The sequence below is a fragment of the Mixophyes fleayi genome, chromosome 7 (assembly GCF_038048845.1).
Source record: "Mixophyes fleayi isolate aMixFle1 chromosome 7, aMixFle1.hap1, whole genome shotgun sequence".
Classification (NCBI taxonomy): domain Eukaryota; kingdom Metazoa; phylum Chordata; class Amphibia; order Anura; family Limnodynastidae; genus Mixophyes; species Mixophyes fleayi.
In genome coordinates, this window is record NC_134408.1 from 129193423 (window position 1) to 129337601 (window position 144179).

At 38.9% G+C, this 144179-nt stretch overlaps 1 protein-coding gene across 1 annotated transcript; it reads right to left on the bottom strand.

Annotated features, from left to right (window-relative positions):
* Nucleotides 1–766: 766 nt before the first annotated feature.
* On the bottom strand, nt 767–100762 carry LOC142098168 (sodium channel protein type 2 subunit alpha-like). Its single transcript, XM_075180731.1, has 27 exons — nt 100577–100762; nt 74898–75204; nt 73639–73757; nt 69806–69895; nt 65760–65888; nt 63356–63447; nt 61460–61657; nt 59316–59379; nt 56692–56833; nt 55932–56138; nt 54592–54735; nt 51626–51961; nt 43835–43967; nt 35156–35397; nt 33861–34034; nt 32954–33310; nt 30467–30946; nt 25326–25455; nt 20164–20318; nt 17846–18019; nt 15108–15230; nt 12916–13197; nt 12510–12563; nt 9553–9694; nt 7750–7850; nt 6259–6529; nt 767–4086 (listed from the first exon to the last, which is right to left on the bottom strand). The coding sequence occupies exons 2-27, from the start codon at nt 75150–75152 to the stop codon at nt 2894–2896; spliced, it is 5787 nt and encodes a 1928-aa protein (XP_075036832.1). The 5' UTR covers nt 75153–75204; nt 100577–100762; the 3' UTR covers nt 767–2893.
* Between the last annotated feature and the right edge of the window lie 43417 nt (nt 100763–144179).

Consider the following 144179-nt stretch of genomic DNA (forward strand, 5'->3'; position numbering starts at 1 on the left):
CACAACTTTAAATTATTTTTCCAGACAGTGGACAAGTTAATAATAATATTTAGCAAATTATATTATTATAAATGAAGGGGTTTACTGTAATCTGCTGGAATTCCCTATATGTATAAAATGTGTATAGGAAGTAGATTACCTGTGAATATACAATAACTATAGGTTCCAAGATAGCTTTCCAGTGGGTTTTCAACCTCGACCCATATATCTATATATATATATATATATACATATATAAAGATATATATATATATATATATATATTGGAACACAAAAAGACAGGGGGCGCCAACATAGTGCATTACAATAATTTAAAAATGCAAATACAACTCCAAAGATAGGTTTTATCCGTACCAGATGGTGGTAGACTGATAGCCAAATAGAATATAGTTCTTGCTAGAGACACTGGAAATCTGTACCAAGCCTGGATGGCAGATGGAACCTTCCAATATGATGAAATGATGATCAGAAAGCACCTGTGGAAAGATTTAAAAAGCTGCTTCCTCTCAGCAAATAGACAGGGTGTATCTGAAAGTCTAAACATATATATATATATATATATATATATATATATATATATATATAGATAGAGAGAAAGAGAGAGAGCTTTATATATATATATATATATATATATATATATATATATATATATATATATATATATATGTATATATAGATAGATATAGATATATATATATAGATATATGTATATAGATATATATATATATATATATATATATATATATAAATATATATAAATATATATATATATATATATATATATATATATATATTTATAACTATATAGTTGGGGCCATGATATTTTCTAATTCTTAGTAGGGTACAATGATTTATTTTATACTGACAGGACATGGGAACGTGCTTGATGAGCACAGCTTAAGCCAGGAAATGATAGCCCATATATAGGTGTCATGTAACTTCTATTATGGCTCATATTCAAAATGAGACACCTGTGGACGAGGCCTGTTTTTTAAGCACAAACAAAAGGTGAATCGTGTTACCGCAAAAGGTCCTTCTTCTTTTCAACAAAAACATTTCTGCAAAGCAAATGCTTTGGTATCTGTGAAGTTTATGTGTTTGTTTCCTCATTAGAACAATGCGCCTGCCCGATACACTCCCTAAAGACGGACATTTTGTGGGCTGTACTTATAGTCATGGAAACCCATACTATTAGTTCACTAGGAAAGTGACATCACCAGAGCATGTCATACCTCAGTGATTCACTGTTTCCTCAAAATGGCCACTGGTGTCCCATCAAATACATCACACAATGTTTTGTCTTATATATTTAAGTGGAAATTACAGAAATATTTCTTATTTCTCAAATAAACTGCCAAATGCAATAAAAACCATTATTGTGTTAAAGATATTTATACCACGTGAACACACTAAAATGATGCAGTTACCATATAGTGCCTTTAATGTCAGATTGTGATACTAACAGATTAATAAGTGAAACCACCATGGTCATCAACACATAGACCCCTCAACACATAGTTTTCATTTATGTACAAAAGGCAAAGAAATATATTTATACAGTATTTATACTGTTTTACAAAGAGTATGTTGGAATATATTCCCTTATATTTGGCTATGCATCAGGTAGGATCCAGTTAAGTGTTACAAATGTATATTACCTGCAAGTTTACATCCTCATGTGGTATAATGTCATTACGGCTAATTTAAAATATGGCTTTCCGCTATATGCAATATCCATGACATTATACACAGTAGCATATAAGGCGAGTATACACATGCACCTGTAAAAGTTTTAACTTTGAAAACAATACGTGATAGTTGGGTTGATCTAAAAAAAAATAAAAAAAAATGTAAAAAAGAACAAACCAAAAAAACAACCTTTATTATATACATTGTTCTGAAAATCCCTCTACCGTATTAGCTAGGTATATTGCAGGGCATTTTACAGAACTTTTTTAAGTTGAGTGTCCACTTTTTTGACACCCTTCTGCATGTCCTACGCCCACGTAGAAAATAGTTCCACTGGGACTCAGCACTTCTTACTGTCATGAGCTGAACTGTGCTGTATTTACGAAAAACAGCCACTGTACAGGACTTAATCCATCCAGTCCTATTCCGTAGAGGGGTGCGGGACATACAGAGGTAGGGCTGCCCAAAAGTGGACATCCGCTTTATTTAAAAAAAAATACCAAATAATGCAGAATGAAGCAGAGTAACTGACTTACTCTGGTCATCTGAAATATCCTATTACATATGCATTCAGTGTTTTTTTTGTTTCTTTTACTTTTTTCTTTATACAGAAGAGCACTTTACAGAAACGCGTGTAACTCGTTCAAGCTGAAAACCAGAACCATTTGTGACGTCAGAGGCACATAAGCATTATTAAACATATTATTGAACATAGGACATCGTTTGCAATCATTAGATGATTGGTAAAAAAAATTCTGTTCTGATGAAGTTGAGTTGTCGTCATCCGTTACCTGATCTTTTTGCAAGTTCATTCAATCATTAGCTTTCATGGTGTAACCTGTTTTGTTACAACTATAGAATGCATCCTTTGTTGATGATGATATGTGTATATCACTTTTAGAAAGCAGCAGAAGTCACTGTGATTGTCCAGCAGATATATAGACACCTAAGCCCGAATAACCCTCCGATTAAGTTCAGATTTTGCATCAGATCATAAATCGCATTATCCGAATGCGAACATCAAAGTTCAGGGACCTGTTATTGATCTTATACAAAAGTTCATCGTTATATAGTTTTATAGGCACTAAACTTACATCATACATATAATAGACAATTTGGCATAGAACTCCAAGCAGAAACCTATGGACCATAAAAGTCATATATGATCTTCATAAATGTTGCATCACGATTAATGAGCACAATCTTATTTCTTGCATCCTCTTCTATCTTTACTGTTGTCTTCCTTTTCTGCATTGTCTTTTTCATATTTTTCCTCATGGATCTTTTCTAAACTATCATAAGAAGGAGGAGACGTTGTTGAGGTGGACGTGTCCGATTTGACGGTGGTGGAGTTTTCACTGTATTTACTTAAAACACTTTCCTCGGTCTTAGCCAGTGGACTAGTGTGTTTATTTTTATCCTTTTTGTATACAAGAGAAGCTTTAGCTAGTTTTTTAGAGCGGTAAAGCCGGTAGCAACGTTGAATAGCAATAGCACACAGCTCTTCTTGTTTACGTCGTAAGGTAGTTGTAATAGGCTCATAGGGAACCTTTGATGGGTTGGATGACATAAACCGTTCCTCCATCGGTAACCGAAGAGAGTCCATATCTTCCCCTTCGCCCAACACTCGCTTTGTAAAAGCAAAAATAAGGTCAAGGCAGTGAATTCTGTCCCCACTTACCATGGGGAGATCCATCGCAATGAGCTGAATGTGATTTGGCTTTGGAACTCGCAGAGGCGGATCCAACGCATCTGCGAAATCAAAGAGTTTATTGTATTCAATAAACTGTGAAGCAGATGGGTCAAACTTTTCCCAAACCTCATAGAACATTTCAAAGTCATCTTCTCCCAGTGGTTCTGCACTTTCTTCAGTGGCAACGCTAAAGTTCTCCAGAATTACAGCAATGTACATATTGACCACAATGAGGAATGATATGATGATGTAGCTAACAAAGAAGAAAATGCCTACAGATGGATTACCGCAGTCACCTTTTACAGAACTTCCAGGGTGCTCAAAGTTTGGATCGCAGTCTGGTTCCGCACTGTTAAGAATTGGTTCTAACAAAAGATTCCACCCTGCTGATGTTGTGATCATGAACAAGCAAATCATACTGTTGCCGAAGGTTTCAAAATTAAACATGTCGTCAATCCCACCTTCTTTCTTGACGTAGGCAAAGTTGGACATTCCAAATATAGCATAAATGAACATCACTAAGAAGAGCAAAAGACCAATATTAAAGAGGGCAGGAAGTGACATCATCAATGCAAAGAGCAGCGTACGGATTCCCTTTGCTCCTTTAATGAGTCGCAAGATTCTCCCAATCCTAGCGAGTCTTATAACTCTGAATAATGTTGGGGAAACAAAATAATTTTCTATTATGTCTGCCAGAAACATACCTGTAAGAAATAAAAAAAATAAAATGTTGCAATGTATTCCAAATACATTTTATGGGGCATTATATATAATGACAGCAGAATAAGATGTAATTATTAATTATTAAATAGTCTTATTTAATCAATAATATCTTGCTTAACAGTCTAATAAAGATCCAATAGATGTTATGCCTCTTTCAAATATTATGTACATTTCCTTACCCTCAACTGGTGGGTTTATATTTATAAGTAAAGAAAAAATAGAATCATACTTTCCTCTACTCATTCTCTGCAAGCAATGGATGACATTATTATATGAGGTCTCCACCGAAAACTTGAACTGTATTATTCGAAAGGCAAATGGAGAGCCGGTATGCCAAATCACAGGCTAACCCGCCACTAACTGTGGTGGATATGGCAAAACGTTGATAAACTCTTGGGAGGGAAAAGAACCATGGGACTTTTTCTGGTTTTCCAAAGGCAGGAAGGGGTGACTACAGTTTTTCTTTGCTTCAGATGTAGAAACCCCTTAAACTAAGTAAGTAATTATCAACGAGTATGTTTCAATGAGTGTACATAGTATACGTGGACTTATGACATTTGAAACTGCTGGAGATTTGAACTCTCATTCACCCTTGTTTCCTCAGCATCGGTTTTGCCAGTGTAAAGGCTTGAATTTTTCTTTTCTGGGGGTAAATGTATCAAGCTGAGAGTTTTCCGGCGGGTTTGAAAAGTGGAGATGTTGCCTATAGCAACCAATCAGATTCTACCTATCATTTTGTAGACTGTACTAAATAATTGATAGCTAGAATCTGATTGGTTTTTCAAACCTGACGGAAAACTCTCAGCTTGATACATTTACCCCCTGGAATTCAAACCTTTCATACACATAAATTCAAAAAGTTATTGGAATAAGTTTCTAAAATTAATTAATTTGGCAAACAGAAAAGAAGGAGGTATGTGGTGGCTTTTAACGGATTATGGGTGGGTCTAATTCCTCTTTAAAGTGGGAGACAAACACTTGTTTGTCACTGTTGATTAGGGAAGACCATGGGGCTAATTCAGAGGTGGACGTATGTCTGATTTTTTGGGGGGATGGTACACACTAAAAATGTGTGCACATACTTCCGTATATAGTTTTCTGCATATTGTTAACAGGACCAAGTACAGTCAGGTCATGGTCATGTAACTGCGATACATATAGACATGGATGCATGGAGGAGTGTCTATTGCAGGTACTGTAGTACTGGTGTACCAATACGTAATGATGATAATGACTATCAGTAACACGATCTAGCCGTTTCTGATTGGCCGATTACCCCCTTCAGCTGATAGTACTGAAATAATTAGCGCAGCAGCTATATTATAACAAGTTGCGTCCGTCTATTTGCAATACTTAATGGATATTTCCATTTGTACTATTGCAGGAAAGATGTTTCCCATTTAATTTTAAAGGAGAAAATGATATATGTTGGCATCTCATTTTATTTTAATTTAATTATATTTTATATTGAAAATGCAAATTTTGCATTTATTAATAACTGTCCAGACAATATTCTTGAGACATCATTACATTATAATATTGTTTACAAATAGTGTAATGCGACTTTAGCGTTTACTACTAATACTGTCAAGCCGCATCCCATTCTCTACACTATTGTAGGGTGTAAGTATACATACTTGTACAGATGAATATCTGGCACAAACGCTGTTTAAGAGTTCAACGTTCTCTGACCTAACATAAACTCGTAAATACCCTTTTTTTTACATGCATCATTTTCTACCGAGCGCAAATGTCTCCACCTCTGAATGAGCTTCCATGTTTTTTTTTACTGTATGCAATAAATATACATAATTGTCCTGTCTTTCTTTAAAAGGTGTTTCTTTATTTTGTTTTGGAATTTTAGCCTTATTTCATAACAACAAACTTTTAGCAGTTTCTGAACTTATCTATGAAAACACTGCAGATTCCACGATTATTATATATATTCATTTCTAGACACCAAGGGCTAGTTGATTAAACCTAAAAAGGAGAAGTGGAGATGTTGCCCATAGCAACCAATCAGATTCTGGCTATTATTTATCAAGTACATTCTAGAAAATGATAGGATGAATCGGATTGGTTGCTATGGGCAACACCTCCACTTTTCCTTTTCAGAAGGTATGATAAATATACCCCCAGGTATAGTCTCTTACCTACGATGGAGAGTATGACCACAACCAAATCAAAAATGTTCCATCCAATAGTGAAATAATAAAAGCGTAGAGAAATGAGCTTTAGAAGGAATTCACCGGTGAATAAGATAATGAAGACCACATTGATCCAGTACAATCTGTTCTCCATTTCCTGGGTCTGGTCATCGGTTTCTATCATCATCGTTACCATGTTTAGGAAAATGAGACACATGATGGTGATGTCGAATGCTTGCTTTGTAACGATGTCAAATACCAGACCTTGGAAAACATTCTGCCGAGACAAAATACAGTTTCAGTGATGGAAATACATTTATACAAATTTAACGCTATAAATATTAAAGAGCTGATATGGTCCGCTATGGCACGCATCTTAAACGCATCCCAATACCAGTAAGAAAGAGTGTGACCAAAGATCTTAATGGGGTGGAGAGATAAATTTCTTCCCTCACAAAATCTCAAAATGTGTGCAGTTCTGACAAGCCTCAATGCTGCTCTGTTGTGTGAGCAAACGTGACACCCTGGGAGCATAACTGAAGTTGTTTGTGCCGGACCTGAGTGTTAAAAGAGAGAACTGGGAGTCCCAATGTTTTTTTGTCTTTTTGGGAGACAGGAACGTGTGCCCAATTAAGTCTATATTGTTACCCCATTGACCCAGCTTCTGTGTGATCAAGCGTGTCTAAGTTCAGAGAGGGAGGCTCCAGTACCCAGTGTAAGAGGAGATGCAGGGTTATAACAATAGGAGGAGCAAGGGGTGTAGCGGCTACGGGGTCCAGAAGTGATGAGCCCCGGCAATGCTGGGTTACCAACCTTCTGAGGAACCCGCTCCCCCTGAGCCCCTGTTCTAGAGCAGAGACCTCTTACGAGTGGCGCATGCACATTGGATGCATGTGCTGGATCGCGCATACTCAGAAAAGTCCCCCTAATATACTCTATTGAGATCAGAGCAGGGGGCTGGGACGGAAGAACGGCATTGACAGCCCCTCCCCAAATTTTGCTACGGGGCCCCGTAAAGCACTCTTCGGCCCCTGAGGAGAAGCTGCAAAGAGTAGGGGAATAAGCTTCATAGAGATTACAGGGCAGGATGACACTAGCCTGACTGTCAGGGAGTCGAGCGATGTGAGTGTTCACTCTGAGTAGTAGGACTATACTTGTTAGCTTATCGCATGTGGCCAGAGACAAAGAGGAGTTTATCGGTGCCCAGTGTGGGAGAGAGACCCATCATGTGAGAATGCCAGTTTCTGTCCCAGAGATGTAATATATTTAGTATTGACTTAGAACTGCGCTGGAGTGTAAATTGTTGGTGATGCAAATAAAGATCATTTGTTTACTTCCCTCAGAAAGAGAGATGGTCTTGCACCAATTATTACATCAACTGGTACCTGTACCCTGCTACATTTGCTAGAGCTGCAATACATAGCTTTATTGTTGTCAAACCAGCATGTGCAAGGATTTCATTTAATATTCTTATGGCACTGGAATCTAGTATCATACCGCAGGTCTTGGGATAGGTTTTGAAGGTTTTTTGGATCCAAGTTTCTTCATTGCATTGTAATACTTTTTCTGTTCTTCTGTCATAAAGATATCTTGCCCACCTAAGTATAATATTAAATACATATAAATCACAAGACTGGCGACACATTCTGATTAATAAGACTTCCCTACACTAAAGAAGACCTGCTTTGATTCACTGATTGTTATATATCCTATCGCAGAGCACATTTTCAAACTTTTTATAACGAAGTGCAGCAAATTAGATTTAATTTTATGGTGCTACTTGTTTCACCACATTGATGAGCTAACACAAATAACTAAGTATATTAAAGGAAATGGCCACTCAATTTATTTTATTCATATTCCAAAATAAATTCTAAATTGATAATAAGATGATTTGTAAACTTTGGTGTTACATAATCTGCAGTTCTGCGGTTGAAAAAATGGAGCAACATTATTGTAACCAAACAATCAGTACAACCTGCAAGGTTGCATAGTAGTGAATGGGCCGGTGGTGGGGGAGGTACTGTAAGAGCTCAGACTGCTATCTTTTCAAATTAAATTTATAGATGTCATCTGAAATCTACAGCTCGCAAGTAGTTAAGAAACAACTTTAATATATGCTTATTTTTCTGCAACAAGACAGGAAACAAATTTAAAACCAATAATTTACAAATCATCAATTGTGGTATATCATTTTGACAAAAAGGTTTTACAGTTTTCATTGAATAATAGGCTATATATACATATTATTATTTGCACTTTAGCACCTTACAAAGGAAATAAAGATAATTTTATATTTGCATTCTAAATAGAGGATTTATCTGAATATTACACATTTTAAATGCTATCTATATTTAGATTTTAATATTTATAAATAACAGATACAGAGACCCTGCTTAAAGATAATTAAAGAAAATATCTTGTCTGGAGGGTCATAATGGGACAAATAATAACAGGAATAGAGGGAGGGCGACAGGAAATAGAGCACTTATGGTCACAAAAGGTTAGAGAACTCCACCCAAAACTTATACTCTAGTATTGAGTGGAGATCACTATGTACCGTAAATTCTGAGTTTTGCTTACTTTTCATGTGCTATTTCCCAGATCTTCCGGGTCCCCTGCAGCCTCCGACAGTCCTATGCTACCCAACAGGCAGTAATGTCAGCGTATATTTCCCTGTGGAAGGTATGCTTACTAGTGGAGGCTTCAGGGACCCAGCGGATCAGATAAATGGTGCATTAGATATAAATAATAATACTCAGGTTTAAGTCTAGCACATACTTGCCAACTCTTGCCAAGACTCCCGAAATTCGGATCGGTCTCACGGACTCCTGGGATGGCAGGCAAGTCTCCCACATCCCGCAACTGCTTGCCCAAAATGACGTGATTCGTGGTGAATCGCATCATTTTGGCCTCACCCCGACAGAACAGCATTGTTGTCGCGGGGGGTGGGGCCAAAATTACGCGTTTGGCCGCCCCCCGCCCCCTCCCGCCCTCCAGTCACGCCCCTCGCCTAAACAGCACTTGCCGAAAATAGGCAAGTATGGTCTAGCACGCTGAACTCCACCCAAACTTAGGATTACGTTTTGGGTGAAGTCTATCCTTAAATATATTGGTAGATGAGAAAAAAGATCTTGTAAAAATATGGTTATCTAAATAGAAGGGGAAAACGAGCTGGACAAAATAAATAATATAAGATAAAAGTTTGGGAGAGCAAATTGCCGGCCACATTGTACTGTATAATGTAACTGAGATAGTCTTAAATACTATTAATCTAGCACATAAATTGACATATAATACTTATCTTCTTTTTTTGCTGATTGAAGTTATCTATAATTACACCAATGAAGAGGTTCAGGGCAAAGAAGGATCCAAATATTATAAAGATTACAAAGTATATATACATATAGCGGTTTTCCTCATATTTGGGTTGGTCATCTGTCTATGTAAAAAGGAACACAATTAATTAATATCATGAGTCTGATGTGGAGTATGCCATGACTGTGCACACATTACTAGCGCTAGACCTTAGTACCAGCTATATAAGAAGAATGTGGATTCTTTCTGTCTAGAAGATTGTAATTATCATATAGGTGGGTGCAATGTGAAGTTGTGGGGGAATGTTCCAAAACCTATAGAATGTAACTAAATAATTTTGAACATCAACTGAATCCTTTTTTTTTTTTAGAACAAAACAGTTTAACAATAGTTTGCAGGAAAAAAGTGGATTATTTAATCCCTAGCTGGGCTGGTGTTAGACATACTGGGCAGAAATCAAGCCGCGGGGGCCTACGTAGTGACTGTTGTCTCGAGTGGGTTACTGCAGTTTCAACATGTGGCTATAGATGTAATGGACTATTATAAGCTCAACCTTTGCTTGGCTTAATTATCCTGAATACACAGGATTGCCTTCATCCCATGTCGCTAGGCCACATCCAGAGCTATTATATTGTGAGAGTATTATTACACATAAATAAGACTGATGGGCTCACACTAGACGAAGAAAAAGTCGATATAGAACAAAATGAATATAAATATAAAAATAGACATATTACAATACTGTCAAAAAGAAACAACTGCATCCGGTGAGAGCAATTAAAATACCCTTTTATTCACCACAGTAACATATAAAGTACTTATTGCACGAAAACATTGTCCACTGCCTGTGGTTACCGCCCTCTACCATACAGGGTTGGGGCCGAGGTCACGCTTGGTTCCCCACACCCTCAATACAGTGATTCCGCTCTCGCTTACTGGATGCGGGGCTTAGAGATCTGGACTGGCGGCCCCCCACCCACCATTCAGGCAGAGCTGAGTTAGGACCTGCTGGAAAACGCTATCAGCAGCTGAGGCTGAAAGTGTTTTCTGTTTGTTGTTTTTTCCCTGCTCCCTGCACACTGAAGCATCATGTATGTGACCTAATCAGGTTGCTACACCATAAGTTCAGAGCAGAGAGGGGGCCTAGGGGGAAAGTGTGGTCCTCAGATGGCGTGGGGGCTGACCCGCCATTCCTAGTCTTCCCCGACCTCTGGTTTCTGTAGCTGCTTCACTCTCTATACCCTCTATTGTTAGGCCTCTGATTCTCCTGCTTCTGGATGTGATTGCTGGGGTTTAGTATGAGAAATATCAAGGAGCATACATTGCCTGGAGGGGTAAATAGTCATGAAGTTGTTCCTTTCTTATTGTATACATAATGTCATGCTTTAATTTTTAAATATCTCTACTAGATAAATACAAATTAAAAATGTTTACTAAAAAGTTTCAAAGCACCTAACTTTTATGATATACATCCTGAAAATGAAAGAGGCCCCCACTTCAAACATCTTTAGAAGAAGCATCTTTGTGGCTGGTGTATGTTACAATATAAAGGTAAAAATGTCTCAATTGTAGTTGAGAATCTCAATTAGAACTTAACACTGTCGAGAGAGTATAAACAGTCATTAGTCACTGAAAATTCACTTTGGTCCAATTATTTAACTACCTCTGTGGCTCCCCAGATTTAATAAGCTGTCAGTGAATAGTGCGTATAAAACTTTTTATTCTTTGATTTAACTTGATTAAAGGAATTGCAGAAAAAATGAGCAGAGCATAAGGAAACACATTTATATAGAAAAAACTTAGATATAGGATAGCATCAGTGAATTATAATAGTAAAATAGTCCTCAAGCACAGTTATGACTGTGGTGAATGAAAGAGTAGTAGAGATAATGCTTAAGAGGCAGTTAAGGTTGTGAGCATCTAAATCGAGGATAGGTAAATAAGTTTCACTGTTGTAACCGTTTCGGTTGGCAGCAGATATTGGAGTAGTGGTGACATAGATTTATCCTAAAACAAATGGAAAAATTAAGTATGTTGGGAAGAAAACACAACTGAATAATGTGCTATATAGCAGGAATGGTGACATTTTCAGACCTACAAGGCCGCCTAATGTTCTTAAAGGGTAAAACCACTAAAAATTATTTACAAAATCAGCCACAATTTACTGGAATAATTGGTTGAAATAAAACTATATAGGCAATTGGAGGACTCAGACATGTTGCTACTATTTGGCATCCATGTCTGGGTTCTCTAAGGGCTAAGATCCTATTTAAAGTATCAGGAGTTAGTCCAGTAAACAATTTTAATAAATAAAAATATTTTTTTCGAATTTTTGAATGCAGTTACCCTTACAGTCCACATACTTCTCAAACATACATTTATGTTATCAAGTGAACTCTACGGGCCTGAGTAATTAAGGAAAGCAAAACAAAAAAAGGAGTAACTTTGCACCTTGGCAAAACCATGTTGAATTGGAGGGGGAGGTGAATTTAAAATGTGGGGACAGGTTTATATTTGGAGTAGGGTACGTCCTAAATCAACTCTAAATTTCAGTGTAAGAATAAAGTTACCAAGTATTTGTGTGCTACATGAAAAAACAGCCAGTAATAATAATAAACTAAATTGCACCCCTTGCATTCAAAAATGAGAGGGTCAAAATAAGGAAAAGGGCTTATAAATTTCTTTATTGCTGCAGCAATCTAGATATTTTCATTGTATTGTTGACTGTTGGGCTAACTCATAGTGACATCTATGCCAACCAATAACCAAAATACAGATCTTATATTCTTCGGATGATATTCACAGTTCACAGGTGATATTTGCTCACAATTTTGAAATTAAGAACGTATTTATTTTATGGTTATTTTAAAATATGGAACATTTAGATATGTTTTTTTCCATCTAGACCTATATAATATCTAAAATAAAAAAATACTCACATCTCTGGAATCAACAGCTGCATACATAATAGGCATCCAGCCTTTAAATGTGGCCTTTAAGAAAAAAAATAATACAAAAAATATCTTCATTTCTGACATTACTTTCTCATATGTATTATCATATATTCCATATCACAAACTCAAGCAGTTTTATTGTATTTATCTTGCTGGTCTGCAAGGGTTAAGTGTTGTTCTATCCAGTGAGAAAGCTATTGGTGCTGAATGCTTAGTGGGAGAAGAGTGTGTAGACCAACTCCTATACTGTTTAAGAGTTTTGAGTTTTGTATGGAAATCTTTTGCAAGTAGTGGAAGAGGCAGCATTCATCAGATGGATACTTAGGGCGTAATATTTTTTTAAAATATATATTCTATAAGTGGACTTTGGTGCAAACAATTTGTTACTCACCACTTGAAGTAAAGCCAGATATCCGGCTCCAACATTATCAAAATTTACTTTAACATTCTGCCATCGAGCACTCTTGCTTGAATTAATTAGCTGAAGGCATTCTGAGCGGTTATTAACTTCAGTATCAAGGAACATCACGCCGGTTGTAGTATTAATACAGTGATAGTACTTTCCCGCAAAAAGATTTACTCCCATTATGCTGAAAATTAGCCAGAATATAAGGCAAACCAGCAGCACATTCATGATGGAGGGGATCGCTCCAATCAATGCATTTACAACCACCTAAAATGAAGAACAAAATCAATATGTTTAAAAGTGGTATTATATCTCAGAGTACAGTAGGTTAATGTGCCCTATCAGCTACACATTATACAACACTTGTGTCTTTAAACAGTAATTTGCCTTGAGGACTGTACCTAAATGAACTTTTAAAATTACTTTTTTCATCCTTTAAAACAATGGGCCTAATTTATTAAGGAACGTAATTGCTTCTAAAAGGACACTTCCGACAGCTTACTATTTCAAGGGTGGAGTGGGGGAGGGAAGGGGCGCATGCACATAGTTAATACACAGTAAGAGCGTGCCACAGTTGAACTCACGCACATCTGTCTGATTCCAGCTCTGGGCATCTCTCAGGTATGTAATTTTCAGCTGAATCTGGCACCAGCTACAAGGCAGGTGTAAGTGCCGAGTTATAGTGATGATGGTCGTGTATGTATGCTGCTAGAACATGTGTTTGCAATCAAGAGCAACTGTAAAAATGCATTTTATGTACAGTAGACATTAAACGCATCCTGAGACTATTGTTGTCCCAGGGACTGCACCAGACTCGTGGGCTCCAAAACAGCATGAGGGAAAGACATCTCTCCTTTCCCATCTCCATCCCCATAGGAACTGTGGGAAATCTGGACTGTTCAAGAAGGCCTTGCAAGGGGACCCAAGAGGTGTTCAAGGTACTACTGAGTCTGGTGTTAGAGTATTGTCTTTTACCAGTTTGTTTGTGGTTTCTGCTCCAAATACTGCATCTTTCATGGAACAACTTGCAACGGGGAAGCTATGCTACATCGGGAGCTGCTCTTGAGTCTGCTAATCTGGTGTGCCTACAGGAGCAGGGGAACTTGGGCGTAGACTCCTACCATCTCGGTAGAGAGCTTTGGCCTCATGGCCAGGACCTGCAAGTCGGAATAAAGCATAACTACAGTTTGGCCGGGAGTTGCCATAGACTTCTATGGGTCTGAACAGCTTGGCCATGAGATACTGAAAAAACAGCTTGGCCGGGAGTCAGATTTCGGAGGAATCTGGCGGACCCGAGTCAGGACCACTGACTTTGGCAACAGTTTTGCCAGAACATATTTACACTGTAAGATATAGGACTCATCAGCTTGACTGGAGATTGTCAGGGTCGCTGTCATAATAATACATTGTATTGGAATCAACATCTTGGCCGCGAACCAAGGTACCCTCAACGTACTGGTGTATCTTCCCTGCATCAGGACTACTAAAACTCTTCAACTTTGCCTGAGACCGGTTTTATAGAACATGGCCTGGCCAAGTAATCTATATATTTCTTTACAATGGTTAAGGGTTAATGGATACTGACATACTAAAGAGTGATGTTTGAAGCCTTGTGATCACTTGGGTGTTGTTTTAACTGTTCCTGTATATTATTTGATATTATTTTACCGTTGTTGTTACCCTTCTGTAATAAAGATACCTTTGTATCTTTCTTTGCCTGTGATCAAAAGAACCCTAAGATACCAGGGTTACGTAGTGGGCTCCTGCAATGATACTCTGGTATCCTGACAGATATGGGGAAAACATTTTGTATATTTTACTTTTTCTCTCACTAGATATTGGATATGTCTGGGGCTTAGGGTGCTAAATGTGTATAAAAGTTCCAATAAAGTGAACTTGGTCCTCTATATTTTACTCATGTTTTGAATACGTATCTGGATTGGAAGTGGCTACCGTGGCAACCCTAGTGTAGCAGAAGTTTACGCATGTGTATGGATTGAAGGCATATCATTCAAATAACTAAAAAGAAACTTACATAACACATTCCAACCAACGAGCTACAAACACATAAAACTATAGTCATGTTCTTGGTTTAAACAGAGAAATGACAACCCCATGCAAAATAAAAATACTGCAGTTAATGTATTTATTGCACTTATTTTTTAATTTGAACTTACCCTCATCCCTTCAAACCGTGACAGTGCTCTCAGGGGTCTCAATGCTCTCAGTGTTCTAAGCGACTTAATTGCCCCCAATTCTGAATAGCCCAAAGCGTTGGCTACAAGGCTTATCAAGGAAATCTGAACAAACAAGAGAAATAGTTGTGATTGTCCTCACACTATAACAAAATGACAAGGTATGTAAATTGGTTCAACAACACCTGTAATGAGTAATGCAAGTAAAAATAATATTCAGATAATTACACTGACAATCCTAAGGGCCTAGGTATACTGCTCCAAAGACAAATGTCATGGCTGGAGCAACTTCACTTAAAAGCACTCTTAAAAAAATCTTTGTATTTGTCTAAAGCAAGTGTTAAGGGGTGAATTTATAAAATTAGTATTGATATACTAATGTTCTATTATGGTGCTAAGTCTACTTGCAGAGCACACCATTGAATATGACTGCCATTCTTTTCTTTCTCTTTCCCAAATTCCCTTAACGCTCCTACAGTTCTCTTGTCAATATTACTGAGTTTTGATAATACTGTCACAATGCATACTTGGGAACATTACCTAATGGTAAGATATAGTTATAACATAAAACTGCACATAGTTATAACATAAAACTATGTCTACCATATATATTCCTGTACGCTAGGAATATACAGTCCCCCCAGACATTATACAGCTGCACCCCAGCAGATCCCCTTATAAGTCAAAGGAAAATTATTCTAAAACCCCACTTAGAAGTCATATATAACTTATAGAGGTCTGTTTGTTGATTAATAATGCTCCCATACCTGCACATGGATTCACTAATAGACCCACTATTAATGTAATGTGGGTCTATTGTTAAAATGTGCGAGTCATTGGGGGCTAATAATGTAATGTAGAAGCAGATTAGTGCTATTAATTTTATATGGGGTCTTTTTTATTACATGCAGGGCTATTCATTTAGTGTGAGGTTGATGGGGTCTAGAAATATATTGTAGGAGCTAATAATGCAATGTGAGGGTTCTGTAATAAATGTGGAAGCTAACACCACTTACCCCCTATTCTAAATAGGGTCCCAACATGGTGCCAGGATCTAGTCAAGCATCAAGAGCTTTGGATGACAGCAGCAGCAAGTAGTGAAACCTACAGAACAGGTAGTAGAAATCAGCACAGGATGCTAAGTTTCCTCATTGTGGAAGGACAGTCACTTTTTCTGGGAGTTACGTCCCATTTCACATGGCTCTCCCAATACGCACCTGCCAGTAACTCTTACCCTGCAGTGTCTAGTGGAGGAGGGGTCAAACTGTACTGCAGTACACAATAGCAGCTCACACTGTTGCTCAATGATTTGGGTAGTCTGTCTCTCCACTCTTGTCCTATCCTCACCTTCTTTTCTGTTTCTCTCCTTCCCTCCCCTTCATTTGGGACAACTCCCACTCCATCTTTCCAGTCCTAACAGGTGCAGTGTCCCTGCAGGGGGCAGACAGAGGAGTCTGCCTCCCACATAAATCATCTGTAGAGTAGCCTAGCAGGTAAGTGTGGTGGTTGGAATAATGTCTAATATCAATGTAATGTGGGGGTATTAATGTAATGCAGTGGGGCTATTAAGGTTATGTATTGGGGCTATGAATGCAATGTGGGACCATTAATGTAATGTGGGACTTGGGGCTATTAATGTAATGTGGGAAGTAGTAATGTTGTGTAGTGATTGATATTTATATATTGCAGCTGTTTATGCAATGTGAGTGTTGTTGTGAACTATTAATGTAATGTGGGGCTGTTCATGCAATGTAGCAGAAGATAGGGGCTAATTTACTAATGGGTCTCTTTTTTAATGCAATGTTGGGTCTAAGGGAAGTTCTTAATATATTGTATGAGTCATAATGCAATGTGTGGTCTATCTATTAAATGTGGAAACTAATAATTTAATGACAGGGCTCGATAGAGGAAGATGGCCTATTAATTAAATGTGAGTGTTATTAATTTAATATTGGACCTGGTTAGGGGGAGGGAGGCCTAGATTGTCTACTTGTTGTTAGGCTACACATTATTAGATCAGGCCAAGCAGCAACAGAGATTAACATCAGCAATAAAATGTAGTTAATGCTGCAAGAACATGTAGAAGAGAGCAGCATACTCTGCAAACTGTAGTGATCTAGTGATCCCCCTGTAAAGTTGTCTGGTTGAGGAGATGCTGCACTGTACTACACAGATCATGCTGCTGCTCCATGTGGGCAGTCCGCTCAGAGCTCCTGTGACATCACCAGGGCAAGCCACTCTGTGGAACGTTCAATCCCACAAGGAGCAGTAGAGGTGGGAGCAGCTGGGAAGACCAAAGCTCTCCTCCACTGGACAATGCAGCAGGTAGGAATCTACCTATGTGGGGAGGGGGGCACACAGGATGCTCCCCACCATTCTTATGTTGTTCTATATGACCCTCACCCTCCCTGTGGGAGTTTCCCAAGTGTCCCTACAACATTATTTCCAATATATGTTTTAATTGCACATGAAGCATACTCTTATCATAGCACAAGCGATGGAGAATATGATTTACTTATCATAGGACCCATTTTATGGGGTAAAGACAATAATGTAATTATCTCTGAAGGGTGACAGTTAACACCTTGTATAATATTTCTATCTTCTCTTTTCCTGTATTAACCTTAATCTGGCATTCCAAGACTATATGAGCGTTTCATAGAAATTCTATTACTATTTTGCTACAGAGGTATGTTAAGGAGTAATGTAGAAATACATACATCTACGATCAGGAAATCCAGCCAGCACCAGGCATTAGTGAAATATGTAACAAATCCATAGGCCACCCACTTCAAAAGCATTTCTGCGATGAAGATGTAAGTGAAGACCTTGTCTGCATATTCCAACACTGTTTTGATGGTTTTATGTTTTTCAATATAAATATCTTCAAATGCCTAAAAATACAATTTAGTTGTAGTTATTTGTATAATATATAAGCAACAAAACTCTTACAGTAATAATTAACACATGGTATTGCTTTGTGAGCAGTGTTACTTTCTGTTAAGGAGAGCCAGAAAGATTGCCACCTGCAACAAGCTCAACAAAAATGGTCTTTTCTTGTGTCTGAGGCCTGTTGGGATAAATGCAGATATCCTATATCCGTAAGGCTAAATGTTTGAGCCCTGAATTTTGAATCTGAGTATCGGTCCTGTCTTGAGCAACATATAATGAATGCAGAGATCATTGCATTGATTGCCAGATAGGAAGAGAAGCCATCATTCACCTCCCTCTGCATCATTTAAGTGTTAACACCATACTTGCCTACTTTCAGTAGGTGACGTCCAGGAGAGGGGCGTGACTAGAGGGCGGGAGGGGGCAGGAGGGGGCGGGGGGCCTCGAATTGCATCATTTTGGCCCCGCCCACGAGTAAAATTACGTTTTGTCGCAGGGGCGGGGCCAAAATGATGCAATTCTCAGTGATTCCTGTCATTTTACCAAGGGTATTGCGGGAAGCGGGAGAAATGCCAGCTCTCCCGGGAGTCCAGGAGACCGACCCGAATTTTGTGAGTCTCTCGCAGGACCGTAACGAGGGTGGTGCCCGCTACCTGCCTCCATACCGAGAGATTGAGGGAGAGATTAACTAACCAGAGTTTGATGCTTGTCCTTAACTTCCGCAGAGGAACGCATGTGCGTTCCACTGACAGGAAGTTCGGCATTTGGAACACAAACTTGTGTTCCAAATGCTGAACTTCCTGTCAGTGGAACGCACATGCGTTCCACGGCGGAAGTTAAGGACAAGCATCAAACTCTGGTAAGTTAATCTCTCTCTCTCTCTCCTCCCCCTCCCTCCTCCCCCTCCTTAGATGGGGGGCGCCGGTGCCCTGTCTCGCCCAGAGCACCAAAATGTATAGTTACGCCACTGGTCTCCCGGGCTTTCCTGGAGAGTTGGCAAGTATGGTTAACACAAAATGTGCAAGTCCTACTCCGGATGGCCACCTCCTTTGAATTGGTTTCTTAGGGCCTGATTCATTAAGGAAAGTAAGGCAAAAAAAGAGTAAGCTTTCTCCTGGACAAAACCATGTTACAATGTGAGGGGTGCAAATTAGTTTTATATTTTGCACATCAGTTAAATACTGTCTTTTTTTTCATGTAGCACAAAAATACTTGATAGCTTATTTGTACACTGAAATTTAAAGTTGATCTAGGACATGCCCTACCCCAAATATAAATCTGCCATCACATTTTAAATGTACATCCCCCTCCAATGTAATATGGTTTTGCCAAGGTTCAAACTTACTCATTTGGTTCAAGGTTTCCACAAAAGAGGACCTGTGGCAAGGTATGCACCATGTCTTATAACATGCAAATATGAATATTTACTAAGTGCTAGTGCATCTATGTACAAATACCATACTTGCCTGGGACTGATTTCATTGTACATAGCTGTGCAGTGTCTGATCGCATATGTACTTATGCGTGGGCAGCACGGTGGCTTAGTGGTTAGCACTTCTGCCTCTCCGCACTGGGGTCATGAGTTTGATTCCCGACCATGGCCTTATCTGTGTGGAGTTTGTTTGCTCTCCCCATGGTTTCCTCCAGGTACTCTGGTTTCTTCCCGCACTCCAAAAACATACTAGTGGGTTAATTGGCTGCTCTCAAATTGACCCTAGTCTGTGTGTGTTAAGGACTTTAGACTGTAAGCTCCACTGGGGCAGGAACTGATGTGAGTGAGTTCTCTGTACAGCACTGCAGAATTAGTGGCGCTATATAAATAAATAAATGATGATGATGATGATGATCTATTGAAAAGGTAACCACAGTCTGGGCTACTATAATAAATGGGCAAAACTCTTTGCTTTACTAAAGAGAGGATAGAAATTGTAAGTGTTAATTTTTTATAACAGTTTTAAAGTAACACATAATGAACCATGTGCCTGATCATGTAACATATAAAATATATATATTTTTTTTAAAGTCGGTTTACTGCATTTTATCACCTCAGCATTAATTGTGACGCTTAAAAAGTCCTGCTACTGGAAAATAATGAAATCAGCATGATTAAGATAGCAGGCTGAAATGTGAAGTGTGTTGTACTCACCAGGGCTCCGCTGCTAAGTAGGATCATGAGGATTATAAATGATTCAAACCAGCTGTGTTCAACAATAAGGTAGCAGGTTTTCCTGAGATTCCACCAGGTTTTCCCTCTTCCCTCCTCGATGCTTACTTGGCAGCATGCAAATTTCTTCACACAGCCTGACGAACACAAGAAAGAAACTGGCAAATTGTCAAGTGTTTGGATAAATTATAGAAGAACCTCAAATGCCTTCTAACAAGGGCTTATGTTAAAGGTCTGTTCCTGTCCTGTGCTCTGCTGCACACTTAGGACCTGATTTCGGTTACATGTAATTGCAATCTAAAGATTCAATTCGGTGCACTGCACATGTGCATAACTTGTGCACGTCTTTAAAGTTGCATGTGTCTTGCACTTACGGTTGGAGAGTAGAATGAGAGTAGACATGCAAGTGCCTCTGAATATGTGTCCTATTTAGAGTTAGACAGATTTTGAAGAGTCTTTTGTTCACAATGCACATATCTGAGTCAGGGCCGTCTCTTGCATAGGGCACGATGGGCAGGTGCCCGGGGGCCCTGCAGCCCAGGGGGCCTGTCAGAGGCAGCTAAAAATATAAAGTTCCTGAAAGAAAGAAGAAGAAAATACCTTGCTCTCAGCTGGCGATCCGGCTCCCTCCCTGGCCTCCTCCTCCGTGCGGGGCTCGCAGTGCATGTCGGGCGTGACATCATTACGGATGAGGAGACCAGGGAGGGAGCCGGATCGCCAGCTGAGAGCAAGGTAAGTATTTTCTTCTTCTTTTTTTTCAGGAACTTTTTTTTTTTAGCTGCCTCTGACGGGCCCCCTGGGCTGCAGGGCCCATATATATAATATTTTTTTTATTTTTTTTAATATATATATATATAGGGGCCCCGGTGCACTGCTTTGCCCGGGGGGCCCCAAATGTTGTTAAGAAGGCCCTGATCTGAGTAGCAATCAGTTTGTGCAGGTGCGCCTAGAGTTCCACCGAAATGCCGGCAGTTTAGTGGTTCAAACCGCCGCATTTACTATAGGGCAGTTTGAGGCTCCGTTTTAAAATGAATGGCGATGTATGGCGGATTGAAAAAGCTAAACCACTATCAAAACCGCCATCCAAACGACAGAACAGGACAGTTTTAATACCTGCTTCTGAAAGGCTTGATAGCTCAAACATGCGGTTTGAACTATTTTGCCATTCAGAACATAAGAGAAAGCACAATTGACATTTAAATTATTTGTGCAATCATTATTTATTGATTAAGGGGTGAAATTAATTTAATATTAACTTATGGGGAAAAAAAAAATTCATTATATTAGGGGGACAAAATTATTTAATTATTATATTATTGGAGCACTATGTAATGCCAAAATGTGCGACATAAATAATCATATCCACCATTAACAATCAGTTAAGATTATTATATATTCACATTTCCCCCATAATATAATGCTATAATAATGTCCCCTTAAAACACTATATAAAAAAAATCCCTCATAAGATAAAGACATTCATTTTGCCCCTTAATCAATAAATAATGATTGCCCAAATAAATTAAATGTGCTTTCTCTTATGTTCTGAATGGCAAAATAGCTCAAACAGCAGCAGTTTGATCAATCTCTCCACTCACAACCACCTCTTTTATTTTGGCCGTTTGGATGGCTGTTTTGCGGTGGTTTTGAAAACCCCGGCTTAGTAAATCTGGCGGTTTGTATGTTCATCATTGTTAAAATCGTGGTGGCGGTTTATAAAGTGGTGGTTTTGAAAAATGTCTATTCTGGACGTTTTAATGGCGATTTGGGCTTTAGTAAATCCTGCGGTTTGACTAAACCGCCCTTTAGTAAATCTAGCCCTTAGTCAATTAATGATATGATCAAAGTAATGGGTAGCACTACATAGCATTTGCTGGTAAAAATAAAAGATGGAAAGGGTCCAGCTTACAATAGTAATAGGAAGAGGCTAGAGATAAAATTTGTAAGGATTGGAAGGCTCTCCTGTTCCCCCTTATGAAAACTCTAAAATGTTTCTAACCATCAGCCCAACTTCAGCACCATGGGCCTGATTCATTAAGGATCTTAACTTGAGAAACTTCTTATTTCAGTCTCCTGGACAAAACCATTTTACAATGCAAGGGGTGCAAATTAGTTTTCTGTTTTGCACATAAGTTAAATACTGCCTGTTTATTCATGTAATGGGTATAAATATAGACGTCAATGTGGAGGATGACTGGCTGACTTTATCCCTGACGAAAAAACACAAAAATTAAATGACCTTTTAACAACTTTGGTCTCATCTTTGTTAAAAGTATAAGCAGGGGATCAACTCTGCTGCGACTCTGTAAGTTGGTTCCGCAGTAATAGCCCTTAAGAAATTCCAATTCTAAAAATTGTCTTCACAGTCGGTATGTCAGACACTAAGAAAATAGCAGTGGTTCTACTTTCTTCTTCTCTAGATGTGATCTCAACATGACAAGCAAGAAAGCTATCAAAAATATTGGAACGGAAGTAAAAAAATATGGCATTGCACTTTATAAATAGGCGTTAAAAGGAAGCGAAACTAGTTTGAGACAGTTTAGCAAACAATCAACCTACAACTTGTGTTTGGAATGTACCTAATATTCTCTAAAAGTGGCTTAAATTGATAGCTCACCAAACTTTTCTAGATTTTGGACTCCTGTTGTCTCTGGAAGTCTAACAGTCCTTACATTATTTCATCTGAGCCTGTTTTCTAGAGCGTATGACTCCTGGTGCCATATGCGGATTTGATAGTGTGTTATTCCTAATTCAGTCATCAATGGGTTACAATGATACATGTTAGTAGACAACTGAGACTCAGCTTGCTCTGTACTTTCACGTCTTTGCAGATAGCACCTGAACATTCTGGCATAAAAGCTAGAGATCTATTCTGACCTTGCCTATGAGCCTCTGGTTCTGATACAGCATCTAGGGTGCCCATGTATTGTTAAATGGCCTTAAATTCTTATAGACCATTTGAAGCTCATGATCATTTTCTGACAAAGGAACAATTAAAAGAAATGCCCTGCTGCATATATTCAGTGTTTTCTACCCTTCTTCTATAGTAGCATCTGCCAGGAGGTCTAAGAATTAATCTGACGCATGCCACTGTTTGTTCTGGTTAATGAAAAGTAATGTTCTGATCATAATGTCATGACCTTATCATAAGGGCAAGAGCAAAAAATGATGTTCAGTTCTGTAAAATATTTGTCATCTTCCTCATTTGGCCACAAAAGTATCACATATTTGCAGAATTTGGCCTTAAGTATTCCCAGGCCTACCCCAATCACACACAGCATAATGAATTAACTGTCACCATTGCAGCTCTATTCATTGTAGCAAAGAGGCATATTTGCCACAGTTCCCCTATAAGTGAACTGTTAAAAACACAACCAGTATGCAGCAGCAGGCTGCAGACAGGGTTAAAGGTTCCCTGGGATCCTCTTTTAGCACACACACACACACACAGGTGTTCCACATGGGTGTGATTGGTTTGCTGTGATTTATTGTAGTGCTTGGGTGGAGGATAAAGGCACTGTCTGTATGTGTGGGTGGGACCACCGATGCCAGTAAGTGGCCGGCTTGCAGACAGGGAAGTAATGTGTAGCCAGATATAGGTGGTGGGGATTTTTTGTGTACTGTTCCTGATATGATTGCTGAACCAGTGTTGGAACTATTTTACCATCCTGTCAACTGCCAATAAACAGTTAAATGGTTCAGTATAACTGTTTTGGATTCCTGTGAATACTGTACTTTCTCACGTCATATACTATAGAAACTGAGAAATGCATTTTTACAAAATACAGTGTGGAATTGTGAAGCCCAACTGGAAGACTGTATGTCGCCACCTTTGAGAAATGTCTCTGGAATGGAGATTTAGCTCTGTATCTGGCATTCACCTCTAATCATGCAAATGCACCTGGACTCCTGCTAAGTGCATAGGGGTTAAGAGCAAAATGAAAGCATTTCCGGAGAGCAAAAGTTCACACAGACAAAAGGGGGAAAGCTAGACAGAGTAAAGGTGTTGCTAGTGAAGTACAGAATGGGCTCATCAGTGGACCTCGTTTTGTGGAACAGTGTAGGAACAAGATTACAGTTTATAGTGAGATTACTGTAATAGAATAAAGGGGTAACGAAGGTGCATTTTAGGGGCATTCCCTGCTGTGCACGACCCTTCTGCTCCACAAAAGCACTCAAATCCTGCACCAGCTCAGTGTTGGTGGAGACTGAGTGTCATGTGAACAAAATAAATACTTAAAAACCTGGCAATGTGCCCCCTCTCCAAACCCTCAATCAGCCCCAGTGCTAGAAAGCCAGGGCTGGACTCCACTATAACAGAGAAAATCAGCCCTAGGCTGGTTAGCACAAAGCTGGTGTTTATATAGGGCTGCACTGCAAAACCATATGCTTTCACCTACCAGCCTCATGTTAAACAGGGCCAGGGTGATGAGATTGGGACTCCAAGAGTGGTGGGAAAAAAAAGACACATACACAAATTTCACTTAAAGTATAATCGAATAAAAGCTCCCCAAAACCCTAATCCATCTCTTATTTATATATTTAAAGTAGTGCAGGGTTGTAACTAGGGCTGTGTGATAGGGACGATGGCCCAGGGTGCAACACAGAAGGGGGGCGCAGTTTATGAATATTTTAGGTTTATTTGGTTAAAATTGAGGGCTTAGGGGATGGCATTTTTGTTTCTCAGCCCAGGCGCTAAAATTTTAAGTTATGGCTCTAAAGTAGTGCACTATATTATAGGTGGCGAGTGTGTCTGCTAACGCGTTTCTCTTTAAAGTATAGGCATTCAACGGAGAGGTACATTTGTAGGTAATTTCGAGCAACGTAAAGTAAGGCTAAATACGTACAAAAGTATCATATGTAATGAGGAATCCTTGCTCGCCATAAATAAGGTGAAAATGAGCAGTTTTTCAGAAGAAAAACTGAAAAGTATATTCAATTAAGAGGGGTGGTAGTAAAAGGATAGGTGGTTGGAATTTTACCTGATTTTTCCAAAAACATTTCTATGTGTGCTGGGTGAACCGTCGAGGTAGACCAATGCAAAATCAAGGAATTTTGCGGTCTTTCTCAATGCGCTCTGTTAATGACCTCAAGTGTTCTACTATAGTGGGACAAAGGAAGTTGGCAATAGGAAGTGAGCATACCATCCGTAAAGCATGGCTCTGGATCAAGGTTCTCTTCGTAGTCATAGCCCAAGAAGTCATCTTCTCCTTCCATTCCTGGTGGTCTGATATCTATTGTGCTGCCCTCAGATGAGCTGGAGAGTTTAGCCTTCTACAAAAAAAACCAACATAGATATAATATTATATCTCTATTTCTGAATAATATACATTTATTACAATGTTCTTATCTTAGGTGGACAGATTAGTAGATAAGATATTAATTATAAAGCTTATTGAATGGTTTGATGATGATACTCATTGCAAATCTTTTACTAGTTTTACAAAATGTTAAATATTAACTCAATCAAAGAGCATGCATCTCCTCTTCAGATAATTATATTTTATAGCTATTTTTTTCATTTTTGCTTAAATTGTAAAATTTGATTTTAATTTATTAATCTAGAATATTGATATTCCACGTACGATATGATTTTGAAATGTTCAAATCAGAACGAGGTACGCCCCAGTGACATGATGTGGGCTTAACCCACAAGAAAACACAATTTGCTTCCTTTTAAATGCTAAAAAATATTCTAGAAATCTGATTCTTCATAAGACTTAACTCCTGTAATATAGGCACAGAGATTTGTGAAAGTATCACATAGGTCAATGCCTAGGGTAGAATTGGAGAGGCGGCGGGTTGGTACTGGCTTCATCATGTTTATGGCATTGTTATTTATGCATACCAGATTAAAAAACAATAATCATTTTAAAAATTACGGACAGAAAACACTTATTTATTTCATACAGTTGATGTGTGGCTGAGGCTGTGGAGCTCTGTAGAAAAAGGAATTTGGAAACAGAAGCTCCATAAGGGCAACACAGTGATTTGATGTGCCTTTAAGATTACATGAGCATTGTTGTGCTTAATATTATGCAGAAAAAAAGTATTGGAGACTGCACAACCAGCTAAAGGAGTTTTCTTCTTTTGCCTTTATTTATAGGGCAGCACAGTGGCCTAGTGGTTAGCACTTCTGCCTCACAGCACTGGGGTCATGAGTTTGATTCCCGACCATGGCCTTATCTGTGTGGAGTTTGTATGTTCTCACTGTGTTTGTGTGGGTTTCCTCTGGGTGCTCCGGTTTCCTCCCACACTCCGGTTTCCTCCCACACTCCAAAAAAAACATACTAGTAGATTAATTGGCTGCTATCAAATTGCCCCTAGTCTCTCTCTTTGTCTGTGTGTGTATGTTAGGGAATTTAGACTGTAAGCTCCAATGGGGCAGGGACTGAGGTGAATGAGTTTTCTGTACAGCGCTGCAGAATTAGTGGTGCTGTAAAAATAACTGATGATGATTGATTCTCTTGTGCCCTCCTGTAACTTTTACTAAATACGTCGTTTTTTCGTTTATCGCTTTCTTCTGTTTTTTTAGCTATGTATTCATATAATTATGCATAGTTGCTTATTTTCTTTTCATTGAGCTACAGCATTGCTCTAATGTACTCTAAATGTACTTGCTCATCTACAGACGTTGCTAAATGCATTTAGTAAAAGTTATAGGAGGGCATGCACATGCCAATGAATTAAAGTCACTTGAAGGTGGGGATCGCTTTAATTAGAACCAGTTTATTCCATTGAAAGCTAAATGATATAACAGAATGTTTCATAAATGTATAAAACAAAGCATTCCATTGTCAGGTGTGTTATACAAGACTTACCAAGACGCACTTACAGAGATTAATATTGTATATACGGGTTTTAAAAGAGAAGAGGAATGGGGGAAAAAATCAAGAACAAGGGGTGGGATTCTGAAACTGGTAAAGAAAATCTCTGGAGTAATGTTATAATATTGGGTGGGGTGCGTGTACTCAATGACCGGAACACCGACAAGACATGTGAGCGACATAAAAATAACAATTAAGATCAGTTGGACGGTCAGTATACATCTACATACCTTAATATAGATGTGCAGCATTAGCGACAGCTCTTATAGCTGTCATCTGTCAATTGCGAATAAAGAAAAGTCGGCGACTGGTCAGCACGTCATTCACACTGCTGACAGTGAGATTGGCGCTTTTAAGACGGCAATGGGTGGACCCGGAGCCACAATAGATTATAGAGGCGTGGGGTCCACCCATTGCCGCCTTAAAAGCACCAATCTCACTGTCAGCAGTGTGAATGACGTGCCTACCAGTCGCCGACTTTTCTTCAATCGCAATTAACTGTACTAGAAAAATACAGATAGGATTAAGTACCAGCCTTTACTGAGAGCCATGCAATGGACTTCACATGTAAATGTTGTACTTTTATACTTTAACTAGCTATAGCTAGAGATATATTTATATATCTAAAACATGTTTTTCTACTTCATTTTTTAGATTTAAGCTTTTCTGTATACAATTAAATTATTAAAATGAAAATCACCAAATATGTATGTACCCTACTTGCCAACTCTCACAGAATGTCCTGGAGGCTCCCGTATTCCGGCAGTCTCCCGCATCTGCCCACTTCCTAGTGAAGTGGGCAGAATTAGGCCCAAAATGCCGCGATTCTCCGGGAATCGCGGCATTTGGCCCCGCCCCCCACTGTAAAATGACGCCTTTGCATCATTAGGTCACGGGGGCGAGTCCAAAATGACGTGATTTTTGAAGCCCCGCCCCCCACACGCCCACCTCCCCCGGGCAGCTCCCGGACGCCAACTAGAAGAAGTTGGCAAGTGCGGTATGTTTTATTAAAAATAGCACTCTATATAAATACAATAATATCCTGCATCTGTATTCAAATTTTCACCTGTGAACAGAAAATATTGCCTTTAATCCAAAGACTTTCCTCAGCAATCAAGCAAACATCTGTTGTGAATTTAATTGAGATGTCTTGGTTCCATCACGGATTTATCGCCCGGGTTAGCAACATGGCTCTAATGAATATCCCCCTAAAGAGCTATGTTTCTATTAGATTATTTTTGAGGCAAGTACATGTTCTGCAAAAGGGTAGGTACACATTTACACACATATAAGAGTAAGCAGAACCTTGATTAAACACAAGCAAACCAAGTAAATATGTTTAAGTTAATGAGATCACGATTGAATGCAAGAAGGGTTCAGTCATTATTTTTCAAATATTACTAAATAAAATGTGTTGAGGAATTATGCCACGGATATTAGATGCAATTTTATGCATTTATGCTCTAAGATATTTTTTATTTTTTTGCATTGTACAGAATAAATAGAAAATGGTAAGTTTTTTGAAAAATGATGCATGTTCCCTTTGCATTTTCACCTTGCATTTCTTGCAGATAGTTTGATCAGTTGAATTAGCCTTTCCTGCAGAGTATGGCATGCACATTGTTATAGTACAGTGATATCGGTGACCTCCAATTACATGCGGCCTGTAGAGAACAACATCAACTTGATCGTTGATGGGAAAATATGATTGGTTAAAGCAACATGCTGTTCTAGTCATTTAGCACCATGGAGAGTAGCAACCGCCAAACCTGTGATGTGAACAAAACCAGACCTTTAATGCTTCACAAAACAGGGTTGGTTTGCCAGTCCTGCATGATCATGCTATGGTAAAGTTAAACAGTTCAGCACTTGGAACAGCTGAGCATATTCATTATTGTGTTGCAATGAATGGTAAGGCCCAGAGCTGAGCTGCATGCAGACTGATAGCCATTGGGAACATAACCAAATATATTACTTGAGTGGACACGTTGCTCTGTCTTGTTAAAATAAACACCAGAGCTGTAATCTTGAATCCTTCAACTTGTTTTTACCCCTGTGAGAAGTGAAAAGGGGAAGCAATAAAAGTAAAAAATATGGAACTTTTCTGCAAGTTACGGCTGCGTAAATTTAATTACAAGGATAAAAAATAAATAATCATAATAAATATTGTATTAATTGTACATGTAGTATGACATATTTTCATGCAGTCAGCATTACAACAGCTACAATTGCTATATACCCTTATTTTCTAATTATTTTGCTTGTAGGATCAGTATATACTGTATGGACAAAGTGTTATACTCAATAGCCGCCACCAGGGGTGTGCTGATCTCGCAACAACGATCAATAGATCCCTATGAGGAATGTGTTGTATGTCAAATACTGGATGGAACAAAAATGCAGGACACGTGTCCAGGGACTGTCCAGAATCTGCATTCAGTGTTGTCATTACTGACCATGTGGGTTCTATAGTGATCTATTGATCACAATTTCTCGAAGCTTCATTCATTCTCTGGTGAATTATGTGCATGTTAACCACTTCTAACTACCTGTGAGTATATACCATCATAAAGATAGATGCAACCAATCAGATTCTAGCTATCATTTATTTAGTACATTCTACAAAATGACAGCTAGAATCTGATTGGTTGCTATAGGCAACATGTCCACTTTTTCAAACCCGCAGCTTAATACATTTAACCCCTAGTGTACATAAACAAATTATATAGTCATCTTCATAACTATTTCCTTTGTAAAGACATACCTAGTCAGTTAGGCTACATTTGTTTGATTTTGTATGGTTCTACAGTGCTATTCGTGCCACTCTGTTCAATGATGTTTGGATTTTGACACACTGGACGGACCAGCCATAGACAAAAGGCTGCATATACTTAGCCCTCAAAGATGGAAACACTGCAGTACAGTTAAGTGCTAGATAAACTTTATTTGCTATATGAGGGCAGCATGATGGCTTACTGGTTAGCATTTCTGCCTCACAACACTGGGTCATGAGTTCGATTCCCAACCATGGTCTTATCTGTGTGGAGTTTGTATGTTCTCCCCGTGTTTGCGTGGGTTTCCTCCGGGTGCTCCAGTTTCCTCCCACATTACAAAAACACAATGGTTTTTTGGCTGCTAACAAATTGACCCTAGTCTGTGTGTGTGTGTTAAGAAATGTAGACTGTAAGCCCCAATGGAGCAGGGACTGATGTGAGTTCTCTATACAGCGCTGAGGAATTAGTGGCGCTATATATATATAAATGATGATGCTTTGATATATTTTATATAACACAGAAAAATCATACTAAAAAACTGAAGTGTGAATGACCTACCACTTTTAATGCATTAGCAAAATTAAGGTCACGAATTCTAAAAAAAATAATGAAAAAGCACATTAACAGTAATGTTTAAAGTAAGGTGAGGTTTAGCAAGCATGAACTCTTTGTTATAAAACGTACCTCTTTATTCTCCTCTGGGTCAGATTCGCTGCTGAAGTCTTCAGTATTTGGGTTCTCCAGGTCTGACTCTCCAGCAGCGATAGGCACTGCTACGGTGAGGCACTGCTTGTCACCAACAGCCATATATTCCTTCTCATCACCTCCATATTTCTCCACACTGCTGCCTATCCCACTCATTGTCCCACTTACATCTCTATGATAACTTTGCTCCTTGATGCTTTCCACCACAACATTGCTGAAGACGCCATTACTGCGCTTCATCTTCAGCTCTTCCAGCTGTCTCATATCATCCACATCGTTTTTAGTGGTCAGAAACAATTTTTGGAAAAAATCGCGCAGGCATTTCTTAATGTAAGCCACGCCCCTGTGGATCCTGCCAACTGCGACCTGAAGATTATTCAGTTCACTGTCGTCATCCGTAGCGGAAAGATTGTCAGAACTAAATGAGCTTAAGAGCAAGGCCAAGAACAAGTTCAGCACCTACAATCCAAGTCAAAAATACAATTAAATACTTAACAAAATTAAATGATACTTATATAATTACTGCTGTCCAACTAAAGCAGTAAAAAATGAAGTGACAGTAAGCAAGTTACATACGTTACTATTAAGACCCCTTTGATATGAAGATTTTCTATCACTGCTCAACTCCTCGGTAACACTGCGGTAAGAGGAGTTTTAGAACTCACCAAACCAGTGCAGGGTTCCTCTGCACATGCATGAGCCACAAAAGAGAACCCACTGAGGAAGCCACGCTGATTGGTGAAACACAATTTGGATATCCGTCGCAGAGTTTGGCTAATGTATTACTACTTATATTTGATTCCAATCTTTCTGCTTCATTGATCTCTCGCTTTATCTGTTTTCACATATACTCTACCTTCCATCCTATCACATTACTCCTTCCTGGAACACAAGTTACTCCTTATTCCTATCAATTTTCCATAGTAAAACTTCCGTAGCAAATTGTCACTACCCCTGTGCATTTCACATCCTAGCTCCCCTTGCCATTTACACTCATGTATATAGCCTGTACACCCTATTTATCTGTTCTACCACACCCAGCTGTCTATGCTGTACACAAACTACTGCCGCTACTTGGCACAACTGTACCACCTATCTGTAGTTGTAGAACGCTGCAAACGCTCCACCGCTATTTACAGATAAGTATAATCTAACTTCCAGGCTCACTAGGTGGAGGAAGCCGTGTATGCAGTGCACACAATCAATACCTCACAAATGCCAAGTGCAATAGTGTACCCCTAACTACAACTGTACCACCACCTAAAACCTCCACATTAACACCTATGCACTTCCACTGATTCTTGATATCTCACAACATTCTATAGCTGCCTATCACATGAATCCTGCCAACCATCTATTCATCTAGCATTCCACTTTCCTTGACTTCCCAGCTTCATCTTTTCAAAATTCTTAGTAATTGTTTTCTCTCCTTTATCTCTACTTTATATTTAATTCATCTATTCTATCCCAGTACCGTAGTCTACTAAAATTTGCTTATACCCTACTGTATGTTTATTTACATTTTTTCATTACATCAATGATTTATCTTCATACTCATATTCTATTTCCACATTATTATGACTGGTTTCTGTAGGCATATCTCGCCTACCAGATGCAGGTCTAAAATATTTGACTTTTGTCTTGCGGTTTGTTGTGTAGTTTTGTCCTTGATGCATTGCACAATTTGCAAACTGCACAACCAACCTTGCAAAAAATGGATGTTTGACAAAGCTGCACTTTCATAAATCCTGTTCAAAGACGGTGTTTTTCCGCCTGCCTCATGTCACTGTCCTCACTCCCACACAAGAGCACAGGTAACTGACTCCCAAATATCAGCACACGCATCTCCTAAGATAATCGGTGCTGCTGTGAACACTTCAATAAATTGATTGGGCTATAGATGTGCAGAAGATAAAGAATTAAAACAATAGGTGCTTTAATCCTAGTCAAACACATTTTACAATGGGTGAAGTTCTAATTTTTGCAGCACAGTCCAACCGGTGGACTGCAAGCCACATGAAGTCTTGTTGAACATTGTCTGCAGGTTCCATCATGATGGACAACAGTATGAAAGCGAAGCTAAGCAATGTCATTGTCAACTTGTGCTTCCTCATAGTATGCGGATCTCCAATATGTAAGTCAAAAAATTCCATAACTTCAGTGCTCTTACTCTATTAAAATGTTAAAAGTAAACTAAAATAATTTAAGAACACATGTTAGAGAAATAATTGAGAAGCATTAAAATGGGAATTAGAAGATGCTATAAATTATCACAGAAAAGTGTGGACCCAAATCCTTCTTTATGTGCACAAGTGTACATAGTTCTCTGACTAGTTGTGCTTTCCAGTAAAACAGGATGTATTTGCACAAATGTAGACACGTTTGCACTTCCACAGAGTAGAATGACAATGTCAAGTGTTGTACTTTTTACATAAATATTCCATAATCATAAAACACTTAACGTACCACAAGATTCCCGATCACCATGACTAACATGAACACCAAGAGGCACATAGATTGTCCGGCCACCTCCATACAGTCCCACATGGTCTCGATCCATTCTCCACACAGTACTCGGAACACGATCAGGAAGGAATGGAAGAAGTCATTCATGTGCCAGCGGGGGAGCTCGCAGTCGTCAGAGATTTTACAGACACATTCCTTGTAGCTTTTACCAAATAGCTGCATGCCGACCACAGCGAAGATAAACACGATGATGGCCAACACCAAGGTCAAGTTTCCCAAAGCTCCTACCGAGTTGCCAATGATCTTGATCAACATGTTGAGTGTTGGCCATGATTTTGCCAACTTGAAGACTCGGAGCTAAAGGATAAATTATAAAGTTTTTATATTAGCTGCATTAAATTGGGCAAATGAAGATGACCATATATGACCTGTGATTATAATTATATATATATATATATATATATATATATACATGAGATATACTATTTATTGGATGCATCGTGTATTGCAGTATATAAAAATTGTTGCAACTTGTGAGTGTGATAAGTAAAATGTCATCAAATTGTATTACAGGTATCTTTAAATTTGGCTTGTTAGTTTCTGGTGCTATAACCATCGATTTACTAACAATGTTCAAACCTATGTATTGATGGGCACAAGGAAGTGCTGAGTGTAAAAATTAGTTCATACACACAAACAGGAATGAAAGTATATAATAAAAAACCTAACAAGTAAAAACACTTCATAATTAGTAAACCTTTTAGGCTGTTTAAAACACAGGTTTAGTGTGGGCAGTAATTAGTAGTAGGTGCGTGGTCAGAAATGTGATTGTAAATAAATTGCTGAACATAGTACAATTAAAACCTACAGACATTCAAAACCAATAATATTTTACATCTTAAATTACCAGTCTAAAGGAACGAAGAACAGTGAATCCTCCTGTTGTTGATAGCCCAAGTTCCATTAAACTAAGACTCACAATAATCCCATCAAAGATATTCCAGCCTTCCTGGAAATAATAGTACGGATGTAACGCGATCAGTTTAAAAAACATTTCTGCTGTAAAGATTCCGGTAAAAACCTAGAAAAGTAATAGAAATAGCTGTTTTCACTGTTGAATCATGGCGGTTTAGTGCTTTTGTATGATTAAGACAATAGGCCGAAAATTATCATGAACGTGCATAAACATTTTTACAATACATTAAGGTTGCATTTAGAAGGCTTTTTAAAAAGGATCAAAGTGGTGTTTACATATTCACTCCGCCATAATAAAGCATATTGCTGTACTTTGCCTAGTCATATTTGCATCTTGTAGCGGATTTGCCCAGATTTACCACAATTTATCAATTTCTCCCAAATACCAACAGAAAATTCTACATTTGTCTATTTTTCTACCTTTTAAAGAAGAATTTACTTTAGGGGTAATTAACATTGCTCAAACAATGCACAACCTATGACTTCTATTATTATCATTAAAATCAGTCTAGCCATTGCTTTATAGAATGAAACTACCGGTAATAAAAGGGGAAATAACTATTATTGAAAGCAATTGAGCAAATGTCAATGTTGCAAGAAAAGAACTTTCCTTTTACAGGTTTATTTCGTTTTTATATATTTTTCTACTTTGTGTTGACAATGTAATTTTTTAACAATACATTTTGTTCTTTTTTTGTCTCCTAATTTTCTCTTTTCTTGTGTTTTTCTTTTACTTATGTTGTCTAAACTCTCCCTTAAGCCATTGGGAAAGTTGAAAAGTTTCTTTACGTTGAATTCCGCTGAAGAACTGAACGATTTCAATCGATTATGCAGAAAAGACTTCCATTTCTTTTTAAATAATCAAAACGAGATAGGTGGTTTTTGGTGCAGTAAAAAGCAAAAACTCCACTTTTTATCCCTTTAAAATAGGACCCTTATAGTTTGCTGCCTTAGATCTTATAGAACATACATGCTAAAAATTTGTCAATATGCAGATTGCATGCTCATGCCATGCTTCAAAACCCCTCTTTCCGTTGTTTCAGCGGATAACTGTGTGGATTGCACAGAAATAACAACAAAGCAAGAGAGATAAAAGAAAATCAGTAATAATATAATGTTCTAATACTGTATATATGAGTAAATTGTGTTTGATCTTTCATTATGTATTTAGTGCTGTTTTATTACATTAGTTCATTGATATAATAGTAAAACATTTGGCGAACCCACCAGGTTTCCGACAGAAAGCACGTTAATGAAATCCTTTGTCATATGGGCATGTTCCATGGCCATGAAAATAGTGTTTAGAACAATGCAGATTGTAATAGCAAGGTCTACAAATGGGTCCATCACAATCAGTTTTACAATGTCTTTAATTCTCAGCCATAGATCACTGCAGTCCCAGATTAAAAAGCAGTTAGCAAATTTATACCAACAAGGAGGGCACTTCTGTTGTCTTGATTCTTCAAGTTCTGAAAACAAATGGAACAATCTTGAAAATGTTATACACGTTTGTTCTACCCAATCTTCTGGATAATCCATCAATAGCAATGATTATTATTTTCATTTTGCACTGGAAAACTAGAAGTGTTTTTGTAAATCTTACTATACAAGTATTAAAAAAATCCAACTCTTGCAATGTGAAAAGAGCACGTTCCTGTTGTTGCTCAGGCTGATGCTCAGGCTCGGTTCCTGGAGAACCGAACACACCCAAACTTAGGGAATCCGAGTACCGAGCCGGCTCGGTACTGTTGCGCGCCCTCTGAATTGAAAACAAGGCAAAACATCATTGTAACGTCGTCGGATATCGGATCTCGCGAGTTTTGAATTCCTTTTTAAGATCCAACATAGCGAGGGGTGGGAGAGAGGGCGGACCCGCATTTTTCTTTTCTGCCACTGCTGTGCGCCAATGTGCCCTAGATGTGGTAGGGACTGCCATGTGTTTGTGTCATTGCTCTGTCGCTTAGCATCCAGCCAGGTCGCTGCAGTATTTGTCCGAAAGTGTATGAAAATAATATTGTGATCTGTGAGGTGGTCTAAATTGACTGCAAATGACTTGAAATTAGTGTTATTGAGGTTATGAGGTTAATAATAATGTAGGAACAAAAAAAGATCAAAATTATGTGATTTTAGCATATTTTAGGATTTTTTCTAAAAAATCCAAAACCAAAACCAAAACACACGAGGGTGGTTTTGCTAAAACCAAAACCAAAACACGAAGCTAATCCAGATCCAAAACCAAAATCAGTTCACAGGGGTCAGTGAGCATCACTAGTTTTAATGTTGTTCAACACAGCCAGGCTTCATGTAGACTTTGATGCAATTTCCATCTATAAGAGAGGCATACCCAATGCAGCTGATCATCATCATTATCAGTTTGTAACTTACACTTGGGGTAGAGCACCTGCAATATATATGTTTCCTGACACACGTATCTGGTCTACATCGGCCGCATTTACTTGAACTGTCGAAGCCGTATAATTGGATGAACAAAAGTATATTGGTTAATATTGTTTTGCTGTGCGATTGCGATCAGTATGCCACGTAACACGTGGCATAGCGCGATCGCATGGTAAAATACGCACGCACACACTCGCACTCTAACATTCAGTTATTTATATATTTCATATTCATATTGGTTCAGTTCTACAGTGATTTATGAGCAGATAGTATTTAGTTAATTATTAGTTTATATATTATGATTAAATGTACACTTTAGTGTTATGTAAGGTTCAGGTTACAGGAAACATGTCATGTTTAGTATCAGTTTAATCCCCTATTTATCAGCAGTTGTCCGGTTCATTCGCCGAAGTGATCGCACATTGCATACTCTAGTTAGCGATGTAAGGGAAATAAATGTCTAAAGTGATACTGACTGTAATATGTAAATAGACTAGCTTAAACTGGTTTCTGGGTGGGAGAATCATCTGGAATGTTGACCCTCACCCTTGGAGGGGGTTGTTTGAACTAGCCTATGACCTGTTTACACTGGACCCTCCTGATGCTTGGACCTATAGAAGCAAGCCATGTCATCTACATTGTTCTCTCTGTAACACTGAGTGTATATAATACAGCTCTAGCTGGTATTAGGGCAGTCCTCTCTGACCACAGTATTCTGGAATGAAGTACTGTAAGGTGGCACCAGCGAGCATAGCTTTGCGCAGCGAAGGGCGCGGCGGTATGTATGTATTTGTCTTTGGTATCGGCTGTATTGTACTGTACTGTATTATAATCATGTATTGAACTGCTAAATTTTGCATCTGCTAAAAAAATTACTTTGTGCTTTGGAAACACAACACAATCGCTTAGACAATGCTTATTTGAAAAATGATGAAATTGCTTTAATAACACCCTTATTGTACTTTACCTATGCTTGTCTCCCCTGATCCGCCTCTATAAGCATAAGGAGTCATATATTTAAAATGCGACTGACTCTACATACAGATGTAAGTCTTTTTTGTGGCCATGTGCAGTAGTAAAATTTGTATTTTGCTCTACCTTGTGTCACGCTGTAGGCCTATGAAGGCTGAAGAGAAATAGACACTAACCGGTATTAGCGCAACTGGTCAAAGAGGCGCGGAGTTTAACGTGCCCCTGGTGTTCACCAGGGTCCCCCGCAAGGAGGTTTGGACTTCGCAGCAGAGAGCACGCAGGTCGCGGTCCTATTAGCCAGTTACCAGTGTAGCGTAGAGAGGTCAGACGGTTCCGGGTCACAGCAATCAGGGATATCAGGTACAAAAGGGAAATCCAGTAGAGTAGTCGCCAAGCCGAAGTCACGGTACAGAATGGGTCACACAGAGGAAGGGGATGGTCGCCAAGCCGGGGTCACAACAGTAAACAGGAAGCAGGATACTCAGGGACAACAAGGGAGTGTGGAAGCCAGGAACACTGGTGGTGAACCTGTTACTCTGGAACCCTAATGGCGCCAGATACAGGTTTAATTAATGGTCATGATGCACTAATTGGCGGAAAGGAGGAGGCGGTGATAGGAGAAGGCAGCGGCGTCCCGTTGCCTAGCAACGGAGCGAAGGGCAGGGCGCATGCGCCCGAAAATACAGAGGAAGCCAGAAGCTGCCGCCGGGAGGTCAGACGTCCGTTCCCCGTCTGACAGTACCCCCTCCTCTCCTCCCTCTCGGAGAAGGATTGACTCTCTTCAGGAATTTTGCAAGGAGACGAGGAGCATGAAGGTCGGCTTCAGAGACCCACGATCTCTCCTCAGGACCGTAGCCCTTCCAGTGTACTAGATACTGGGGTTTGCGGTGGAAGAGACGTCTCTTCAGAATCTTCTCGATTTCGAATTCATCATCTAAAGATGTTTTAACAGGTGGAGGAGGAGCAGGTTCCGTGAAGAATTCGTTGAGAATCAGCGGTTTTAGCAGTGAAATATGAAATGTGTTATGGATCTTGAGAGACGAAGGTAATGAAAGCTTGAAGGAAACCGGATTGATTACTTGTGCTATGGAAAAGGGACCAATAAACTTAGGAGCCAATTTCATGGATGGGACTTGGAGTCGAAGGTTGCGCGTAGACAACCAAACACGGTCTCCTACCCTCAGGACTGGAGCAACTCTTCTATGAAGATCAGCCGCTTTCTTCTGTCTCTGTACTGAAGTAGACAGTGCTTCTTTGGTTTGAGACCAGATTTGAGAGTAGTCATGGATGAGAGTATCAGCCACTGGTACTAGAGAAGAGGGAGCTTCGGATAAGAAAGGAGGAGTGGGATGTCTGCCGTAGATAATGAAAAATGGAGAACGACCAGAGGAAGAATGTAGAAGATTGTTGTGGGCGAATTCGGCCCAATACAGAAGATCATTCCATGACGTTTGATGATCAGAAGCAAAACACCGTAGGAAACACTCCAAGTCCTGATTCACTCGTTCTGTTTGTCCGTTAGTTTGGGGGTGATATCCGGAGGAAAATTTGAGACTGACTCCAATCTTATTATAAAAAGCTCTCCAGAACATAGCGACAAATTGTACTCCTCTGTCAGAGATGATCTCTTGAGGACATCCATGAAGTAGGGAAGATGTTCTTTAGAAACAAATCTGCGAGTTTAGGGGCTGAAGGGAGACCTTTACAAGGAGTGAAGTGTGACATTTTTGAAAAGCGGTCTACCACGACCCAGATGGTATTGTAGCCATTGCTCAAAGGGAGATCGGTGATGAAGTCCATTGTAATGCTGGTCCAGGGAGAATCCGGAATTGGCAGAGGAAGGAGAAGACCGGGAGGACTTTGTCTTGGCACCTTATGGCGTGCACAAACCGAACATGCAGATACGAATTTTTGAACATCTGAAGCCAGTTTAGGCCACCAGGTATCTGGAGAGGAATTCCTTGGTTCTCTTGTAACCGGCATGGCCGGCAAATTTGGACTCGTGAGCCCAACATAGTAGCTTAGAGCGGAGATGAGGTTCCACAAATGAACACCCCGGAGGGGGAGAGGTCGCTGAAGAATTGGTAATGGCCACTATTTGCATTGGATTTAGAATAATTTTGTTGTGTAAACAAGTGAGAATACCAGTATTATCAAAGGACCTGGAGAGAGCATCGGCCTTGGAGTTTTTGGAACCGGGACGGAAGGTAAGAATGAGTTGGAACCTGGCAAAGAAGAGAGACCAGCGAGCTTGACGGGGGTTAAGACATTGTGCCTCCTGGAGATAAGTAAGATTTTTATGATCTGTCATTACCGTGACGGGATGTAAGGCACCTTCTAGTAAGTGGTGCCACTCCTTAAGGGCAATCCTAATGGCCAATAATTCCTTGTCACCGATTCCATAATTTAGTTCAGTGCTAAAGAATTTCTTAGACAGGAATCCACAAGTCTCTAATGTTCCTGAAGAAGATCTCTGGGAAAGTATTGCTCCAATTCCAACCGAAGAAGCGTCCACTTCAATGAAAAATGGTCTCCCCTGGTCTGGCTGTTTGAGTATAGGGGCCGAAAGAAATGCTTCTTTAAGAGTCTTGAAAGCCAATATATCTTCGACAGGCCATGGTTTGCAGCAGGCACCTTTTCGAGTTAAAGCTGTAATAGGACAAATAATGGACGAAAAGCCTTTAATGAACTGCCGGTAATAATTGGCAAAGCCGATAAAGCGTTGGGTAGCTTTGAGACCAATAGGTAATGGCCAGTTGACAATGGCCTCCACTTTCTGCGGATCCATCAGCAGGCCAGTGCCTGAAACTATGTACCCTAGAATTGGAACTTGTGAACGCTCAAAAAGGCATTTCTCCAGTATACAATATAAGGAATGTTTCCGGAGACGAGAAAGAACAGTCTTGACATGGAGACGATGAACATGTAAATCAGATGAAAATATCAAAATATTGTCCAGGTAGACAATCATGAATTGATACAGAAGATCCCTGAAGATCTCGTTGACAAAATCTTGAAAAACTGCTGGGGCATTGCAAAGTCCAAACGGCATAACTAAGTACTCATAGTGCCCGTCACGGGTGTTAAATGCCATTTTCCACTCATCGCCCTTCCGAATGCGGATCAAGTTGTAGGCCCCTCTGAGATCTAATTTAGAGAAGATTTTGGCTCCTCTGATCCGATCGAACAGTTCTGTAATTAATGGGAGTGGATAGTGGTTCTTGATGGTAATATCATTAAGACGGCGATAGTCTATGCAAGGTCTTAATGAACCGTCTTTTTTTTTTACAATAAAGAATCCAGCTCCTGCTGGCGAGGTAGACTTTCTGATAAATCCTCTTTGAAGGTTGTCTGAGATATATAAAGACATCGCCTTTGTCTCGGGGAGAGCCAGGGGATAGACTCTACCTTTGGGAATGGTTTTGCCGGGAATTAGCTCAATGGGACAATCCCATGCTCGGTGTGGAGGGAGAGTCTCTGCAGCGGTCTTGCTAAACACATCAATGAAATCTAAATACGGCTCTGGTAGTTTGAGGTGAGAATCCAGAGAGAGACAAGGAAGTTGGTTAGGAGGGAGTATTTTCGAGAGACATTGATCGAAACATGAAAAACCCCAGGAGGTAACTTGAGCGTGAGCCCAATCGAATTGTGGTGAATGTTTTCTGAGCCATGGTAACCCTAAAATGATGGAGTTAACGGACTGTGGGATAACCATGAACTGAATCCACTCTTGATGGAGAACCCCTACCTGCAACTGAACTGGAGCAGTAGTGTCAGTGATGGAACCGTTGCTGACACGGTTACCGTCAACTGCAGTAAGAACCAAGGGTTGCGGCAATGGAGTGCAGGGTATGTGAAGCTTAGACACCAGAGTGTCAGAGATGAAGTTTCCTGCAGATCCGGAATCCACAAATGCAGAACAACTTAGGGAGGAATCCGAGAATTTGAGGGTGACAGGCATCAGAAAACTGTTATCTTTGGAAGGAGAGGGAGAATGAAGGCAGGAACCTAGAACAACCTCCCTGGTGTTGCTTAGGCGGTGAAGTTTTCCGGCCTCTTGGGACAAGAAGATAGCAGATGGCCGGATTCTCTACAGTAAAGACACAGACGATTCTTGATCCTGCGTTCCCTCTCATCCCGTGACAGGCGAGAGAGTCCAATTTGCATCGGCTCTTCCGCCGGGAGAGCTGGGGATTGAAAATGAGGAGCCAAACGTACAGTGCGACGACCTCTCCTGAGAACGCTCTTGAAGGCGAATGTCTACCTTGACACACAGACAGACCAAGTCGTCAAGCTTGGAGGGAAGGTCTTGCGAAGCCAGTGCGTCCTTGATAGGATCTGACAGGCCTTGCCAATAGGTGGCGGTGAGAGCTTCATCATTCCAGCCTAATTCTGAGGCTAAGGTACGAAACTGAACAGCGTATTGGCCTGCAGTTAAGGAGCCTTGGCGAAGAGCTAACAAACTGGATGCAGCCGAAGACACCCGACCAGGCTCATCAAATACCCTCCGGAAGTTCTCAATGAAAGTATCAGAATGAAGGAGGGATCCATCTCTTCGTTCCCACAGTGGCGAGGCCCAAGCTAGGGCTTGTCCCGTCAGGAGGGAAATAATGTAGGCTACCTTAGCTCTCTCAGATGCGAAGTTTTCCGGTGTCAGTTCAAATTGGATGGAACACTGATTCAGGAAACCACGGCATCCTTTGGGATTACCGTCGTATTTCTCTGGGGTTGGAATCCGTAGTGTTCTAGAGGTAGCAAGTACTGCGCTTGGTGGTGCAGCGGCCGGAGCAGGAGCAGGAGCTGGAGCTGCTGCCTGAGAAGTGCTCAGGGAATCCAAGCGGGAAATCACTCCTTGTAAACACTGCAAGAGTTGCGATTGGTTGGCCTCCTGCCGTTCTACCCGTACTCCTAAATGGATGAGGAGGCTTAGGGATGAGGGTTCTCCGGTACCGTCAGTCATGGCCAGAGTAAACTGTCACGCTGTAGGCCTATGAAGGCTAAAGAGAAATAGACACTAACCGGTATTAGCGCAACTGGTCAAAAAAGCGCGGAGTCTAACGTGCCCCTGGTGTTCACCAGGGACCCCCGCAAGGAGGTTTGGACTTCGCAGCAGAGAGCACGCAGGTCGCGGTCCTATTAGCCAGTTACCAGTGTAGCGTAGAGAGGTCAGACGGTTCCAGGTCACAGCAATCAGGGATATCAGGTACAAAAGGGAAATCCAGTAGAGTAGTCGCCAAGCCGAAGTCACGGTACAGAATGGGTCACACAGAGGAAGAGGATGGTCGCCAAGCCGGGGTCACAACAGTAAACAGGAAGCAGGATACTCAGGGACAACAAGGGAGTGTGGAAGCCAGGAACACTGGTGGTGAACCTGTTACTCTGGCACCCTAATGGCGCCAGAGACAGGTTTAAATAATGGTCATGATGCACTGATTGGCGGAAAGGAGGAGGCGGTGATAGGAGAAGGCAGCGGCGTCCCGTTGCCTAGCAATGGAGCGAAGGGCAGGGCGCATGCGCCCGAAAATACCGAGGAAGCCGGAAGCTGCCGTCAGCAGGTCAGACGTCCGTTCCCCGTCTGACAGGAGATCAGCGGGGACGGCGTCTGACACCTTGGCTGTTCCAATGAGAAGCCAATTGGCACACAGTTAATGTAACCTTTGAGTATTCATATTCCTCTGTCCAAATCAGTGATCGTTATCTCTTACAAGCTCTGTAAGTAATCTTACCATCGGAATATATGACACATCCACAATGTGCTGAATTTGCAACTTGGCAGATAAGTAAACAGGTAAACGTGGATATCAAACAGCTGAGGGTCAATGAGGATTTTATATTAAATGACATATTCTATATTTCATATTTTCTAGCGTCTTGTACATAGCTGAACCTAAACTGGGTACAGCAATTATAATCTCTGGTAGAAGGAGTCAGGTGGACGACCCAACTCTTATAATAACTGCTAAGAACACAACTCTTGGTTACCTGCCATTGTTAGTATTAAATTGTACTACCATTACCATTACTGGACAGTACTAGCTCTCCATTGTGGGACACCTTATTTGCCATCTATTAGAGAGCAATTGTAACGAATCTTTATCATCTCTAGTATATGGTGTACCATTCAAATTGGTTCAATCTGATGTTCTGTCCTCCATCCACTGGCCAGTGTTGATTTTATACAGCATATTTTATGGTTTATTTTTATTATTATTATTATTTTTATTTTTATTAAAGTGTTTATATATACCTCACGGATTGATTTGCATTTTTCATATGTGTACATCAGTTATCAGCGTTGTTGTTTGTTGTGTTAAATTGTACTACCATTAGCCTGTATTTTTGAAGAAGTTTCATATGGAAGCAAGAGCTGGGCAGCATGGTGGCTAAGTGGTTAGCACTTCTGCCTTACATCACTGGGGTCATGAGTTCAATTCCCGACCATGGCCTTATCTGTGAGGAGTTTGTATGTTCTCCCCTATAGAGCATGTTTATATACATACAGCTGAAATAAATAAGCTACAAAAGACAATTTCCTACCTTCCATTGTATTTGTTAAGATAGTAGCTATACTCAAAGCCCTTTGTCTCCCAGATGGATCTTCCAGCAAATCCATGGAGATTTTGTATGAACTTGGTTTCCTCTTGTTTACTTCTGTCTCTGTAGTAGTGCCCTGCAAACCAAGATGTACACAGTCATTGAAGCTGCTGTCATCACATACATTATATGTTTCTATAGTCCATTTCCGTAGCACTTATTCATACTATTATCACCTAGCATTTTTGAATATACAAAATCAACATTTTACAGAGTGTTGTAAATATATTTAGCATCACAATGGATAGTTCATACAATGCATTTGTTACATTGTAATAAAAAGTGCAAAGTTCAAACATCACGGAGCTGATCTAATGTTAGGTGCAAGTCTTACCTGGGTGCATAATTTGCAGCCAAGTGCAAACTTTGTTTTTCATGTTACACAAACCTTAGCCAACTGTTTTTATACACTGCATTTCAGAGTTGGGTTAGGCCACACCTCTCTCATAACCAAGTATCTGGCTATATTGTTAATTAATTTTCATAAGTATGTCTGTATTTGAGTCATCAAAATATGTTTTCTTGATTTTGATAATTTTGGCAAATTGCACCATTTCATTGCAAGGTTAAGGGCCAATATAACGTAATTCGCTGAATCGCGTCATCGAGACCCCCTCCTACAGGATGGGGAAAGAATGGCCTGCTTGGAATTTGAGAGTCTCCTGGACATTCCGGGAGAGTTGGCAACTATGAAACTATGATATTATATATATATCTATATATCTATATATATAATTTGTGACCTTGGGAGTGGTTTTCCATAGGTCTCTAAGAGACGAATTAGCTATTCAGCTGACAGTCTGCAGGGGAAGGCTGCATACAGGGTTAAGTCCCTGCACAGTAAAACTTCTAGGCTGAACACACACAGGTGGTCTAATGGGGTAATTAGTGTATGCAGTTTTATTATGATGTAACAATAAAAGCATTGTTTAATCAGCAAAAAGTTGTTTGTGTATGTGTGTCAGAAGCAGGATCACAAAGGACAGCCAAAGCACAGCTGCCCACCCAGCCAAACAAATGCAAAGGTGGTGAGTGAAATGTATTAAATACCACTATCACACACCTAACTGTTCTAAGCTGTCAGTTGCAGTAGGGATATTGCTGTATTGCAGAAAAAGCAAATATTTTGTCTGTGGAGAGAAAGAAAGAGAAAGTTTTAAAAATTGCTGGTTGTTGTCAGGGCCGGATTAACCTGAGGTCTAACTGGGCTGCAGACCAGGGGCCTCAGGCATCCAGGGGCCCTTGACAGAGCTCAGCAGCATTATTGATCGGGCCAGGGGCGCCCCCGGCCTGGTCAATACTGCGGAACCTGTCACTGTTGTCCTTCCGCGGCGCTCAGTAACCTCCATACTGAGGAGATCTCGTGAGAGTGTCATGAGATCTCCTGAGTAAGGAGCTTACAGTGCGCCGCGGAAGGACTACAGTGACAGAAAGTATGCGCTTTGGGGGGTCGGCGGGCGGCTAACGGGGGGGGCCTCACGGGAGGCAGGGGCGGCAAACGGCGAACAGGGGGGGCCCCATTAGCCCAGGGGCCTCCATTCCCTTAATCCAGCCCTTGTTGTTGTAGTGCCACACCTGGTTATTCACTGAGTTGTGAGTTAGATGTGGTTTGGGAAAAACCCTGTGCACAGAAGTTTGCTATTTGCCTGTGTGGGATGCTAAAGCACCTTTTTGTTTTGCTAACAACCTATGGAAAGTGCTGGATGTGTATAAAGATCAAGATTCTTGTATGAAAACTACAATAGAACTAAGAGTAATTGTTGCCAGTATAAATTGTCTTTGCTACAGCTAAATATGGGCAAGAGAAAGAATAAAATATGCCAAAAGGAAAGTTTACAAACAGGTGTGTTTGAAGCTCAGACAGAGATGCATTTGGAAAATCTCTTGCTCTCTGCACAAACCTGGGTCAGATTATGTAGCCAGGGAAGAGTATGATTGCTTGGAGAAAACTTTTAGAGAAGAAAACCGCTGTCTTGTAGAAGAAGTGTGGAATCTAAAGCAACAGTATTATGAAAAGATAAAAGCCCAAGAAGCTGTTTCTGAGTCCTTGAGAAATGAGCTGCATGTGTTTCAAGAGTTATATGAAGAAAGAGGAAAAGCAGTGGAGGATCTTAAAGAAACTGCAGAGATATTACTGCAGAGAGAGCAGGAAATTGTGGTTTTTGAATCCTTGAAAGATGAGTTGCAAGAGTCATATGAAGAAAAAGGAAAAGCAGTGGGAAGTTCTTAAAGAGATAGCAGAAGAGAAAGTCCAATAAATTGCTGTTTAAAAACAAAAGCTTGTTATGCTTCAGCAGGAGGTGCGCACATCAATAGAATCTGTAAAGAAACTTGTGGCATGCAAGTAAGAAAGGCTTCATCTGGTTGTAAAGCATGAAAAGCCTGAACGATTGCTCAATGAAGAAAAGACTGTCAGAAAACCTTTCCCACTCTCATAGAACAGCCTGAATTAGAACGGACTCATAAGTGTCCTTTTACAAAACTAAGGGGCTGAGAGAGAGTGAGAGAGAGAGAGAGAGAGGACAGGCTGTTTCAGAACAGTGTTCTCAAGTGGCAAGAAGACAAAATCCCCATTCATACGCTGGTAGATGAGGATGAGAGGACACTTAAAGTGGTAATGGGAGAGGCCAAACACTTGAGATATGTTGTTGGACAAGCTTTGGTCAAGTCTCAATCAAACAAATTGGAACATAGACTTGCACAAAATGAAAGATGCATTGTCATGGATATTTGCCCTCCTCGCAAAGTCTGCTCCACCCTACTTGGTGACGCTAGGGGGAGGGATATGTGTCAAAGTGAGTGGTTTGACACAGGCCTCTAAGAGAGGAAATAGCTATTCAGTTGGCAGGGGAAGGCTGCATACATGGTTAAGTCCTTGCAAAGTAAAACTCCTAGACTGAACACACACAGGTGGTCTAATGAGGTAATTAGATTAAAGGGAGGGATTTTGTATATATAAACCTGTATTGTGCATATGTGCAGTGAGACTGATGCTAAACAGTGGCCGGTGATTAGACAGGAGAACTATGTCTAATCAGTCAGTGTGAGGTTGCCTGGCGTCATCCTGACTGAAGGGAATGTTTTACTGTGATATAACAATAAAAGCATTATTTACTCATATATATATATATATATATATATATATATACTAGCAAGAGCACCCTTCTTGTGGCAGGGGCACCCTGCAGACCATCAGTGCACCGACAACTTCTTGTTGTAAATCACACTTACATTTATTGTTTGCATTAGAATAAATGGCAACACTTCTTGTCAGGATGACACCAGCAAGCGATACCCTTTGCTTACACCTCCGGGTGACCCTATTGCTAGCTCAACATAGTTCATCTCTCTCATAACTGCCCAACTAGTTCAGCATCAGTCACGTCTAACGAGTGCACAATTCAGGATTAAATACACAAGTCTCCTCCGTTTGGTCTAATCATCTCAATATACCGCCTGTGTGTGTGCAAGGCTAGGAGTCTGACTCTGCAAGGATGTAACCCTGTACACAGTCTTTCTCTGAAGATAGATAGATAGATAGATAGATATATAGATAGATAGATAGATAGATAGATAGATAGATAGATATAGATATTCTACCAAAATCTACATAAGTATACATAAGAAAACATATTTTGATGATTCCTTCCATAATTTTAAGAAATTAGTTTTTTTTAACTGAATCTATTTCCTCTAATGTGTTAATCCTATGCAGTAGGAGTCTGATATCTAGGTAAATAAGCATACAAAGTGTATGCCTTTCAGCACTGCGGCAGTGGGTTCAGTCCTAAACAGGGCACCATCTGTGTAATATTTGTATGTAACCCGTGTTCATGTGTGTTATCTGCTGTTGCTTCAGTTTACTCCCACGGTCTAACAGCATACTGGTAGGATAAATAGCTTCTGGCCATATATAGACCATATATATAATAATTATAATATAAAATTGCACCGCACCAGTTGTGTAAGGCTTAGACCTGGTGTGGACATTGATTACACAGTGGGTCGACGCTATGCCTTATATTCATAAGGTAATCTCCCACGCACTTTTCTGGCTACTATAAGAAATCAGCTCCTTTGTATGTTCACCGGAACTCTAATCTTGCAAATCTCGCACAATTACATTCGCACCTCACTCATAATTGTATCAGAATGAAGTGGGCGGGTAATATTACAGTGGGGGTCGTAAATGCTTCCCTAGAATGTCATTTCACTCCTTGAACTGCACATTCCCCAGTGGTTCAGCTATAATAACAATGCACCCACACAAACCTTAAAATAAGACACTTCTGGGTAGTTTGACGTTTGTTTCACCTGAGAATTTACAACATGTACTGTATGATTTTTTTATAATATAAAACTAATTAGAATATAGATTGATATGCGCCTATTAACAAACTTTAAAATCAGTAAATGTGCAGAAATGCTTTCTTTAATGTCAGCATGATACCATTAGAGACATGTCATATGTGAAAATAATGTATGTAATAATAATAATAATAATAATAAAAAACAGCCAGTAAACCAAAAAACAATTTAAAAAGAAGGCCATATGAGATGCAGGTTTTAGACATGGATTGTTCATAAATTTCAATGGAAACATGCAAAAAAAGGTATGATCTATATCTGAACACACAAAACAACTATGGTAAAATATAATAGTGTCCATTTGGGATGGAGATTATGGGGTGCATTCAGGATTGGACGTACTGCACATGCCCAACAAAAATGCGTATGCATACGTCCGTATATAGTTTTTTGTGCATCGATGACTTCTGCCTCCTTATATCTGAGCGGCGGAACAGGGGTGGGCAAGCAGAGGCCGAGTTCAGTATAATGATGTAACTGGGAAACAAGGTGGCATCAGCAAACACACCTTTCAGGAGGCGTATATTTTGCTGGTGCTGGAGGCTGGTACAGCGATAGGTAATGATGGCGATGACTGTCAGCAACACTATCTAGCCTCTTCTGATTGGCTGATTGTGTATTGACCATTCTATCTGGTAGTACTTAGGTCATAAGGGTCACAGCTATTTTGTATGCAGTTACATCTGTTCGCATTACTTAATTGACATTTTAAATTTGATTTTAAAGGGAAAAACAACAAATGATTGTATCTAATTGAATCTATTTAATTGTTTGTATTTAACTATATTTTAGATGGAACGTGCGACTTTTGCATTTATTAAGAGCTGTCAAGACACGATTCTCTCTTGTGAATATGACCAGTCATTACATTATTAGATTGTGTACAAATAGGGTAATGTGACTTTAGCATTTACTACTAACACTGTCACAGTAAATCTCTACGCTATCATAGGGGCATAAGTATACACACTTGTTACACCTGACGCACTCCTGGCGCAAATGATGTTGTCTTTGCTGGACACATCTTGAGATGGGTCCAACTGAACATATGCTTTAAATATACTTTTTTTAATGTGTGTCTATTCCCTCCATGCAATTACCTCTAGCTGGGATGGGGGGCCCCATGGGCCAGTCCCATAGTGGGCTATCTTGGGCTGGGCCACTTGTATTTTTTGTTCCTTTAAAATGTTCCAAATAGGCTGTTGAGTTGAGTCATATTTGCCGACCTTTGAAAAGTTAATCCCGGGAGATCCCGGGCAGTGGACGTGGTTGGAGGGCAGGAGGGGCGGGGCGCGGTCAATCACGTCATTTTGGCCCTGTCCCCCGTGACAAAATGCCATTTCTGTTGCGGGGTGGGGCCAAAATGATGTGATTCACCGGGAATCGCGTCATTTTGACGAGCAAGTTGCAGTATGCGGGATACTTGCCTGCTCTCCCGGGAGTCCGGGAGACCTACCCGAATTTCGGGAGTCTCCCGGACATTCCGGGAGAGTTGGTAAGTATGAGTTGAGTCTTGTCCCCCAGACAAAAATTTGCCAGTCTCCCCCTGCCCATTAATTAAACAGAGAGGAGGCAGACACTTTGTGAGCAGGACCAATATTGTTCAAAATATAACCATTCCATTTTCTAGTAACTAGTTACATCACTGGGAAATGAAGCCGCTTTTTCATCTTTACGGAGATTTTTTTTCTCTCATGAATACACGCAGAATATCACTCGGGAATCATACAGATATCTCAGATTTTTCCTATGTTTATATCCCAAATTGCTATGAATGAATATTGGTTTAACTGCTTCCACTTTGTATAGGTGATGGGAGTACTTTAGGGAGGAGGAACACAATGAAATACAATTTTCTTTAAAAAAGACATTGAATAATTTAAATTATGCTGAAATGGTTTAACCTCTGATATGTTCAAATCAAACAATTCAACGTTGCTTCACGCATGTTGTGAAATTGTGTGCGAACCATGCTCGTCGTTACTCCTCCGCCTCTGGCTTTTGGTGCCTTCCTGCACTTTTTACTGAAGATATTGCTTTTTATGTCTGGACGCATTCTGTGCTTTTCAAATACTATTTTGTTAACAATGTTCTGGGGCGTTTAAATAAAAAGTGAATGCAAAAGCTGAAATAAACTTTCCAATTTTAAAAAAAAAAAGTTTTCCCAGTGTCTTTTCCTGAACTTTAGGGTTCATTTTAATATTATAAATGGGGGAGATAAAATATTAGGTAGGGATGGGAAGGGGGAAGGTATATAAGGGAGTGAGTATTATTGTGGCACAGTGGTTAGCATTGCTGCCTCTCAGCTCTGAGGTCATGAGTTCTGTTCCCTATCTGTGTGGAGATGATATGTTCTCCCCGTGTTGGCGTGGGTTTTTTCCTCTCACACTCCAACGACGTACAGGTAGATTCATTGGCTACTGACTAAAATCGGCTCTAGAGTGTGTGCTTGTGTGTTAGGGAATTTATAATGTAAGCTCCAATGGTGCAGGGACTGATGTGAGTGACACATATGCTCTGTACAACGCTGCGTAATATGGTGGCGCTATATAAATAATAATAATAAGTATCAGGTATACAGAAAGCACGACATTATTAGATGTGATCAGGAGCATGGAGAGGGAGGGGGAGCAAGTACAAAGGAGTCTGGGCCTGCCTGTTTGGTGGGAGGAGCCACCAGCCTGGTGTGGCCACGCCTCTTTCTTCTGCTATTGAAGGGGCCCTAAGAAGTTGCTGTTCCGGGGCCTGAAATTCCTCTTAGTGGGCTCTGATAGTGATTATATCGGTCAAATATTTATAATATGAGATTATGAGGTTCCAGACATTCCAGAGTTAAATGTAAACCACGGTTCCCACCAGATTCTTTTAATCATCTAGTTAGAGTTGTTGATCTTCTTTGGCCTGGACTAGGATACTGATACTTGAATACCAATGTATCAGGTTTGCAGAAAAGAGCAATCCTGTGCCATCTCTAAGGGCAATGAAAATAAATAACTCTGCCTAGATGATATAAAGGCTTTGATGAAAATCACAAAAGGAAGACAGAAAAGCAATATATATGGTAAACGCTGCAGGAGGGTATGTAGAAAACACTCAGAGCTAGATTTACTAAGCTGCAGGTTTTAAAAAAGTGGGGATGTTGCCAATAGCAACCAATCAGATTCTAGCTTTCATTTATTTAGTACTTTCTACAAAATGAAAGCTAGAATCTGATTGGTTGCTATAGGCAACATCCCCACTTTTTCAAACCCGCAGCTTAGTAAATCTAGCCCTCAATGTGTTTCGGAGCTGTTAAATCCTTCAAATAAAAAAAATCATTGCTTGTCCTTCATCATTAAGAACTGGTTGCGGTGTCCACACTGTTACCTCTGGGAAGAGTCCAGCAGGCGCACATGACCCACTGACCAAGGAGACTACTCCATTACAGTCCACAGTACTGTGCATTTTACCATTCATGGAAAGTAATGGCAGAATCCTGGATGATGGACTTGTCTGGCTAACGGTGCTATTTCGCCGCTGTCCTTGTCTTCCAGGCACAAACAGAGAGTCCCTTCTACTGTCGTTATCTTCAAAAGTACTGTGTTCATCGTCAGCAAAATCGTTCTCTGAGCCTACATCCTTGGCGTGATCTCTGAAGCTAAAAATGCTGCCTCTGCTATTGCGCCGAGGGGAGAACAGAGGACCGCGGATACTCAGCTGCGACTGTAAATATAAACACAACAAGATATATTTAGAAGTGACACAATTGTTTATTTTTAATATTTGACACATAATACAGGACTGGAGCTTTAAATATTATAGTATGTGGTAATATGTCCTTTTGAATAATTGAAGAGCGAGTGAAGATGCTGCTAGACGAATATAGCAAAACCTATGTACTATTGAGCTAAACAATATACTGTACATCATCTCAAGTAAGGGTTTATATTTAAACATGCTTACTAAATCTTCTCCTAGATAAGAGATGACATTGTTAATTAGTTTCGGGCAGTGCAAAAACCAGACTGTTTAAGGTAACAGAAATGTACACACCAGACTAGAGGATCCGCACAAAGAGAAAGGACCAGTGATGTCAAAGCAAGAATAACTGACATGATGTGCTTTATCACTTGAGATTTTTGCCCTAAGGGTGTTTACAAAATGACCAATATGAGGTCCACAACACAGGATGTGCCATTTCTCCTCTTTAATATGATGTAAATAACCTATTTGCACATGATTGACATTGCATTACTTAGCACATTACAAAATCAGTGATTGCAGCTTTGTTTATTCTGATGGAAACAGCTAAGGCATTGGGGCTGTGTGTGGTCTAGGTGTATAAATACACCCCATTCTGTAGCCATCTGTAAAAATTGATATTGTGGGGCTAAATATTTAAACATGTGTTAAAGGGTAGAGCTTGTGCATTTTGGGCGACAATCCTAGTTTAGCAAGTTGCTGCAGAGTACTTTCCTCCCACAAGACATCTTGATTACTATATATAAGTTAGAGGTGATTGAGCACTGAATGCACAGCAATTACTTCTACACCATTTATAATTGAAAGCATATTTCTATGTACACAATAGAGCTACTTAATGAAAATATTACAATTGCACAAATACACATGAAAGCCTCAATTGTTTTCTCCATCAGTCCCAACTAGAAGTTCCTTTTTCCTGCACGGACTGGATTTTTTAAATCTGCTTGTGGGGCTGCCAACAACTCCATCCCCGACCATGTGCATCTCATTCATCCAAATGGCATCTAGAGCACTACACACCTTTATCTCACTGGATTACGTTTTTAACTCTTTACTTTCTTCACAGCTTATACACCCATTATTTCATTATTTCAGTGACACCCTTGTTTTAATATTCCTGGTTTATATAGCAGATCTGTCAACTTGAACTATGTGAGTGTCTATCAAAGATAGCAAAATTAAAATCCGTTTTGCACTGCTCTGCAAATACGTGGGAACGACTTCCATTCACCCGCCATGCAAACTTCTCTTCTTCACAAACGTGACCATTTTACTCGGAAAACAAAGACGTCCTGGCAGAAAGTTCTAAGCTGAATTTGTGCTGCGGAGTAGATGTTTCCCTAAAATGTGCTTTTTTTTTTTCATTCAAACTAATATGAAGCACTCATATGCATGCATTGTGACTCACTTGCTACCTGGCATCTGAATGGAATATTCACACAATTACTTTACAATACCTATAGTAGTAATTTAATAGGTATGGGCTATAGGTATGGGCTAAAGGTCACAAATTCAAAGGGCCTGAGTCATTAAGGAGAGTAAAGCATAAAAAAGTAGTAACTTTGTATCTGGACAAAACCATGTTGCATTGGAGGGGAGGTAAATGTAAAATGTGGGGACAGATTTATAGTTGGGGTAGGGCATGTCCTAGATCAACTTTAAATTTCAATGTACAAATAAAGATATTATGTAATTGTGTGCTATATGAAAAAAACAGCCAGTATTTTACTGATGTGCAAAATAATAAACAAATTTGCACCCTTTGCATTGATTAACATGGTTTATCCCAGAGAACATTTACTCCTTTTTTTGCCTTACCTTCCTTAATGACTCAGGCCCAAAGAGTTTAGGCATTAGTTCATATATAGTGACTGTTCAGCTCACAGATATACATGATGTAGTTGTTTACATAGGTGTGAATGGGCCATAGCAGTGAATGGGCCATAGCAGTACCAGTTGGGGGCTTGTGCAATGCATCGGCGTATTAGAAATAACCTCTACTATCTTATTAGGAAATATATAGTTAAAATATAAGTTGCTACTCAAATACATTGTAACTGTAACAAATTAAATAGTTTTAACATAATATATTTGAAAGATTGAAAAATTTCAAAAGCAAAGAACATGTATTGTATCTACAGCCTGAGACCTACACACAATAGCGGCAGCCATTTTTGAGGACTGAAATACTCATTAGAATGCAGCCTGTCAATTCTCCAGGAACTAGTGACACTAGTTACGTTATTTGTTCCTATTGAGACCTAAGAAATATATGGCTGTCTCTACTCTGTTCAGACGATGAGTACAATTTAATATTTAGATTCTAGCAATTGGATTAATCCTAAGATTCTAAATTATTTCACTCTTCCACTGGTCCTCGGTACAGGGAAAAGTATATATAAAAAAAACCACCTGTCTCCAGCAGTATAATGAAATCTTACCTCTGGGGGGAAAGATGCCTTCTTGTAATACTCTAGCTGATTCCCTTCCCTGGTAGAATGGAACCCTTTTCTCTTTAAACTCTTTTCAGATCCAGATATATAATATTTTTCCTCATCCCTTTTCTCATCTCCATCACAATTCTCTACCTGTTGTCTTTGCTTCTTCCAGTTCCTACTTTCTTTGGCACTCTTAGAACTCAGCTTTGACACTGTAGATGAACTTTCGGATGCATCGTCCGGTTCAGCTTCTTCGCTTAATTCTTGTGAGTCTGCCAATGCTGCTGCTACAGCCTACAATAGTCAATTGTATTAATTGTATTTAAATGGACATTATACATATGTTATATATACCACTATGGGGTAGATTCAATTAGCCGCGTTATCCTTTAGAACACTGAGTTGCTCTTTAGAACACTGCATTGTTCTTTAGAACACTGCGTTATTCTTTAGAACACTGCATTGTTCTTTAGAACAACGCAGTCCGCACATCATTACCGTTACTATGGTAATTTCTCTGCGTAGAAATTACCGTAGTAACGCGCAGCTATTACCGTGTTAGTGGTAATAGTGCGCGGGCCGCGTTGTTCTAAAGAGCAACGCGGCTTACTGAATCTACCCCTATATTTGTAAGCATATTTTTACAAAATGTACTATATTTTTAAATGTATATTTCCTTTGTACTGCGTCTCATCAGTAACACATAAAGTTCTAGAACTTTTTAGTGACCATTTCAAATAATATTGTAGTGCAATTAGATGTAGAATTTCACTCCTCTTGCAAAAAATTTGGTTTATTTTTCATTTTAAACTACTTGAAAATAGCCTGAATTTGTGCCCTTCCTTTGCACGAAATGAGATAGGGATGAGGAAGAAGCTTCCAAAAAAGGAAAGTGACACATAATAAGGTAAATAATTAAACTAATTGAATGTGTGAACTTTGTTTCCTATAGAGAACACCTGTCGACATTCTCAATTGGAAAAAAATGAGTTTGTGCCACACCTTGATCATCCAGACCACACCTATTTCCCGCTCAGCCACAGCCCTTTCATGCTAGCCCATCTCGCTTTTTCCAATGGCACATTGACTATTGGGGGTATGTCCATTACAGAATTATGTTGCAATAATCAATTGAAGTGTGTCCTTCTAATTCCATGGAAAACACATACAAATGATGTAAACATTTTTTTACAAAGGCCCACTTCAAAGTTTGTGACACACAGACACCACAGACAGCAAACTGACTATGACTAAAATCACAATTCACCGTAGCCCACCTAAAAGTAAGCATTTATGGAACAAATACCAGGCATATTATAGCTTCAGACCTTTGATGAGCTACTGAGTTAGGAAATATTAAAACAGGTCCAGTTGAAACATACACTAAGAGCAACATGCAACAAGATTTGTCTTATAACACAACTGTAGCTACATCATTACTGAGTACATTTTATTTGAGAAGTTCATGAAGGTTGAGATATTGATGTTACCTGAGCTTCCCCCTGTTGCTTTTTCAATTGTTCCATCATTTTCTGAAATTCCACGGCTTTCAGCTCGGCCTCTTCTAAAGTTGCCTGATTCTGTTCTTCATAAGCCATGGCAACCACGGCCAAGATCAGATTTACCAAATAGAAGGAGCCCAAGAAGATCACCAGTACAAAGAAGATCATGTAGGTTTTACCAGCAGCTCGCAGGGTCTGTATAGAAATATAAGTACTAGAGACAACAAGAACGCTCAGCATTTTAATTAGGATTTAGCATAAGGGCTCATTTCCTCTGTGGCAGCCTGTTTGTGGGCCCAGCCTATATTAATTCTTTAAGAACTAACACAATCACATTCTCAAGTTTCTAGTGAATTTATATTTGTATTATCTTGCATAATAATTCAATCAAACAAAATGGCTGCCTTCAGTAAGAGTCATTTACAAAATGTAAAATCTTTGTACTTGTACAATGGATGTGCCCACTTCACAGTGTTTAGAAACCCCCCTTACAAGCTTACTATGTCTAGGTTTCTTAAAAATGTGTTGCAGACATTTTTTACCTCAAAATTATCTCACACAGTGTTGGCTGCCATCTTGTGGGCCAAGCCAATATTCACCCTATCAATTGACAAGGACTAATGAGATCATTACGCTGTGCAATTAGTCAATATTATGGTTATACTCTATGATGTTTATGTAAATAAGGTGATATATACATTTGATTAATCAAGGAAATTCATACATAAGAAAACAAATATATACCTACCTGCATGTATAGATTTTCCCAGTAGTCCTGAGTCATCAGTCGGAACAGCGATAAAAATGCCCAACTAAAGGTGTCAAAGCTTGTGTATCCATAATCTGGGTTTCTTCCCACTTTCTTACATATGTACCCTTCTGGGCACTGACTAATTGAAATGAAAAAATTACACTGTATTACAATTGCAATAAATGTTTTGCATAATTATGCAAGTAAATATTTAATGCAAAATAAATGTAACCACGATTGGCTGCAGTTCCGCTTGTGAACAGCAGGTGGCAATTGCACAGAGCATCCATTTTTCAATAGTCTACTACATCATGTATACATTATATGGACAAAAGTATTCGGACGCTTGACCATTATACCAACAGGGACTGTAATGACATTGTATTAAAAAACATATACTTTAATATGGAGTTGGTCCCCCTTTTGCAATGATAACAGCTTCCACTCTTTTTGGAAGGCTTTGAACAAGATGTTGGAGTTTTTCTGTGGGAATTTGTGCCCATTCATTCTGTAGAGCATTTATGACGTCAGGCACTGATGTTGGATAAGAAGACCTGGCTCGCAATCTCCTCTCCAGTTCCTCCCAAAGGTGTTCAACGGGGTTGAGTTCAGGGCTCTGTGCTGGCCAGTCAAGTTCTTCCACACCGAACTTATCAAACCATGTCCTTGTAGTCCTTGCTTTGTGCACTGGGGCACAGTCATGTTGGAATAGAAAAGGTCCTTCCCCAAACTGTGGCCAAAAATTTGGAAGCATAGTATTGTCCAAAATGACTTGGTATGCTGAAGCATTAAGATTGCCCTTCACTGGACATAAGGGGTCTAGCCCAAACCCTGAAAATCAGCCTCATACCATTATCCCTCCTCCTCCAAACTTCACAGTTGGTATAATGCAGTCAGGCAGGTAATGTTCTCCCAGGATCCACCAAACCCAGACTTCCCATCTGACTGCCAAACAGAGAAGTGTGATTCATCACTCCACAGAACACGTTTCCACTGCTCCACAGTCCAGTGTTGGTGTGCGTTACGCCACTCCATCCGATGCTTGCCATTGGTCTTGGTGATGTGAGGCTTGCATGTAGCTGCTCGGCCATGGAATCCCATTCCATTAAGCTCCCAGTTTTTGTGCTTAGTGGAAGTTCAGAATTCTTCAGCTATGGAATCAACAGAGTGTTGGTGACTTTTACGCACCATGCGCCTTAGCAGTCGTTGAACCCGCTCTGTGATTTTTTACGTGGTCTTCCTCTTCGTGGCTGAGTTACTGTAGTTCCTAAAAGCTTTCACTTTCTAATAATATCATTTACAGTTGATTGTTGAAATTTCACTAGCCGTCTTATTGGTAAGGTGGCATCCTATCACAGTACCACGCTTGAAGTCACTGAGCTCTTCAGAACGACCCATTTTGTATCACAAATGTTTGCGAATGAAGACTGCATGGCTCAATTTAATAATTAACAATTGTGGCCAAATACTTTTGTACATATAGTGTATATTGCATGCACACTCAAGCTAGTAGACTATTAAAGAATGTGACATACATTTAATAATTAGTTGATTTATTTGTCAATTACTGTGTATGTATGTTTATATGTATATTATATGTATGTTACACATTTAAAAGTATTGATCACTACTGATCAATGGATTTTCGTTTCAATAGAAATCTTAGAGCTTGCTGTGGTAATAATCAGCATATATATTAGGATTAGGAGGACACAGATATTATAGAGCTCAGCATTCAATACAATTTAGCAAAATTAACTTTAGCATACTATAAGGGCAGCATGGTGGCTCAGTGGTTAGCACTTCTGCCTCACAGCACTGGGGTTATGAGTTCAGTACCCGACTATGGCCTTATCTGTGTGGAGTTTCTATGTACTCCCCGTGTTTGTGTGGGTTTTCTTTGAGTGCTCCAGTTTGCTCCCAAACTCCAAAAACATACTGGGTGTTTAATTGGCTGCTATTAAAATTGACCTTAGTCTCTCTCTCTCTGTCTGTGTGGTATGGAATTAAGACTGTAAGGGGCAGGGACCGATTTGAGTGACAAATATTCTCTGTACAGCGCTGCAGAATACGTGTCGCCAGGGGAGGGCTGGCAGATTTTAGCCCAGGGGGCAAGATTTGACTCAGTAGCCTATTTTAATGGGAAAAATGCAGATGGGTCACTGACCCGGCCCAAGGTAGCCCACTATGGGTCTGGCCTGGGGGGCAGATGCCCCCTTGCCCCTCAGCCCAGGCTGCCCTTGAGTGTCGCTATATAAATAAATGATGTTGATGCTATAAGGCTGCTTCCAGCAACAGATTATGGGTACAGAGGGACCTAGAGAGATTTCCTATTTGCTATACGCAGTAGTTTGACAGAAGAAATGAGAGTGGTAGAGTCCAAATATATATATATATATATATATATATATATATACACATACACCATACCTTAAACTTTCAGTTATGCATCAAATTATATAACAATGTGAAATAATTTGTAGTAGTGAGCATATTAAAATTAAAACATTACACACAACTTTTTTGTATTAATATTATTACAGATATCTTTTATTTTCACCCCATGATTTACTCTGATGATGTATCATATCCCAATACATAATCACTAAATACTTTCTTACCCAGCATCTGAGCTATTACCACAAAGCCAAGGATCCTTGTGACCTTCAATCTTATAAAACACACCTGTCAATGAATAAGAAAACAACACATCACAACAGAATTCTGAGGTACTTCTTGTAATATTTTCTTTGACGCATTCACAATTTAAATTAAAAAAATAGTATATACAACAGACCTTAAGAAACCTGCAGCTAGTGTGGTACTACAACTCCCAGCAAGTCAGACAGTCGGGTTTACAACTTCTGGTCCAACCAAACAAATCTCCTGCGTTAAGAATTGGACTACTTAGATTGGGTAAATCACATGGATGAAATGTGGTCTTAGGAAAGTATGTTCCAGAGATGAACCGTTACAGTTTTTGTATAACATTTGCTAGTATGTACTGTTTATTGTAGAGTTCACAACCCATTAAACTTTTGATCACACGGTCACTTCCTCCAATCCATATCATGGATTGGAGGAAGTGGAAGTGGTAATGTCAACTTTAGGTCAGAACATTCCATATATATTACAATATTTTGCTGAAATACAAACAAGAGGGGCAAAATAATGTAACCGATGAGTTAATTAAAATTCAACATGTTCACTCACCTCTAATAGGGTTTTTACTGACCCCTAAATATAGTGAATTAATTTGAAGATTTATTATGTATCATTATATAGTAATATATTTTGGGGCAGTCTTGGAGACAGCCAGTGTGTGATTGGAAAGGAACCCTAACTAGCCAATTATGTACCCTCCCAATAACAGTCATTCATTAAACCCCTTTAACTCATGCTTTCCTAACGGAATCCTGAAACATTTAGATTAACACAATCACTTGAAATTGCATCTATAGTATAACCTTTTTTACTGTATTTAGCATTCAAAATTAAGCAAGGTGTAGCATTTACATACCAGAAGGACTTGTGTCTGATTTTTAATATGGGAACTTGTACATACAGGTTTTAATAATACACATTCAACACATGTCCTTAAAGCCAATTCAATGTGATGACAGTCGAAATAAATAATGTATATGTAAGGACCTGTAAACACAGGTCCTTACATTGAATTTTGCTTTGCATCAATTTTTTAGAAACATATTTTCTCGGGTTAACACTTATATAATAGTAATAATAATAGAGATCTATTGGAATGCTCTTTAAGTAGATAGTACACTACGCTGCAGGGGAGAATTCAGAACACACTGTCTACTCTTCATAAGCATTATGCGAGCTGAAATTCGTAATACCGGTAATAGTTTTTCCGTGGCGGAAACTGCGGACAATTGAAAATGCCCCTATGGGTCTCATTTAGAGTTACATGTATAGAGGCGTCTTTTGCATATGACCAAAGATGACCTCTGCACACTTGCGTTTTTACATCTGTATTTTGAGTAGCGCAAAATCTGAATTGAGGAGCACATAGATGCGCCCAAAGCAAAAAGATTCGTCAGTCATCGATTTGCAAACTTGCACCCGGACGCCTCTCAGAGGGGATCGGTGTGCTTGTGTCTGCATTCAATTACTGCACGTGCACCTTAACGTCCCTGAGCTCCTATCAAGCTGCAAGGGACCCTAAGCGCAACTAAAAATACAGGCACAAATTGGGCGCATGCGTAATGTGACAAATTTTACCCAGAATGCAATACCACCCACTGAATGACCGAGCGCGTCTGAAGTTGTAGTTCCAAAACAGCTGGCACTGAGCAGGTTTTAACCTTTCATGTCTCGTTTTCTTCCTTCCTATTAGAATTCACAACAAGACTCAACTGCAGCAAACCTGGCTTCCCGGGCATTAAGAGTATTGTTACACTGTGCACTGATGGATAGCCTGCCTCACAATGAGACAAGCATGAACTAATGTGGTCATTTACCCCAAGATACAGATGTACAACATTGAAACAATTTGTATCTAAGTTGCACAGAGAACGTAACATTTTACAATGTAATTAAATCATTGCTATCAGTACAGCTTCAGGCTTAAAAGACACAACAGATTATCATCACTCCAATATCTGGAACCAAAGTGCAATTTATTTGCTGCAGACTGATATGTAACATCTCTAAGGAAATATTAGATATACAAATAGGCTCTTTTGTTTAACTTATTGTTTTAAACGGCTGACGCGCCAGTTGCTGTATTTAAAAGGTGACGTACTTTCATTCTTGGCATAGTCTTCAAGGCTTGTATTAAGAGGTAAATCCTGCGGCAGTAGTAAGCATTTATTTCTCAAGTGTCCCATGAACAGCTGCAGTCCTATTAGAGCGAACACGCTTAGACAAAACACCGTGAGAATCATGACATCCGAAAGTTTCTTCACAGACTGAATCAGGGCCCCCACAATGGTCTTCAGACCTAAAAAAAGATTTTTTTTAAAAAAAAGTCCCTACTTTTATGAGTTTAAATAAAGAACAACATGAATGAATCAAATTGAAAGTGGAAATGAGTCCCCAAAACTTCTACGTATATTACTTGGGTAAATATAGTGCTGTATTTACATTAAGAAGACTATGGTTAAGGCTAGTGGCGGAATTACAGTGGGTGTGGCTTCTACAGGGCACAGAGGTCAGGGTGGCCTGGCAACGCTCCCGCTCTGCCGGTTCCTAACCAAATTTTGCTACGGGGTCCTTCAATGCCTAAGGCAGCATTTAGGGCAGGGGCTGGCTGGCAAATTTTAGCCCAGCGGCCAAGACTCGGCTCAGCAGCCAACTAAAGGAAAGAGGATGCAGGTAGCCCAGTGACTCAGCCCAAGGTAGCCCACTATTGAACCATCCTGGGGAGCAGATGCTTCCCTGCATCCACAGCGCAGACAGACCATGACTGAAGGTCTGAGGGCATGAGGGGCTTTTTTTTTTTCATTTTATAAAAAATATTTGTATTTTATTTTATTCTATGTTAAAGTGAGAAAAAAGTTTACGGCTTTATCTACACTTTTTTTTATTATATTATTGCTTTTGGATGCTTGTGTTACAAGCTCTAAAGCAGCAGAAAATTAAAATGACCTGATTACTTAATTAACAATTGTGTAATATACGTACATGAAAAATAATAAGGGTGCATTTCCTCTAAATCCTCTAAGTCATCTACCTTTCGTCAATCGAGCCAATATTATGTAGTTGTGCTCTAATGTGGCAAGTAAGGGGATCCCCTCCTCTGGGACCCCCTCCATTATCTGAAGCTGGGAGACAGCCCACAGAACAGGAGGACTCATTCCAAGGGGCTCAGCTATAGTGGTTGCAGAGTCTACAGGTACTGGAGGTGAGGAGGGCCGAGGCAATGGCAAGTCACTCCCACCTCTGAGGCTCCTGCTGACCCAGCAGGTCCCCATTTAGACAGTGGACTCATTAGACCGTGCATGGTAAGATGAGGTCCTTGCTCTGCTCTATTGCGAGCTTAGAGGGGGCCCAGGAGGCAAGAATGGTATTGCGAGCCCCTACCCTGATTTTGCTATTGGCCGCCAATGCACTGTTCTGCCATTAGTTCAACACATTAAATGGGCAGCACGGTGGCTCAGTGGTTAGGACTTCTGCCTGACAGCACTGGAGTCATGAGTTCAGTTCCCGACCATGGCCTTATCTGTGTGGAGTTTGTATACTCTCCCTGTGTTTGTGTGGGTTTCCTCCTGGTGCTCCAGTTTCCTCCCACACTCCAAAAACATACTGGTAGGTTAATTGGCTGCTATCAAAATTGACCCTAGTCTGTCTGTCTGTGTGTGTATGTTAGGGAATTTAGACTGTAAGCTCCAATGGGGCAGGGACCGATGTGAATGAGTTCTCTGTACAGAGCTGCGGAATCAGTGGCGCTACATAAATAAATGGTCATGATGATGATGATTCAACTATATTCAATAGAACAGAATCAAAGCACTCTACTTAATCATTCTATAAAATGAGCACCTACATTTCAACTTAAAAAAACTATAACTCGTAACCCCAGTTTTATTTTCACAGCCTAAAACTACCTCTTTAGGTTTACATGCAAACACAATGACAGACACAAAGATACAAGTTGGATGTACATGGGGCCTAACACCTCACACCAGTTACTGCTTACCTGGGATTACAGAAATAGTTTTCAAGGCTCTCAGGACTCTAAAAGTTCGAAGAGCTGAAACATTGCCTAGGTTTACAACTTCTGTTACACACCTGTAATAGTAACAAATACAATGATTAGAATTATGGCTTTACTTTTAAGCATTCATTTTATATTGAATGTATGACTTCATCTTGTGTTTTCATTGAACCTAATATCACGCACAGCTTTCTTATTAAGACCTATATTTTACTAGAGGCAACACTTTGCCGACCAATAGTGTCCGTGAGTTTGGATGTGTGCACCATTTTATTGGAGCCTTTTCTGACCGGAGGTGGAGCAGAAGAATCTAGTCGACCAGGGGCCAGAAGAAGGGGACTGTGGACTGGTTTGAGGTTTTGGCAGAGGGCAGTAGAATGTGCAATCTGTTAGCAATAACTCAGAAATAGATTATAATTAGTGCGTAAGTCAAATTTAATAACAAGATATCCCTAAAATAGTATATTTTTACTGCGTTATTATAAAATATACCATTTTGCCTCTAATAAATTGATGCAGTTCTTAGTGTCACAGTTTTGGTTCAACAGGGCCCTGGCATAAGCCATACACAATGTGAGGCATATTTGGCAGCTCTGGTGCATTTTATATGTAATAAGATTAGAAGTTAAATATAGTGTCCAAGTTATGGCTAAGTGGGCTGGTGATAGCCAAAATGGGGGGATTTCAATGCTAAATAAGTAGAGCTTGCAATTAGAGAAGAGGCTTTTCATTTGCACACACATTAGTAAACAATGCATAACATAATGTTGCACAGTGGCTTAGTGGTTAGCACTTCTGCCTCACATCAATGGGGTCATGAGTTCAATTCCCGACCATGGCCTTATCTGTGTTGGCTGCTATCAAAATTTGACCCTAGTCTGTCTGTGTGTATGTTAGGGAATTTAGACTGTACTGTGAGCTCCAATAGGGCAGGGACTGATGTGAATGAGTTCTCTGTACAGCGCTGCGGAATTAGTGGCGCTATATAAATAACTGATGATGATGATGATGGTTAGGTAAAGTTAATACACCAGAATCTGGCACATGAGCATCAAACATTAAATTGATGTTTCAATTGTTTCTAATGTGATTTCATTTCAGTGCTTCCATAATAGGTCATTTCTTGTAATAATACTAACATACGCACTTATTAAAGATGTCCTGTCTCCAGGTCCTCTGGTGTTATACTTTCTGCTTTGTGCAACAGCACACTGTTTATTCACCATGCTCTCTACTGTGAGCTTCCTCTAGACTACAGCTGTGATGTATAGAGAAAGCCAGGGAGGGGGCGAGATTTACATGTTGTCAGCCAGACTCGCCCCCCAAGTCAAACTATCAGACTATACTAGGCTTGTTCCCAGGCCAGCATCCTCTTTATTCAACATCTCTCCTGCTGTGCAGTCTGGATGAAGGCTGCCAGAGAGAGAGTGTAGCACATAAGTAGCTAACTGAATTAAATGATGAGTCGGTATCCGGTTGTTTTACTAATTAATGCACAAAACCCTTTGCAGCAAAGCAATAGTATCAGGTGACAGGTCTTTTTAAGGCTGTGTGCTGAGAACATTTTTCCAGAACATGGAACTACCATGAAATACATTAAATTTGTGATGGCAGCACTGATAACAAGTGGAGATACAATTAAACATGTTATACTAATATGTGAAACAATACTTATGTCAACATCTCAAATATCAGTTTAAATTTCACTGAAGGCAAATAATTTGGTGAAGCTCATGCTAAAAATAGATAAATACAGCCCCAGGGGCAAACGCAGAATTTGTAGAGGGGGGTTTCCACACCAAACCGCCAGTGGGCGTGGCAAGCATGCATGAGGGTGTGGCTATAATTTTTGACAGTGCTTGGCTGCTCTCCAACTCTTCCTATCCCCATAAAATATATGAGCAATGCTGCGGACACTACTGTAAGGTGCACGCAGCTCTCCCTTTTCAAGCAGAGCCGTGTGAAGTGGAGGCAGGGTCCAGCCAGCTCAATTATACAGTGTCCCAGGCTTGGAGGGGGTTCCCTGGCACTAGGCACCCCTCCCCCTCGGTTTGCCTATGAGTCCAATATTTAAAACTATTTTTTAAAATGTTAGACTTTATGGGGCGTATTCAATTGTCAGCGTTAACGCTGAAAAACGAGCGCTCAAAAAATATTACCATTTATACGGTAATATTGCACGCGAAAACCGTTAATACGTAGTTTACTCGCGGAATTTCAGCGGCGAGCTGAAATTCTGCAAGTAATTACCGTATTAACGCTAAGATTTTTCGAGCGCTTGTTTGTTAGCGTTAATGCTAACAATTGAATACGCCCCTATGTATTTTTTTGCAGAAGATTAAAAAGGCTATAATGTAAATGCTGATGCTATTAAAAGTTTACTTACGCCAGCAAGATGACACTGAAATCAAGGCAGTTCCAGGGATCACGTAGAAAAGTAAATTTTCCTAAACAGAAGCCCCTTGCAAGAATTTTAATCAATGATTCTAATGTATAAATCCCAGTGAATGTGTATCTGAAATATATAGATAATTTAGTGACACAAAGGGTTCTTATATTACATTATTAGGATGGAGAGGATATGCCAGAAGAACAAAAAGCACTACATTTAATATAAAATGTTAGCAAATGAGTTCCAAGGAAAATAAATTAACAAACAAGTAACAGTAAATTATATTAACAAATGTTGCATATAAAGTACAACATAAAAATGGATAAAACCATTTACCATCCTGATTTGGGAGGAAAAGGGCATATAATTTTGCACAGTTAATCAGATAATGAATGCATCTTTGCTCATTTTAAAAATGCATTTTGTCATGTTTAAATAATGCTTTCTCTTCTTGAGTACAATTATGTTACCACTTTGAAAGGCTGTTTACTAGTTTAATAATACAATTTCGGTAATCAAATTTGCTCAGAACCCACATAGGCACACCATGGAAAGGACTTAAGTGATACAAGTCCTGCAAACTGGGGGCAGCAGGAGGTGATAATGTTATCTGAACCCAAATATGTGGCTCTGGTGAATAATCAGCAACAAAGCAGCATCATGCATTGGTAGAATGTAATGGTAAACAAGACCATACCACTCAGCTCACACTAGGGGGCAGTGTGACTGGCTCACCTGTTTGTTTGTGATTGGGGCTGGCATGATGCCTGGAGAGAGACCACACGATTTCCTCTGTTTTTATATACCCTCCACCTCTTTCTCAATCTACCATTAGCTCGGAAACTATTCTTTCTTTTGAAGTTCAGGCCTATGTAATAATATATCTCATGTTTCTCAACATAAAATCAGTGGTATGTCTAAATCTCCACCAACAACTTCATACCCATGGATGCTACTTTCAACAATAGTCACCCTGAAAGTGTGGTTTACATTTGTCTCTTATGTCCCTCACTAAAGATGGCTACACCACCTTTTCACCACTGTCTGTTGGCTCTCTGCATAGGCCAGGTGGCAGAGCTTAGAGCAGAGCAATCCCTGGACATACAGATTCCAATCAGGGCTCTTGATTATACTATCCATTTGTTTACCAGTCTGTCCTTTCAGTCCTCTGTTCCAACCCTAGATGGCGAACTCATTTAAATATTAACAGGGTTTCCAACCTATTTGATCCCCAAGACCAGCTAAGCAACCATATCATGGATGGATGTTTTTCCGATGAGCAGTTCAATGCTTTTGGTGGTATGTCCATTTAGTTGGGAAAAAATAATTAATTTATTCATTTAGTTTACAAAGGTGATTTTTTTAGAGACTTGACAGCAACTATGTCACATGATTTGCCTTCAAATGCAGTATTTAATGCAGAGAGAATTCACTATTAATGTCAATAGACCACTCAGCCACTGTTTACATAGAGGCAGTGTTTGGCACGTGGTTAGCTAATACTCATTCTAAAATTCATGTTTATTCTTAGCCTACAACCCTCAGTGCTAGTAACTCACACCCATGTATTACATGGGTGTATTACAAATGTAATACAACAGTTGTTACTTATCCTAATAAACGTCATGCCCAAAAGCATACCTCACTTTCATAAATGGAGCACATACGAACAGGAGAGCACATAGCATTTTTACAAGTACTGAATGTATTAACCTATAAAGGCCACCATGTAGTTCTTCTAACTGAGCTGCTGTCCAATGGAACATATGAGGATTGTAATGGCCATTCAAACAAGCATAGACGCAAATTGCAGTATTATTTTCTCATTTGTGCATCAATCATTCCCCTTACATTTCATAGGGACCAGTTATTGCTTTTTAAGGTTTCATCTGAGCTGTATTCTAACAGACCGCCGATGTGGGCGTGACATACACGTGCATGTACCCTAATTCTTGCTAACGGACATGCTAGGTGCTGTAAATAATTCTGGAAAGATCATTTGCTTGTAGTACACCTTTGGATTGTAAAATTTACTGTCTATTTGAATTTAGTGTAAAGGATTCTCCACTATTACAGATGTAATATAGGTTTGAGTCAATGAATTGAATTTATGGCAGGTGGTCATATTTGGGATTGGCAACAGATAGAAAGATAAGATACAGATAAAATCGGCCCTGTATTTTTGATAGTTTTTTTTTTTTTCTTCGGCCAGCGGGTGGTGTTGTGAAAGCTGCAATGACAGGTAGGTGAGAATAACACGATTTTAATACATAATGGGAGGAATTCAATTGCTGGCGAAGTGATGCATGGACATCACACCGCACACATTAACGGCAATTATGGTAGAAATCTCCAGTCACTTTTCCTTGCACCTCAAAAGTGAGAGGAGATTTATGTCAAAATCTCCGCCTCGAAGTGTCTCATGGACGTTCCGGAGGCACTTTGAGTATAACTGAATTCCCCCATAATGGCACCCCTTAATAGCTGCGATGGGCATCTCTTCTCCTACTATATGTGTGTGTAGGGGGCGAGGGGCAGAAAGTTGCTGTACCAGGGCCCCAAATACCTATTGGCAGACCCTCTGACAGTCTTATTGATAAGAGTTTTGTCACTTGATCTCACTCCCCAGTTTGACCATTATACAGCTCCCAGTTCTCACAGTGATCTCACTACACTACAGAGTACTTTCCCTTTTACCATACTGCACTATGCCCCATTCAATATTCATAAGTGGACAGTCTCTCGCAATGTCCTCTAGGGCAGCCTCTTATGGTGGACACCCATTCTTATGCACTCTTGGCTTACTGACAATTCAGACTGATAGCACCCAACTTGGCTGTATCTTCACTCTCTCATCACTACTCTCAGCAGTATTACAGTTTCTTTCTCCCTGCTCCTCACTGGGTTCCATATCTGGCTCTAGGAAGTCAGTCACTCTCTCACTGGCACAGAGGTTCTTCTTTCCCAGGGAATCCCTCTTGGAACTCAGGTTTGTCACGCTCATCACACTGCAGCTGTCACTATCTCGAGCCCTGGTATTTGTCTGCTGGCTGTGGGATAGTAGGGCTGGACTACTGAACCTAGAGTTATGCCTGAAGCTAATGGTTTATACTCCAAGGTGAGGTAGAAAGTAAATTCAAAGTTACATTCTGAGACTGAATTGAGGTGGAAGTGGAAGTCTTTTCCCCAGACAATAAAATATTCCTGTACACTACACACTTGCCAGCACCAAATGTGGTTCCTTCATAACACATCCACCCAAAGGTGGTTCCTTCATAATACATCCACCCAAAGGTGGTACCTTCATAACACATTCACCCAAAGGTGGTTCCTTCATAACACATCCACCCAAAGGTAGTTCTGTCAAAATGCATCCACCCAAAGGTGGTTCCTTCATAATACATCCACCCAAAGGTAGTTTCTTCCTAATACATCCAAGCAAAGGTGGTTCGTTCATAACACATCCATCCAAAGGTGGTTCTTTCATAACATATCTACCCAAAGGTGGTTCCTTCATAATACATCCACCCAAAGGTGGTTCCTTAATAACACATCCATCCAAAAGTTGGTTCCTTCATAACAGATTCACCCAAAGGTGGTTCCTTCATAACACATCCACCCAAAGGTGGTTCCTTCATAATATATCCACCCAAAGGTGGCTCTTTCATACAACATCCACCCAAAGGTGGTTCCTTCATAACACATCCACCCAAAGGTGGTTCCTTCATAACACATCCACCCAAAGGTGGTTCCTTCATAACACATCCACCCAAAGGTGGTCCCTTCATAACATATCCACCCAAAGGTGGTTCCTTCATAACACATCATTCAGGCCATCTCTCAAGCAGATCCATCCAAAGGGATCGTTCACACATTTGGAAACCAGCAAGAATAAAGTAAAAGATTTAAGAATGCATGCAGAATCTATATGTTAAAATCATCTAATGTGGAACACCCCATTAAAATAAGTTCTCTGTGAGAAATAATACATATTGAATACCTGTGTCCATTTACTTTTAGTGCTTTCTGCAGATACTTACTCTACATTCTTGGCCCATTCTGGAGGATTACTCATGGTCATAAACACACAGTTGGTGAGAATAGTGAACATTATGAGCATGCTGAATAATGTAATCCATGTCAAGGAATCTAAGCATTAATATTTTATATGATGCTGTCTAAAGTAAAATAAATATGGAAAATAAATCGCTCCAACACTGTTACAATGTAATGACATTTCTTCATTACGGTTGAAAAGACTGCTATCCTACAGAGTTAAATATAAGCTTTATTTATGACTTTTTTTTTCCATTCCCAGAAAATGTACTTGTAAAACAAAACCACCTATTGTAAAATAGAACAGCTTTTGTTGCAGACATTAAACCAAAAGTGACTCACAAAATAGGAATAGGAACAGCAATCGAGCAATGCTCATGAAATTTATGGAACACCCTCAGATTAAATTGTATGATGCTTTCAATGTAATTTCTGTCATTTAAAGAAAAAACAACACATTGTTGTATTCACATGTGCATTTCAATAGATATCGTATATGAATATTCTTATTAATATGAAAAAGTGCAAGAAACTGATAGCAACCAAACAGACACTTGCTTTTATGGTCTAACTGAACTAAATTGATTACAGCTCATGTCTGCGTGGTTGCTATAGGTTAAGGCTCAATTGAAGGTTGTTTGTACATTTTTCCCAGTCACTATATGACTGAATTTGTCAACCACTCCATGGTTCCACAGTTAGGTCAAGACCTATTTTTTTCTAAATAATAGAAAATATAGTTTACTTCATCTAACTACATGCTTTGAACGTCATAACCTTCACAGATTGTTTTGCCCTACAGTTCCTACTTGGGTTCATACTTAGGTTCCAAGCACTATTGTGACTATAAACCACATAGATATATAACCTAAAACTCTTACTCCGAAAGGCCTAAACATAGACCAATAGATTATACATTATTTATCAAACTTTATTTTTTTCTATTCGTCCTATACAACAAAGGGTTACCACCGATGATAATAATCTTGGGCCTGATTCATTAAGGATCTTAACTTGAGAAACTTCTTATTTCAGTCTCCGGGACAAAACCATGTTACAATGCAAGGGGTGTAAATTAGTATTCTGTTTTGCACATAAGTGAAATACTGACTTTTTTTTCATGTAGCACACAAATATTTGATAGCTTATTTGTACACTGAAATTTAAAGTTGATATTTGTGTGTTACATGAAAAAACAGTCAGTATTTAACTTATGTGCAAAACAGAATACTAATTTGCACCCCTTGCATTGTAACATGGTTTTGTCCAAGAGACTGAAATAAGAAGTTTCTCAAGTTAAGATCCTTAATGAATCAGGCCCCTTATTGCTGGCTGTAAACCCCACTGCCAATATCATTTGCAGACTAAAGCATGGGAAAGCCTATTTAACAGGTATTATGGTAGTACTTGTATCCCCACAATTCCTGTTCTGTTATCGCTGTAAAAGAATATATCTAAGAGGGGCTAACAGAAAGGCAATTACACTAATGACTTTTTAATACCTAATCTCATTAATAACTAATTTCCTCTAGAAGCTCTCACAAGCAGGGCCCTCTCTCCTAGTGTTTCCTTTACATAATTAAGACATTTTGCGGGCTGTAGTTATGTAAATGTTTTTATGGAATTTTTGTTTTTGTATCTATGTAATTTTGTTGTTTGTTCAAACCCCCTCTATATGGCACTGAAGACCCCTTAAGGCGCCTTATAAACAAAAGATATTAATCATTAATTAACTACTCCAAAAGGTTGTTTCCAGTTTACCCAATAAATACAATTCCTTTACTGCTCTAAAAAACTCTGTGTAAGACATATGTATGACTATATATTATTCTGACAGATATGATGGCAGATTTCCTAGATGTGGGATTCACAATCATATATACAATACGTATACTTTCCTTCCAGCCACTTACACACAGATTCTTCTATACATTCATACAGCACAAATAGATAATCATATACACTTAGACACACATAACACATCACAGGGACAATGATACTTATATCAGGAAAGATTACATGCAGATCTATCTTCATTTGAGATGTTATATATATTCCTGTTAACTTAAAATATTACACATAGTATCAAACAGTATAGTGCAGATCAGTGATAGGCAACTTGATACACTTCATTGGCTGCATGGTGCATCCCTCTAACCTTCAAAAGGAAAGCACATTTCTGTTACTCTCAGTAATAAGAAAAAACAATGCATTTAATCAAAGAAAGAGACACATCTGTAATAACATATGATCAGGTATTTTAACAAGCTATAACAAACAAATTTGAGAATAAAGCAGGAAGGAGCTTGGAGGCCACAGGTAAAGGCTCGGAGGGTCGCCTGTTGCCCATCACTGGCATAGATGGTACAATACATTATCCAGTTTCCTTTAATCTGAATTCTTTACCTGTTTTATATATGTGTATAATTATCCTAATCATTTGTGTGTGCGTATGCGTGTATGTATCCTAAATTCCATTACAATTCTTATTACTCACAAGTACTACAGTTATCATCATTACTAACTACAAATCACAATTTAAACAATATTCTAGAACAAGTATCTCACAAATACCACTGACTACATGCTCAAAATACAAACGCACAGTACAACTGTGATTAACACACAGTACCAGTATCAGTTCTCATTATTACTCACAGTAACAAGCACAACTCCTATTATCACGCACAGCACTAACTTCACTGACTCCCAGTACTAACCGCCACTGCTTTTACTATACAAACACTACCACTGTTACTATACAAACACTACCACTGTTACTATATACTATCTTCCAGTATGTATAATAACACCACTGGTATTCCAGTATATAAACACACTCTATAGCCTATCTCACATCCCAGTCTTCATATCATACCACTAAATGTATAACAGTATCCATAACACCACTATATATATATATATATATATATATATATATATATATATATATATATTGCTCCATACCTCTCTGCTCCATAACATCATTATATGTATATCACAGCACATTCTTTATACCTCTATGTGTATATCACAGCACAGTCTCTATACAACTATGTGTATATCCCAGCACAGTCTCCATATTACTATGTGTATATCACAACACAGTCTCCATACAACTATGGGTATATCCCAGCACAGTCTCTCTCCGTAACATCATTATTTGTATATCACAGCAGTCTCCATACCACTATGTGTATATCACAGCAGTCTCCATACCACTATGTGTATATCACAGCACAGTCTCCATACCACTATGTGTATATCACAGCACAGTCCCCATACCACTATATGTATATCACAGCAGTCTCCATACCACTATGTGTATATCACAGCACAATCTCCATACCACTATGTGTATATCACAGTACAGTCTCCATACCACTATGTGTATATCACAGCACAATCTCCATACCACTATGTGTATATCACAACATAATTATAGTCACTACATTGTCTAATGCGCATCTCCCATGTATCAAACTCCCCATATTGTCCTAATATGTATTTTACATGTATCACAGTACCATATTGTCTAATATTCATCCTCCATGTATCACACTCACCGTATTGTCCTAATATGTGTGTGTAGTATAGACTACACATACACACTAGCAAAGTGTGAAGGAGAACTCCTTAGTATGGAACTTATACCAAGAAGTACATCAATCCACATGCAGGGAACAATTAGGTGATGGAACATCATAAATTTAAGAGCATTTAAAGTATTCACCACTGCATCTGAGGGTTCCTGTTATTATAACTCAAAGCTTAGTTACTACCCCATTGACTGCTGTGAATCTCTCAGAAAGGATATGAGTGCACCAATATCTTTATAGCTGCTTGACGGACGGGGTTGAAAGGAGTTAAAATGTACAAGGCAGACGTGGCATTGAAGCGGAAGATTGCCTTCCCTCTATTCAATACTATAAAGGTCTGAAAAAGAAAAACAGGGGAAAGAGTGTAATTTTCAGGCAAACATTCTATGCAATATATATTCATTTTTATATTGTGCATATTTATATCAACATTCGTAACATTTTCTTATTAAGAATGCCCTGGGTCCAGATAATAGGGGCCGGAGGAGAGGGGGACACAAAACGGGACTTCACTGCGCATACGCTAGCCCCACTCATGCTCAGAAGTGTGGAGCAGAGGTCTTGTTAGGGTAGACTGGCAGTACCTTGCCCTCCCCCAAATTTTCCTACGGTGCCCGGTGGTGCCATGTTCTACCCCAAGATAAGTGAACACCCATGTGGATTCAGATGCTGCAAACACCTTTTTGTGGCATATGAATCCACATCTGGAAAGAGGAGAAGCAACCAGTCAAAGTCCTCCTTGCTAACACTTTATGACCACCACCTTAATTAATTAGAAATTTTGCATATTTCTCCTAAAATACTTCTCATTTATGACTAACAAAAATCAAGATATTACTGTGACTGTCACATATGTGTAGTAATATTTTTATTACACTGTTATTTGTATGCAAAAAGGACTTTTTCATATAAAATAAACCTTCTTGGTGCAAGTGCTTCCCATTGTGTTAAACTGGTTATATAATTCAAAATTATAACTTTGAGCAAGATGAACATGTTCCTGCTTATCTGGCTACATAGTGTAGTATTTTTAAAGTTTTTCTATGTCAATGGTGAATTAATTAAAAAAAAAAGTTAAAAAAGTTACAACATTCTCTAGCAGGGCTTCTATCTGGCGAACTATATTCTCTAGGACTTCTATCTGATACAACATTCTCTAGTAGGGCTTCTATCTGGAGAACTATATTCTCTAGGAGGACTTCTAACTGATACAACATTCTTTAGCAGGGCTTCTATCTGGAGAACTACATTCTGTAGCAGGGCTTCTATCTGGAGAATTACATTCTTTAGCAGGGCTTCTATCTGGAGAATTACATTCTTTAGCAGGGCTTCTATCTGGAGAACTACATTCTGAAGCAGGCCTTCTATCTGGAGAATTTTCTCCATTCACTTGGCAGTGACATTCTCCTATTATCCTGTCATGCTATGAATTATATTGGTATACAAATCCTTTATTCCATATTGAACTCACTCTCACCTTCTGGTTAGAATAATATGGGTCGAGATCCTCCAAGGGTTCTGATACCATTCCTGGTGGGATGTCACCATATATAAATGGCAGTGTTTTACCAGCTTCCAAGTCACTATTTGGTTTTGGATCACATTCTTCATTCTCTCGCTTGGACTGTGCATATGTTTCCTCTGCAATACGCTTTTCAATGGCTCGTAGAGATTCCCTGGTAAAATTTCGGAAGCTGTCAGGTCCGGGTGGTACAAGTCGTTGCTGCGCCATCTTTTCATCCTGCTCTTTTTAATTACCATTTAGCTGCAAGCATAGCAAAACCCTAAGTACACAAACATTCTGTTAGAATCATATAAGTCAATCACAAGTACGAATAAAAGATATATATATATATATATATATATATATATATATATATATATATAATTTATAATGCAGTTGCACTTGAGGGTGTGTGTATAATTAGGCCGATTTCTCAGCCAGTTGGTTTTAGGGATAGCAAAATACAGTAAATTATTATTTTTTCTGAAGGTTGCTCCAAGTATAAACAAATCTAAATACAGGAACAAAGCAATGGTATAATTTATTAAGGTGTGTTTTTAACAATGAAAACCTCAAATTAGCAGACACGTTTCAAGCCACCACAATAAAGCAAGAAAAAACTTTGCAAACATTGGTATCATAAGAGAAAAAGAATAAAACGTGAAAACGATGATCTACGTTCTTTAATAGATGGTCCTATAATTTCCTTTTGCTGAAATTATACCTGGTGGCATCTGTCTAAAATGGGCCAAAAGTAAATGCATTGAATCAAAATTTAGTGTTTCTGTGTTTTACTGTTTTCATTTTTCCAAGGGACTTCAATTATGTAAGGAGATCTGTGCAACTTCTAATTTATATAACTAGAAACCATTATCTCCAAATTTGTTTTGTACATATCATATTTTTGTATGTTGCACCTGGTTAATCTTCCATTCTTCTAATTTCTCAATCATTCACTTAAAGATGGAAGTTGCATTTGTTTTCAGTATCTGCATTTATTTACAAATAGCAGCTCTTGAGATGGTTCACAGAGGTGTTTGGTGGGGGGGATTTTTCTGTATGTTTCTTACTAATTATTTCTACTGTAAGCGATTTTGTTGCTGCAAAAAGTAGCGTTTTTTAAAAAATATATATTTTAGATAAGATTATGAAAGTGTCTATTTTGTGTTTGTACATTCCATTGATATACTGTAAATATTTGTGCTGATTTGCTTAAGCTAGGTACACACTGTCTAATTTTCCACCAACTTTTTATGCCGATCGATTTAACATCCGATCGATGGTCTATAGATTATAGACTGCATACACACTAGTCCCGTTTAGACAGTAAATAGAAGAGCAACTGTCCCGATAGTGACTTTTAACAGCCATGAACAATGGTTTAAATTTCGTACACACTGAAGCGACATTTGCGGGTCATGTAATGATATACCAAAGACATTAGCATAAAGGGGGAGAGCTTTCACCATAGTCAAGACCCAAAAACGCATAAAACCAGAAGACAACACTGTATCTTCATTTATTCATACTTTTTCCCCTACAATGGATACAGTAGAAGAACAACAAGCAACTGCACTTTTCCTGCTTGCTGTGGCAAGAAGACTGCAGGTAGAAAGATTGGTTCAAGAGGAGCGACACATTCTCTTATATGCTCCTGCTACAGGAGATACGGGACAACAACCCAGATGACTTTAGGAATTTCCTGCGCATGAATGAAGCCACTTTTCAGGAACTGCTCCAACTTGTAACCCCTCTCATCCAGAGGGAGAACACCCATTTAAGGAGACCCATAGCACCGGAGCAAAGACTGGTGGCAACGCTAAGATTTTTGGCAATAGAGAGGACACTGGCAGATCTGAAATACAGAACAGCTATTTCACCTGAAGCTCTTTGAATGATAATACCTAACACCTGTGATGCTATCATCGAAGTTCTCTGTGAACAGTATATGAAGGTTGGTAAAAACCAATAGTCTTCATTATAAAAAATAATTGAAGTTTATTAACATAGATAATATTAAAAATAAACATTATAGTAGTAAAGTGCAATGCAAAAATTAGTACCGAAGCAACAGTTTATAATTGTTCATAGTGCAAAATTTCACTTGTATCCATTTGAGATATGCTCCCAGTATAATGTTACATATTTCCTGAGTCTATTGGTGTGCATGTTATATACGGTTGAGGCATTATGATTTGTCCGCCCATAGTAGCATGCTGCAACTGTGCTGTATGAAATGTGTACGCTTGTTCGTGTCTGCGGTTAGATGGTGAAATAACTTTTTCCGGTCATAAATCCTCTGCGGCAGCCCTACACATAAGATCACACACCAGCCACTCCATTTAATCTTGTATACGCTTGCTACAGCTTTTCATTTTACAAGCCGGTGTAGCTCCCAGGAGATCAAATGTGTCCTGTTCCTTTTTTTTTTGCCATCTTTTGCTTCTGAAAACTTTTTGGTGGTACAGGGACCTAATTAAGACATAGGCAATACACATAATAATCTTGTTTTGGTACAACACTACACTTTATTAAACTGGCTGCCATATGCTAGACGCATCAATGCAATAGACTACTGCTGTTGCAATTCCGTTACAATCATCTAATTAACAAGTCATTGATGTGCGGACAACGCACCAAGTGGGACAGGTACAGGTATCTGAAATTTCCATACACATGCCCCCAAATGGAGCCCCAGCTCGAGGAAGTATCGGGGGATTATCGTGGATCGATCGTAAATTTATACACACTACACGATGGAAAGGTGATTGGAATAAAAAAATATATTGAACGGTACGACCAACTAAGTGAGGCGACAATCGACCATTTGGGAACACATTCGACCATCGTGCCACTACACACACTGACCCGACTTTCGAACGAGCGGTCGTGTCGGTTGGTTAAGGCTATTATTGTACGAAAAACCTGTAGTGTGTACCCAGCTTTAAAGAGCATGTAAAGTCAATATTTGGTATTAATAAATACCAAAGGTTGTGTATTACTGAACTGAATAATATACGTGAAATAGCTTGGGTGTTTAAACTTAGTACACATGTCTACCACGCTCTATTGCACCTCTGCAGCAGGCTGACATATTAGGAGGGAGGAGCTTCTCCAACTAAACACCCACTGACTGACAGCTATAGATCCTATTTGCCAACTCTCCTGGAATGTCCGGGAGACTCCCGAACTCCGGGTAGGTCTCCCGGACTCCTGGGAGATCAGGCAAATCTCCCACATCCTACCCACTTCCAAGTGAAGTGGGCAGGATGTGAGCCTCAATGACACGATTCGCTGAGAATGGCATCATTTTGGCCCCGCCCCATGCAACGAGATCAATATTTTGCATCGGGTGCCAAAATGAAGCAATTACATGCACCCCGCCCCCTTATACCCTCCCACCAAGCCCCCTATCCAGGATCTCCCGGAGGACAAGAAATGAAAGGTGGCAGGTATGTATAGTAGTCAATCTTTCTTTGCAGAAATGCACATTGTGGAAATCTTAATTGATATCCAGGGGGTCAGGGCCAGTGATGTCACAGGAACTCAGTCCCAGCTTTGACCTGTATTAGATCCTATCAGGACATTGTATTAAAGTTGTGGGAGGAGCTTCAGCTGTCTATAGTGGAGTGGAGCGGTAATACCTTTTAACACAGCTGGAATGGCGGAATGTCAAATAAACATTGAACAATGTATTTTACCCTCTTGGTTTATTTATGAACAATGTTGGGGTTTAAGGGAGAAGACGCACACCATTTAATTTACTGTGTTTACCTGATTGCACTCATTAAAGCAGGATAATGTGGCATCCTTAATAAAGCAGGCGCACCATTTTATGCCATTATTTTTATAAGAAAACGGAAGAGATTATTGCATCCTGTAGTGTTCTCTAATTCCTTTTGTCTGGCTCACACGATGACTGCAGCTTTGCTCTCAAAGGAATAAATATATTTACTAATTGATATATTAATGTAATTTCATAAAACTATTAACCTGATTGTAATTTACAACACTTATTGCATTGGACTCTCTCCAATAAGTGCATCTTTCTAGATGCAATATGTTACATTAGCCTTCTACATAGTATCTGAAGAGGGGAAGGATAAGTGGCCAAAAAGACCTGTCTGCTGTCTTTCATCAGCTTTGTTGGAACACCCATTTCTCAGTTCTTGTAAGTTGCATTTACAGATATTCACCCAGGGCCTGATTATACAATAGGCTGACTAGGCTGCAGCCTAGGGCGCAAGGTATTTTGCGGGTGCAAATTTGTGACAGAGAGAGGCATAAACTGAAATTAATTATAAAATATAAGAGGACATTTGTCCTCCAAAGTTATACCCCATTCACACTGCCTAAAAAACCCGGGTTTTGCAGGGGCGAGATCCAACAACCCAGGTCGAGGCTCTGTGTGAAAGGACGTCAGTGTAAAATCCCGGGTCTGATGACCCGCGAATTAGACCCAGGACTTTTGCAGGGTTATTCCTGTGTCAGACCCAGGTTGCCTGCAGTGTGAACGGTGCGACCCGGGTTAAAAAACCCATGTCTCACTGAACACCATTGACAAGATAAAAAAAAAATCATCATCACAAGAGGAGCCAATCAGAGCTTCTCTTGTGATGTTGCCAGGGAGAACCGGGCAGACCCGTGTTCAGTGTGTACACGGTCTACCCAGGAATTTGCCGGGTCCAAGGTATAGTGTGGACGGGGTCTCTGAGCTGGGATGCTCTGTGACACGGCAAAAACCCAGATTGAAGAACACGGGAGATTTCATTGTGAAAGAGGTATAAAAAGAAAACATGAAAGAAAAATGTAGTAAGCTTTTAATCTTGATTATTTCCATGATAAAAGGCTGGAGACAATTAGCCATCCTCGGACAGGGGCTTATGGTGTGACAGTGGCCTTGCTGCCTGGTGTGCAATACTTTGCTGCATTATATAGAGGGCGGACTATCATGGTGGAAATGTCGTCACTTAGCCCCGCCTCCGGCCACTTCCTCCTCCAGGAGGAAGACTTGCACTTTCGGGATTCCGGGAGACTCCCGAAATTCAAACATTCAGGGAGAGTAGGCAAGTATATTCAAAATGTGAATCAAAAGGATCAACAATTTTGATATTATCAATATTAGTGGCTCCAAATCCAATTATGCTACAACACCAACCCAGTCTGTATTGAAAAAGAACACAGGATTGTAACTGCTATAGGAAAAAAAATTAAATTAATCTTTTTTAAACAACAGTGATACACAGAAGTCACAATGCATACAAAATTCACTGTTAAAGAACCACATAATGTATGTTGTACGACACAAGGAAGAAAAATAGCACTAGCCAATTATTACATTAGAAATAATTAAACATTTGTGTAAACAACGGCTGTCCTAAATTTTCATCCAGGAAACACAGACATTGTGCCAGCATGTTGTAGGAAATTGCTGATCTTCATACATCTGACTAGCTGCGGAAAATATTGCTCACAGCTCTCTGTTATAGGCAAGTACTAATTTTACAGAACAACACTGAGGTGTGTGATGCGTTGCTTGACATAAAGATACCCCAGACACCCCCAGTTCGGTTGTCTGGGGAGGCTGGGTGATCTATTAGGAGAAGGAGCAGTTATAGCTGGAGGTTCATTGGCAGATTTCGAGCATATTATCATTCTTCTAGAAAGATCTTAACTAGGGATTACTTATGGGTAGTAAGGTTTAAAAGTGACACAGGTCAAACAGGTTCCACCTTGCAGAAATTATAATTGTGTTGATTCAGAGGAAGGCAAAACAATAACGCCCCAGCGCGACAGTTCCCAATTTAGCCTCACAGAGGGGGAATCAAACTTCATGACCACAAAGATTGGTTCAATTCCCTGAATCAATAATGTCCTCAATAATGTCCTCTACTAATTCTAGGTACAAAAAAACATTTCTTGCAACAAAAAAAGCATCCAATCCATTTTTAAATTTTGTTTGCTTGTACATTTGCCATCACCACCTCACTGTTAATGAATTTCACAGTTTAACTACTCTTACAGTAAAGAACCCCTCCCTATGCTCATAATAAGACTTTCTTTGCTTCATTCACGACTGATGACTCCTTTTCTCTGTATGGATATGAAAAGATCATAAGACACATTTGTATGGACTTCTGATATACTTATAAATATTAATTAGATGACCTCTATAATTCATATTGACATTAAATTGAATCTAATCTCATGTGTGAGTAAAATAACATAGTTGTGACAAAAGTCTAATGCATTTTTATTTTGTAAGTTATAAGCATTTTGAAGCATCACTGGACATAAATAGCCTCATGTAGAGTTAAAAAAAAATTTGCACCTTGGCATAACCATGTTGCATCGAAAGGGGGGTGGGGCAAACCTATAATGTGCGTAGACTTAAAGTTGTGAGGCACCATGTCTTATCTCAACTCAATCTGAAGTGTAAAAATTAAGCTATTTATTATTTGTGTGTAATATGCAAAAGCAATCTGTGAAGATACCGGGTTTTCTGGCCCAATGCTACCCACTTCACGCTGGCTGGCCACCCACGGGTGCCTTCCTATGCCAGGGAAGTCTACCCAGTACCTTCTAGGATTTGTATAGTCACTCAGGCAAATGCAGTTATAAAAATACAACAGTATATTTATTGTCATACAAACAAAACTAGAATATTATGTACACACAGTAAATAAATGCCAGACAGGTTTACCACATCATCTGTCCCTTTCCGCAATAGCTTAAGGAGTTATAGTCACCTGGCTGTCCAGTCTTCACGACCCATGGATTTCTCTCAGCTGCATATATAGACTCTAGTTAGTGAACAACAACTCAAAACTAGATCTTGCACTCTTCATGAATGAAATCCCAGAATGAACACCCTTCCCCCCTGCAGCTCCAGCCCTCTCACCAGTATTGTGGACACCACCTGATCTTTACCCATAACCCTCCTGGCTTTAGTTTAAGGACAATGAATAACATTACTGCAAGTCATCAATATATAATACACAATATGCATATTTACATTGAACTACAATGTCCCCTTAACCACATGTAATTGGACAATGCAGTTGTAGTCTGGTGAGCTGTGGAACAAAAGCAAGGGCTATAAAAAGTACTATAATCCACATTATGTGAGAAACGAGACACACAATGGTAATCGTATCACACTCGTTTCTTCACACAGCCAGTATTTTATCTGCATGCAAAATACATAAATGCACTTTCACAATTGCAATCTGGTTTTGTCCAAGATCAAATTTACTCCTTTTTTTGCTTTTCCAATAACTCTAAAGCAGGCCCAAAGTCTGTCCATGACATAAATTGTGGCATAAATTTATTTGAGCCAAGTCTGGATCCTATTGCATTTACAAATGTAGACATATGTATACTTTATATGAATTTTTTAGAGGACTGGTCAAAAGTTTAAGCACCTGTAAGCACAATATATGTGTGCTATAGATAAAAATTTAGGACAACAGTTTACATGAATGGTACATTATTTTGTATTTAATTATGGGCTAGTTCTATGCTATTTCTATGAAATATTTGCTTTAAATGTTTGCTTAATAAAATACTTTGTACAGTAGCTATCTATAATAGTGAATTTCATATTAATGGTGACATCTGCAGGATTCATTTGAGTTTCATTTTTGTAAACAACAGTTGGAATCCTTTGTTTTTGTCAATATACATTGGCATTTGAAGTCCCACCATTGTTCTTGTTGTCTTTTCAGATAAGACTTTCTCCATTGTTGCCTACTCTCCCGGAATTTCAGGGAGACTCCTGGATTTCCGTGAGTCCTCCCGAATTTCTGGGGGTCCTCCCGGATTTCTGGGAGTCCTCACAGGAGAGCAGGGCAGCCTTCCGGTTCCTAACCACCTCTATAGTAAAGTGGCGGGGGACTGGGCTTATGACATGTATCGCATGTCATCATGGCCCCACCCCCTGTTGTAATTGGTCAGAAACTGTGATAGACGTTTAGGTGGTGTGGCCAAATGACGCGACCCGCCGAGCTCTGCCCCCAACATGCCTATCTCCCCCAAATCTCCCAGAACACTTCCTGCAAAGTTGACAAGTATGACATTCTCTTGCATGTGTGTGCAAACATTTCAACCTACAGGCGCACTTAGGAGGGTTTCCAGTTGCCCAGAAACCCTCATAAACTTTAGTCATGACAGCTGTCTGGTTTAGAATGAGGAAACAGCTCATAGGAACCTCCTCCTTCTTCCTGCTTTAAAAAACTATAACCTTTAGTCTGCAGTATAGGACCCATTTTGGTGGGGATCTGACTTTGTTTTAATGAACTTTGGCTTCAACAAAATGGCCATCATGATTGTTTTTACTTTTGGCTTTAGTGTAATGCAATAAACATTACTTGTGATATTCTGCATTTTCTTAACTGCTGAGAGTGATGTGAAGCAGTTGGTGAGTAACTAACACTGAGGGCTAGATTTACTAAACTGCAGGTTTGAAAAAGTGGAGATGTTGCCTATAGCAACCAATCACATTCTAGCTGTCATTTTGTAGAATGTACTAAATAAATGATAACTAGAATCTGATTGGTTGCTCCAGGCAACATCTCCACCTTTTCAAACCCACAGTTTAGTAAATATACCCCTCATTGGATTTCTTTCAGTTTAATTTGATGTGAGGAGGAAATTAGTATTCATTTTGTACATATGTCATACTTTACAATTTTTTATATTGATTTGGTAAGATGGTAAAGATTGATTTATTTAAATGAGGTTAATATTAATGTAGAGTTTTTAATGTATATCTTACTGCCTAATTATTTTTTTACATACATTATTACATTTATATACATTGTACCGTTCTAATTTTATTATTATTGCACCAAGTGTTTTCTCCCCCCTCCCCCCCCAAAAACCAAGTATTTGGAAACTCATGTCTAGCAACTCCACCTCTATCTGCACTCCCCCCTCAGAACTATAATGAGCAGTACTTTACTTTCTTATCAGACATATTACTGAGAGGAGAGGAGAGTGGGAGGTAAAGGAGAAGGGGAGGGAGCAAAAGGAACTACTGAACATTACTCATGGCTTCCGGCTGTGTGTAAACAAACTCATTGTCTCCCACATAAATGTCTTTATCCTAAGAAAAATGTAAAAACAAACAGTAGTTTTACATTTAATTTCCTGCACACAAAACAAATAAAGACATAGAATGTTGAGGCTAGTGACCCTTTAAACTTTATTTATTTACCCCAGTACAAATGGAGTTCAATGGATTTTCCAACTTTGTTTTGAAATTATGTGTTTGTTTCTCATTATCAGACCTCTTGGTGCTTATGACTTATTGGACCCCATATCTGGTTTTTCTCAGCTCACTTTCTCTGGTATCTTGAACCAGTCTTTAGGGCTTCTAATTTTTCATAAGACTAAATGTGAACATCATCGTCCTCATTTATTTATTTACATAGCACCACTAATTCCATAGCGCTGCACAGAGAACTCACTCACATCAGTCCCTGCCCCATTGGAGCTTACAGTCTAAATTCCCTAAAAAAAAAAACACACACACACACACACACACACACACACACACACACACACACACATTAACCTACTAATATGGTTTTTCTTTTGGATTGTGGGAGGAAACCGGAGTGCCCGGGGAAGACATACAAACTCCACACAGATAATGCCATGGTCAGGAATCAAACTCATGACTCCAGTGCTGTGAGGTAGAAGTGCTAACCCCCAAGTCACCATGCTGCCAAATTTCTGCAGATTCAGAAGCTTTGACAGCTACATTTAAAACAGCAATGTCTTTAAGGGCAAGTTTTACCTTACCACAGCTGAGAAAATGTTCTCTTGCTTGCCTTTAAAGAGCTGATAATATTTCAGCACCTTGGACAGTGGCAGTTGCTGTGGTAGAGATAATGGTTTATACAACGAGTCCTCCACATACATGCAGTGGATTTGTCTTTACCAACAAACCACATTGTGGCCCTTGAACATACATAAGAATTATACCCCTTTCATTGACTTACTCTCTGTCATTTCTTCTGGACGCTGAGTATGTAAGTGCTCTCTCAGAGATGGTGTAAACCACTACCTTTATCAGGTAAAAAGTCCTCTCTGTGGGCGATCAGACACCCAGGGGCAGATACAACACAAAGGGGCAGCATATGGAGTGACTGTCACCAAGAGACCATCACCAATAGATGACCAAAAACAAACAGTACAAGCACTGTCAATGGGTGAGTGTGTGACAGGTGAGCTGCATGCGGACTGACTGTCACTGTCTGTGAGAAAACGAGGGGTTGATTTTACTTTAACCAGTCTGCACCTCATGTCTCACATTGATTTCACTTTAAACAGTCTGCACCTCATGTCTCACATTGATTTCACTTTAAACAGTCTGCACCTCATGTCTCACACTGATTTCACCTTAACCAGTCTGCACCTCATGTCTCACATTGATTTCACTTTAACCAGTCTGCACCTCATGTCTCACATTGATTTCACTTTAACCAGTCTGCACCTCATGTCTCACATTGATTTCACTTTAACCAGTCTGCACCTCATGTCTCACATTGATTTCACTTTAACCAGTCTGCACCTCATGTCTCACATTGATTTCACTTTAACAAGTCTGCACCTCATGTCTCACATTGATTTCACTTTAACCAGTCTGCACCTCATGTCTCACATTGATTTCACCTTAACCAGTCTGCACCTCATGTCTCACATTGATTTCACCTTAACCAGTCTGCACCTCATGTCTCACATTGATTTCACCTTAACCAGTCTGCACCTCATGTCTCACATTGATTTCACTTTAACCAGTCTGCACCTCATGTCTCACATTGATTTCACTTTAACCAGTCTGCACATCATGTCTCACATTGATTTCACTTTAACCAGTCTGCACCTCATGTCTCACATTGATTTCACCTTAACCAGTCTGCACCTCATGTCTCACATTGATTTCACCTTAACCATTCTGCACCTCATGTATCACATTGATTTTACTTTAACCAGTCTGCACCTCATGTCTCACATTGATTTCACTTTAACCAGTCTGCACCTCATGTCTCACATTGATTTCACTTTAACAAGTCTGCACCTCATGTCTCACATTGATTTCACTTTAACCAGTCTGCACCTCATGTCTCACATTGATTTCACCTTAACCAGTCTGCACCTCATGTCTCACATTGATTTTACTTTAACCAGTCTGCACCTCATGTCTCACATTGATTTCACTTTAACCAGTCTGCACCTCATGTCTCACATTGATTTCACTTTAACCAGTCTGCACCTCATGTCTCACATTGATTTCACCTTAACCATTCTGCACCTCATGTCTCACATTGATTTTACTTTAACCAGTCTGCACCTCATGTCTCACATTGATTTCACCTTAACCAGTCTGCACCTCATGTCTCACATTGATTTCACCTGAACCAGTCTGCACCTCATGTCTCACATTGATTTCACCTTAACCAGTCTGCACTTCATGTCTCACAAAATGTCAACTATAACAACAAGCAATTTTCTACCTCTTTAATATTCCCCAGATCCCTAGAGCGCAAGTGCACTGTCCTATTACTTATGGGTAACTTTACCCAGTGTTGATAAAGTCGTTCTATGCAAGTGTGGTGTGCTTTATAATTATGTAAGGCAGTGTCACAGCACTTCTACAATGTTGAAATGTATAAATGTATGTCACTAGGAGAGTCACTTAATCATCCTGGCCTTGCCCTTTAATCAACCTGAATATGCCCCCATTGTCTGAGATTGTGGCCAGATAGACAGCTTAGAGTTAAACAAGCAGGGGGCCATGGGGTGTATTGGTACTGCCCTGTAGCAGGCCCATTATGACAGCTGGCAGATTTCTGAGGGGTGATATATCTAAGTCCACCCAGGAGAAAGTCCCATGAATGTGGGAAATCTAACGGGTTTTAAGAGGAGGGACCCAGCCATGGGGCAGGTGGGGCAGAGTACAGAGCTTGCTGTGTTGGAGGGGTCAGGCGTTGGAGCTATAGGCTTCTTCTTGACTACTTCATGCTTCCTCAGTGCATCACCCCGTGAGTCTGATTACTTGGGTGGGCCTGCTGGAGAAGTGGGACTTTGTATCAGATTCCTACCGCACTGGTAGGGGGGAAGAAAATTGGGAACCAGGAGAAAAGGTGACTGCAGCCCTTTGTTTAAAGTGTATCTTTATTCTGATGTATTGTATAATAATAAAAGTACCATAGTTCTTTATAAGTGCTTTGTCTGTGTGATTAGTGAACCTCTAGGGGGTACTGAGGTTCCCTGGTATAGTAAGGCACTCATGGTTGGCCAGTTAGTGCGAAGTGAGTATAGCTGGGCCAGATAAACCCGGTATCCTCACACTATCACATTGAGAGTGTGTTCTACATACAGAAGGAATGTCAGAGATAGCAGAGTCCGATGATGTCATATGAAGAGACAGCAGACAAGGGGGATGTTACAGGAAGATACAGCAGAGAGAGAATGTCACATGGAGAGAGAGCATGTGGTAGAACTTGTGCAGAGAATAGAGAGAACAAGAAATGACTGTACAGTGAGCATGGCAAATGATGATGGGAAAAAAGATGGAAAAAGGGGGAGAGAGACATATGAAAAGGAGAATTTTAGAGTGAAATAAACAGAAAGACATTGACAGTGTTAGAAAGATAAGGAAAGAGAGTTTCCTTCTTGCCTATGACTTTTAGGTGAGCCCTCACACTGGAGCCATCGGCAGTGTCAATACCTTGCCCACAAAGCCAGATTGTGTGATATGGGGGAACTTGTTGGGTACACTCCACAGTAGAATTCAATGGATAACAACATCCACATGTGGCATGAACTTTTTGAAAACTTAAACCTTTTTGCTGCTTGTTAAAGGGACACTTTTCTTCATTCCGATAGAGCTCTATGGGGACAGCAATTCTTGGCGAAGATGGGGTTAATGCTGGAGAAATCTGTACTTTCTCTGGCGGTAAACCTTTATAAATTAGGTGAAGCAAATTATAAGCCTTTTCACTGGAGCGACAGATGTGACTCCAGAGGCATACTGGTTGGTTAATTGGCTTCAGACAAAAATTAACCCATGTGTGTCTGTGTTGTAGTGAATGTAGATTGCAAGCTCCACAGGGGCAGGGAATGGTGAGATTAAATATTCCCTGTAAAGCGCTGTAGAGTATATAGGCGCTGTATAAATAACTGTTAAATAAATAATAAAATACATGTGTGTGAAACTCGGACATCATGAAATGATGCTTAAAAGAAGGCCATGCACTTTCTCTTTTTACAAATTATTATTTAACTCACAGATCACTGCAGTGATTACTGGATGATATTTATAGATCACATTTTTTGTTTACCAAATGTAGTATTGTTATACTATTCTTCCCTGTACCTTAAATAGTTAAACACCAGTTACCTGGTTAAAGCAATGTATGACTCTCATGAGACCATCTCAAGAGACTTAATAGTCCACAACAAAGTAATTATGATATCTTAAAGCACATAATATATGCTGACTCTGCTTGTAAAAAATTGTTTGGATCCTTTTTTTACTGTAATTTGCAATTTTTAGCGCATAATTCGTTCATTGCTGCCATTTATTCTCTATTTTCAGGATAAATCGGACATAAACATTAATAATTAGACCATTAGGCTATATCTTTTAAAATAACTATATGCCCTATCACTATTTTATCAGCATGTGGTTCATGGCAAAATTTCCAAATTGTGGGAAGGAAGGATTCTGTATCATGGAAGGCAGCACGTCATTGACTAGACCAGGGTTTCCCAAACCCAGTCATCAGGGCTCCCTAACAGTGCAGGTTTTCCATATCTCCTTGCTGGAGCACAGGTGCATTCATTACTGACTGACACATTGTAACAGATCCACAGGTGGTCCTAATTATGTCACATGTGATCCGGAAAACCTGCACTGTTGGGGAGCCCTGAGGACTGGGTTTGGAAAGCCCTGGTCTAGACAATGAGCCAGCAATGTAGAACCTTTCTAAGCAGTTTGGAGGGAACATAGGACAGAACATATAATTCTGTCCTGAAGGAAGGGTGGTATTATTGTTAGGCACACTGTAGATTAAGGAGTGGTTGAGATAAGTAAAAGGAAACTCCACTTAACAATTGGTGCACCAGATGTCGGAAGGGCGCAGGAAATGATCATCATGGTGTGTGACAAGTCGTTGGATAGCTGCAGCTCTAGTCTAGCCAATGATGTACCACATTCTATGATATAACAAGCCCGTGTCATGCACTAATTAGTTCCAGTGGTCGTAACAGGGCTGCTACATTGGGCAAGAGATGTAAGGGGTCATAAATATAAGTTCTGCTCAATAAAATATTTTTTTAGAACGTAACACAAATTTTTATGTCAATTCTTTGTCCATGATGGCAATATCCCTTTGGAGCAATGTTGGGAGGAATTCTGGTGAATTGGTCACCCACATCACAATGACAGACAGTGGCCCTAGAGGCAGGAACCCTGTGGTTTTACTACTTGGTAAAAAAGAAAGTTTTAGGCCTATTTGCGGAGGCATCGTCTCATTAAGCACAACATATTAAGATATTCTCAGGGAAACATAATAAGGCTGTATAATGAGAGATACTTGTGCATAGTGTTTTTAAGTTGTTTCACTATATTATTGTATTCTATCACCATCTCCCGATCTTCAGGGTTTACTCTGTTTATTTGCCAATCAGATCATCGCAGTGGTCACAGCGGTAGGGGATGACCATGCTGCTCATGTGATTATGTTATTGAGGGGAGGGTGGCATTTGACAAGTGCAGTCTCAGGAGGTGATGAGAGGAATAGGAACCACAGACTGAGATTTAGATAGTGGAAGGAGCATGGTACCCAATAGCAAAACAGTGATGTGAGTATCCTGTGAAATCCTGTCAATTTAATTCAGGAAAAACTTAGAGTCTCTGAGCCTAATTCGCGCTTATACGTACGGACATTTGCATAGCATATCTTGCATGAAATAGCTCTGTGCATGCCCTGAAATAGACATTACGTAGATGAACGCAATTGCATGCAATTCATGTCCATACACATATGACACAACTGCTTATGACTTGAGAGGCGCAACGGGGGAGGGAAGGTGGATTACCATAGGCCATGTACAGTACGGACATTCTGAGGCAGATGCGGCCGATTAAAGCCCTGGGTTTGTCATAAGTACATTTGCTTTCAGCCGCATCATTTGCACCCGCTACAGGTCAGGTGAAAATGCCGACTGATAGTGATGACTGATATGGCATAGTCTTTGATTTTAACAGTTACACGTATGTTTGCCACCAGCTATCAAAGAAGTGTATGTAACTAAGATAGACTATATAAATACATTGCATGTACAGTATACGCATTGAAAGCATCTTTATTTATGTAATTAATGTAAAAATATTTATATATTTGAAATGTAATATTTATATAATTGATTATGCTGATAGCAGTTGTTATTTTATGATCAAAAAATGTCTTTATTTGTTCTGATGTGACCTCTTATTGTACATACGCATGTGCAAATACTGCAGTCTGATCTTTGTGTCTACCTACGACAAGAGTGTACTTACACCTAGATTCAAATGGAAGCATATCTTGAGATACACTTGGATTTGAATTTGATTAAAACTATGCACAGATTCGGCGCTCTTTTTAAACCACAACTTACGTGCAAGTTACAGTCGAACATCAATCTGGACTTCTGTCTAAGGATTCATACATCCAACTTCTGTGAATTCTGAATAGTGCTAAAATGTCTCAAAAGGCTAAAAACAGACTTTGCGACTATAGTGTTGAGCAGTTTTGCAAAATAGTGAGGACAACTATTAAGACTACTGATGCAACAAATCTTCCATGTTTGGTGTTAGTTAGTTTCTGTAGAGCCAAATACACCTGTGGCTTTCAAAAGGCTGATACCAGAGAAACCGCTTTCCTTGGTACTAGAATTCTGACATGACAAAGGGTCATCTAGTTGCGTCTTGCACACCTCCGTGAATCACAGCAGGTAATAAAGTACTTAGAAAAATGCTTCACGAGCAAAAATAAAGCTACATTATGATGAGTTGCAATTGTTTGCAATATACATCTTGCTATATCTAAGCTTACCAAGTCCTATATTATACATTGAATATTGAAAAATGATCAGCACAACCTAGTATGGGAACAATTTATTATCAGATATCGTTTGTAACTTGTTTCTAAAAATTGTTATGTTAATTACATGTATCAAATAGTACAGTTTAGGGGCTATTCTCTTCTACACTTTAGCTGGAAAAAAATGTTCTGCATATTTATTCTGCCAACCACTTTAAACAGGTTCTACCTTTGGCAGTAGATTTCTGTGTTTCTTAAGAATATAACATTATAAGCATCAATTATGTCACCTGACATAATTCCTAATGCAATAGGAACGATTTGAGTAAATAATTATGACTCTTTTTTTTCTGCACGAAAATGCTTTTCTTTTATGTTGTAACCCAGGGAAACAGAAATCGCATTCCCTTGGCTTCAGCATTTTAGATAATAAATGTCAAATATATTGTGTACTCAAAAGGTTTTTCATAGGGAAAATCAGTACAGCAATGGCCGCGCAGCACGGTAGACACTGATGATTGTGCCAGATGGAGGTGGTGAGTGTGCAGGTGTCTGCAATGAAAATGGTCAGCAGTGGAAGCTGCAAGTTGTATGTAACGTCAAAATGTAATAATCAAAAGCAAACAAAAGAAAGGACGAACAGCACAAACCCAAAATATGATAAAGAAAAAGTAGTATTATTTTAAGACAACAACAGTGAAGACACATTGGCACTAGAAAATTTTGATTAAATAGATGAAAGTCCTTGTGAAAGGCATGCAGGCTGCCAATGAATTCTCCTAATTCTCAGGTACAACCATGGTGCAACAAGGATTACATGGATGCATAAGAACACCTCCCCAGTCTAATGTATCTGGAGTACTAGTCACTCCCCATTTAGTTTGTAGGTTCTAAAAACAAGTCCGCAATCTCACATTAAATATACATCTGATCATTTTCCTTATCTGTCCTTCTACACCTCTATATCTTATTTTCACAATCTCTCCAGAGGTTACAATTACACAGACACAGGCTCACAGCTCTCAGCATGTCATGTGAAGTGAGAGGGAAGAGAAGGAAGGGGAAGATATTACAGTACATAGAGCAGCCAGAGCTCAGAGTGGTGTTTCAAAACCTCTCTGCTCACTACATTAGGTGCCATGTGGGAGTGGCTGCCATGGTCCATGACACAGTTCATAATCATAAATCATTAATAGCAGCCTGAAGAAACAAAGCAAGGGAAGTGGTAATAATTAGAGATGCTCACTGACCCCTGTGAACTGGTTTTGGTTTTGGATCTGGATTAGCTTTGTGTTTTGGTTTTGGTTTTGGCAAAACCACCCTTGTGTGTTTTGGTTTTGGTTTTGGGTTTTGAAGGAAAAATCCTAAAATATGCTAAAATCACATAATTTTGCTCTATTTTTGTTCCTACATTATTATTAACCTCAATAAAACTAATTTCAAGTCATTTGCAGTCAATTTAGACCACTGCACAGGTCACGATATTATTTTCATACACTTTCGGACAAATACTGCAGCGACCTGGCTGGATGATAAGCGACAGAGCAATGAAACAAACACACGGCAGTTCCTAGCACATCTAGGACACATTGGCACACAGCAGTGGCAGAAAAGAAAAATGGGGGTCCACCCTCCTTCCCACCCCTCGCTATGTTGGATCTTAAAAAGGAATTCAAAAAGATGACGTTTTGCCTCATTTTCAACTCCGAGGGTGTGTGACAGTAGGCTCGTTATTTGGATCTCCTAAGTTTGGGTGTGTTTGTTTCTTGAGGAACCGAGCCTGAGCATCTATAGTAATAATAGTATTCTTGTTATAGCCAGCCACAGTGATTTATGTATCTAAATAAAAACACTTCATTTTTTTCACGGGATTGCTGCTCTAATATGTCTAGGGATCGAGGAAAACATTTTATGCAGATCAGGGTGTGTGAATTAATTTCCATTCCTTATGTATAACTGCTATGTTCAGGGACCCCTATAAGTTGCTATTCTTTTATTATATTCTTTCATTTGGGACACACTTTGGAAGACCATTTATACTGAAGAAATTACTGTTATACACAGAACTACCTACAATTCACCTGAGCAAGGTGAGCATAAATATTACTTTTCAATGAACAATAATATTCAACACACGGTGTGCACTATATTTTTGTGTTTATTTTTCACTTATGAGAAGAGCATTTGATCTACTTTGAGTATGAGTGTTATTCACAGTTCCAAGAAAATTCCCTCCTAATGCTTAAAATTGTGAAGAGGGGTTTGCTATAAAAGCCTCTTCTCACCTTTGGTAGGTGTGAGAATACTTTCATTTTCTCCTACGCAACACATATAAATCAGTGTGCTCAGTATATTACCATTTTCCTTTTCATGGTCCCAAATTAAGGAATTGTGTCACATATTAGGAGGAATAATTTCACTTTATATTTCCTGTCAGGTGACCACCAGACAACCCCCTCCTCCAACATAATATTTTATCATTTGGGGGCATCAATCTTATTAGAAGACCTGCAGATATACATAAAGAAGTCAAAAGTCCTTACTTTTAATGCTTGCCATACTTTGTTCTTTTTAGAATATTAAGGTTTTTTTTCGTTATTGCACCACTTTCTGAAACTACTTGTCATTCTCACCTTAGGTTATAAAGAACTAAATTGTATTTTCTGAAAAAAATAAGGTATTAATTGTATGACTACTGCACTGGAAAATAACTCAAAAGGGTATATTTACTAAACTGCGGTGTTTGAATAAAAAATGGAGATGTTGCCTATAGCAACCAATCAGATTCTAGTTATCATTTATTTAGTACATTCTACAAAATGTCAGCTAGAATCTGATTGGTTGCCACTTTTTCAAACCTGCAGTTTAGTAAATATACCCCATGTTGAAGTTGGAATGTAGTGGACCCAAAGGGGGCAAAAGAGACTCAGCAGAGGGGTGAAAAACATGCCTCAGTAGCAAAGGGGCTAACAAAATATTGAGTATAATCAATTTATATTTATGAAAAGATCCATAGCAATCATATTCTAATGTGCACTTTGTAGCACATATTGGAAAATGAAGCTGCCATCTGACACGTTGCTACGTGTTGCAGCATATTCTTTCCCATAGCACTGTTCTATTAAATAATTCCCTTTATTTTTTTAAGAAAAGGTGCAAAATGATAGTTCTTATATTTTCCACTATTATCAATAGAATACATTTTAGAAGGGACATTCCATAGACTTACTAGTACATATATAGATGTCAAGCAGATTCCTGCATACTTGCCAACTTTTTGGAGTTGGCGTCTGGAAGCCTTTCTGAGGGAAATGACGTAATGACGTAAACGAATCATTTTACAGTGGGGTGTGGGGCCAAATGCCGCGATTCCCAGAGAATCGCAGCATTTTTCCCCTAATTCTGCCCACTTCACTAGGAAGTGAGCAGATGTGGGAGACTGCCATACACTCCCGAGAGTCCGTGGACTCACCTGAAATGCGGGAGTCTCCTGGACATTCCGGGAGAGTTGGCAAGTATGAGATTCCGTCTAAAACTTCTTCATTATATAAGTCTGTGTATTATTCATTTTATACTATCTTGTCGTTGAGTATGTACATTCGTATTTATTTGTATAAGTTGCTCTATGCTGTCATTCCACATAACACTGAAAACAAATTTGTTTGTTGCATATGTCCATATGCCATTAATTCTACCTAAAATTTACGGAAAAATAAAGAAAATGAAAACTTAGTTACAGATAACCTTTACATATTACCTTTATAATGCTGAACATGTTTCCAATCACCTATTTTCACGCAGATATGTATAAATATATATATATATATATATATATATATATATATACACACACACCCTTGGGTCTCATCACAATGCTCAGAAGAGTAGCCTACATAAGGATAAAAATGCAGAGTGGTGACAGACACCAGTTCTGGAGGCAAACCCGTCTGATATTTCTCAGACAGTCTCAACCCAAGCTGGTCCCTGAGGACAGAAATGTGTGCAGCTGTGTTTTGAACAGCAGATAAGCTGCTAAGCATTTTTTTTTTTTTATTTATTTACAGTGGAAACTCTGTAATGCCTAAAAAAAAAAAAGAGTTGTAATGTACCACTGCAAGTACACAATTTTCCACCCACTCTCCCAGATGGTAGGCTGCCATCTTGTGATGGCCGGTCCACTGAAACACATTACTCACATAATCCATCTACTTCTCATTCATTAGAATTATTACATATTTAAAGCTTGGTTGCTTCGAGTTTCAGTGAATGATCAAATATCAATGCCTTCAACATTTATATGAGTCACTGGTTTCAGTGTAAAACAGAACTCTAGAAATTAACAATAATGCTTTTTATATTATGTTGTCTAAAGTGTAATATGATGCAACTTTGTAATTCTTTTTCCATTAGAATAAATAAATGCACGTTATTATAATGGTTTATTTAGAGATTCACCCTCTTTGTAATCTTGATTAATGAGATGTCCACCCGTATAGGGTTTTAATAATTTATTCTTCTCCTCCAAAAATCAGGGCGTCTTCTGTTTGGGAGACACTGACCCCACCTTCTGTGTTTATTTATCTCAACATTGTTTTCCCTGGCATCAGGACAGTGGGCGTGTCCATGTTACCATGGGAGCTTGACCACTCCCCCAAGGGGCTGCCTAGTGCTGTAAAGCATATGGGTTTATGATCTAGCTGGAGTATGGACCAATCAGCTGAATTTCACAGTTTTCTTAGCATTGACAGCAGAATTAGCCATAAGAATCCATGCAAGGGGGAGAGGCATGAATATCTGTAAATGGTACAGGTCTGTGGTATTAAACCCCTGTGCAGACTTGCAAAATTTGAGGAGCCTGTTGACGCTTATGCGGACTTAATATTGCACAGTATGCTTTATAAATGACCAGAGTGTTTTGTCAAATGCACAGATTGCTATCACAAAGGATTGTCCGTATATATCTACATCAATATAGTTAATGATGCTAATATCAGATGCATAAACAAATTGGGGCTGATTCATTAAGAAAAGGAAAGCAAAAAATGGACATGTTGCCTATAGCAACCAATCAGATTCTAGGTGTCATTTTATTTAGTGCATTCTACAAAAGGACAGCTAGAAATGATTGGTTGCCACAGGCAACATCTCCACTTTTTCAAACCCGCAGCTTAGTAAATATACTCCTTAGTATATTAGGTAGTCTGTTTCTAGACTTTGCAGATTTCACTTTTGCTATCGCTGTCCATGAAAAAGTTTAGTATTTAATTAAAAGCTGTTTGTAGACAGCATTGTACTTATGAATGAAAATAACAACAAGTTAACAAATATAATCCAGCTCTTATCTGTGAAATAAATCAATGACAATAATGAGGACTCATGTCAGCTAACATTAAATAACAATTGCAGTTGATCTATTGCTACAGAGATGTGGTAGAACATGAATCACGTCCCCTTTTCCCTAGTTCGCCCATAAAAGATCAGTTCATAAGTTACACCAGTGCTTGAGCCCCGAAGTTTCCCCTCTCCTGATAGACATATGCATCTGAGTCTCAGTCTACATTTGCTCCAATACGTCCTTACAAGCCCCCGGCTTCGCTTGTTCTGCCTCTTCAATCACAAGGTGCGTCTCAGGGCTCATGTAGCGTAGGACGCAAAGTGACGCATACTGCGTGTAATACGCATTTTGCTTCTGTGCATGCCCAGAAGGCACTAGTCATGGTTGTGGCCATATAATCCTCATCATCATTTATTTATATAGAGCCACTGATTTCGCAGCACTGTACAGAGAACTCACTCACATCAGTCCCTGTCCCATTGGAGCTCACAGTCTAAATTCCCTAACATACACACACACACACAAACACACACACACACAGACACACACGGAAATCCACGCAAACACAGGGAGAACATGCAAACTCCACACAGATAAGACCATGGTCGGGAAACGAACTCATGACCCCAGTGCTGTGAGGCAGAAGTGCTAACCACTGTGCCACCGCGCTGCCCATCAGCTGATCGTCGTCATATCAGTTCTTAACTTACACCAGTGATGGATCTCCCACAAGTTTCCCGTCTCCTGATAGACACGTATGTGTCTGAATATCAGTCGACATAAGTTTGCTCTAACATGCCCATACAGGCCCCCTCCTTCCCCATTCCGCCTCAGGAGATACGTCTGACTCAACACATCACTGTAAAATGTGTCTTTTTCCCAGACGCAGTTTACGACCGCATTTTAAATGGAAACTGCGGCCAACTCTACATGATCCCCATTGTGTAATCAAATAATAATGTAAAACAAGCAAAAGTATACTAAAAATAACCTCTGTCCTTCCAAGGTCACCAATAGTATGTCATTATCCATGTCACCTATTCTACATCTACAAAAAAAAATTACCATCATTCCATATGTTGCCTTCCCCCTACTCCTGGTCATTATTCCACATATTCCCTCAATAATTATTTGTGTACATTTGTGTCATCTGTGTGAAATTACAAAAAAAACTGCAACAGACCTTATACAAAATGCACATATTTGGTTTCCTTATACTTTGGAAAATTTGCTAGTTAAATATCTCAGGTTGCATTATTTCCTTAATGTAACTCCAAGGGGTAAATGTATCAAGCTGCGAGTTTCTGGCTTGTTTGAAAAGTGGAGATGTTGCCTATAGCAACCAATCAGATTCTAGCTATCATTTTGTAGAATGTACTAAATAAATGATAACTAGAATCTGATTGGTTGCTATAGGCAACATCTCCACTTTTCAAACTCGCCGAAAATTCTCAGCTTGATACATTTATCCCAGGGAAAGAAGCATTTTTTGCCATTTTCTGCTCATTATCCCTATAAAATAAAAATATATGCTACCAGAATAGCCCAATTGCCCTTCCTTTAACAATGTATAACATTTTGGAAGTTACTTGGATAGACTGAAAAAAAAAGAGAAAAGTTTGTCTGATGTATTTACAAAACATAAGAATGGCTCTGGTCATGAAAGAGAAAACACCCTAATGCCACCAGGTAGTTAAGGACAAAATTAATTTTGTTTAAGTGCCAAAGAGTAGTAATATTTGAGTTTGGGCGTTCCTATCAATGTTAATGTAACCAATAAACATGGAAACATTTTCTGTGACTTTGTGTAGTTTGGTTAAGTTACAAGTTGGATTATAAAAATAAAAGGAAAACCAAAAAGCTAAATTTGTTCCCAACATTTTTCAATACTTTCAAGCGATACATTGCTGCCAAGCAGGTGCATTTAAACATTTTAAAGTTTATCTTCAATTAATTGTAGAGCCCAGAGAATCAAAACATATAGGACCTCATTTAGAGTCGGACGCACAGTCCGTGTAAGAAGTGTAGGAGTGGGAGTGTGCCGCAGCTCGGTAGGGTATTACGAGTGGCAAGCAACCCCAGTTGAGTCCCACTCTTAATACCCTACCGAGCTACGAGCAGTTCCTGCAGCTAGCTAACGCTTGCGCCACCTAATTCCTGCCGCACAGCTTTAGCCCTGTTTTGACGTGTGCTGTGTCTGCACCTCCCTGCGACTAGGATGTATTTACATGGTCACGCCTTCACAATTCTGTGTTCCTCCCATTCTCTCGTAGTGAGTCGCAAGCTGTCGCAAGTGTTAATTGCGTCCAAGATGCAGGCGGATTTGAAGCTTTCTGCACATGCGTGGTGGTGTTTTTTTGGTTAGATGCGCCTAAATCGGACTTTGCGTCCGACTCTAAATGAGGTCCACAGTGGTCACTTAAATAAATATACAGAATAAGAGGAATGGTACTAGGCAGTTGGTCAGATTGGAAAATAGCATAAAACACGAAACTCCAGGGACAAACTTTTAAAATGTGGGTCTTTTCCAGAAAGTAGGGACAGTTGGCACGTGCTGGCTGGCAAATATTAGCCCAGGTGGGGGCAAGACTTGGCTCAGCAGCCTATTAGGAACATTTTAAAGGAAAACAATTGCAGACAGTCCAGTGACCCAGTCCTATGGGACCAACCTGGCTGGCAGATAACCCCGAATCCAGCCAGCCCCTGACAGTTGGCAACTATGGGTGAGTTGTTAAAAGTTATCTATTTGCTGTAATATATCTCATATCTAACGGAATTTGGAAGCAGTGTATATTACATATTGTTGCAGGAGTACAATAAACAATAACACAGAGTTCCGTTTTTTACTCTTATATAATTTGTTTAACTGTGACTGATGAATTATAATGAATGTAAACCTGGTACTGTCTATGAACTGATTCAGCTCCCTGTACAGAGATGCCATAAACTATCTAAGTTTCAATGTACAGTAAACTAAAAATGATGACAGGCATTGATATACAAAATTGCTAATTAAATATCATCACATAAATAACACACACTTAAACACTCAATAAAAGCATCCTAAATTATAACAAACACAAGCGTGAGAATCACCCCCCTATGTAACAGTGTCAGTTTAATAAAATGTCAAGAAATCAACTTCCGTTCTATTAATGTTTTTTCACTTCAGCCTTATGGGTATTATATTAACAGGTTGGCAATGAAGACTTAAGAGGGACCTTAGTGCTGCCACACCCACGAAGACAAAAAAAACTCCACATAAAAACAAAGCAAAATTCTCCCCTTGTGACAAGGTTACATATAATCCCTAAATCTTTGTCTTACATAAAGAATGCCTTTCAATCTGCATATATTACCATTATTTTGCATGATTTCTGTACAATTAACCTTTCAGCTAAGATCACATAACAAAGAGCTAGAAATGTCCAGAATACAATTAGTACATTGGCAGATGACAACGCCCAGCAAAATTCAAGTATACAACCTCAGTTTTTGCTATAAGGACCCTTTGTTTTTACAATCATGAAAAGCAGCAAGCGGAAGGGTGTGATTAATCGTAACTAACCTGGCAAATTAAACCAAGAATTAGAATATGTCTATGTATATATTTTAGTGATTTTATTTGTTACAATTTTTTTTAAAAACAAAAGCAAATCACAGCTGATCACTGAAACTTCTTTTTATGATCTGCGCTTAAGGTATACAAATATTCAATACTTTGCTACATTAAATAAGAAAGATGCTATATGAAAGGCCTTTTACTAATCTCACTAAAGAGAAAAAATCCCTGAGGCCTAAACGATGTGCCTTTATTCAGGAATATAGCAGCAGGTTCTAATAAACACAGGGCTTCCAATAACAGATTTGATCTTGGTCTGTGATTAGCGTGGTGCTTTGAGGGAGCTGACAGAAACCAGACACAGTTCACCTTCTCTTTCCCTCAAGGCTAGCAAAGGATAAATAAGTATGTATAATTATATGCTGATGACAAGATTATTATAAGCAACTGTGAAAGAAAAGCATGCAAAATTCGCCTGCCTAACTTGCAACAGATACCATGCAGGTACGGAGCGGATTATGGTTTAGAAAGCTATAAATATCAGGTGATTAAAAAAATGACAATTGTAATGGTTCTCTGTCATGCATTTCAAGAGCTGCAGACCATGTGTTAGAAAGCCAGATGCTAAGAGGAGAAAATGCAACTGTAATCTTACCTGATGAGGAGAAAATGAGAGATCATAGCACAGGGTATAGGTACCGTTCTGCTGTCCTTGCCAAGGCAGGTTGTTTTTTTTTTGCTTTGAGGCACAGAAAGCACAAAGCGGCCACATTCATTTCACACTGCTTGCAAAACAGAACATAAACCCCTTCTTAGTGTTCTCCATCCCCTGTGCTGGTGCTTTCTCTATGGTCGGTAATGTATGAAACTGCAAAAGAAATAAATATATAAAAATACATGCAACACCTCAATATGGTAGCTCCATCTACTGGTAAAAGAGCAATAAGGACTTTGGGATCAGACAGTGCATTGATTACGTACTTCTAGTATGTATAATGGGTATAGATGATTGTACATCACTTATGAATGGATAGGATACTATAATCAGATACGTTATAGTAAAATCATGGCATCAAAGCAGGTTCTTATATAGTAGGGGGTGTTGTATTTACAATGTATTTCAGTGTTCAGGTTTAATTCAGCTATATTATTTTAACCCCCTGTTTGCCTGGTGGGTGTTGTAGGTGCATTATGTTAATGTCAGATACCTCTGGAACTCAGGTCAGTCACCTGACTCTAACTCACTTAAGGCTTCTGGGAGTGAATCAGCCAACAGGTTATCATCATCATCATCAACATTTCATAGTGCCAGCAAATTCCGTAGCGCTTTACAACTGGGAACAAACATTGATAAAACAATACTGGGTAATACAGACAAACAGAGAGGTAAGAGAACCCTGCTCGCAAGCTTACAATCTATGGGACAATGGGAGTTTGAAACACAGGGGCATGTGCTACATCATATTGCACACTGGACCAGCTAGAATGCAAAGGTAAAAGTATTGAGTGGGCTGTATGATCAGTCACACAGCAATGTTGGTCAGAGGGTTGTTGTCTTGTGTTAGCTGTGTAGAGGGTGGTAATAGGGTAACCTAGGGAGATTAAGATGGTGGTTGAGGAATATTATAAGCTTGTCTGAAGAGGTGGGTTTTCAGAGAAGGTTTGAAGACTAGAGGTAAGTCTTATTGTGCGAGGGAGGAAACTCCACACAAAGTGGGTGCAGCCCGAAAAAAGTCCTGTAACCGGGAATGGGAGGATGTGACGAGAGTGGAAGAGAGACGCAGATCTTGTGCAGAACGGAGGTGTCTAGTTGGAAGATATCCATGCAAATGCGGGTTTAAGAACAACAAAGGTCATGTAGATACAGCAGGTGTAGCAATGTACAGTTTCTAGTGATGTAATGAATGTGTGCCAGACCATGGGGTATGTTTACTAAACTGCAGGTTTGAAAAAGTAGAGATGTTGCCTATAGCAACCACTCAGATTCTAGTTATCATTTACGTAATATAATCTACAAAATGACAGCTAGATACTGATTGCAGTAGTGCAGGCAAGTTTTAGGCTATGAATATATTGAATAACAGGTGTGTATGCCTTTTAAAGACAGAGGGTCCCATTTAGAGTTTGGCACATTTAGCATCCAGAACGTACAAGTAAACATTCAGTTTCCGGGGTTTTCCTTCCAACAATCCTGTATCGGGGATAGAGGGACAAGAAACTAAAGAGGCCAGACTACCGAAGTGGCCAATGTTTTTGGAAAACACAACTATTCTAAGTGCATATATATTTATTATGTAATTATTTTTATATATCATTTGATGGTACATTTCTGGGCTTCTTTGATTTTTCTCCTTCTCTTGGATTGTGCATCTCACCCTATTGGGTGACATTGTCATCTGCTGCTAGAACTGCCGTCCTCTCAATGAACAAGTGAATAATTCATTTTTCTACTAATATTTTGACAATATATTGACATTCCTTCTCTGTCGCTGTGAGTACCACTGACTTTATATCACTATTTAGGGTTCAGCTAATCAGAAGTTAGTAGATAGTGCTGTGTTATGATCATCATCACATATCATTTCTCTAGGCCTCCCGTACCTGTGTTAGTTCACATGTCCAGGGCACGTGTTATACTTATGTTTGTGCACCCTTACAATACTCAACTAACGCTTGTCCGCTCCCATTCTACCTCTCCAGGCATAAGGGGTTGCAGTTCTAAGATACACTAAATTAGGGTTGCATTTTTGGTACACAAATACGGATACATTCTCCACGAATATGGATACAAGTCCACGTACAGTTGTCTGCTTGAGCACATACTTTACATACATACATGTATGTATGAGTTGTATAATCTGCACCCACAGATGCATTCTTGTACCAATGCTACATGAGCCATGCTATTCCCTGGTTAGCACTTCTGCCTCACAGCACTGGGGTCATGAGTTCGATTCCCAACCATGGCCTTATCTGTGTGGAGTTTGGATGTTCTCCCCGTGTTTGCGTGGGTTTCCTCCAGGTGCTCTGGTTTCCTCCCACAATCCAAAAACATACTGGTAGGTTAATTGGCTGATATATTGTCTGTCTGTGCGTGTGTTAAAAAATTTAGACTGTAAGCTCCAATGGGGCAGGGACCGTTTTGAATGAGATCTCTGTACAGCGCTGCGGAATTAGTGGCGCTATATAAATTGATGATGATGATGATGTGTGCATATTAATTACTCACTTTATCCTGCTTGATTATCTGTTGCTGGAATTACCTGGTTGACTATTATTGTCCTTAAACTTCATGGCTTCCAGTTAAGACCTGTCTTGTCTTCCCCTTTCGCTGGACTTATTTACCATATGAACCTCCACCCTGAATGCAGTACCCCTTGTGGAAAATGAATCACCTTAATTTGTTACTGGATTCCGTTGTCAGCCCTGCTATTATTTCAGTGTCCCTGTTCTCACTTTTCGACATCCCTGTGAAGCTACCTAAGTTGAGCTTGTTTCAGGGAAGCTTAATAATGAGTTAATTAATGCATCTGAAAGCACCAGTGCAGCTTAGTGTACTATACTAAACTTTCGCAGGTGCTAAATGAACATTCCTATAGAACTCCATTATAGTATACAGAGCATTAAAGTTTGTGAATGCTGCAAGCAATATCGAAATTGATGGGACGCAAGAACAATGGAACTCCTGTCAGATAGTGAGTGTTCTTAGGTTCAGTCACATTATTTTCAGTAATTCTGTCATCAGTGTGTTTATTAGTCATTATAGATGTGAGTTAAACCAGCTTTGAATTGTTGATTTTAATGCCCTATGTACAAGCCCTGCCTGTGACGGGCACCAGTGAGACTTTGCATTATGGTCTCCTTCAATAAACTGTTATGTTTATTAAAGAGCCAGATAGACATTAGATTATATTGATTTACAATTAGTTCATCCTTACCAACTTTTTCCTCTTTCTTTCCGGGAGATCCTGGAGGGAACATGAAGTGTAAGGACGGAGGGGGGCACAGGGGCAAATGCAGGATTTGCAGAGGGGGGTTTCCACACCACGCCGCCCAGTATGCATGGGGGCGTGGCTATAATTTTAGAGAGTGCTTGGCTGCTCTCCAACTCTCCCTATCCCTATAATATACATGGGCAATGCTGCGTGCACTACTGTTAGGTGCACACAGCTCTCTCTTTTCGAGCAGAGCCATGTGAAGCAGGGGCAGGGTCCAGCCACCTCAATTATACAGTGCCTATGTGGCGGGGGGCGGCAAATTGTGTCATTTTGGCCCTGGATGCAATGACGCAAAAGCTTAATTTCCCCACAGGTGACGGGGCCAAAAGGAATATCATGGAGGCTCCTATCCTGCCCACTTCACTAGAAAGTGGGTAGGATGCGGAAGAATGGCCTGTTCTCCTAGGAGTCCGGGAGACATTTCCCGGAAGTCAGGAGTCTCCCGGACATTCCGGGAGAGTTGGTAAGTATGAATAAGTTCTGAACATTTGAAAAACTGAAACCACTACATAAACTGTTAGTTGTATTATTTGTGCTCGGTGGTTTGTGTTACTAAAAATAATAATAATTTATGAACATGCTATTACTATTTTCTTTTTGCCTGTATTGAAGAGCGATCAGAGAAGGTGAAGTCGTTTCCATAAAATTAGTTGCATAAGTCTTGGCAGATTGCTATAAGTGGACTATAAAATATGTATTTCTAATAAAACTAGTGATATCTATGTATTGGATCAAAATGGTCACTGTGCCAGTCTAACAATATGAGGGAGGAGTCCAATTCAACAGCCATTCTAGTACATACTTACCCACTTTTGAAGGCAGCTGTCCGGAAGGGGGTCAGTCGAAGGGGCGTGGCCATGGGTGGTGCACCATTAGGCTCCGTCCCTGTCAATCTTATGTAATTTCGGCCAATCGCATCAGGGGGCCACGATGCTGCATTTAGCCCGGCCCCCACCCATCTTCAACAATGGAGACAGTTGGATCCGGGATTTTTGCCTGCTCTCTCTGGAGTGTGGGAGAACTCACAAAAATTCTGGAGTCTCCTGGACATTCCGGGAGAGTAGGCAACTATGTTCTAGTAGTGTAAGAAGAAAGATGTCCCACAACATTATAGCTTTGATTTATTGGGTAATTACAAACATTCCTTACTCTGTTCTATCAATCAATCATATATGATGTTTTAAATACCTATGCATTATTTTTCAAGCAGATGGCAGATCCAATTTATTAATATGTAATATTGTATCAAATTCCACACACTGGGGACACATTAAGGTCTTTATAAATAGAACTACAGTACTACAGTATATTGTGGGACTTTTCCCCAAACTCATTAACTACAAAATAGATAAACTTGAATGCTTGAGGCAGTACAGTGTTCCAAAATAATGAGTGTACTCTGACATTTCCATTCTCAGTATAATGGTAATCTTATATATGGTTGTTCTGCGGGGCCTGATTAAATGCAAAATGCCACCAAAGACAGTTTTTTTTGTAACAAAATATCAACATGTTTCTGGGGTTATAAAATTACATTACTCATATATTTGTTAAAAAAAAAAAAATGTAAGTCAAACCAAACTTTGCATTTGCACCTAATTTTTTTTTTTTTTTAAATCTTGATTTAGTAACACTGGCCCAAGTTGAAGTAAAATCACATTTTATTTTAAGAGTTTTTATTTTTTTTATAAAGAATGAACATATACTGCAGTGCTGCACAATTAGAGAGTTAAACTTGGTATACAGTGATAATCGTACAGGAAATGTGGAAACACCGGGCCTGATTCATTAAGGACTGTAAATCCCGATACGTGCCGTATTTTGTATAAAATTGCTCTGAAACCGTCTATACGCCAGTGAGCGCAAGTGCGTTCAATTCATCTTCGAACACAAGGACACTTCCGACAGCTTACGATTGCAAGGGCGGAGAGGTAAGGGGCGTATGCACGTAGTCAATATACAGTAAAGTCGTGCATGCAACCTCTGTTCGATTCAAGCTTTGGACATCTCTCAGGTAAGTGATTTTCAGCCATAACACTTGCAATAGCTACAGCGCAGGTGTAAGTGCAGAGTGATAGTGATGACGGTTGTGTATGCATGCTACAACATGTGTTTGCAATCGGGAGCAATTGTAATAATGTATTTTATGTACAGTAGGCATTAATAACATCCTGATAAATGTATTTCATCTAAAAAGGAGAATTTTTTTTTTAATGTATTTTTATTAATGATTATATTATTAACAGGTGTTAATTTATTTCATTTTTTTTTTAATGTGTGCGTGTTAATGGGATTTTATATATGCATATGCATTATGAGTATCCTGCAGAGTGTTGTCTGTTTGCAGTTGCCGTATAGGCAGAGCGCACTTATAGCGGTATTTCTACTAGATACGTTTCTTCTGATTGTCTTGTTGTTGAATATGGGCGCACCCGTGTGCAATTTCCATCCCACTTACAAAAAGAAACACAAATCGCGTTCACTTTGCACTCCTTTATTAACCGGGCCCGTGATTTACACCTTCTAATGAATGAACAAGCTTTAGAGACACAGAAATAAACACAATGCTGGATTTAGGTTGCTTTCATTTCCCTTCTGACATATGTAATGCAACCGAAATGCCAGTCCCAAACTCAGCTCTAGGTCAGGCTCAACAATAGTATTTGGAAACTAACTGTCGAAGTCGTATAATTGGATGAACGAAAGTATATTGGTTAATATTGTTTTGCTGTGCGATTGCGATCAGTATGCCACGTAACACGTGGCATAGCGCGATCGCACAGTAAAATACGCACGCACACACTCGCACTACAACATTTAGTTATTTATATATTTCATATTCATATTGGTTCCGTTCTACAGTGATTTATGAGCAGAGATTATTTAGTTTATTATTAGTTTATATATTATGATTATATGTACACTTTAGTGTTATTTAAGGTTCAGGTTACAGGAAACATGTCATGTTTAGTATCATTTTAATCCCCTATTCATCAGCAGTTGTCCGGTTCTTTCGATGAAGAGATCGCACATTGCAAACTCTATTTAGTAATGTTAGGGAATAAATACTTAAAAAGTGATACTGACTATAAAATGCTAATAGACTAGTTGAAACTGGAGTCTTGGCTGGAAAGTCAGAGCACAACCCCTGGAGAGATGACCCCCACCTTTAGATATTTTGGTTTGAACTGGCCTATGACCTACAGCACACTGGACCTTCCTGATACCTGGACCAATATAAGCAAGCCACATCATCTGCATTGTTTTCACTGTAACTCTGAGTGTATATAATACAGCTCTAACTGGTACCAAGTCAGTCTTCTCTGACCACAGTATTCTGGAGTGAAGTACTGTTCGCTGGTACCAGTGGGAGCGCAGCTAGCGCAAGCGAGCGCAGCGGTATGTATGTATCTTTTGGTATGGGCTGTACTGTATTATAATCATCTATTGAATTGTTAAATTTTGCATCTGCTAAAATAAATCTTTGTGTGTTGGAAACACAAATCGCTTAGACAATGCTTATTTGAAAATGATAGAATTACTTTAATACTAACAAACACAGGCTGAACACAATGGAGTTTCTTATTGAACAAACCTAGGAGACAAATATTTCCTTACCAAATATTTAGACACGTGGCTTCTACAAATTACAATATTTATCTTTTACGATGACCTAAACTTTACTGAATGTCCTTACATACCACATCACCCCTGTAATAGACACTTTGACATTTTATTCTGCAAATTTCATCAAAATACTGGTACACAAATACTGGACAAATTCAGAACACGTCACTAATGGAAAAATGTTAACAACTAAAATATTTGTCTTCATTACCTTTTCCTTTATTGTTGAATAAAAACTCTTACAGAAACATATGTACATGCATTCCAAATATCAACTTTTATAAGGGAACAAAATAAAATATTTTTCACCAGCACTGCAGTCAAATAATGACAGACGGAACAGTCATTATAGATGAAGCCAGAGTTATCCCATGTATATTCATTTCATGCTGTTAAGTGACTATTTGTATTTTAATATCAAATAGATGAACATACCCGAACCATCTGTAGACATATGTCCTGAATACAGTGATGAAGACATCTTTCAGCCATAGGACATTATCATACTTTGTAAGTCCTATGACCCACTGCAGGTGTAGGCTAGGAATGCACTGGCTGTGTCTTTTTTTAACAACTTTATTTATAAATTCCATTACACAATGCACACAGGCACAGTAAGAGCCACAATAGGCCACAATAAAGAACAACGTGCAAATCCATCAACAGTAAAGTACCCGTGGGGGGATGGGGGGGGCTGGATTCTTCCATTTTTTGGCTACCAAGCATCTGGCTGCATTAAGGATTTGTAGGGACAATTTCTTGGAGTGCTTGTCAAGACATCTAACAGACAGCCCAGAAGAAAGGACCATGGACATTTAGATATCTGAACCTGAGGATTATCACTGATCAGAGAGGCCACAAAAAATGAGCAATTTTTGGGCAGGACCACCAGAGGTGGTGGAAGGAACCCAGCTACCCACAGCCCCTCCAACGCAGGTCAGTGGTGGTTCCCTATATATCATTTTCAGCCTGGTTTGACCCAAATACCATCAGAAACATAGTTTATAAGCGAACCAACTAGTCAAAACCCTAGTAGTATAAACCCTTACGAAGCCCTTGATGTCTAAGAAAATAATCTATCTATCTAATCTATCTATCTATCACATAGGCAAACCGAGGGGGGTTTTCTAGTGCCTGGAAACCCCCCCTCCAAGCCTGGGGCACTGTATAATTGAGGTGGCTGGACCCTGCTCCTGCTTCACACAGCTCTGCTTAAAAAGGGAGAGCTGTGTGCACCTAACAGTAGGGCACGCAGCATTGCCCATGTATATTATGGGGATAGGAAGAGTTGGAGAGTAGCCAAGCACTGTGTAAAATTATAGTCACGCCCCCATGAATAATTGTCATGCCCACTGGCGGCGTGGTGTGGAAACCCCCCTCTACAGATCCTACGTTCGCCCCCTGTATCTATCTATCTATCTATCTATCTCTTACCTATGTATCTATGTCTGTAGCTAGATCATCTCTCTCTCTGGGCCTCTTAGGGGACTATTTATTCAATAAATTTAATAATTACTTGAATGAACAAAAATGCTAATATGCTGATACACTCACCAAGGTCGAATAAGTAGAATGTAATGGTTCACTATATAATTAAATCCTTTAATTAAACATAAAACATCATATAAACACAAATACATTAAATAAAAAAATGAAAAATAAAATAAATGATAATACTAATTGTTAAATAGTTGAGCTCAACCAAAAAAAGCCTAAAAATATTTCAATAAATAACAGCACAGTTTTGTATGGTATCAGAAGGAGCTTATCCTCCAACAGCGTTTATAAAGATGGTAAAATCACTCTAAAATTGTCTCATAATTATGATCATGTTTTAATAACTAACTTTGGTCACCACGGTATTTTTTCTATTTTTATCTCTTCTCAGTTTGGACATTCAGCAAGGTCTTTTTAACAACACCGACTTTTTAAAACTTTTGAAACTTTAAACCAGGCCTGTCCAACCTGCGGCCCTCCAGGTGTTGTGAAACTACAAGCCCCAGCATGCTTTGCCAGTAGACAACCAGTTGATAGCTGGAAGGGCATGCTGGGACTTGTAGTTTCACAACATCTGGAGGGCCGCAGGTTGGACAGGCCTGCTTTAAACTGTTTAAATGTTTAATAAGCTCAGCGCTGAATGTATTTATTTTTTGTTGCTTTAGAAAAAAAGGAGCAAATTTGCATCTCCTACAGATGTAGCAACTTTAATATGACAAATGGCGCGTCACGCTGCCTTTACTATAACGCACAGTTGCTCTTCATGGAAACACATTGCATCGAGTTGAAAGGTTTTGCAAAGCGTTACGTTTCAATTCAGTTATTTTACATGCAGTACACTTAGTCTACCACCAGATGTCATATTGAAGAAATTTATCTGCACATGCACTGGGAACCCCATTTATGAATGGGACGACTCATAAAAAAATAAATAGAAAGTGGCAACGTGGCATCACTGTACAATCCATAGCCAGCACCAGCTCATTATAGCCTCCTTTTGGCTAGCTGGCTGGCAAACAAACAACACCTCCAATAGGCTTCAAAGTCACAGGTTTAAAAGCACTTGTGCTCCTCCTGGTAACAATTTACTCCCACACTCCAAAAACTTACTGGTAGGTTAATTGACTGCTAACAAATTGACCCTAGTCTGTGCCTGTGTGTGTGTGTGTGTGTGTGTGTGTTAGGGAACTGATGTGAGTTCTCTGTAAAGCGCTGCAGAATTAGTGGCGCTATATAAATAAATGGTAATAACATTAATAATTTACCACCAATTTACTGTCACTATCTGTTTTGCAAGAATACAATAAAGTCCTAAACACAGTTCATTATATGCATTCTTATTGCACTTTTCACGTATTTTCATCTTCTTACTAACAAGCATTAGTAATCACTATCATAAACTCGTTACTGCTGACTACTGAGTTTGTCTGCTAAACAGTGGTGTACAAGAGTTCCAGAGTCCAATTGCAATTTATGCCACCAGTTATTTATACCTATAGAACTGTAGGTCCAGTCTTCACCTATAGAAGCCCCTATTTCCGTAGAGTTATATATGCACACCAGTACTCAGTTGCCCCAGGTCTTAGTGCAATAGTATATGTTTATATTTATCAAATTATGCTTACAAAGTGTATACTGAAGACTAGTACCCCGAATCAATACAGAGTGAATACCACATGACAAATGGTAACCGAATATGAAAGACAGAACAGTCAGGTACAATCCAAAATGGTAGCATGTAGTGAACAGAATAGTAGAGATCACAAAAAATGTGGTAAGGGCAAGCGGCAGACAAGGATAATCAATAAACGGCTATTGTCAGTACAGGCAGCAGAATGGTCAATAAATCAGCAGGGTCAAAAAATCCAATAGTCAACAAAACAGATACAGAGCACAATGCCTAAGCAACAGTGAGAGTGTGCCGCTGACAGCCTTTAAAGCCATCTGGAACCAACCGCAATTTTCAGTACAGCCCTAGAAGTGATGCTAAGCACCTGAGTGTTAGGGAAGATATGTATGGTCAATGCAATCAAACAGTAGAAATAAACTAAGATGTATTGGAATGAGAGATGCTCAGGCTCGGTTCCTTGGAAGCCGAACACACCCGAACTTAGGGAATCCGGGTACTGAGCTGAGTTGGCTCGGTACTTTTGGCCTTTTTCAGATTCGAAAATGAGGCAAAACGTCATTGTGACGTAATTGGATCTCAGATCTCGCGAGTTTTGTAATCTATAAATACCGACCTCCACGGCGATCTAGCACCATTTGAGAGAGGGACACAGAAGGGGTAGCATAGAGTGTAGAGCAGTTGGGCAGGCAAAGTTTGAGAAACGAAAGAGGAGGCTCGAAGCAGTGTTAAACAAAGTAATCAGTGACATTCAGGAGAGCTCCATAACTCCAGTGTTAAATCTCATTGCAGAAAAAGACAAATACTAGAGCTGGCAGGGTTGGTGTAATTCTGCAGTCCAATTCTACTGTTTTATATAGGTAACACACAGAAAGGAGAGCTGCGTTGCTAATTGTCATTGCTGAAATACAAATAGTAGTCCTTACAGGCTTTTCTTCTGAATTTGCACCAAAAAGTGTACGGTGTTATCAAAATGGATTTACAGCAGTGCACAGAAGAGCAGGAGCACCAAGCAGCTGCTGCCACCAGTCATGATGATAGTAATCCCTGTACGTCATCTGGTAAAGCCTATGTAAAAGTACATAGTGTATTTAAGTCAGGCAAACAAAAATGTAAAAAAACACCTTTTACCTTGGTCAAGAAAAAAAGAGCTGTAATCCAGAGAAAGTTATCTGCAGAAAAAAATAAAATTGTCAACATGCCATTCTACACACGCAGTGGCAAAGAAAGAATGAGGCCTTCGCCTTTCTCTATGAGTGCGAGATCTGAAACTGTTACTGAGGCATCTTCTTGTAAGGTCAGTCATGACCAAGCAAGACCTTGTCATTCGGACTCCAAAATTGGTGCCCAAATACTTTTCTGTGTAAAAGCCGAGATGGAAGAAAACAGTAAGGCATTAGGGGAAAATGTATGTTCAGATTCAGAAATGACACCAATCCCTGAGGAGAGTCCATCCACGAGTGCTATGTGTAATCGTAACTATTCTGATAGTGTACCCATAAAGAAGGGCCCTTTCAGCAGTTCTGCTGATGTGTGCCTGAACAGCCCGAGTGTAGCCGGTGATACACCAATTGAGGATGCCACTTTGGAATTGCAATAGGATGGGGATGATGACAACAACATCTTGCCACAGTAGAGTTAATTAACAGCACTGTTACCTGACTGCAAATGACTTGAAATTTGTGTTAATGAGGTTAATAATAATGTAGGATAAAAAAAAAAAGCAAAATTATGTGATTTTAGCATATTTTAGCTATTTTTCTAAAAAAAATGCAGATCCAAAACCAAAACCAAAACCAAAACACACAAGGGAGGTTTTGCCAAAACCAAAACCAAAACACAAAGCTAATCCAGGAAAATGAAGATCAAAATGTATAATTAAATATAATTAAAATTACTAATCACATAAATTAACTAGCATACTGGGTAAGAGATAAACAATGGGCGAGTTAGTTGTGCCAAATTTGTGTATATAAGGGTGTATGTCAAAACCATAAATAGAAATATGGATAGAATATAAAATATAGTGAGAATAATAAAAAGGGATGATAGTATTAAATCGCCTGGTGTTGGTATAGGTTTGTAGATGTGTATGAAGTACAGCTAAAAGTGGGGTGGATAGATTTAGGGAATGTCTCTCACGCACAGCTACCAACCCATTTGTACTGTACTCTACTGAATTTATATGAATGGCATCGGAAACTTGACTCCAGGTATGATTGGTTAGACAGACTCAGAAGGATTTACATATTTACAACCATTTCCCATGCTTATGGCTGGTTGGCAGACTGACCAATTAGGTAGAGAGTACAGGACACTCCCCATTTTAATCACTTACCACTGGATGGTGCCAAAGAGCGGATGGGAGTGATTTTCTATGGGGATTTTCTCATGGTTTGTTGAATTATGTCATAGGAAGAAAAATGAGTGAGTATAAGGGTTTCACTGAGAAGAGTGCAGTTGGTTCTGGATTGCGTCAGGTGGAGGAAAATATGTTTTCACAGACTTTTATAATAAAGATTTTTGGGTGTCGGGGAAGAGTGGATGCATATTTTGTTCAATTAAGTTTACATATGAAAACTGTGTGGGTATGTTATTTCTAATTTACATGTTTAGGCACAATGGACAGGGATCTTTAGGACACATTATCAATTATGTGGTAATTCCAAGTAGTGTCAAAGTTCCGGGGGCCACAATCTCTTATTAGCCAGCCCCACTGCATTTTCATCACAGGGCTGGTAATCGCTAGGAAAGGGCATGAAATTTGTTTGCTCCTTATCCAGCCCTGCGCTGACCATCATTGTGACACAGGGATCCAAAAACGCTGGTCTCCCTGTTATAGATTGGCTAATCCCGGGGCTGGTTATTGAATTTTTTTTAACAGCATTGGATCTATTATACAAGCAAGACCAGGGCTGGGGTCTCTAGCCATAGGCGAGGGGGCAAATAAGATAACATTTAGATTTATCACAGAACAGGTTTATAGGTTTGTCCATAGTCCGCATTTACAAAGCTGTGATGGCCAGCATGTCTATCTCTGGGACACCACATCTATATTACTGAAATGTTTCATTACTTCCTACAGGAGTGCTGTAATCATCACTCTCACACATCTCATATACACTCCAGAAATGGTAAAGAAGAGGGTTCCAAATCTAAATCTAAAACAAAACTTTATGAATCACAAATGCTGTATTAAAGTCACCTTTAAGGTCCATTTGTTGTGAAACTATATAGCAGGATCAGACCCTTCCTCTTCACTGATGCCAACAAAACTCTCTTCCACTCTGTAATCATATTCCGCTTTGATTACTGCAATCTCCTCCTTACTGGCCTCCCCCGCACCCATCTCGTTCCTCTTCAGTCCATACTCAATGCTGCAGCCTGACTAATCTTCCTCTCTCTCCAGTCTTCATCTGCCTCCCCTCTCTGTCAAGCTCTACACTAGCTCCCTCTCCATTATAGAATGCTCTTCAAACTCCACCCTCACCAATAAAGCCCTCTGTAACTTCACCGATCCTTGCATCTCCAACCTCGGGGAAAAGGAATTAAGCAGCGGATTCTGCAAGTTGCCTATATTTCGGCGACTTTGCAGGAGAAATTTAAAACGGCAATGACTTTCAAGGCAAAAACTTGCCTTGACAGCCATTGTCGTTTTAAATTTCCTCTGCAAAGTCTCCGAAATATCGAACTCATGCCGGGAATCGAACTCTAGTTCGATTCCTGTTTAGGGAAACAGGAACCCAAGTGCTGTGAGACAGAAGTGCTAACCACTAAGACAGAGTGCTGCCCAGTAATGCTGTCTACTTCTGAAAACAGATTACCAGTTCTGTTCACTAACAATTTCTACACAACAGGTAATTGACAAAGGTGCAATCTTGCCGCACAAATACTGTTTTGTAACACAGAAGTGGACTGCGTATGCTCGGACATCGAAGATTGGAAAACTGTTAATAAGTCACTACTTGGATATACTCTGTTAGAGAATGTGTTTAACCAACGATTAGACATAGGATAGGGGTTATATTTCCAAAATAGACCCTTTGGCTCTATTTTGCTATTTAACTCTATCTTCAAATAAAGAAATCCTACAAACCAGTCCAAACCAGGAAGTAGTATTATACTCATACTTACCAATCTATTATTTCTCCCCTACAGGTGACCCCGTGCAATTAATAATGGAGACACCGTGAATTGCATTATTTTGGCTACGTACCCACTGAAAATTTTTGTGGGGGCCGGGTCAAAATGACGTGCTTTGCGGAAATCACATAATCGAGGCGCTCATACCGCCCACTTCACTATGAAGTGGACAGGATGCAAGAGAATTGTCTAATCTCCAGGAAGTCTGAGAGACCTACGTGGAATTCGGGAATCTCCCGGACATTCCTGGAGAGTGGGCAAGTATTCTTACACTTGAATGAGGTTGACAAATAGGTGTATTTGCCCTAAATGCAAAGAGCAACTGATTCTATTGTTTCTTTTGACCATAACATATCTGTATTTTTTTCTGTTTATTTTTTGCTGATTGTGTGGCACTGTGGATTCTGTGGCACCATATAAATAAATTAACATTATGATGATATTCTGCAGTAAGTAAACATTAATGTCCAAAGACGGGGTGCACCCCGTCGTCTTCTAATCTAATTAATTGCAAATATTAATATATGTCACTTTTTAAGAGAAAGCAAGTTACTATTGAAGATCTACTTAAGCTCAGACACTGTTTTCTGATGATTCTTACCACCCACATTGCATAGTGTGGGAAGTGACAAACTGATTTGCAGTAACAAATATACATTGAGTATGGCACATCTTTATACCAAGATTTTAAATGCACTTTATACTGTGTTATTTTATTATATATTTTTGGCCATCAGTTAGTATTATTTCTGGGAAACTTGTTAAAGTATGCATATTATAACATTTCAAGTTTTTTACAAACTAGCTCTTAACTCAGACGTCAGGACTTATTGCATTTCAGGAATTCATAATCTATGGGTCAGTACCCCAAAACAATTGGTTTTCCCAGAACAGTCCCTCTTATTGACCCAAAATCTTTAACTCACTATGACAATTTCTTGCAGGTACTCGCTATGGCATTTAGCCATAATCACTAATCAATTTATTATTAGTAGTAGTAGTAGTGGTATTTTATTTTACAAACTATGCTTAAATTGTACACTATTTTTATTTGAAAATCTCTTTATTGGTTTTAAAGAACAGAAAACAACAACAATGAGGACATTGAACATATAAACAATTATAATAAAATAAAATAAATATAAAATATAAAATAAAATATATAAATATATAAAATATATAAAATACTATAAAATAAAAAATAAATTAAGGCATCACAATACAAATGATAACATCAGTTTAACTTATGAGAATAAAAATTGATTAGGTGTATCAGTCTAAACAGGTATGGTATGCGCATAATGATGAACAATAACAATATTATAATGGAGTGCATAGGAATCACGAGGATCCATAAACGAGAAAAAAGAGTCCAATGGGGTAATAGGGGATAAGAGGATTTAAACAGGGGATAGTGAAGAAATGGTAGGGCCAGGTTATGTCAGTGTGGGTGAGACCCTCCATTAGAGGACGAATACATGTACGGGGGGTGGAGGGGAGGACCGCCACAACAGGGAAAGCAAGCATCACCAGGGGTCAGCAATCAGAAGAGCAGGACTTGTGTAGTATCAATTCACCATAGAAGATACCACGTGGTAAATTCAAACAGTTTGAAAATATTCTGTTGAACAAGACCTGACAATGATTCAATGTACAATAGCCACTTTTTATTGAACCATATCCCCCTTTTTTCAAAATCAGGGATCGTAGCTTTCCTATCTAAATAAATAATATCTAATATCGCTGTCTGAAGTACGCCTAAGTTTGGAGGAACGCGGGATGTCCATTGTCTTAGGAACAGCTGTTTGGCTACAGTGACCATTATTGTCATGGCACGCAGCATCTCAGGGGAGGGTAAATCATCCTTCCAGGCATGGAAACTAGCGAGGAGGAGTGGTTCTCTAGATACAGTCACGTGTATTTTGAAACTATGATTAGTGAAATCTGCAACTTTATTCCAAAACTATTTGATTTTCCTGCATTATTAAATGAAAAACTGAACCACAAAGCTGAATGACAGATGTAATTTCAGCTCCATTTAAAGTATAAAGAACTGATAATGTATTCTAATACAGCTAACAACACATTTGATAGGACACAAGCAGTCATGTGACATCACAGCAGTGACTCATGACCAATCACTTTCCTGGATTGGTGTCTCCCTAGAAAGCTGCTGAGCAGGAATTCTAGATGAAGAATATTTACCATATGGGTGAACTTTGAGTTGTATCTTTAAAGTCATTGCTTGAGGCTATAGCAAGAGGACTTGCAGTGAGCACTTTCCATTCTGCAAATCTCAACATGTGCAGCATCTATCACTGATCTGAAACGTCAAAGCTGCAATATGCTATTAGCGAATAATCTTTATTATTAAGCTAGAACATGTGTTATTAACCTGTAAGCCATGAATCAGATCTAAAACAAGAGTTTTGCTATTTAGATTTTGTTATTATGACCCTATTTTTACTAGACAATTGTATCCTATCAACTAAAAACACAATTATTAACTATGTAAATTATTGTATTTTTTATTTACTTTGTTCCTGCTGTAGTTACATGTTCGCTATGGTTTTTTTAATTTTTACCACTAATATACAGTACAGTGAAATAATTAAAACTAAATACATTGTCATTGAAAAACTGATTCCAAAGCTGTTTTCACTGATATAAATGTTTTTGTTTTTTTACCAATGAACATTTGCTTATTTGCACAAGATTTCGTTTTTGTGTTATATGTCAGAATAAAAAAAAAAGTGGATTCTGGAAAATAAAATGTATGAACCACTAGCCTGGAGACTTTCCATAATATATTTTTTATATTTTTCCCCAGTGGTTTCCAAGAAGACAGAACAAATTAAAGAATATTCAGAATACAACCTTTAGCCAGGTTGTGTCATGAAGTAGGAACCGGAGCTAACGGATTTCGTGTTGCCAACTGAGGCAATAGAGGTGCAGAGTCTAACAGAGCCTTTGTGTTCACCAAAATATGACAGAGAGGCACAGATGTACCAGACACAGCTCTCTATATGTGCTCATAGTGTGCCCAGCAGGATGGTCTACAAGTTTAGCATATGTTTCCCACTATACTAGGTAAAAATGATATTGAGGTTAGGGTGCCTTTAATATCATCCAGACAGTTTTGTTTATCTCCGTTTCCTTGGAGATGAGGCAGTTATCTGGCTGCTGATTGGACACCTTGTTCCCTCAGTGCAGTCCAGTCTTGAGAGCAGCAAAGGTAAAGAGCTCCACCTGCAGGATAATTATATAGAAGTAATATGACAATAACTATTTATTTCATATGTTCTTGAATGACTGCATGTCTATACTAATTTCTGTAGCAGTTTGGACATATTTACTGTAGGTTCATTTTACAATAGGGGGCGCTGATCACTATGACTGTTACTGGTTATTTGCAGTGTAGGGTTGGAATCTCCTGTGATAAAATCCTTAGTTTGGTCAAATATTTGGGTTTTTCTCTAGAATGGATCGCTTCTTGTTGCCGTTTTATTTATTTTTTGGTTTTTTTAATGGATCGTGGTTATTTTTTCCATTTTCCTTTTTTAGAGACAATTTGTGTGGATATCATACAGAATATCAGTGTTATATTATGAGTTAAGCTCCGATCACACCGGTTAAGGCACAAGGGTCATGTTACAGTAAAGATAATTTAAAATCGATCACATATTTTTGTTTGCTGTATAACATGTACCAGGAAAATGACAGTTATAAACAGATTGGTTGCCATGGTTACAGCTTGTTTTATGCTGGCAACTGTTGCCCAGATTTCCTCAATGTTTCCCAGTTTGAGGTGTTGATGAACACTTATGTCCAGGTAATTTGGGGTAGGGGGGGGGGGGGTGTGCTGGAATCATTACACCCACTGTGTGTATAGCTGTCACTTCTCTATTGCAGGTTAGTAAATGTAAGCGGCTGTCTCATTGGTTGTTATGAATAACAGCTCCAAAGATGCTCCAATTTCTATAAATTGTGTCCAGATCTGACCCTGGCTAAATTTGACCTCAAGATTAGTTAATTTAATCCTCTAAAATTATTAGTCACCAATCACAGTATGTTCTTCTTTACACAAAATCATCAAGAGGCAGCCATTTTATGGGCTGTACCAAAATGAATGAGCATGCAGCCTATCAATTCATGTCCACAATAACATAGATTTGGGGTGTGCTTAGTGGATGTATGTGACATCATTGGTGGCGGGGTGCCATGGTAAGGGGGCGTGGCCTGATCCCCAGAATATAACAGAGGCAAAGATGTACCAGACACAGCTCTCTGCATTTGCTCCTAGTGTGCCCAGCAGGATGGTCTACAACTATAGTATATGTTTCCCATTATACTAGGTAAAAATGAAGCTAAGAAACATGTTGAGGTTAGGGTGCCTTTAATATCATCCAGACAGTTTTGTTTATCTCCGTTTCCTTGGAGACGAGGCAGTTATCTGGCTGCTGATTGGACACCTTGTTCCCTCAGTGCAGTCCAGTCTTGAGAGCAGCCAAGGTAAACAGCTCCACCTTCAGGATAATTATATAGAAGTAATATGATAATAACTATTTATTTCATATGTTCTTGAATGACTGCATGTCTATACTAATTTCTGTAGCAGTTTGGACATATTTACTGTAGGTTCATTTTACAATAGGGGGCGCTGATCACTTTGACTGTTACTGGTTATTTGCAGTGTAGGGTTGGAATCTCCTGTGATAAAATCCTTAGTTTGGTCAAATATTTGGGTTTTTCTCTAGAATGGATCGCTTCTTGTTGCTGTTTTATTTATTTTTTGGTTTTTTTTAAGGATCGTGGTTATTTTTTCCATTTTCCTTTTTTAGAGACAATTTGTGTGGATATCATACAGAATATCAGTGTTATATTATGGGTTAAGCTCCGATCACGCCGGTTAAGGCACAAGGGTCATGTTACAGTAAAGATAATTTAAAATCGATCACATATTTTTGTTTGCTGTATAACATGTACCAGGAAAATGACAGTTATAAACAGATCGGTTGCCATGGTTACAGCTTGTTTTATGCTGGCAACTGTTGCCCAGATTTCCTCAATGTTTCCCAGTTTGAGGTGTTGATGAACACTTATGTCCAGGTAATTTGGGGTAGGGGGGGGGGGTGTGCTGGAATCATTACACCCACTGTGTGTATAGCTGTCACTTCTCTATTGCTGGTTAGTAAATGTAAGCGGCTGTCTCATTGGTTGTTATGAATAACAGCTCCAAAGATGCTCCAATTTCTATAAATTGTGTCCAGATCTGACCCTGGCTAAATTTGACCTCAAGATTAGTTAATTTAATCCTCTAAAATTATTAGTCACCAATCACAGTATGTTCTTCTTTACACAAAATCATCAAGAGGCAGCCATTTTATGGGCTGTACCAAAATGAATGAGCATGCAGCCTATCAATTCATGTCCACAATAACATAGATTTGGGGTGTGCTTAGTGGATGTATGTGACATCATTGGTGGCGGGGTGCCATGGTAATGGGGCGTGGGCTGATCCCCAGAGTCCCCAGAATATGACAGAGAGGCAAAGATGTACCAGACACAGCTCTCTGCATTTGCTCCTAGTGTGCCCAGCAGGATGGTCTACAACTATAGTATATGTTTCCCATTATACTAGGTAAAAATGAAGCTAAGAAACATGTTGAGGTTAGGGTGCCTTTAATATCATCCAGACAGTTTTGTTTATCTCCGTTTCCTTGGAGACGAGGCAGTTATCTGGCTGCTGATTGGACACCTTGTTCCCTCAGTGCAGTCCAGTCTTGAGAGCAGCAAAGGTAAACAGCTCCACCTTCAGGATAATTAGAAGTAATATGATAATAACTATTTATTTCATACGTTCTTGAATGACTGCATGTCTATACTAATTTCTGTAGCAGTTTGGACGTATTAACTGTAGGTTCATTTTACAATAGGGGGCGCTGATTACTATGACTGTTACTGGTTATTTGCAGTGTAGGGTTGGAAACTCCTGTGATAAAATCCTTAGTTTGGTCAAATATTTGGGTTTTTCTCTAGAATGGATCGCTTCTTGTTGCTGTTTTATTTTTTTTTTGGTTTTTTTTAAGGATCGTGGTTATTTTTTCCATTTTCCTTTTTTAGAGACAATTTGTGTGGATATCATACAGAATATAAGTGTTATATTATGGGTTAAGCTCCGATCACGCCGGTTAAGGCACAAGGGTCATGTTACAGTAAAGATAATTTAAAATCGATCACATATTTTTGTTTGCTGTATAACATGTACCAGGAAAATGACAGTTATAAACAGATTGGTTGCCATGGTTACAGCTTGTTTTATGCTGGCAACTGTTGCCCAGATTTCCTCAATGTTTCCCAGTTTGAGGTGTTGATGGACACTTATGTCCAGGTAATTTGGGGCAGGGGGGTGTGTGCTGGAACCATTACACCCACTGTGTGTATAGCTGTCACTTCTCTATTGCAGGTTAGTAAATGTAAGCAGCTGTCTCATTGGTTGTTATGAATAACAGCTCCAAAGATGCTCCAATTTCTATAAATTGTGTCCAGATCTGACCCTGGCTAAATTTGACCTCAAGATTAGTTAATTTAATCCTCTAAAATTATTAGTCACCAATCACAGTATGTTCTTCTTTACACAAAATCATCAAGAGGCAGCCATTTTATGGGCTGTACCAAAATGAATGAGCATGCAGCCTATCAATTCATGCCCACAATAACATAGATTTGGGGTGTGCTTAGTGGATGTATGTGACATCATTGGTGGCAGGGTGCCATGGTAAGGGGGCGTGGCCTGATCCCCAGAATATAACAGAGGCAAAGATGTACCAGACACAGCTCTCTGCATTTGCTCCTAGTGTGCCCAGCAGGATGGTCTACAACTATAGTATATGTTTCCCATTATACTAGGTAAAAATGAAGCTAAGAAACATGTTGAGGTTAGGGTGCCTTTAATATCATCCAGACAGTTTTGTTTATCTCCGTTTCCTTGGAGACGAGGCAGTTATCTGGCTGCTGATTGGACACCTTGTTCCCTCAGTGCAGTCCAGTCTTGAGAGCAGCAAAGGTAAAGAGCTCCACCTGCAGGATAATTATATAGAAGTAATATGACAATAACTATTTATTTCAAAGGTTTTGAGTGATTGCATTTCTAATTTCTGTAGCAGTTTGGACACCTTTCCTGTAAGTTCATTTTACAATAGGGGGGGCGCTGATAGCTCTGAATGTTACTGGTTATTTGCCATGTTTGAAAGGAAACACCTTCGATAAAACCCTCAGTTTGGTCACATATTTGTGTCATCTGACACACAGTGACGAGAATGGACTGTGTCTTGTTGTTTTTTCTTGTTTTTTTTTAAATGGACCACAGTTATTTTTCCTGTTACAGGCAATTTGTGTGGATATCATACAGAATATCAGTGTTATATTATGGGTTAAGCTCCGATCACGCCGATTAAGGCACAAGGGTCATGTTACAGAAAAGATCATTTAAAATCGATCAGGAAAATGACAGTTATAAACAGATCGGTTGCCATGGTTACAGCTTGTTTTATGCTGGCAACCGTTGGCCAGATTTCATCAATGTTTCCCAGTTTGAGGTGTTGGTGAAAACTTATGTCCAGGTAATTTGGGGGGGGGGGGGGAGGGGGGGTGTGCTGGAACCATTACACCCACTGTGTGTATAGCTGTCACTTCTCTATTGCAGGTTAGTAAATGTAAGCAGCTGTCTCCTTGGTTTTTATAAATAACAGCACCATAGAGGCTCCAATCTATAAATTGTGTCTAGATCTGACCCTGGCTGAATATGCCCCTCACTTTGACCTGCTGATTAGTTGATTTAATACATTGTATTTAATCAAGGTTTGTCTTTTATTATTTGTGTTATAAGTAACGGACTAATGTTAATTATACAAGACGACCTGTGATATCCTGTCTCCAGTACAGCTAATAAATCTGTTATAGAGTCAACTAATGAGAAGTATTGAAAGGTGGGAACTGAGACTGACATATGACCAATATTAATGGTCACGCAGCCTATCAATTTATGCCCACAATAAAATAGTTTTGGGGCGTTCTTAGTGGTTGGATGTGACATCATCATTTGAGGTGATGTCAGGGGACATGGCCTGATCCACAGAGGTTATTTACAGTGTTTGGAAAACTTGTTACAAAAATTGTTACATAGCTATGTAGCATATATAGTTTGAAAATCTATATAGATTGTGAAAAAAGCCTATATAGATACTTACATAGTCTACACAGATTGTGAGATATAATTCATTAATTCTTACATAGCAAATTTTGATTATTACATAGTTAATTATAAGATATTTTCAAACCCAATATAGATAGTTACATAAGGCCTAATTCTTTAAGGAAGTTAAGCAAGAAATTCAGTAGGTTTTGTTGAGCTGTCTAGGAAAAAAAATGTTGCAATGCAAGGGGTGCAAATTAATTTTTATTTTGCTCATAACTTAAATAATGGCTGTTTATTCATGTAGCACACAAATACTTGATAGCTTATTGGTACGCTGAAATTTAAAGTTGATGTTTATGTGTTACATGAAACAGCAGAAAGTAATTAACTTATATGCACAATAGAAAACTAATTTGCACCCCTTGAAATGTAACATGGTTTTGGGTTGGATACTAAATGACAATAGTGCTAAAGACAACACTACTTACCCCTACAGCGTCATTGCGAAACTCGCATTCCCAACATCCTCAGTGGAACGACTATTGGAAAAGCTGACCAGCAAGAAATTAGACAGACCAAGTGTCCGATGCACAGGAATGACGCCACTGGTAAAAGCGACAGTATTATTAGTGCTGGTAAAGGCGATTGTCTCTTTGGTGAAGGGCAATCCTCTTTGTTGAAGGAGATTGCCCGTTTAACAGCACGAATAATACTGTTGCTTTTAACAGTGACGTCATTCCTGTGCGCCGAACACTCAGTCTGGCTAATTTTTTGCAGGTCAACTTTTCCAACAGTCGTCTCGCTGAGGATGTCGGGAATGCGAGTTTCGTGATGATGCTGTAGGGGCAAGTGGTGTCCGTGTGGTGGTAGTTGGAAAAGCGACTACCACCGCATGGTTTTGTCCAGGACACTGCTTATTTAATTTTTTCCTTAATTTCCTTAATGAATCAGGCCCAAAGTATTTATAGATTGCCTAGCATTTATAGATTATTACATAGCCAATATTGATAGTTTTATAGCCTATCCTGGTAGTTACATAACCTATATCGATTGCTACAAAGCCTTTATAGATTGCTACATATTCAATGTACATAGTTACATAGTGTTTCTAGAATGTTACCTAGTCTTAATAGAGTGTTAGAAAAGCATTCAGATTGCGGTCTCTGCCGTTGACAGCGACGGACAGTGCATCCCTGGAGTATTGTTTTCACCTTGATCCCTCTTCAGGTCTTCGGGATTTGAGCATCCTCCAAAAGTGGAGTGACAGTCTCCCAGGGACCGGTGCTTTGCTGGTAGTCTACTCCCCCCCCCCCCCCCTCTTGTGTCATGCACAGGTCAAGAAGCAGCAAATTCACTACTCAGAGACCCACAAAGACTAGAGATATAAACTACAAGGAGAATAGTTACATCCCTTCAAGGATAACTGATACAACTGTCATATACATAGGACGTGGAAGAAACAGACTCAAACTACAAGGAGAATTGATACATCCCTACAAGGACAATTGATACACCCATCATTTACTTCCATACTCTAAACCAGACCAGTCACAAACCGAAAGACAATCGTTCAACTTCTCAAACCCATTTGGTTTGCTATATACTCGTAAGTTCAAACCCCTTTTTAAATATAGAGAAGCATGAGATGTATTCATTATGCCCTGTATGTTGGCTGTGCCAGACTGTTGTGTGACTTTTTGTAGTTTATGATTTAAATTTTATTATTACTGATTTGTGTTAATATTTTTGTTAAATAAACTTAAATGTTGTTATTTTAGTTATTTGCCTGAGTGATTTTGACCTTGAACAGGAATCGGTGGGGGTCATCTCTGCGGCACATTGCGATACATTAAGCCCAGTATCATCACAGAGTGTAAAATAGCATTGATAGATTTTTAAATTGCCAAAATCGATTGCAACATAGCCTATATTAATTGTTACAAATCATTTATGGTTACATAGCCGATTTAGATAGTTACATAGCCTATATAGATTGTTACAAAGCCGTTTTAAATTATGACAAAGCCATTATAGATTGCTTCATAGACTATATATATTGTTATAGTGCCTATAAAAATTGTTCCCTAGCGTATATAGAACATTACATAGCCTTGAAAGATTGTTACATAGATATGTAGCATATATAGTTTGAAAATCTATATAGATTGTTAAAAAAGCCTATATAGATACTTACATAGTCTACATCGATTGTGAGATATAATTCATTAAATCTTACATAGCAAAGTTTGATTGTTACATAGATTATTATAAGATATTTTCATAGCCAATATAGATAATTACATAAGGCCTGATTCATTAAGGAAGTTAATCAAGAAATTGAGTAAGTTTTCTTAAGTTTTCTAGGCAGAATCTTTTTGCAGTGCAAAGGGTGCAAATTTATTTTTTTACTTTGCACTAAGTTAAATAATGGCTGTTTATTCATGTAGTACACAAATACTTCATAGCTTATTGGTACGCTGAAATTTAAAGTTGATGTTTGTGTGCTACATGAAACAGCAGACAGTAATTAACTTATATGCAAAATAGAAAACTAATTTGCACCCCTTGAAATGTAACATGGTTTGTGGTTGGATACTAAATGACAATAGTGCTAAAGACAACACTACTTAACCCTACAGCGTCATCAAGAAACTCGCATTCCTGACATCCTCAGCGGATCGGCTATTGGAAAAGATGACCTGCAAGAAATTAGACAGACCAAGTGTCCGGCGCACAGGAATGACGTCACTGGTAAAAGCGACAGTATTAGTAGTGCTGTTAAAGGAGATTGCCCATTTAACAGCACTAATAATACTGTTGCTTTTACCAGTGACGTCATTCCTGTGCGCCGAACACTCGGTCTGGCTAATTTTTTGTAGCTCAACTTTTCCAACAGTCGTCTCGCTGAGGATGTCGGGAATGCGAGTTTCGTGAGGATGCTGTAGGGGCAAGTGGTGTCCGTGTGGTGGTAGTTGGAAAAGCGACTACCACCGCATGGTTTTGTCCAGGACATTGCTTACTCAATTTTTTCCTTAATTTCCTTAATGAATCAGGCCCAAAGTATTTATAAATTGCTGAGCCTTTATAGATTATTACATAGCCAATATTGATAGTTTTATAGCCTATCGTGGTAGTTACATAGCCTATATCGATTGCTACAAAGCCTTTATAGATTGCTACATATTCAATGTACATAGTTACATAGTGTTTCTAGAATGTTACCTAGTCTTAATAGAGTGTTAGAAAAGCATTCAGATTGCGGTCTCTGCCGTTGACAGCGACGGACAGTGCGTCCCTGGAGTATTGTTTTCACCTTGATCCCTCTTCAGGTCTTCGGGATTTGAGCATCCTCCAAAAGTGGAGTGACAGTCTCCCAGGGACCGGTGCTTTGCTGGTAGTCTACTCTCCCCCCCCTCTTGTGTCATGCACAGGTCAAGAAGCAGCAAATTCACTACTCAGAGACCCACAAAGACTAGAGATATAAACTACAAGGAGAATAGTTACATCCCTTCAAGGATAACTGATACAACTGTCATATACATAGGACGTGGAAGAAACAGACTCAAACTACAAGGAGAATTGATACATCCCTACAAGGACAATTGATACACCCATCATTTACTTCCATACTCTAAACCAGACCAGTCACAAACCGAAAGACAATCGTTCAACTTCTCAAACCCAGGTGGTTTGCTATATACTCGTAAGTTCAAACCCCTTTTTAAATAAGAGAAGCATGAGATGTATTCATTATGCCCTGTATGTTGGCTGTGCCAGACTGTTGTGTGACTTTTTGTAGTTTATGATTTAAATTTTATTATTACTGATTTGTGTTAATATTTTTGTTAAATAAACTTAAATGTTGTTATTTCAGTTATTTGCCTGAGTGATTTTGACCTTGAACAGGAATCGGTGGGGGTCATCTCTGCGGCACATTGCGATACATTAAGCCCAGTATCATCACAGAGTGTAAAATAGCATTGATAGATTTTTAAATTGCCAAAATCGATTGCAACATAGCCTATATTAATTGTTACAAATCATTTATGGTTACATAGCCGATTTAGATAGTTACATAGCCTATATAGATTGTTACAAAGCCGTTTTAAATTATGACAAAGCCATTATAGATTGCTTCATAGACTATATATATATTGTTATAGTGCCTATAAAAATTGTTCCCTAGCGTATATAGAACATTACATAGCCTTGAAAGATTGTTACATAGATATGTAGCATATATAGTTTGAAAATCTATATAGATTGTTAAAAAAGCCTATATAGATACTTACATAGTCTACATCGATTGTGAGATATAATTCATTAAATCTTACATAGCAAAGTTTGATTGTTACATAGATTATTATAAGATATTTTCATAGCCAATATAGATAATTACATAAGGCCTGATTCATTAAGGAAGTTAATCAAGAAATTGAGTAAGTTTTCTTAAGTTTTCTAGGCAGAATCTTTTTGCAGTGCAAAGGGTGCAAATTTATTTTTTTACTTTGCACTAAGTTAAATAATGGCTGTTTATTCATGTAGTACACAAATACTTCATAGCTTATTGGTACGCTGAAATTTAAAGTTGATGTTTGTGTGCTACATGAAACAGCAGACAGTAATTAACTTATATGCAAAATAGAAAACTAATTTGCACCCCTTGAAATGTAACATGGTTTTGGGTTGGATACTAAATGACAATAGTGCTAAAGACAACACTACTTAACCCTACAGCGTCATCAAGAAACTCGCATTCCTGACATCCTCAGCGGATCGGCTATTGGAAAAGATGACCTGCAAGAAATTAGACAGACCAAGTGTCCGGCGCACAGGAATGACGTCACTGGTAAAAGCGACAGTATTAGTAGTGCTGTTAAAGGAGATTGCCCATTTAACAGCACTAATAATACTGTTGCTTTTACCAGTGACGTCATTCCTGTGCGCCGAACACTCGGTCTGGCTAATTTTTTGTAGCTCAACTTTTCCAACAGTCGTCTCGCTGAGGATGTCAGGAATGCGAGTTTCGTGAGGATGCTGTAGGGGCAAGTGGTGTCCGTGTGGTGGTAGTTGGAAAAGCGACTACCACCGCATGGTTTTGTCCAGGACACTGCTTATTTAATTTTTTCCTTAATTTCCTTAATGAATCAGGCCCAAAGTATTTATAGATTGCCTAGCATTTATAGATTATTAGATAGCCAATATTGATAGTTTTATAGCCTATCCTGGTAGTTACATAACCTATATCGATTGCTACAAAGCCTTTATAGATTGCTACATATTCAATGTACATAGTTACATAGTGTTTCTAGAATGTTACCTAGTCTTAATAGAGTGTTAGAAAAGCATTCAGATTGCGGTCTCTGCCGTTGACAGCGACGGACAGTGCATCCCTGGAGTATTGTTTTCACCTTGATCCCTCTTCAGGTCTTCGGGATTTGAGCATCCTCCAAAAGTGGAGTGACAGTCTCCCAGGGACCGGTGCTTTGCTGGTAGTCTACTCCCCCCCCCCCTCTTGTGTCATGCACAGGTCAAGAAGCAGCAAATTCACTACTCAGAGACCCACAAAGACTAGAGATATAAACTACAAGGAGAATAGTTACATCCCTTCAAGGATAACTGATACAACTGTCATATACATAGGACGTGGAAGAAACAGACTCAAACTACAAGGAGAATTGATACATCCCTACAAGGACAATTGATACACCCATCATTTACTTCCATACTCTAAACCAGACCAGTCACAAACCGAAAGACAATCGTTCAACTTCTCAAACCCAGGTGGTTTGCTATATACTCGTAAGTTCAAACCCCTTTTTAAATAAGAGAAGCATGAGATGTATTCATTATGCCCTGTATGTTGGCTGTGCCAGACTGTTGTGTGACTTTTTGTAGTTTATGATTTAAATTTTATTATTACTGATTTGTGTTAATATTTTTGTTAAATAAACTTAAATGTTGTTATTTCAGTTATTTGCCTGAGTGATTTTGACCTTGAACAGGAATCGGTGGGGGTCATCTCTGCGGCACATTGCGATACATTAAGCCCAGTATCATCACAGAGTGTAAAATAGCATTGATAGATTTTTAAATTGCCAAAATCGATTGCAACATAGCCTATATTAATTGTTACAAATCATTTATGGTTACATAGCCGATTTAGATAGTTACATAGCCTATATAGATTGTTACAAAGCCGTTTTAAATTATGACAAAGCCATTATAGATTGCTTCATAGACTATATATATTGTTATAGTGCCTATAAAAATTGTTCCCTAGCGTATATAGAACATTACATAGCCTTGAAAGATTGTTACATAGATATGTAGCATATATAGTTTGAAAATCTATATAGATTGTTAAAAAAGCCTATATAGATACTTACATAGTCTACATCGATTGTGAGATATAATTCATTAAATCTTACATAGCAAAGTTTGATTGTTACATAGATTATTGTAAGATATTTTCATAGCCAATATAGATAATTACATAAGGCCTGATTCATTAAGGAAGTTAATCGAGAAATTGAGTAAGTTTTCTTACGTTTTCTAGGCAGAATCTTTTTGCAGTGCAAAGGGTGCAAATTTATTTTTTTACTTTGCACTAAGTTAAATAATGGCTGTTTATTCATGTAGTACACAAATACTTCATAGCTTATTGGTACGCTGAAATTTAAAGTTGATGTTTGTGTGCTACATGAAACAGCAGACAGTAATTAACTTATATGCAAAATAGAAAACTAATTTGCACCCCTTGAAATGTAACATGGTTTTGGGTTGGATACTAAATGACAATAGTGCTAAAGACAACACTACTTAACCCTACAGCGTCATCAAGAAACTCGCATTCCTGACATCCTCAGCGGATCGGCTATTGGAAAAGATGACCTGCAAGAAATTAGACAGACCAAGTGTCCGGCGCACAGGAATGACGTCACTGGTAAAAGCGACAGTATTAGTAGTGCTGTTAAAGGAGATTGCCCATTTAACAGCACTAATAATACTGTTGCTTTTACCAGTGACGTCATTCCTGTGCGCCGAACATTCGGTCTGGCTAATTTTTTGTAGCTCAACTTTTCCAACAGTCGTCTCGCTGAGGATGTCGGGAATGCGAGTTTCGTGAGGATGCTGTAGGGGCAAGTGGTGTCCGTGTGGTGGTAGTTGGAAAAGCGACTACCACCGCATGGTTTTGTCCAGGACACTGCTTACTCAATTTTTTCCTTAATTTCCTTAATGAATCAGGCCCAAAGTATTTATAGATTGCCTAGCATTTATAGATTATTAGATAGCCAATATTGATAGTTTTATAGCCTATCCTGGTAGTTACATAACCTATATCGATTGCTACAAAGCCTTTATAGATTGCTACATATTCAATGTACATAGTTACATAGTGTTTCTAGAATGTTACCTAGTCTTAATAGAGTGTTAGAAAAGCATTCAGATTGCGGTCTCTGCCGTTGACAGCGACGGACAGTGCGTCCCTGGAGTATTGTTTTCACCTTGATCCCTCTTCAGGTCTTCGGGATTTGAGCATCCTCCAAAAGTGGAGTGACAGTCTCCCAGGGACCGGTGCTTTGCTGGTAGTCTACTCCCCCCCCCCCTCTTGTGTCATGCACAGGTCAAGAAGCAGCAAATTCACTACTCAGAGACCCACAAAGACTAGAGATATAAACTACAAGGAGAATAGTTACATCCCTACAAGGACAATTGATACACCCATCATGTACTTCCATACTCTAAACCAGACCAGTCACAAACCGAAAGACAATCGTTCAACTTCTCAAACCCAGGTGGTTTGCTATATACTCGTAAGTTCAAACCCCTTTTTAAATAAGAGAAGCATGAGATGTATTCATTATGCCCTGTATGTTGGCTGTGCCAGACTGTTGTGTGACTTTTTGTAGTTTATGATTTAAATTTTATTATTACTGATTTGTGTTAATATTTTTGTTAAATAAACTTAAATGTTGTTATTTCAGTTATTTGCCTGAGTGATTTTGACCTTGAACAGGAATCGGTGGGGGTCATCTCTGCGGCACATTGCGATACATTAAGCCCAGTATCATCACAGAGTGTAAAATAGCATTGATAGATTTTTAAATTGCCAAAATCGATTGCAACATAGCCTATATTAATTGTTACAAATCATTTATGGTTACATAGCCGATTTAGATAGTTACATGGCCTATATAGATTGTTACAAAGCCGTTTTAAATTATGACAAAGCCATTATAGATTGCTTCATAGACTATATATATTGTTATAGTGCCTATAAAAATTGTTCCCTAGCGTATATAGAACATTACATAGCCTTGAAAGATTGTTACATAGATATGTAGCATATATAGTTTGAAAATCTATATAGATTGTTAAAAAAGCCTATATAGATACTTACATAGTCTACATCGATTGTGAGATATAATTCATTAATTCTTACATAGCAAAGTTTGATTGTTACATAGATTATTATAAGATATTTTCATAGCCAATATAGATAATTACATAAGGCCTGATTCATTAAGGAAGTTAATCAAGAAATTGAGTAAGTTTTCTTAAGTTTTCTAGGCAGAATCTTTTTGCAGTGCAAAGGGTGCAAATTTATTTTTTTACTTTGCACTAAGTTAAATAATGGCTGTTTATTCATGTAGTACACAAATACTTCATAGCTTATTGGTACGCTGAAATTTAAAGTTGATGTTTGTGTGCTACATGAAACAGCAGACAGTAATTAACTTATATGCAAAATAGAAAACTAATTTGCACCCCTTGAAATGTAACATGGTTTTGGGTTGGATACTAAATGACAATAGTGCTAAAGACAACACTACTTAACCCTACAGCGTCATCAAGAAACTCGCATTCCTGACATCCTCAGCGGATCGGCTATTGGAAAAGATGACCTACAAGAAATTAGACAGACCAAGTGTCCGGCGCACAGGAATGACGTCACTGGTAAAAGCGACAGTATTAGTAGTGCTGTTAAAGGAGATTGCCCGTTTAACAGCACTAATAATACTGTTGCTTTTACCAGTGACGTCATTCCTGTGCGCCGAACACTCGGTCTGGCTAATTTTTTGTAGCTCAACTTTTCCAACAGTCGTCTCGCTGAGGATGTCGGGAATGCGAGTTTCGTGAGGATGCTGTAGGGGCAAGTGGTGTCCGTGTGGTGGTAGTTGGAAAAGCGACTACCACCGCATGGTTTTGTCCAGGACACTGCTTATTTAATTTTTTCCTTAATTTCCTTAATGAATCAGGCCCAAAGTATTTATAGATTGCCTAGCATTTATAGATTATTACATAGCCAATATTGATAGTTTTATAGCCTATCCTGGTAGTTACATAACCTATATCGATTGCTACAAAGCCTTTATAGATTGCTACATATTCAATGTACATAGTTACATAGTGTTTCTAGAATGTTACCTAGTCTTAATAGAGTGTTAGAAAAGCATTCAGATTGCGGTCTCTGCCGTTGACAGCGACGGACAGTGCGTCCCTGGAGTATTGTTTTCACCTTGATCCCTCTTCAGGTCTTCGGGATTTGAGCATCCTCCAAAAGTGGAGTGACAGTCTCCCAGGGACCGGTGCTTTGCTGGTAGTCTACTCCCCCCCCCCCTCTTGTGTCATGCACAGGTCAAGAAGCAGCAAATTCACTACTCAGAGACCCACAAAGACTAGAGATATAAACTACAAGGAGAATAGTTACATCCCTTCAAGGATAACTGATACAACTGTCATATACATAGGACGTGGAAGAAACAGACTCAAACTACAAGGAGAATTGATACATCCCTACAAGGACAATTGATACACCCATCATTTACTTCCATACTCTAAACCAGACCAGTCACAAACCAAAAGACAATCGTTTAACTTCTCAAACCCAGGTGGTTTGCTATATACTCGTAAGTTCAAACCCCTTTTTAAATAAGAGAAGCATGAGATGTATTCATTATGCCCTGTATGTTGGCTGTGCCAGACTGTTGTGTGACTTTTTGTAGTTTATGATTTAAATTTTATTATTACTGATTTGTGTTAATATTTTTGTTAAATAAACTTAAATGTTGTTATTTCAGTTATTTGCCTGAGTGATTTTGACCTTGAACAGGAATCGGTGGGGGTCATCTCTGCGGCACATTGCGATACATTAAGCCCAGTATCATCACATAGTGTAAAATAGCATTGATAGATTTTTAAATTGCCAAAATCGATTGCAACATAGCCTATATTAATTGTTACAAATCATTTATGGTTACATAGCCGATTTAGATAGTTACATGGCCTATATAGATTGTTACAAAGCCGTTTTAAATTATGACAAAGCCATTATAGATTGCTTCATAGACTATATATATTGTTATAGTGCCTATAAAAATTGTTCCCTAGCGTATATAGAACATTACATAGCCTTGAAAGATTGTTACATAGATATGTAGCATATATAGTTTGAAAATCTATATAGATTGTTAAAAAAAGCCTATATAGATACTTACATAGTCTACATCGATTGTGAGATATAATTCATTAATTCTTACATAGCAAAGTTTGATTGTTACATAGATTATTATAAGATATTTTCATAGCCAATATAGATAATTACATAAGGCCTGATTCATTAAGGAAGTTAATCAAGAAATTGAGTAAGTTTTCTTAAGTTTTCTAGGCAGAATCTTTTTGCAGTGCAAAGGGTGCAAATTTATTTTTTTACTTTGCACTAAGTTAAATAATGGCTGTTTATTCATGTAGTACACAAATACTTCATAGCTTATTGGTACGCTGAAATTTAAAGTTGATGTTTGTGTGCTACATGAAACAGCAGACAGTAATTAACTTATATGCAAAATAGAAAACTAATTTGCACCCCTTGAAATGTAACATGGTTTTGGGTTGGATACTAAATGACAATAGTGCTAAAGACAACACTACTTAACCCTACAGCGTCATCAAGAAACTCGCATTCCTGACATCCTCAGCGGATCGGCTATTGGAAAAGATGACCTGCAAGAAATTAGACAGACCAAGTGTCCGGCGCACAGGAATGACGTCACTGGTAAAAGCGACAGTATTAGTAGTGCTGTTAAAGGAGATTGCCCGTTTAACAGCACTAATAATACTGTTGCTTTTACCAGTGACGTCATTCCTGTGCGCCGAACACTCGGTCTGGCTAATTTTTTGTAGCTCAACTTTTCCAACAGTCGTCTCGCTGAGGATGTCGGGAATGCGAGTTTCGTGAGGATGCTGTAGGGGCAAGTGGTGTCCGTGTGGTGGTAGTTGGAAAAGCGACTACCACCGCATGGTTTTGTCCAGGACACTGCTTATTTAATTTTTTCCTTAATTTCCTTAATGAATCAGGCCCAAAGTATTTATAGATTGCCTAGCATTTATAGATTATTACATAGCCAATATTGATAGTTTTATAGCCTATCCTGGTAGTTACATAACCTATATCGATTGCTACAAAGCCTTTATAGATTGCTACATATTCAATGTACATAGTTACATAGTGTTTCTAGAATGTTACCTAGTCTTAATAGAGTGTTAGAAAAGCATTCAGATTGCGGTCTCTGCCGTTGACAGCGACGGACAGTGCGTCCCTGGAGTATTGTTTTCACCTTGATCCCTCTTCAGGTCTTCGGGATTTGAGCATCCTCCAAAAGTGGAGTGACAGTCTCCCAGGGACCGGTGCTTTGCTGGTAGTCTACTCCCCCCCCCTCTTGTGTCATGCACAGGTCAAGAAGCAGCAAATTCACTACTCAGAGACCCACAAAGACTAGAGATATAAACTACAAGGAGAATAGTTACATCCCTTCAAGGATAACTGATACAACTGTCATATACATAGGACGTGGAAGAAACAGACTCAAACTACAAGGAGAATTGATAGATCCCTACAAGGACAATTGATACACCCATCATTTACTTCCATACTCTAAACCAGACCAGTCACAAACCGAAAGACAATCGTTCAACTTCTCAAACCCAGGTGGTTTGCTATATACTCGTAAGTTCAAACCCCTTTTTAAATAAGAGAAGCATGAGATGTATTCATTATGCCCTGTATGTTGGCTGTGCCAGACTGTTGTGTGACTTTTTGTAGTTTATGATTTAAATTTTATTATTACTGATTTGTGTTAATATTTTTGTTAAATAAACTTAAATGTTGTTATTTCAGTTATTTGCCTGAGTGATTTTGACCTTGAACAGGAATCGGTGGGGGTCATCTCTGCGGCACATTGCGATACATTAAGCCCAGTATCATCACAGAGTGTAAAATAGCATTGATAGATTTTTAAATTGCCAAAATCGATTGCAACATAGCCTATATTAATTGTTACAAATCATTTATGGTTACATAGCCGATTTAGATAGTTACATAGCCTATATAGATTGTTACAAAGCCGTTTTAAATTATGACAAAGCCATTATAGATTGCTTCATAGACTATATATATATTGTTATAGTGCCTATAAAAACTGTTCCCTAGCGTATATAGAACATTACATAGCCTTGAAAGATTGTTACATAGATATGTAGCATATATAGTTTGAAAATCTATATAGATTGTTAAAAAAGCCTATATAGATACTTACATAGTCTACATCGATTGTGAGATATAATTCATTAAATCTTACATAGCAAAGTTTGATTGTTACATAGATTATTATAAGATATTTTCATAGCCAATATAGATAATTACATAAGGCCTGATTCATTAAGGAAGTTAATCAAGAAATTGAGTAAGTTTTCTTAAGTTTTCTAGGCAGAATCTTTTTGCAGTGCAAAGGGTGCAAATTTATTTTTTTACTTTGCACTAAGTTAAATAATGGCTGTTTATTCATGTAGTACACAAATACTTCATAGCTTATTGGTACGCTGAAATTTAAAGTTGATGTTTGTGTGCTACATGAAACAGCAGACAGTAATTAACTTATATGCAAAATAGAAAACTAATTTGCACCCCTTGAAATGTAACATGGTTTTGGGTTGGATACTAAATGACAATAGTGCTAAAGACAACACTACTTAACCCTACAGCGTCATCAAGAAACTCGCATTCCTGACATCCTCAGCGGATCGGCTATTGGAAAAGATGACCTGCAAGAAATTAGACAGACCAAGTGTCCGGCGCACAGGAATGACGTCACTGGTAAAAGCGACAGTATTAGTAGTGCTGTTAAAGGAGATTGCCCATTTAACAGCACTAATAATACTGTTGCTTTTACCAGTGACGTCATTCCTGTGCGCCGAACACTCGGTCTGGCTAATTTTTTGTAGCTCAACTTTTCCAACAGTCGTCTCGCTGAGGATGTCAGGAATGCGAGTTTCGTGAGGATGCTGTAGGGGCAAGTGGTGTCCGTGTGGTGGTAGTTGGAAAAGCGACTACCACCGCATGGTTTTGTCCAGGACACTGCTTATTTAATTTTTTCCTTAATTTCCTTAATGAATCAGGCCCAAAGTATTTATAGATTGCCTAGCATTTATAGATTATTAGATAGCCAATATTGATAGTTTTATAGCCTATCCTGGTAGTTACATAACCTATATCGATTGCTACAAAGCCTTTATAGATTGCTACATATTCAATGTACATAGTTACATAGTGTTTCTAGAATGTTACCTAGTCTTAATAGAGTGTTAGAAAAGCATTCAGATTGCGGTCTCTGCCGTTGACAGCGACGGACAGTGCGTCCCTGGAGTATTGTTTTCACCTTGATCCCTCTTCAGGTCTTCGGGATTTGAGCATCCTCCAAAAGTGGAGTGACAGTCTCCCAGGGACCGGTGCTTTGCTGGTAGTCTACTCCCCCCCCCTCTTGTGTCATGCACAGGTCAAGAAGCAGCAAATTCACTACTCAGAGACCCACAAAGACTAGAGATATAAACTACAAGGAGAATAGTTACATCCCTTCAAGGATAACTGATACAACTGTCATATACATAGGACGTGGAAGAAACAGACTCAAACTACAAGGAGAATTGATACATCCCTACAAGGACAATTGATACACCCATCATTTACTTCCATACTCTAAACCAGACCAGTCACAAACCGAAAGACAATCGTTCAACTTCTCAAACCCAGGTGGTTTGCTATATACTCGTAAGTTCAAACCCCTTTTTAAATAAGAGAAGCATGAGATGTATTCATTATGCCCTGTATGTTGGCTGTGCCAGACTGTTGTGTGACTTTTTGTAGTTTATGATTTAAATTTTATTATTACTGATTTGTGTTAATATTTTTGTTAAATAAACTTAAATGTTGTTATTTCAGTTATTTGCCTGAGTGATTTTGACCTTGAACAGGAATCGGTGGGGGTCATCTCTGCGGCACATTGCGATACATTAAGCCCAGTATCATCACAGAGTGTAAAATAGCATTGATAGATTTTTAAATTGCCAAAATCGATTGCAACATAGCCTATATTAATTGTTACAAATCATTTATGGTTACATAGCCGATTTAGATAGTTACATAGCCTATATAGATTGTTACAAAGCCGTTTTAAATTATGACAAAGCCATTATAGATTGCTTCATAGACTATATATATTGTTATAGTGCCTATAAAAATTGTTCCCTAGCGTATATAGAACATTACATAGCCTTGAAAGATTGTTACATAGATATGTAGCATATATAGTTTGAAAATCTATATAGATTGTTAAAAAAGCCTATATAGATACTTACATAGTCTACATCGATTGTGAGATATAATTCATTAAATCTTACATAGCAAAGTTTGATTGTTACATAGATTATTGTAAGATATTTTCATAGCCAATATAGATAATTACATAAGGCCTGATTCATTAAGGAAGTTAATCGAGAAATTGAGTAAGTTTTCTTACGTTTTCTAGGCAGAATCTTTTTGCAGTGCAAAGGGTGCAAATTTATTTTTTTACTTTGCACTAAGTTAAATAATGGCTGTTTATTCATGTAGTACACAAATACTTCATAGCTTATTGGTACGCTGAAATTTAAAGTTGATGTTTGTGTGCTACATGAAACAGCAGACAGTAATTAACTTATATGCAAAATAGAAAACTAATTTGCACCCCTTGAAATGTAACATGGTTTTGGGTTGGATACTAAATGACAATAGTGCTAAAGACAACACTACTTAACCCTACAGCGTCATCAAGAAACTCGCATTCCTGACATCCTCAGCGGATCGGCTATTGGAAAAGATGACCTGCAAGAAATTAGACAGACCAAGTGTCCGGCGCACAGGAATGACGTCACTGGTAAAAGCGACAGTATTAGTAGTGCTGTTAAAGGAGATTGCCCATTTAACAGCACTAATAATACTGTTGCTTTTACCAGTGACGTCATTCCTGTGCGCCGAACATTCGGTCTGGCTAATTTTTTGTAGCTCAACTTTTCCAACAGTCGTCTCGCTGAGGATGTCGGGAATGCGAGTTTCGTGAGGATGCTGTAGGGGCAAGTGGTGTCCGTGTGGTGGTAGTTGGAAAAGCGACTACCACCGCATGGTTTTGTCCAGGACATTGCTTACTCAATTTTTTCCTTAATTTCCTTAATGAATCAGGCCCAAAGTATTTATAAATTTCTGAGCCTTTATAGATTATTACATAGCCAATATTGATAGTTTTATAGCCTATCCTGGTAGTTACATAACCTATATCGATTGCTACAAAGCCTTTATAGATTGCTACATATTCAATGTACATAGTTACATAGTGTTTCTAGAATGTTACCTAGTCTTAATAGAGTGTTAGAAAAGCATTCAGATTGCGGTCTCTGCCGTTGACAGCGACGGACAGTGCGTCCCTGGAGTATTGTTTTCACCTTGATCCCTCTTCAGGTCTTCGGGATTTGAGCATCCTCCAAAAGTGGAGTGACAGTCTCCCAGGGACCGGTGCTTTGCTGGTAGTCTACTCCCCCCCCCCCTCTTGTGTCATGCACAGGTCAAGAAGCAGCAAATTCACTACTCAGAGACCCACAAAGACTAGAGATATAAACTACAAGGAGAATAGTTACATCCCTACAAGGACAATTGATACACCCATCATGTACTTCCATACTCTAAACAAGACCAGTCACAAACCGAAAGACAATCGTTCAACTTCTCAAACCCAGGTGGTTTGCTATATACTCGTAAGTTCAAACCCCTTTTTAAATAAGAGAAGCATGAGATGTATTCATTATGCCCTGTATGTTGGCTGTGCCAGACTGTTGTGTGACTTTTTGTAGTTTATGATTTAAATTTTATTATTACTGATTTGTGTTAATATTTTTGTTAAATAAACTTAAATGTTGTTATTTCAGTTATTTGCCTGAGTGATTTTGACCTTGAACAGGAATCGGTGGGGGTCATCTCTGCGGCACATTGCGATACATTAAGCCCAGTATCATCACAGAGTGTAAAATAGCATTGATAGATTTTTAAATTGCCAAAATCGATTGCAACATAGCCTATATTAATTGTTACAAATCATTTATGGTTACATAGCCGATTTAGATAGTTACATGGCCTATATAGATTGTTACAAAGCCGTTTTAAATTATGACAAAGCCATTATAGATTGCTTCATAGACTATATATATTGTTATAGTGCCTATAAAAATTGTTCCCTAGCGTATATAGAACATTACATAGCCTTGAAAGATTGTTACATAGATATGTAGCATATATAGTTTGAAAATCTATATAGATTGTTAAAAAAGCCTATATAGATACTTACATAGTCTACATCGATTGTGAGATATAATTCATTAATTCTTACATAGCAAAGTTTGATTGTTACATAGATTATTATAAGATATTTTCATAGCCAATATAGATAATTACATAAGGCCTGATTCATTAAGGAAGTTAATCAAGAAATTGAGTAAGTTTTCTTAAGTTTTCTAGGCAGAATCTTTTTGCAGTGCAAAGGGTGCAAATTTATTTTTTTACTTTGCACTAAGTTAAATAATGGCTGTTTATTCATGTAGTACACAAATACTTCATAGCTTATTGGTACGCTGAAATTTAAAGTTGATGTTTGTGTGCTACATGAAACAGCAGACAGTAATTAACTTATATGCAAAATAGAAAACTAATTTGCACCCCTTGAAATGTAACATGGTTTTGGGTTGGATACTAAATGACAATAGTGCTAAAGACAACACTACTTAACCCTACAGCGTCATCAAGAAACTCGCATTCCTGACATCCTCAGCGGATCGGCTATTGGAAAAGATGACCTACAAGAAATTAGACAGACCAAGTGTCCGGCGCACAGGAATGACGTCACTGGTAAAAGCGACAGTATTATTAGTGCTGTTAAAGGAGATTGCCCGTTTAACAGCACTAATAATACTGTTGCTTTTACCAGTGACGTCATTCCTGTGCGCCGAACACTCGGTCTGGCTAATTTTTTGTAGCTCAACTTTTCCAACAGTCGTCTCACTGAGGATGTCGGGAATGCGAGTTTCGTGAGGATGCTGTAGGGGCAAGTGGTGTCCGTGTGGTGGTAGTTGGAAAAGCGACTACCACCGCATGGTTTTGTCCAGGACACTGCTTATTTAATTTTTCCTTAATTTCCTTAATGAATCAGGCCCAAAGTATTTATAGATTGCCTAGCATTTATAGATTATTACATAGCCAATATTGATAGTTTTAGAGCCTATCCTGGTAGTTACATAACCTATATCGATTGCTACAAAGCTTTTTAGATTGCTACATATTCAATGTACATAGTTACATAGTGTTTCTAGAATGTTACCTAGTCTTAATAGAGTGTTAGAAAAGCATTCAGATTGCGGTCTCTGCCGTTGACAGCGACGGACAGTGCGTCCCTGGAGTATTGTTTTCACCTTGATCCCTCTTCAGGTCTTCGGGATTTGAGCATCCTCCAAAAGTGGAGTGACAGTCCTCCAGGGACCGGTGCTTTGCTGGTAGTCTACTCCCCCCCCCCCCCCTCTTGTGTCATGCACAGGTCAAGAAGCAGCAAATTCACTACTCAGAGACCCACAAAGACTAGAGATATAAACTACAAGGAGAATAGTTACATCCCTTCAAGGATAACTGATACAACTGTCATATACATAGGACGTGGAAGAAACAGACTCAAACTACAAGGAGAATTGATAGATCCCTACAAGGACAATTGATACACCCATCATTTACTTCCATACTCTAACCAGACCAGTCACAAACCGAAAGACAATCGTTCAACTTCTCAAACCCAGGTGGTTTGCTATATACTCGTAAGTTCCAAACCCCTTTTTAATAAGAGAAGCATGAGATGTATTCATTATGCCCTGTATGTTGGCTGTGCCAGACTGTTGTGTGACTTTTTGTAGTTTATGATTTAAATTTTATTATTACTGATTTGTGTTAATATTTTTGTTAAATAAACTTAAATGTTGTTATTTCAGTTATTTGCCTGAGTGATTTTGACCTTGAACAGGAATCGGTGGGGGTCATCTCTGCGGCACATTGCGATACATTAAGCCCAGTATCATCACAGAGTGTAAAATAGCATTGATAGATTTTTAAATTGCCAAAATCGATTGCAACATAGCCTATATTAATTGTTACAAATCATTTATGGTTACATAGCCGATTTAGATAGTTACATAGCCTATATAGATTGTTACAAAGCCGTTTTAAATTATGACAAAGCCATTATAGATTGCTTCATAGACTATATATATATTGTTATAGTGCCTATAAAAACTGTTCCCTAGCGTATATAGAACATTACATAGCCTTGAAAGATTGTTACATAGATATGTAGCATATATAGTTGAAAATCTATATAGATTGTTAAAAAAGCCTATATAGATACTTACATAGTCTACATCGATTGTGAGATATAATTCATTAAATCTTACATAGCAAAGTTTGATTGTTACATAGATTATTATAAGATATTTTCATAGCCAATATAGATAATTACATAAGGCCTGATTCATTAAGGAAGTTAATCAAGAAATTGAGTAAGTTTTCTTAAGTTTTCTAGGCAGAATCTTTTTGCAGTGCAAAGGGTGCAAATTTATTTTTTTACTTTGCACTAAGTTAAATAATGGCTGTTTATTCATGTAGTACACAAATACTTCATAGCTTATTGGTACGCTGAAATTTAAAGTTGATGTTTGTGTGCTACATGAAACAGCAGACAGTAATTAACTTATATGCAAAATAGAAAACTAATTTGCACCCCTTGAAATGTAACATGGTTTTGGGTTGGATACTAAATGACAATAGTGCTAAAGACAACACTACTTAACCCTACAGCGTCATCAAGAAACTCGCATTCCTGACATCCTCAGCGGATCGGCTATTGGAAAAGATGACCTGCAAGAAATTAGACAGACCAAGTGTCCGGCGCACAGGAATGACGTCACTGGTAAAAGCGACAGTATTAGTAGTGCTGTTAAAGGAGATTGCCCATTTAACAGCACTAATAATACTGTTGCTTTTACCAGTGACGTCATTCCTGTGCGCCGAACACTCGGTCTGGCTAATTTTTTGTAGCTCAACTTTTCCAACAGTCGTCTCGCTGAGGATGTCAGGAATGCGAGTTTCGTGAGGATGCTGTAGGGGCAAGTGGTGTCCGTGTGGTGGTAGTTGGAAAAGCGACTACCACCGCATGGTTTTGTCCAGGACACTGCTTATTTAATTTTTTCCTTAATTTCCTTAATGAATCAGGCCCAAAGTATTTATAGATTGCCTAGCATTTATAGATTATTAGATAGCCAATATTGATAGTTTTATAGCCTATCCTGGTAGTTACATAACCTATATCGATTGCTACAAAGCCTTTATAGATTGCTACATATTCAATGTACATAGTTACATAGTGTTTCTAGAATGTTACCTAGTCTTAATAGAGTGTTAGAAAAGCATTCAGATTGCGGTCTCTGCCGTTGACAGCGACGGACAGTGCGTCCCTGGAGTATTGTTTTCACCTTGATCCCTCTTCAGGTCTTCGGGATTTGAGCATCCTCCAAAAGTGGAGTGACAGTCTCCCAGGGACCGGTGCTTTGCTGGTAGTCTACTCCCCCCCCCTCTTGTGTCATGCACAGGTCAAGAAGCAGCAAATTCACTACTCAGAGACCCACAAAGACTAGAGATATAAACTACAAGGAGAATAGTTACATCCCTTCAAGGATAACTGATACAACTGTCATATACATAGGACGTGGAAGAAACAGACTCAAACTACAAGGAGAATTGATACATCCCTACAAGGACAATTGATACACCCATCATTTACTTCCATACTCTAAACCAGACCAGTCACAAACCGAAAGACAATCGTTCAACTTCTCAAACCCAGGTGGTTTGCTATATACTCGTAAGTTCAAACCCCTTTTTAAATAAGAGAAGCATGAGATGTATTCATTATGCCCTGTATGTTGGCTGTGCCAGACTGTTGTGTGACTTTTTGTAGTTTATGATTTAAATTTTATTATTACTGATTTGTGTTAATATTTTTGTTAAATAAACTTAAATGTTGTTATTTCAGTTATTTGCCTGAGTGATTTTGACCTTGAACAGGAATCGGTGGGGGTCATCTCTGCGGCACATTGCGATACATTAAGCCCAGTATCATCACAGAGTGTAAAATAGCATTGATAGATTTTTAAATTGCCAAAATCGATTGCAACATAGCCTATATTAATTGTTACAAATCATTTATGGTTACATAGCCGATTTAGATAGTTACATAGCCTATATAGATTGTTACAAAGCCGTTTTAAATTATGACAAAGCCATTATAGATTGCTTCATAGACTATATATATTGTTATAGTGCCTATAAAAATTGTTCCCTAGCGTATATAGAACATTACATAGCCTTGAAAGATTGTTACATAGATATGTAGCATATATAGTTTGAAAATCTATATAGATTGTTAAAAAAGCCTATATAGATACTTACATAGTCTACATCGATTGTGAGATATAATTCATTAAATCTTACATAGCAAAGTTTGATTGTTACATAGATTATTGTAAGATATTTTCATAGCCAATATAGATAATTACATAAGGCCTGATTCATTAAGGAAGTTAATCGAGAAATTGAGTAAGTTTTCTTACGTTTTCTAGGCAGAATCTTTTTGCAGTGCAAAGGGTGCAAATTTATTTTTTTACTTTGCACTAAGTTAAATAATGGCTGTTTATTCATGTAGTACACAAATACTTC

Bases quoted from the DNA above. Each gene is read 5' to 3' on its own strand.
- LOC142098168 (XM_075180731.1), bottom strand. From the start codon at position 75,152: ATGGCGCAGCAACGACTTGTACCACCCGGACCTGACAGCTTCCGAAAT. The intron at 61,658-63,355 runs GTAAGCAGTAAC...ATCTTTTTTTAG, and splicing joins AACTATTTCTGTAATCCCAG to GTCTGAAGACCATTGTGGGG. The intron at 18,020-20,163 runs GTGAGTACAACA...TTGTATTTTTAG, and splicing joins TACTTAGCAGCGGAGCCCTG to GCATTTGAAGATATTTATAT.